At 38.7% G+C, this 129,478-nt stretch overlaps 3 protein-coding genes, 4 non-coding genes and 1 pseudogene across 7 annotated transcripts; 4 read left to right on the plus strand and 4 right to left on the minus strand.

Moving 5' to 3' along the window:
• Positions 1-345: 345 nt before the first annotated feature.
• Positions 346-12,530, minus strand: LOC122697827 (placental prolactin-related protein 3-like). The gene is made up of 5 exons (XM_043908824.1): positions 12,476-12,530; positions 5,321-5,502; positions 3,082-3,189; positions 1,150-1,329; positions 346-537 (listed from the first exon to the last, which is right to left on the minus strand). The coding sequence occupies exons 1-5, from the start codon at positions 12,528-12,530 to the stop codon at positions 346-348; spliced, it is 717 nt and encodes a 238-aa protein (XP_043764759.1).
• LOC122697860 lies at positions 7,486-7,595 on the plus strand. The gene has a single exon (XR_006342193.1). It is a non-coding gene; the product is annotated as a U6 spliceosomal RNA (small nuclear RNA).
• Positions 12,531-26,737: 14,207 nt separating the features above from the next.
• Positions 26,738-39,926, minus strand: LOC122697828 (annotated as a pseudogene).
• On the plus strand, positions 33,932-34,042 carry LOC122697877. The gene has a single exon (XR_006342209.1). It is a non-coding gene; the product is annotated as a U6 spliceosomal RNA (small nuclear RNA).
• A 21,664-nt stretch (positions 39,927-61,590) lies between the features above and the next one.
• Positions 61,591-75,469, minus strand: LOC122697829 (placental prolactin-related protein 3-like). The gene is made up of 5 exons (XM_043908825.1): positions 75,415-75,469; positions 66,912-67,093; positions 64,487-64,594; positions 62,393-62,572; positions 61,591-61,782 (listed from the first exon to the last, which is right to left on the minus strand). The coding sequence occupies exons 1-5, from the start codon at positions 75,467-75,469 to the stop codon at positions 61,591-61,593; spliced, it is 717 nt and encodes a 238-aa protein (XP_043764760.1).
• LOC122697875 lies at positions 70,411-70,519 on the plus strand. Its single transcript, XR_006342207.1, has one exon. It is a non-coding gene; the product is annotated as a U6 spliceosomal RNA (small nuclear RNA).
• Positions 75,470-99,562: 24,093 nt separating the features above from the next.
• Positions 99,563-110,311, minus strand: LOC122697831 (chorionic somatomammotropin hormone 2-like). The gene is made up of 5 exons (XM_043908828.1): positions 110,257-110,311; positions 104,624-104,805; positions 102,318-102,425; positions 100,383-100,562; positions 99,563-99,754 (listed from the first exon to the last, which is right to left on the minus strand). Exons 1-5 carry the CDS (start codon positions 110,309-110,311, stop codon positions 99,563-99,565), a joined length of 717 nt encoding a protein of 238 aa, XP_043764763.1.
• On the plus strand, positions 107,078-107,183 carry LOC122697882. The gene has a single exon (XR_006342214.1). It is a non-coding gene; the product is annotated as a U6 spliceosomal RNA (small nuclear RNA).
• Positions 110,312-129,478: the final 19,167 nt, after the last annotated feature.

Below are 129,478 nucleotides of genomic sequence, written 5' to 3' on the forward strand. Positions count from 1 at the left end.
AAGGTTATCATTACCATCTGTCTAAATTCCATATATATGCATTAGTATACTCTATTGGTCTTTATCTTTCTGGCTTACTTCACTCTGTATAATGGGCTCCAGTTTCAGGAGCTTCATTCTCTCAATTATAGGGGTAGATTTTCTTTTGATTTTCAATTAAATGAAAATAAGAAATGTTAACAAATTACCCTCTGAGATTTTGACATCTCTACAGAGTCTGTTTTTAATTTTTTAAGAGGAGACCCATTTCACAGAGCATGCATGAAAAAGCTGTAAATTTCAAAGAAGCTTGCTATGGGATAGATCATTAGGACCATTTCAGAGCTGGATCAGATGGATGTGGATTTAGCACTCGTCGCTGATTCGGCAGGCCAGGATCTTGCTGTACATGTCAACTGTACGGGAATCCCTGCTCAGGCACTTGAACAGTTTATAAAATGCAGAATGACGCATATCTTCATCGCTGGACACCAGGGATCGGTATCCTGACCAGTAAATGGGATTCTTGGTCATATCCAATCTGAGTGGATCAACAATCTGAATACCCAAAAGAAAATGACTTTTTATTCATTTTATCATTATCTGCTTATCTTTGACCCTTGTAAGTATAAATTAAGATTTGGGGAAGACATACGAATAGAAAACTCTCTAGATATGGATTTTGGAGCCAGCCTTTGAGAAAACAATTAGGAATCTAAAAAGTAGAAACATAACTCAAGTTAATTTTAACTTTCTCTTTTTTCCTTCCCACTGTCATCCTTTGATTTGAGAAGAACAGAGAAAGAAGACAAGTGGAACTTGAAGAGCAGATGTCCTGGGATACTTTGAAGAAAATGCTGAGCTTGGACATTCTGTTCTCTAGTTCTCTTACTCTTGAAAATATTTCAACCACCTGTGCCTAGGAAAAGGCAAGCTTTCAGTGGAATTGTGTGCAATGCAGGGAAGGCTGCATATGAGAAAAATTGCAGTGAAATTCTGATTCCTTTACAGTAGACTCTATCACTATGAATGACTAGGCTCCTGCTTTATGTAGTAGCAGTCTAGCATGTAAAATCATGAATCTTTTTCTTACAAAATGAGATATTTCAAATCTCCTTATGCATTACAGACTCATCAACAAAGCAAGAAAGCCCTCTACAGGATGCTCACCTGGCTGAATCGCCTCTCTAAAATTGTTTGCAATTTAAATAATTTTTTAAAATTATCTCTGGCACTTGATAGAATAGTATCTGAGAGGTCGTTCTCAAACCGCAGGTCATGCGTTAGATCATACAGAGGACCATTCCAGAGGTACTGTAAGGTGAGTATCCACTTAGTAAGGTCTTCATTCTAAGCAAACATAAGAAACAGCTTCATTAAAATAATCATAATTCAGTGGTTTTGGTAACATGTGATCTTTGCTCAGAGCAGCTGACCTACAAGACTTCTGTTAATTCTTATGTGTATGCAGAGATTTTTGAAGGTAGTAAAAGTTGCAAAATGATAAAATGTAAGTGTTAGCTCACACTTCACTGAATTATTAACAATTTGGTTTACTTTAGGCATTAATTCTTCTGATGAGTTTTAATTTATAACATGAAGAATATTCTTTTTTCTTCTGAAATTCTACCACCCACTGAGTGAGGTCTTTTATGTTTGTATATTTGCTTGAGAGAAATCTAAGTATTTTTTGACAAGTCAGTATGTGCCTGCAGTACCTGACCCAGGAAAGAGGCATTCTACCTGTGCCCACATCATTGTCACCAGTGATTCTTTCGTATTAAAGAATCAGATGAGTCATTTGTATTGAGTTTCGGTTGGTAATTTGTTTTACAATATTACAATGAAGAAGACATGACATTCCCAAACAGGCTCTCTTTCCTCAGTTGATCCCAACGCCAGCCCCCATGCTGGTATCAGAAGAGTCTGTCTTGTTGACATGTGTCCGGGCAGAAAATGGCACAGCGTTGTCTTTAGTAACAGCATCAGTGGGATTTACAATGGATGGTTTCCCCCCCAGGTTCACTACTACTAGTAGAATTGAGCATGTAGATCCCAGGAGGCTGAAGATCTCTAGTTAGTATGCTTGATTTCATTATAGACATGAACTGTTTTAGTGGTAAAGAACAGAGAACTAAGTAGGATGAAATATAGTAATGCACATAAAGTGCTTAGTAAAATGTATGGCCATGTAGTAACTCTCAATAAACTTTAAATTCAAGCTTATTGAAAAATCCCTTGTCCTCCTCCTTTTTGAACTTTTCCTTTACTTGATCATCCTTATTATTAATGAGCTTAACAGAGGAAAAGAATGCTGATATCATTAAGAAAGTTGTAGAGAGAAAAGATAGAATTTTAAGGGGGGATGCATGTCAAAATATTTTAAATAATGTTAAGATGAAGGATAATGCAGGAAATCGGAAAGGAGAGATTATAATGGTGAAAATTTGGAGCTGCCAGTAATCACTGAGGCTTGATATGTAACCTGTATTGACCTGAGAACAGAGGCAATTGTTGTGGCCATGAGAAGCAAAGCAATGTTATATAGGCCTTTGTGGGGAAAACTTACAAATTAAAAATAAATGGTGACAGAGGAGTCATTGAGAGTGACAAATGAAGGAGGTGTCATTGAAGAAAGAGCAGAATCAGGATAGCTTTGAAAGGCAGACACGCTGGCTATAGTGATGCAGTATAGGACTCCCACATACGAGTCACTAGTAATGGGGATTACTCAATACTGGGGTGTGTTACTTATATATTCATAAATTTGGCAATCTTGTGTTTTACACATGGATGTCCCATTCATTTCATGATTTTGTACAGAATAATAGCTGCAATCCTGTGTCTAATGCATTGCTTGAACTAAACTTGTCTGCATGGACAATTTATAGATCTGTTGTTGATTTTGCTACTACAGATCTTTAGTCATCCCTTGATTTTGCTCATGCTTCATCAACTGCATAATATAATTTCTCTTCAGCTGCATACAGTTCCTCCAACATTTTCTGCATGTACAGTTGCCATTACCTCTAATAACCTGAAGCTTGGTAAGCTACATACAGTCTCATTTGATCTGGTGAAAAACCCAGGTGAAAGACTCACGTTCATCTGTTGGACTTTTTCTCTTTCTTCTGGAGCATGGATTGAATTGGTGTGGCAGTCGCTGGTGGCACTGATATAATCTGGTTTACTCTGGGAATACTTTTCATCCTGAAAGTGATCAGGGAATTAGTTAGGGATGTTGGGCATTCAGTAGATGAGCCCATTACCAGAACATTAACATGTTTTATAGATATGTAATGTTTTTATCAGAGGGGCATCACAGAATTTGAAAGTCATTCTTTTCCTACTTTTTCTATGTATTGTCTCTATAAAAATGATTTTACATCTAACATTTCTAAGTTCAAATTTTTCCCTTTTTATTTTGTCATTATCTTTTTTTTTCTATTTTTTAGTATATGAACCAAATACAGTACTTTTGTACCAATACTTGGTGCTTCCCAGGTGACGGTAGTGGTAAAGAACATTCCTGCCAATGCAGGAGATACAAGAAGCCTCAGGTTAGATCCCTTGGTGAGGAGCATCCCTCACGAGAGGGTACAGCAGCACACTCCTGGACTCTCACCTGGCGAATCCTATGGACAGAGGAGCCTCTTGGGCTACATCAGTAGGGTTGCAAAGAGTTGGACACAACTGATGTGACTTAGAATGCATGGATGCACATATATTTAACCATTTAATCTCTTGTTTGTGTGGGTTAGAACCAATATATTCCCTTATAAGGACTAATACAGTAATGACTCTGAATTATCTCTGAACACGCTCACTAAAAAGGTTAGTGTTCATTCAAGATGCAGAATACATTGCTGTTTATGGTGACAAAATGACACATCCTGGAAAAAACGGCCTAAAGTTATAGGAAATACTAAGCAATGGACTGAGAATAATAAGAGAAGAAAAATCTAGTTAACACTTTGATAGAGAAAAACTAATCTTTAGCGGAAGTTATGAACATTTCAAGAGATTACTTGGAAGAGGTGAAAAAAAAATGAACAGTCAAAAAAGCACCGCCTTTTATTAGCTGTCTGCTCTACTGTGTTCTCGTTGATTGACATAAAAGAATTAACATAGGAGTTATATATACCTTAATCAGAAAAAGAATAAATGTTTCCAATTGTAAACTCCCCTTCTATTGTAGCACGAAACCTATTCACTGCAATTCTTAAAGCAATAATTTGTAGCATCAAAAAAACTACCAATAATCGTTTTTGTGACCAGGATTCAGCTTTGTTTAACATGTTCCATCCACCCAGTTCACTGCAGAGCAGTTCTCATTTATTGGCTATTTACTCTGAGCCTGGAGAAGAAAGCCCAGAGAGATACTGAAGTACCAGAATTACCATGCTTCATTTTCCCCAATCCCACCTAAACATGCTTTCTGTCAGGTAGTATTAGGGACTGAATGTGTGTTCTTCAAATTCATGTGTTAGAGCCCGAACTGCCAAGGCACTGTGTTTTGAAAAGGGTTCCGACTTTTTGGCACGCCATTGTCTATAGCCCACCAGAATCCTCTGTCCATGGGATTTCTCAGGCAAGAATACTGGAGTGGCTTGCCGTTCCCTTTTCCAGGGAATCTTACAGACCCAGGGATAGAACCCAGGTCCCTCCCATTGTGGGCAGATTCGTTACCATCCGAGCCACCAGCAAAGCCCATTAAGGTTGAATGAGGTCTTAGGGTGGAAGACTCATCCAATAGGTTTAGTGTCTCCATGAAGCGAAACACCAGAGAATTTTCCCTTCTGTCTCTGTGTCTGTGTGTCCTTTCCTCTGTCTGTCTTCCCCACCCCCCACCCTGTGTGAGGACGCACGGAGAAGCCATCCTGGGAAGAAAGAGTTCTTACCAGAACCGCACCTTGCTGGTGCCCTGATCTGGGACTTCTAGCCCCCAGAGCTGTGAGGAAACAAATTTCTGTTGTTTATTCCACTGAGTCTATTGTATTCTTTTACGGCATTCCTAGCTGACAAATACAAAATCTTTTATTTTAGAAATTTAAAGAGAGAAATGAATGAAAGGAAATTGAAAAATTTATTGTACTTCTTCGGAGTCTTTGATATTTCACAAAGCTGGTCGTCTTCTATTTCCACACTTATGAGCTGACCGCATCTATAACCTAGAGAGTGTGTTATTTAAATTTAGGCTGATGCAGCCCTCTTGTTGAAAGGACAGTATGGCCCAGTCACTTACGTGAAGGTACCTTCTGGGAGTTGTGGGCTACAGTCCATGGGGTCTCAAGAGTTCGACACGATTTAGCAACTAAACGACCACCACCACAGTACTTACAAACTCATTGAACATTATTGTGGAAAGGTTAAGCATGTCATGGGACAGCCTGGAGACACGGCTAAACGTGTTTCTAAGGAACTTCAGGGGGACGCCAAACACATCAGGACCGCAGGACGGGCATACGTTGCCTTGGCACAGGAGCAGATGTGACATGACCAGCAGCAGGAGCAGGCAGAACCCTGCTAAAATAAAAACATGAGGCATTCTGATGATCTAGTCACCTGAGGTTATCAAATCCATCCTGTGGAGGGAAGCCTTCTCTTTCCCTGTTGCTCTGAGCAGGAGTTGGTGCTGTAGGAGCTGGGGTGGGGAAGAAGGAGCGCCTTCTGTGTAAATTTAGATGGATGATGATATTTGCACAGATAGTTGTAGAAGAAGGTTACTCTCTGCATTTTTGTATTGCTCCCAGAAGTACTTCTGTGCTCTGCAAACATTTGGAACTTAAATCTGAGTCAGAGTATTTAGGCCCTTCTTTTAAGACAGTTTAATGTTGGGACTCTGCAGACTCTGAGCAGCGAGGCCCTCTAGGAGTGTGTTATTTTTTCACTCTACATTGACTAGTGCTTGAATTTTAGACACTGAAATGACAAGAAGTGTACAGTTGATCTGTGTGGTTTACATCACGCTGGGGTAAGAGTAAACACATGACTGATTGATCGCTACTATTGAGTACAGAGAGAATACTAAGAGAAAAAGGTACTGTACCTTGGATCTGCTAACTCACCTTCCTAACCCCATGCATGTCTTTGATATTTTCCCAAAAGCTTTAAAACATGTTAAAATCTGTGTTTTACAATAACCCTGTGAGATAGCCTTCATCTTCACTGTGAACATCAAGTTATGTTAATGAAGATGCAATGTCTTGGAAAGGAGAAATAATTTTCCCTGGTCCCTTTATTAGCAGTTGGAGGTGACTGGGCACCAATACAGTCATCTATCCACTTCCTGACGTCACATCACACATGCCTGTGGGCTCTCGGTCTGCATGTGTGTAACCAGGACCACATCAGGAGCTGTGATGACTCTGCTTGCAGAGAAAAATATTTTGTCTTTGACTGCAAAACAGCAGTGACCCTAGAACACTGGTTTCATCCACTTGTTCTGCTCTGTCTACAAAACACTCACTGTTAAAGTCTTTGACAATTATCAGTGTGGGGGCCTGGTTCTCCTGGTTACACTTGCTTCTAGGCAACTTGACAGCTCTTCACTTTTATGCATCCTTAATCTTCTTATTACATTTGTTTCTTTGAGAAAATGGCAGGTAAATCTCCAGATGGTCATCCAAGAATCTTACCTCTCAGCACCCAGGCCCCCATCACTGGCTCTGCGGACACGCCTGGCCTTTACTGACTGTGATGTTTCAGGGAGAAAATCCATCTGTCTGGTCGGGATACGTCCTGACAACCATGGGGCTGAGTTTTCGAACCATCTCCAAACATCTCCACTTTGATAGGAGAACTAGACCTTCAGGCTTCCATGATGTATTGAAATATTTCAGAAATTATTCCTGGCCCTACCTTTGGCCAACAAAAGCATAAAATCATAGACTCTTGCAAGCATGACTTTAAAATTACTTTTCCTGTGCGTCCTCTGTAAGTAAGCAGAATTTAAGACTGAAGTGAGCAAGAATCAGTTTGGACAAGAGAAATGATAAAATAGAGATTTCATCCTCCTGAGTAGATCTCAACATGATTCTTTTTCCAATTTACCAGAAGAGTGGTAATTTAACTAATGATAAGATATCAGCATTTACTAGGTTTTCTCTGCTCTTAGTTAGTTTAAAGGGGCATGGTACCTAAGAATAAAATGGTTATTTAAAATTAGGTGGTGAAAACCAAAGAAGTGGTTCTCAAAAAGAAGATATATAAGTTGGAGAAATTTGGGACTCTCTCTCTCATCAACTAAAGAGCTTATTGTGACAGGCAAGGAGAATAATAGCTTGTATAACATAGACGTATTTGTGTGCATATATTTCTGTGCATGTATACATGTGTTACAAATAAATATATGTTTAATTCCTACATGGAACTTTGGACCTTATAAAATTCAGTTATAAAACAGGCAGTAAATGTAGCAGAATATCCTAATTCCTAAAATAATTGATCATTTGTTGGTTGATGACTAACTATATGATTTTTTTTTTCTTTTAAAGTGTTATTTGTGTGTTTGCTTTGGTAACACATATATTAAAAAGATTGGAATAATACTGAGAAGATTAGCATGGCCCCTGCCCAAGGATGACACACAAATGTGTGAAGCCTTCCATATTTTTCTGTAACAACTTCCAGGGGTGCGATGTGAAGAAAGGTGGGGAGGAGGTTCAAGGTTGACGGGACATAGGTAAACCTATGGCTGACCCATGTTGATGTTTGGCAATCCAGTATTGTAAAGGAATTGCCCTTCAATTAAAAATCAATAAATTTAACATTAAAACTGTTACTGGGGACCATATAACAGGTTCAGATATCCATTGTATGACTAAAGAGGATCTGACTGGAAACTGAAGGTGTCAATTACCATTGCTTAGTGATTCATTAACTTTTTAGTTGAATGAGAAAAGTAAACTAACAAACACTATTGTCTGTGACTCACTGTCATAGCAAGTTATAATCCTTGTCTGTGTTCGCCTTTAGGCGGTATAGTGCCCAAACTTTGAAACTGAGGCTGTTCCCAGAAGCGTACATTCATGTGTCCTGCCCAGGGTTTCTGTTCCTGATGCTGGAGGATCTGTTCGCTGGTCCACTAGGTCCGAAACTTTCTCTCCTGAGCATTCTCTAGTTCTATCATGTGCACAAGTCTTTCTATTTTGGTTGTCTAATTTGATCCTCTTATTCTTTTGATCAGACTACCAAGTCTCTTTTACGATTTACTTTCAGACCCTTTTGTGCTTTGATTTTTCTGATGCTCATTAGTGTATTTGCTTCCATGTCTATATTTCTGAGTAGTTGTCAGTATCTACGTATACCCTACCGTATTTCCTTACTGTCTGGATTTTGGTGTTTAGCATCAGCATACTTTTATGAAGTGCATTTTCCTTCTGGTGAAGTTTCTGGTATACAGCTTAAGCTGGTTGGCTCCCATCTGGCTTGTTCATGTTATCTCTAAAAAATTAGAGATCTCTTCTTTCTTTCTAGGCAATACTGCCCCCTTTTTTTTGATACCATTGCTAATTTTCTGTGATTTCACTTCATGCCTCATAAGCTTTGTCTTTCTCAATCTACTGTAACTTGAGTGCTATGTGTCTCTATGTTGGTATCACAATTTTATTTTATTTTGCTAATTTTAATTGGAGGCTAAATACTTTACAATATTGTATTGGTTTTGCCATACATTGACAGGAATCTGCCATGGCTGTACAAGTGTTCCCCATCCTGAACCACCTTCCCACCTCCTTCCCCATCCCATGCTTCTGGGTCATCCCAGTGCACGAGCCCCGAGTACCCTGGATCATGCATTGAACCTGGACTAGCGATTTGGGTCACATATGATAGTATACATGTTTCAATGCCATTCTCACAAGTCATCCCACCCTTGCCTCTCCCACAGAATCCAAAAGACTGTTCTTTATGTCTTTGTGTCTTTATGTGTCTCACATACAGGGCTATTGTTCCCATCTTTCTAAAATCAATATATATGCGTTAGTATACTGTATTGCTGTTTCTCTTTCTGGCTTACTTCACTCTATATAATAGGGTCTAGTTTCATCCACCTCATTAGAACTGATTCAAATCTATTCTTGTTTAATGGCTGAGTAATATTCCATTGTGTATATGTACCACAGCTTTCTCATCCATTCATCTGCTGATGGGCATCTAGGTTGCTTCCATGTCCTGCCTATTATAAACAGTGTTGCAGTGAACATTGGGGTACACATGTCTCTTTCAGTTCTGGTTTCCTCGGTGTGTATGCCCAGTAGTGGGATAGCTCAGTCATCTGGCAGTTATGTTTCCAGTTTTTTAAGGAATCTCCACCCTGTTCTCCATAGTGTCTGTATTACTACATTGACTAAATATCAATCTAATATACCAGAGAATTAAAGGTAATAAAATTACAATAGTATTAGTAACAATAAAGTCCCCCAAATTATAATCCAGTAATTCTCACTGTTTTAAATGACTTTCTACCCATGTATTATTGAGGTCCCCTACTCACAATTTACTAGGTGTTTCAATTTTGAAATAGAATGTAGAAAACAATGGAGTGGAAAGCTCTGAAAATCACCTGGGATTTTAGATGCCTCAAGATTAAGTATGTAATTATTAGTTTTTTATGGTTTTTTATGGTTTTTAGAACAATTCATAGCACACAGCTCAGTGTACGGTAATTGCTATTGAGTGAAGGATGTATACTGTGAACTGAAATCACCAAACAGGTGATTGAAAATAAAGAAAGCAGTGCCAGGAAGACAGAGGCTTTTGTTCTGGAAGGAAAAGCTTACAGTGTGTCTCATCTACAGTCTGATCTTCAGATTTTTCAAATCACTCACTCTTCCTTTGCTCAGTTAATAATTTGAGTTGTTTGATTTTTTTTCCCACTGAGTTGCATGAGTCTCTTATATAAACTATATATGAAGCCCTTACCAAATATGTGATTTGCAATTTTTTTTTCATTCCAAAGGTTGCCATTTAATTTTATTAATGGCTTCTTTTACTATGCAGAAGGTTTTGAGTTTGATGTGGTCTCACTAGTTTATTTTTGCAGCACTTGTCTTTGTTTTTGATGACTGACTTGTTTGAGCTGCTTGTATTTTGGAAAGTGATCCTTTATCAGTTGTTTTATTTGCTATTATCTTCTCCCATTCTTACCAAAAGACACAGACTGGATGAATGGTTACAGAAATAAGACCCATATATATGCTGTCTACAAGAGGCCCACTTCAGTCCTACAGACACACACAAACTGAAAGTCAGAGGATGGAAAAAGATATTGCATGCAAATGGAAATCAAATGAAAGCCGGATTGGCAATTCGCATGTCAGAAAAAATAGACCTTAAAATAAAAACTATTACAAGAGATAAAGAAAGACACTACCAAATGATCAAGGGTCAGTCCAAGAAAAAGACAGAACAATTTTAAATATTTATGTAGCCAACATAGGAGCAACTCAATACATAAGACAAACACTAACTGACAGAAAAGGGGAAATTAACAGTAACACAATAATAGTAGGGCATGTTAACACCGCACCTGTACCAATGGGCAGATCAACAAAACAGAATATTAATAAGGAAACATAAGCCTACAAGGAAATATTAGAGCAAACAGACCTAATTGGTATCTTCAGCACATTCCATCCAAATGCAAAATACACTTTCTTCTCAAGTGCACATGGAACATTTTCCTCATTGTGGGTCACAAATCAAACCTCAGTAAATTTAAGGAAATTGAAATTATATCAAGCATTTTCTCTGACCTCAACACTATGAGACTAGATATAGATTATAGGGAAAAAAATAACTTTAAAGAATACAAACACATGGAGATTCAACCACACATTTCTAAATAATAAACAAGTTACTGAAGAAATAAGGGAAATCAAAACATTCCTAGAAACAAAGTATGATGAAAACATGATGATCTAAAACCTATAGGATGCAACAAAACCAATTCTAAGAGCGAAGGTCATAGTAACACAAATCCTACCTCAAAAAACAAATTGAACAGACAAGCTAACTTTACATATCTTTAGCTCTTTTTAAATTTCTCTTATCAATGTTTTAAAGGTTTTGTATCAAATCTTTCATCACCTTGCTTTAGTCAATTTCTGTTTTATCTTTTTGTGATGCAATAGTAAATGGGCTTGTTTGCTTTATTCAAGTTTCTGATAGTTCATTCTTGATATATAGGTAGGCAATAGAGTTTCGTATAACATAATATACATTTTCCCACATATAAGACATATAGATGGTCAAGAGGTATACGACAATATGCTTAGCATTGCTAATAATCAAAGGAAATGCAGATCAAATGCAAAGGAGATATCACCTCATACCTGTTTGAATGGCTAGTACCAAAAATGTAAGAAATGACACATCTTGTGGAGGTTGTGGAGAAAAAGGAGTGCTTATGCACTGTTGGTAGGGATGTATACTGGTCCAATTCCCATGGAAAAATACTATGGAGATTCCTCAAGAAATTTAAAAGAGAACTGTTATGTGATCCATTATCCCACTTCTGGATATACAGTCAAAGGAAATGAAGTCATTTTCTCAAAGAGAGATCTGTATCCCCATGTTCATTGCAGCATTATTCACAGTAACCTTGATATAGTAACAACCTGAGTATCACCATTTCAATAGGTGAATGGATTAAAACAATGTGATGTGACACATATAGGTTAATATTACTTAGCCATTGGAAAAATAAAGAAATCGTTCCATTTATGGCAACATGGATGAAACTGGAGGCCATTACACTAAGTAAACTAAGCCAGAGAAAGAAAAATTCCATATGATCTCAATTGTAAGGAATCTCAAAAAAAAAAAAAATCTCTGAGAGAGTGGACATCATCAAGTGGCATGCTGACTCAACGGACATGAGTTTGAGTAACCTCTGGGAGTTGGGGATGGAAAGGGAAGCCTGGCTTGCCGCAGTCCATGGGGTCACAAAGATTTGGACAAAACTGAATGACTGACTCAACAGAAGAGAGTGGAACTTACCTGTAATCTCACCAAAAAACAAAAGTTAAACATGTGTGGTGATGGCAATGTTACTTAATAGAAAGGGAAGCTTGTTTCTAATACATCCACAAACGGTGGTGGACAAGATGATGGAGGGGTAGATGGAAGTGAGGTACACCTCTCTCCACCGATGCATCAAGAAGGTCTAAAGACACAGCAGTTCTCACAGAAGACCAGGTGAATACTGGCAGGAATCCCTGACTACTGAGAAGGAATATCCGGATCCACACAGAACTCGGTAGGACAAAGGAAAGAAGGGACAAGGAGGAGGGGAAAGAAGGAGGAGAGCAAGTGGGACCAGCCTGCATCTGGGGGTGAGGGAGTTGATGCGCAGGAGAGAGATCCCCGCATTCATGGCCGTCCACTGGAATGGAGGAGTCATTTGAAGCTGTTAGGGAGTGAACTAATTAACCTGTGACCGTCTGAACAGAGTGAGAACCACGTAGACAAGCCATGCTGCAGCCTTTCATACCTCGGACAGGGTTGTAAGTCCACTGGTGTCCACGGAAGCTGGGAGCTGAGGCCATGGGGATTGTGGAATGATCCCAGGGTGAGGACTCCTGATGCCCGTGGGAGTCAGCCAGATGGGATGGTATGGAGGAAATCTGCTGCATCAAATGCTTCTTAAGGAAAGCCACTAGGCCATAAATGTAGGGTTCAACTGCCCGTGGAGTAGAGCTATCTCTTTCTCCATGCTGGTACCTTTAGGTTGAGCAATAGAGAAAGACTTCAGTGAGGGTGGTCCTTGAGTGCCTGATGCACTAAGCACCAAATAGTTTTGAATGTCTATATACCATACCCTACCCTATTCTCTGTCTAAATTGTGGGTTTTAGCATTGTAATATTTTTATGAACTTAAATTTCCTTGGTAGAGTTTCTGGTTTACAAATAAAGCTAATTCCTCACATCTGGCTCGTTCTTGGTGTTTGGAGAAACTTTGAGAACCTTCCTGCCTCTCAAGGCAATACTGCCCTTTACTTTACTACCATTGCTGACTTCCCATACTTTCACTTCTTGGCTAATGTATTCTATGTCTTTCTCTATTCACTATTACTTTAGTACTATATGTCCCTATGTTGCTATTAATATTTATAATAAATTAGTATCCCGATGCAGTAGAAAATCAAAAGGACTACAGTTTCAACACTAGTAATAAATTACCTCCAAATTATAATCCATTAATGCTCCCATTTGAAACTGATTTTCTATCGATATATTAGTGAGGTCTCTTCCCTCATTTTCCTTAGTAGGTGGCTCAATTGTGAAATGAAATATAGAAAACAATGGAGTGGTCAGCTCTGGAAATTTCCTTCCGTTTGATATGCCTCATTAGTAAGTATGCAAATATTAGTTGTTTTTTTTTCCCCCTGTGAGGCTGTACTTGGTATATATTATAGCTCACTGTGGGGTGATTTCTATTGACTGAAGAATGTACACTCTGAACTGTAATGTCAAACACGTGAGTGGAGATGAAGAAAGTAATGCCAGGAAGGCACAGGTTTATGTGGTTCTAGCAGCAAAACCTTGCTGTGTCTCTCATTACAGCCTAATCTTCAGATTTATTGAAACTCTTACTTTTCTTATGCTCCATTAAAAATTTGGATTATTGGGGTTTTTTTGCCCTTGAGTTGTATGTCTCATTTTTTTTTTTGACTATTAACCCCTTATGAAATATATGATTTGGAAATATATTCTGTCAATTTGTAAATTGCCATTTGGTTTTGTTGATGATCCTTTTTTGGAGTTTGATGTGGTCCCACTTGTTTGTTTTTGCAGTTGTTGCCTTTGCTTTTAGTGTGAAACCCAAAAACTCACTGCAAAGACCAATGGCAAGAAGATTACCTCAATGTTTTCTTCTAGGGGTTTAATCGCTTAAAGTCTATGTTCAACATTTTAATCCCTTTTTAGTTGATTTCTGTGTATGCTAAAAGACAGGGATACAGTTTTGATTTTTCATAGCACTATCCAGTTTTCCCAGTGCCATTTTTGAAAAGTTTGTCCTTTCCGCACTGGATATTCTTGGCTCCTTTATCATAAGCTAACTGACAATACATGGGTGTGTTTCTTTCTGGCTTTGTTGTTCTCTTCTGTTGATCTATGTGTATGTTTTCGTGCCAGTCAATAAATATGAAATATGTTTCCTTTTGTGTCTTTTAAACATTTCTTTCATGAATGTCTTGAATATTTTCATACATAGATCTTTCAACACATTCCTTAAATTTATTTCTAAGAATTTTATTTTTTTTGATGTAATTATAATTGGAATTATTTTATATCTGTCATTTCTTTTGGTGTATGCATAGGTAACTTAGTTTTATATATTCAAATAAAGTATACCAAATGCATATTATTTTTTTACAGAGTAGACAATTTTCCCCCCAAATAAGACATACAGAATGCCCAAGAATTATATGACAAGATGTTCAACATCACTATCAGGGAAGTGCAAATCAGAAGTACAACACATACAACCTCACTCCTGTTTAAATGGCTTTTACCAAAAAGTAAGAAATAAGTGTGATTTTGGATGTGTAGAAAATGGAGGTCTTATTGAATTATTGGTTGGAAAATGTATTGATGCAACTCCCATGGAATATCTTCAGGAAGTTTCTCATGAAATTTCACACTTCTCGATACATATTCATTTCTAAATATATATTCAAGGGAAATGAAATAATTATCTCAAAGAGAAATGTGTACTCCCATATTCACTGCATCAGTATTGACAGTAGCCTTCTGCTGCTTCTGCAAAGTCACTTCAGTCGTGTCCGACTCTTTGCGACCCCATAGACAGCAGCTCAACAGGCTCCCCCTTCCCTGGGATTCCCCAGGCAAGAACACTACATGGATTGCCTTTGCCTTGTCCAATGCATGAAAGTGAAAAGTGAAAGTGAAAGTGAAGTCCTGTCGGACTCTTAGCAACCCCATGGACTGCAGCCTACCAGGTTCCTCTGTCCATGGGATTTTCCAGGCAAGAGTACTGGAGTGGGTTGCCATTTCCTCCTCCATCACAGTAGCCCAGAAACAACCTATTATAGGAACAATCTAAGTATCTGTCAGCAGGTGAAGAGATTAAAACAATGCGATGTGATATATATATATATGTGAATATTATTTAGGCATTAAAAAAGAAACAAATAAAAAGGTGGAACTCAGAAATGGCATAGGAAAGTGATTGCCAGGGCTTGGAATGTGGAGGAAATAGGAACGGGTTTGTAAAAGGTTATACATTTTAACATATGAAAATTATAAGGTCTGAGGATCTAATGTGTAGCATGATGACTATAACTGATAAAATTGTGTTGTATAATTGGTGCTGTCTAAGAGAGTGGAACTTACCTGTGTTCTCTTCAAAAAATAAAAGGTGAACATGTCAGATGATAGCTATGGTACTAAAGTTAATAGAAAGGGAAAGTCTTTTCTAATACATATGTAAATGAGGGTCAGCACTATGGCAGAGGGGTAGGTGGAAATGGCAAGTATACTGGAGTGGGTTACCATTTCCTCCTCCAGAGAAGCTTCCTGACCCAGGGATTGAACCATCGCCTGTGTCGCCTGCATCACAGGCAGATTCTTTGGCTGCTGAGCCATCAGGGAAGTCCTAACAAAACTACCATAAGACCTAGAAATTCTACTATTGGGCATACATCCTGAGAAAACCATAATTCAAAAAGACACATGTACCCCAAAATTCATTGCAACAGTGTTTACAGTAGCCAGGGCATGGAAGCAATCTAGATTTGCATTGAGAGAGGAATGGATAAAGAAGTTGTGGTACATCTATACAAGGGAATTTTAATTAACCTTAAAAAGAAGCGAATTTGGTTCCCTTGAACTGCGGTGGATGAAAGGACAGCCTATTATATATAGTGAAGTAAGTCACAAAGAGAAAACCAAATATTGTATGTTAATGTATATATGGAATCCAGAAAAATGGCACTGGTTAACCTATTTTCAGGGAAGGAACAGAGGCACAGACAGAGAACATGTTTGTGGACACAAAGGGGAGGAGAGGGCAGTTGAATTGGGAGAGTCGCATTGAAACACAGTACATTACCATGTGTAAAATGTTAACAGACAGCTGGTGGGCAGTGGCTGTATGAGACAGAAAGCTCACCCCGTGCTGCGTGACCACCTGGAGAAGTGGGACGGGGTGCAAGTGGGGGACTCAATAGGGAGGGGGTATATGTACACTTATGGCTGACTCACATGGCTGTACAACACATTTTAAACAAACTAAGTTTAAAAAATAATATATACACATATTAAATAATAAGTGTTATATACACATATATATACACATATATATCTTATGTTATATATTTTAAATATCTTACACTATATTTTTCCAATTCTGCTTCAAACACTACTCTGCTTACTACTCACTATTCATGACATTTGATTTATACATGTTGTTGTCTACATATGAAAAAAAAAAAACTTTGCAGTATTTACTGAGAAAGGCAAAATGGAGACCTTTCTGATGCTAAATATCACTTAAGCAAAAGGATTAATAATTAAGTAGTTATTAGTGGATGATTAGTCCCTCAGCCTCGCAACCAAAAAAAAAAAAAAAATGCTAAAAAAAATAGCCCCTAGCAACGCAATCAAAAAATAAAATTGTTAAAAAAAATTGTTGGTATCTCTGCAACATAGTGGCTTTAGGTATGAACCTTCGAGTCCTTTAGCCCTTGTACATTCTCCCATTCCACCACTTACTAGCTCTGAATCTTTAGGCAAGCCTTATTTTACTTCTCTCCATAATGCCATTCAAACTAGTGTCCGCCTCACGGTTTTGCATTGGTATTAATGAAGATCATGCAAAAAACAAACAAACAAAATTCAGGGAAAGACAAGAAGAAGATAAATGCTTGACCAATGTTTGTCACTTCACCTTTTCATATTGTGAAGTTACAACGAGGGAGCCTTGTCAAGCAAAACCAGTCACCTGGCTCTGTAATGAAGGGCTCCGCCTCATCCAAAGGGAAGGGTGTACTTTGCCCTTGTTTCCTGGGAGCTCCTCTCTAAACCACTAGGCTGTTTCCTCTGAGAAAGTGTGACTAAATGTGTCAAAGGTTGACACTGAGAAAAGTGCTTTTGTTTTTGTGAGGGTCTTGGGCCAGCCTCATAGGGATGTCAACACTGTGATTTAGAGTAAAAACTTTGGGCCACGAGAATGATGTGATTCAGGATGGGGGTTTTGGTCATGCAGTATCAGCTGCACCTCTAGAGAGGTTTGAGCCTGAGATCAGCTGTAAGGACCCTCCGTTATTCCTTGGCGATGGAGCCCCAGTAAAAACTCTGGACACAATCCCTGGAGTGAGCTCCCCTGTCTGCAAGTGCTCACTGCTGGCACATCGGTGCTGGGAGCACAGAGCTGCCCATGACGCACTGGGAAGAGGAAACCAAGTTCCATGTTTCACATTTCCTTTAACCTATATGCCTTTTCCTGGGCAGTTTTTTATCTGTATCTTTTAAAAAGCTGCAATCCCCTGGATATATACCAAGAGAAAATCATACTTGTAAAGACAGGCACCTCAGTGTTCCTTGCTTCATCAGGGCTTCCCTGGTGGCTCAGACGGTAAAGAATCGGCCTGCAGTACGGGAGACCTGGGTTCGATTCCTGGGTGGGGAAGATCCCCTGGAGGAGGGCATGGCAACCCACTCCAATCTTCTTGCCTATTATTGTCCACAGGGAAAACCCCCATGGACAGATGTGCCTGGCAGGCTACAAACCATGGGCTTGCAAAGAGTCGGGCACGACTAAGTGACTAAACATATCAGTGTTCATTGCAGCACCGTTTACAATAGCCAGAACATGGAAGCAACCTAAATGTCCATCAACAGAGAAATGGGCAAAGAAGATGTAGTGCAGATATACAATGTAATGTTACTCAGCCATAGGAAGGAACAAAATAATGCTAACAGAAGCAATATGAATGAACTTGGATATTGTCATACTAAGTGAAGTAAGTCAGACAGAGAAAGACAAATGCATATGATATCACTTATATGTGGAATAGTAAAAAGTTGTACAAATGAACTTATTTACAAACAGGAAGAGAGTCACAATGTAGAAAATAATCTTATGGTTCCAGGGGGAAGAAGCGAGGGATGAATTGTGACATTGGGATTGACGTGTACACACTAATATATATAAGATAGATAACTAATAAGGACCTACTGTATAGAACAGGAAACTCTACCCAACTCTCTGTAATGACCTAATGACTTCAGTTTTATTCAGTCGTTCAGTCGTGTCTGACTCTTTGAGACCCCATAAACCGCAGCACACCAGGCTTCCCTGTCCATCACCAACTCCTGGAGTCTACCCAAACTCATGTCCATTGAGTCGGTGATGCCATCTAACCATTTCACCCTCTGTCATCCCCTTCTTCTCCTGCCTTCAATCTTTCCCAACATCAGGGTGTTTTCAAATGAGTCAGCTCTTTGCATCGGGTGGCCAAAATACTGGAGTTTCAGCTTCAACATCAGTCCTTCCAATGAACAGCCAGGACTGATCTCCTTTAGGATGGACTGGTTGGATCTCTTGCAGTCTAAGGGACTCTCAAGAGTCTGTCCCAACACCACAGTTCAAAAGCATTAATTCTTTGGCACTCAGCTTTCTTTATAGTCCCACATCCACATATGACTACTGGAAAAAACATAGCCTTGACTAGACGGATATTTGTTGACAAAGTAATGTCTCTGCTTCTTAATATGCTGTCTAGGTTGGTCATAACTTTCCTTCCAAGGAGTAAGCATCTTTTAATTTCATGGCTGAAATCACCATCTGCAGTGATTTTGGAGCCCAAAACAGTAAAATCGGCCACTGTCCAGATTCCTCATTTACTTGCCATGAAGTGATGGGACTGGATGCCATGATATTATTTTTCTGAATGTTGAGTTTTAAGCCAAATTTTTTGCTCTCCTCTTTCAACTTTCATTGAGAGGTTCTTTAGTTAGGGTTAGTTAACGCTAACCCTCTTTAGTTCTTCACTTTCTGCCAAAAGGGTGGTATCATCTGTATATCTGAAGTTATTGATATTTCCCCAGCAATCTTGATTCCACCTTGTTCTTCATCCAGGCCAGCGGTTCTCATGATGTACTCTGTATATAAATATGATAAGCAAGGTGACTGTATACAACCTCGACATACTCCTTTTCCTTTCTGGAACCTGTCGGTTGCTCCATGAGAAATGAATATAAATAAGAGTGGATATACATATATATATACAAGTTATTCACTGTTCAACAAAAACTGACATTTATAGCATTGTAAACCAATTTTACTTCAGTAAAAATAAATAATAAATTAAAAATAAATCAAAGAACTGGAATAAACCATAACCACATGTATAACAGCTTTCAGGGAGCTCTTAGAGTCCTAGCTGATTATGGAACGCCAGAATGATCTTGGGAGATCCCCAAACTTATAATTGCTATCTGAAGTGAATAAAGTCTTAAGGACTTTCCACTCTGAAATTTGTATCTGTCAAAGGCCTTTTTATTAATATGCATATATTATCATGTTGGTCAAATGGTACTTTGTCTAAGAACTCAGTAATTAACTCATATTTCAAATAAGAACATGTATAGGAGTGGGGGATTCCTCAATGACTGATAACCAAGGAAAACACTGGAGACACTCATATATTGTTGTGAAGTCCATCAAGGAGTTTGCCATCTCAGACCCTCCACCTGGTGCTGCTGCTCCTTATCAACTTCCTTAGTCCTTGGCTTCCTATCAACACCACAGAGCATTCAGTATGCATGAGGCACTGGTTTACCTCAGACAACTCAGTCTCCTCATTGTGTGCCATGGTCTAAATGCGTGTGTTCTTCCAAAATTCATATGTTGAAAACCTAATCCCCAAAGTGATGATTTCAGGAGATGGGAGCATTGGAAAATGATTAGGCCATGAGGGCAGAGCCCACATGAATGGGTTTAGGGCTCTTGTGAAAGAGGCCTGAAATACTTGCTCATCCCTTCTATTTAGGGATATGTCCTGGACAAGGCCTCACTCACTCAACCATGCTGGCACCCTGATCTTGGACTTCTAGCCTCCAAAACAGTGACAAATAACGTGGTTTATAAACCACCCAGACTCTGGCATTTTATATGAGCAGCCTGCATGCATTAAAACACTGGACATGTTTAAGTGGGGAAAAAAAAAAATGTCAATCTTGTTTTCCCTTCCGAGGTCATGAATGTGGAACAGGTAGCATAGATATTCAGTTCTAAATAAAGTGGCACATGGTAACATATTCCATAGAACTGTACATTTCTTTCAAATTGTAGTTTTTGACATGCTCACCTGGGAGCATACTTTCTTAGAGGTAATTAACATTTAAACCTATAGATTGTGGATTGTATGCGATCAGTTGAGGGCCTTAAGAGCAAAGAAAGAAGTTTCTCAATATACAAGCAATTCAGCCTAAAGATGGCACCTTTACTGGGTAACCCAGTCTCCAGTCTGTCAGCCTAAAGATGAAGTATCTGAACCCTAAGGCCTGTCACCGGCTCTCATCAGAAACCTAGCATAACTGCACTTTGACTTGGAAAACGTAGCTTCATTTCTTTATGGCTTGGTTTTCTCAACTGGAAAAGGAAAATTAGACCAGAAAATCCTTTACCTTTACAAAGATCATGCAAATCTCTGTATAAAACATGATTCCAAACTGAGGTTTGTTCTTTATTCCGAAAAGAAAATTATAGATTGGTTGAGCAGCTTCCCTGTTTGGATCTCTTATCCTTCTCATTATCTGCTCTATTTCACAATGTATTTCTCTAGCTTACCTTTAAGAACAAATCATTGATAGAAATAATTACTTGACTGTTAGGAAATATTATTTTTATCTTTGATCTTCCATTGACAACCAGGAGTTGTAGTTAAGCACACTAGTGAGAGAAACTGTTTCTAAATGTCCGTATGTCAACTTGAGAAGTTTGCTGTGTGTAGTTGCTCCATCGTGTCCAACACTTTACGACACCATGGACTGATGACCTCTTGGACTGCAGCCAGCCTGGCTCCTCTGTCCATGGTGATTCTCTAAGTAACAATACTGGAGTGGTTTGACATGCCTTCTTCCAGGGATCTTCCTGACCATGGATGGAGCCCAGGTCTCCTGTACTGCAGGCGGACTCTTTACTGTCTGAGCTGCCAACTCTTAATAAAATGGATCTTTAAGTATACAGAAGATGAGTGATTTATCTACTTTGTTTCCTGCAACAGTGGGTTATTTTCCCAGCTAACATATACGTCCTGTTTCTATTTACCTGAACGCTATCTAGAATGCAAGTTCTCTCTCTAAAAGAAAGACATTAACACAAAGGGAACTTTTATCTGGAATAGCAATTAAGATTTGTCCAGTTGTCAGTTTATCCAAAATACTAGAGGCTGGATATTTGTTTTTAATTATCAGAGTAACAGTTAAGATTTTGTCCAGTTGTCAGTTTATCCAAAATAGCTGAGGCTGACTATTTGTTTTTAATTATGATTTTAACCTTAGAAAGAACAAATGGCTGGCCAGTTTCTGCCATGTTCGATACTCAATAAAAATAATGTCAGGGTAGCTGGTGTACCCATGTAGCCCAAGTGGAACTGAATTAAAGGATTTGGGGTTGGTGTTGTTCAGATAATTAACTATAATATAAGCCAGAATGTGGAGAGGCAGATAAAAATGGTAAGAATGAAATTAGGAAGCCATAAGGAGGAAGATGGTACTTTCATCTAGGAAAAGTAGGTAACAATTCATCAAGCAGGTGAATTTCTTTTGTACCTTTGAAGAAGTATTAGGTGTCTGTGTACAATGTAAGAATATTTGATTTGTAGGCTGTCCTTAAAGTATTTTTAATCTGTCATGATCAGAGAGTACAGCTAAGAAACTGAACTCCTCTAGTGACGTTAAGAATCCTATGGTAAAAAGTAGACTCAAGTGCAGGTTCAGAGCACTGTCTCTAGTTCTGTCCTATTCAGCCTTTTAGTCAGTGACTCGATTATCACATTATCTTAGGACAGGAAACTATGAGGGCTAGTGTATGTGGCATAAAAGACCGAACATCCAGTGATTTCCATCTAATAGGGTAACAATTAAAAGCAAATGCATCCACAGTTTTGTGAAAGAAAGTTACCCAGTCATGTCCGCCTTGTGACCCCCATGGATTATACAGGTCATGGAATTCTTCAGGCCAGAATACTGGAGTGTGTAGCCTTTCCCTTCTCCAGGGAATTTTCCCAACACAGGGTCAAACCCAGACCTCCCACATTGCAGACAGATATTTTATCAGGTAAGCCACAAGGGAAGCCTCCACAGTTCTAGCTCTGTAATTATGTCCAAATAATCAGGGTATGAGGGTTTGGGTGGGAAGAAAAGACCTCATTGGTTTTAGTTCACTGTATGCTGTGAGAGCAGCATCAAAATTCATTGGAATTTTAATCTGCACGAATAAAAGTCTTTCATTGAACAAACCCCTAAAGAAGGTCTGTTGGATGAAAAGAATGGACAGTAGTGAAGAGCACACATGTGGACTTTGTAAATCAGGACTTAAATTTTAATAGAAAAACAGAAATGAGGTAAATTTCAAAGTTAAATGCTGTACCATAATTGGGAAACATGTCAAGAGGGAAAAACACAGAATGCCATATGTCCACATAACAAGGAGGCCTGAGCTGTGTCAAAATCACGAAAGCCTGCTTTGTGGAAGTGGTTTTTACTGAGATCTGAAAGATGTTGGGAAGCTAATGAGGCAAAAGAATGAGGGTCTTCCAGGGAAAAGAAATGCCATTTACAGAGCTTTAGCCATAAGTGAGAATATAGAGTGAGAAGAACAGACATGAAGGATTGGTCAAGGTATATTTCATTTCCTGTATCTCTCACATCCTTTGTGTCTTTTCACTTGGCAGAGTCCTCTTTGAATTTTAGTGTCATGATATTCCCAGCTCTTTCTGCTCTCTTTCTTATTTTCTACCAGCACCAACAGCCACAACTCCTCAATCCACATTTTAAAGTTTCTCTTTTCCAATTCTGGACATTCAGCTCTCTTGGACTAAATGTTCTTGGTTTCTTGTTGTTTTGTAGAATGAAGACAAACTCTCCAAACTGGCATATTTTATTCTCCCAAATGCATAAAAATTCATACAAGTATTTCTCCCTTCTAACCCTACAATAATATATACAGTATATCATGGGAGCATAATCAGGAGAGATACAACATGAATGGTAAAAAGTGAACATTACTTGTGTTTTTGTCAGACTTGATTATTCACTGATACCTTATAATGCTGTATGTATTAATATCTCAGTTGCCTTGATCTAGCATGTCAGAGATCCTTCCTTCATAAGATATCCTAAATGAATGGACAGATATACTGTTTTCCCCTTTTTCACATCAATATCCCATCAACCTTTCAAAGGCTCCATCATAAAGCCATCCCATTTGCATCACTCCTATGACACACTCAGATTGTTCCTAGCTTTACTTCAATCTACTGTAGCACCGTGTTGGCTTCACGTCTTATTCTTCTTCACCCTACCATGCAATATAGTAATTTGTGTATTTATATCACCCTCTCCTTCTCCACAAGTGGAGGGCCTGCTTCTGGAAAATAGAGACTTTTTCAAACCTCAGTTTAAGTCCTCACTGTATCCATGACATGTGACTTACTAATCTATAAGGTCAGTGAACTTCAAAGGTTCTTCATTTGTTTGTTTCCCTTCGGTAACCACTGCTACTATTCCTGATATAGCAGGACCATTTCTTCAAATGTAATCTTACATGGAAATCTGTAAAAGAGGGGAAAATCAAAGCTTTCTGGATGGCAAGGGAGTGATTGTTCAATCCTGTCCAAATATCCCCTCCTTGTCTATTCCTGACTGACTCTATAGAATATCTATGGCTCTGTTCAATATTGTCTGAAATCTACAATACTCACTTTACATGTTGCAGTTAAACAAGGAAAGACTTCTCTGTCACCACCTCTGTTCTTGATGTAAAGTCTTAAATTTATGATGAAAAAAATTTTATAAGAGACAAATATGTAAGATGTGTGTGGTCTATTGGTGAGTGTATGTTTCTTCCAATTGCATTGTCCCCCTTATTGCCAAATTTTCCCTCAAATAAATACTATCCTCTCTGCTGGAAATATCTAGACATTGAAGGAAAGAAAGGTAAGCAAGTAACACAATAGAATTAGATATTTGGGGCTGTAAATGACTTAGAAAGTGCTTACAGGGTTTTTTTCATGGTCTTTTAACTTTTGGAAGAAGTTAAAATACAGGAAAGCTGACACTTTACATGCATGAAGGAGCCAAAGGAGGTATTCAAAGATTGCATTGGGGCAGAGTATTCTGTCATGTTCTGAAAGGTTTGGCCCATCCCAGGTAGAGGCATGGGCATGATTCAGTAAACAATAATCCTGGGTATGAGGGAAGAGGTTCGTTTTGGTGGACAGTGTTCCTGTATGTGGGTGCAGGGTGTCTTTGCCTGAAAGAAGATAATTTGGCTAGATTCTGCCCTGAAGAGTTGCCAGGCTTTGTTCATCTCTAGAACTATGGCCTCTAGTAATAACAGAAGAATACTCCTAATATAAAGGACAATTTAAAGAAATAGGGGAGAGAGGAAAAAATGAAATAAAAGGGAACATGAGATATTTGATCTTATGATATCAATATATACATGTGTATATATATATATGGGTTCTTAAAAATGCAGTGTTCTAACACCTTTTCATCCTTCACTACCCAAGTCCTTGACTCACTTTCCTTTTGCTGCTTTTCCTTCCTTCTGTCTTTCTCTTCCTTCTCTCTTATTCATCCCCCTTTCCCATCTATCTTTTGATTTCCCATTTTTTGTTTACTAGGAATTATTGCTAAAGGCATAAAGATGCTGCAAAACCAGCCCAGGAACATCACTGACTTCTTAGGAGAGTCAGTCAAGAGATTGGCCCTCATCCCAGGTTGTCTGGAGGCTGTTGAACAAGCTGAGCAACCTTAATCCAGTCACACTGCTCCAGTCTCAGTAGAGACTCAGTCTATTTGGAGGATTTTATAATTCAGGGACCTACTAGAGCATGTTTGTAAGGCCAAATAATTACTGACTAGGATAGTTACTCTAAAAGGAAGAGAGAATGGTATCTCTCTACTCAGATAAATGTGTTTTTGAATCCAGCGTTCTGATCTCTTCATTGTCTATGAGACCAGTTGGACAATTGTCAAGAGACCACAGGCAGGGGACAGATGCAAACCAGTATATCTGCCATTCAATGGTTCAGAGTGTTCATGATACATGGGTTTCCTGTGGGTCAGCTAGTAGGCATCTGACTGTGGACTACTTAATCTTCTCCAAATGGTGCTTGCAGAGTGAGGGAGACAGAGAGGCTCTGGTGATGACTACAGGTGGTGAGCTGTGGGTACCAGAACATTTCCCCTGATTAAAAAGGAAACTATGGCATTGGGGATCCCCAACTTGTGAAAGTCTGGGATAATCACAAGGATCCCCCACAAGAGAAACACTTGTCAGTCAGGGGGAATTTCAGATCAGTCTGTCTGGACCAAGAGAAGGCTACAACAGCACCATGTAAGTCAGTGATGTTAGAACTTTCCCATCTCATTATCATCTACCCTGTTCCACCATGGCCCAAGGAATGAAGATCCAGAGAGGGAGAGAGAAGGAACCTTGCAGAAATGGACACGTCGATGCTTCCTGGTAGGTCCCCTGGGCCTCAGCAGGGGAGAGGGAAACATTGAATAGGCTGAATATGAGATGGAGTTGACACTTGACTGACCTGGCCTTGTGAAATCCAGAGTGATAGAATGTATGGAATGGTTGCAAGGTGATGCAGAAAATGAGGATGCAGTGGAGTGTGGGTGAAGACAGCCAGTGGAGGAGGATGGAGCCTGTTCACATTTGTATCTGCTATGGTCTCAGACTCGGTTTCATATGATGATATCCAGATTCCCATGATTATAGCATCCATAGGTATTGCCTTTGTGAGGTGATAGCGTGATAAGGATGGAGCCTCCTCCATGAGATGAGTGCTTTTATATAAGAGTCACACAGAGCTCCCGAGCCCTACCCCCCATTTGAGGATACAATAAGAAGTGAGTGACCAGAAAGGACCTTGCATGACCACACTGTGGAAATCCATTTCCATTGTTATAAGACTGTGATATTTTGTTATAGCAACCCAGAAGGACTAAGACAGCATCCTAACAATCTTCAGACAGTTCAGTAAACCTCATGCTATTTGTACAAAGGTGCGAAGCACTGATCCTGTCCAGTGTAACGCTGTGACAGTTGGCTGACAGTTTGCGGCTGGCTTTCATAAAGAATCCCGAGGATTCAGTCTTCTTGGTAGCATGACCAGAACCATGAAAATTGTCTAATACTTTGATTCTCATAACGTGACCCAGAATATTTTATTGTGATTCTTATGTAATCTCTTAATGTCTTCTTTGTAATGCCAGCTTCTGGTATTTGTGACTAATTTTAACAGGAGCTTCATTCTCTCAATTATATGGGTGGATTTTCTTCTGATTTTCAATTAAATGAAAATAAGAAATGTTAACAAATTACCCTCTTAGATTTAGACATCTCTACAGAGTCTGTGTTTATTTTTTAAGAGAAGACCCATTTCTCAGAGTATGCATGAAAAAGCTGTAAATTTCAAAGAAGCTTGCTATGGGATAGATCATTAGCACCATCTCAGAGCTGGATGGGATGGATGTGGATTTAGCACTCGTCACTGATTCTGCATGCCAGGATCTTGGTGTACATGTCAACTTTACGTGAATCCCTGCTCAGGCACTTGAAAAGTTTATAAAATGCAGAATGACACACATCTTCATCGCTGGACACCAGGGATTGGTATCCAGGCCAGTAAATGGGATCCTCGATCAACCGTGATCTGACTGGATCAACAATCTGAATACCCAAAAGAAAATGACTTTTTATGCATTTTAATATTATTTGCTTATCTTTGTCCCTTGTAAATGTAAATTAAGATTTAGGGAACCCATATGAATATAAAACTCTCTAGATATGGATTTTGGAGCCAACCTATGAGAAAACAAATAGGAATCTAAAAAGTAGAAAAGTAACTGAAGATTAATTTTAACTTTTTCTTTTCTTCCTTCCCATTCTGATCCTTTGATTTGAGAAGAACAGAGAAAGAAGACAAGTGGAACTTGAAGAGCAGATGTCCTGGGATACTTTGAGGAAAATGCTGAGCTTGGACATTCTGTTCTCTATTTCTCTTACTGTTGAAAATATTTCAACTACCTGTGCCCAGGAAGGGGCAAGCTTTTGGTTGAATTGTGTGCAATGCAGGGAAGGTGGCACATGACAAATATTGCAGTGAAATTCTGATTCCTTTACAGTAGAATCCATCACTATGAATGACTAGGCTCTTGCTTTATGTAGTAGCAGTCTAGCATGTAGAAGTCATGAATCTTTTTCTTACAAATTTGAGATATTTCAAATCTCCTTATGCATTACAGAGTCATCAACAAAACAAGAAAGCCCTCTGCAGGATGCTCACCTGGCTGAATCGCATCTTTAAGATTGTTTGAAGTTTGTATAATTTTTTTAAATTCTTTCTGGCACTTGATAGATTAGTATCTGAGAGGTCTTTCTCAAACCGCAGGTCATGGGCTAGATCATAGAGAGGACCATTTCAGAGGTACTGTAACCTGAGTATCCACTTAGTAAGGTCGTCATTCTAAGCAAACAGAAGAAAAAGTCTCATAAAAGAATGATAATTCAGTGGTTTTGGTAACAGGTGATCTTTGCTCAGAGCAGCTGACCTACAAGACTTCTGTTTATTCTTATGTGTATGCAGAGATTTTTGAAGGTAGTAAAAGTTGCAAATCGATAAAATGTAAGCATTGATTCACACTTCGCTGAATTATTAAAAATCTGGGTTACTTTAGGGATTAATTCTTCTGATGAGTTCTAATTTATAGCATGAAGAATATTCTTTTTTCCTCTGAAATTCTACCACCACTGAGTTAGTTCTTTTATGTTTGTATATTTGTGTGAGAGAAATCTAAGTGTTTTATGACAAGTCAGTATGTGCCAGGAAAGAGGCATTCTACCTGTGCCCACATCATTGTCACCCAGTGATTCCTTCATATTAATGAATCAGATGAGCCATTTGTATTGATTTTCAATTGGTAATTTGTTTTATGATATTACAGCAAAGAGACAATGTCTTCATTGACATGACATTCGTAAACAGGCTTTCTTTCATCAGTTGATCCCAACACCAGCCCCCATGCTCGTATCAGAAGAGTCTGTCTTGTTGACATGTGTCCGGGCAGATAATGGCACAGCATTGTCTTTAGTAACAGCATCAGTGGGATTCACAATGGAGGGCTTTCCCCCCAGGTTCACTACTATTAGTAGAATTGAGCATGTAAATCCCAGGGGGCTGAAGATCTGTAGTTAATATGCTTGATTTCATTATAGCCTTGAACTGTTTTAGTGGTAAAGAACAGAGAACTAAGTAGGATGAAATATAGTAATGCACATAAAGTGCTTAGTAAAATATGGCCATGTAGTAACTCTCAATAAACTTTAAATTCAAGCTTATTGAAAAATCCCTCGTCCTCCTCCTTTTTGAACTTTTCCTTTACTTGATCATCCTCATTATTAATAGGCTTAACAGAGGAAAAGAATGCTGATGTCTTTAAGAAAGCTGTAGAGAGACAAGATAGAATTTTAAGGGGGGATGCATGTCAAAATATTTTAAATAATGGTAAGGCAAAGGATAATGCAGGAAATTGGAAAGGAGAGATTATAATGGTGAAAATTTGGAGCTGCCATTAATCATTGAGGCTTGATATGTAAACTGTGTTGTCCTCCGAACAGAGGCAATCGTTGCAGGCATGAGAAGCAAAGCAATGTTTTATAGGCCATTGTGGGGAAAACTTACAAATTGAAAATATAAAGTGACAGAAGAGTCATTGAGAATGACGAATGAAAGAAGTGTCAGAGAAGCAGAAGCAGAATCAGGAGAGCCTTGAAAGGCAGACATGCTGGCTCGAGTGGTGCGGTATAGGACTCCCAAGTACGAATCACTAGTAACAATGAGTACTCAAAACTGGGGTGTGTTTCTTACATATTCCTGAATTTTGCAATCTTATATTTTACACATGGAAGTTCCCATTCATTTCCTGTTTTTGTACAGAATAATAGCTGCAATCCTGTGTCTAATGCATTGCTTGAACTAAACTTGTCCGCATTGACAATGTATAGATCTGTTATTTATTTTGCTACTACAGATCTTTAGACATCCCTTGATTTCATTCATTCTTCATCAACTGATTAACATAATTTCTCTTCAACTACTTACAGTTCCTCCACGGTTTTCTGCACATAACTGTTACCATTACCTCTAATAATCTGAAGCCTGGTAAGCTACATACAGTCTCATTTGATCCAGTGTAAAACCCAGGTGAAAGACTCACGTTTATCTGTTGGGCCTTTTCTCTTTCTTCTGGAGCATGGAGGGAATCAGTATGGCAGTCATTGGTGGGAATGATACACTCAGTTTTATTCTGGGAATACTTTTCATCCTGAAAGTGATCAGGCAATTAGTTAGGGTTGTTGGGCATTCAGTAGATGAACCCATTACCAGAACATTAACATGTTTGATAAACGTGTAATTTTTTAACGGGGAGGCATCACAAAATTTGAAAGTCATTCTTTTCCTCCTTTTCCATATATTCTCTCTGTAAAAGTGATTTTACACCTAATTTTTCTAAGTTCAAATTTTCCCTTCTCTACTGTATCATTATCTTTTTTTTTTTTTTTTTTACTATTTGAAACAAATATAGTACTTTTGTACCAATACTTGGTGCTTCCCAGGTGACGGTAATGGTAAAGAACATTCCTGCCAATTCAGGAGATATAAGAAGCATCAGGTTAGATCCCTAGGTGAGGAGCATCCCTTGAAAGAGTGTGCAGCCCCACACTCCTATACTCTCGCCTGGAGAATCCTACGGACAGAGGAGCCTGCTGGGCTACAGTCAGTAGGGTTACAAAGAGTTGGACACAACTGATGTGACTTAGAATGCATGCATGCACCTATATTTAACCATTTAATCTCTTGTTTACTGTGGGTTAGAGCCAATATATTCCCTTATAAGGAGTAACGCAGTAATGACTCTGATTATCTCTGAACCCGCTCACCAAAAAGCTTAGTATTCATCCCAGGTGCAGAATACAATGTTGTTTATGGTGACAAAATGATACATCAGAAAAACATAGCATAAAGTTATAGGAAATACTAACAAATGGACTAAGAATAATAAGAGTAGAGAAATCTAACTAACACTTTGATAGAGAAAAACTAATCTTTAGCCGGAGTTATGAACATTTGAAGACATTACTTGGAAGAGTTGGGAAAAAATGGACAGTCAAAAATGGAGGATGAAACAAAAACTAGTGAGTACAAAAAACTACGTGAATTTAATAGAAACCTGTAGCACCCCCTTTTATTAGCTGTCTGCTCTACTGTGTGCTCCTTGAATGACCTAAAAGAATTAACATACAACTTCCAAATACCTTCATCAGAAAGAGAATAATTGTTTCCAATTGTAAACTCCCCTTCTATTGTAGCTCAAAACCTATTCACTGCAAATCTTAAAACAATAATTTGTAGCATTAAAAACACTACCATATTTCGTTTTTGTGACCAGGATTCAGCTTTGTTTAACATTTTCCATCCACCCAGTTCACTGCAGAGCAGTTCTCATTTATTGGCTATTTACTCTGAGCCTGGAGAAGAAAGCCCAGAGAGACACTGAAGGACCAGAAAATCAACATGCTTCCTTTTCCGCACTTCCACCTAAAAGTGCTTTCTGTCAGGTAGTATTATGGACTGAATGTGTGTTCTTCAAATTCATGAGTTAGAGCCCAAACAGCCAAGGTACAATGTTTTGAAAAGGGTTCTGACTTTTTGGCACGCCATGGTCTATAGCCCACCAGAATCCCCTGTCCATGGGATTTCTCAGGCAAGAATACTGGAGTGGCTTGCAGTTCCTTTCTCCAGGGAATCTTACAGACCGTGGGATAGAACCCAGGTCCCTCCCACTGCAGGCAGATTGTTTACCATTTGAGCCACCAGCAAACCCCTTAAAGTTAAATGAGCTCTTAGGGTGCAACACTCATCCAATAGATTCAGTGTCTCCACAAAACGAAACACTAGAGAGTTTTCTCTTCTGTCTCTGTGTCTGTGTGTCCTTTCTTCTGTCTGTCTACCTCACTCCCCACCCTGTGTGAGGATGCATGGAGAAGTCATTCTGGGAAGAAACAGTTCTTACCAGAACCTCAACTTGCTGGTGCCCTGATCTGGTACTTCTAGCCCCCAGAACTGTGAGGAAATAAATTTCTGTTGTTTATTCCACTGAGTCTATTGTATTCTTTGATGCATTCCTATCTAACAAATACAAAATCATTTATTTTGGTAATTTAAATAAAGTAAATGAATGAAAGGAAATCGAAAAAGTTATTGCACTTCTTAGGAACCTTTCAGATTTCACAAAACTGGTCCTTTCTTCGATTTCCATATCTTATGAGCTGACAGCTTCTTTATCTAGAGAGTGTGTTATTTGAAGTTTGGCTGATGCAGCCCTCTTGTTGAAAGGACAGTATGGCCCAGTCATTTGATCGAAGGTTTCTTCTGGGAGCCTGGCCATCTACAGTCCATGGGGTCACAAGATTCGGACACGACTTAGCAACTAAACCAACACCACCACAGTACTTACAAACTCACTGAACATTATTGTGGAAAGGTTATGCATGTCGTGGGACAGCCTGGAGACACAGCTAAATGTTTTTCTAAGGAAATTCAGGGGGACGCCAAACATGTCATAACCACAGGACAGGCATATATTGCCTTGGCACAGGAGCAAATTTGGCATGACCAGCAGGAGGAGTAGGCAGGACCCTGCTAAATAAAAACATGAGCCATTCTGAGATGATCTAGTCACCTGAGGTTATCAAATCCATCCTGTGGAGGGAAGCCTTCTCTTTCCCTGTTGCTCTGAGCAGGAGTTGGAGCTGTAGGAGCTGGGGTGGGGAAGAAGGAGCGCCTTCTGTGTGAATTTAGATGGATGATGACATTTGCACAGATAGATAGTTGGAGAAGTAGGTTACTCCCTGCACTTTTGAATTGTTCCCAGAAGTACTTATGTGCTCTGCAAACATTTGGAACTTAATTCTGAGCCAGAGTATTTAGGCCATTATTTTAAGACAGTTTAATGTTGGGACTGCAGACTATGAGCAGCCAGGCCCTCTAGGAGTTTGTAATTTATTTACTCTACATTGACTAGTGCTTGAATTTTAGACACTGAAATGACAAGAAGTATACAGTTGATCTGTGTGGTTTACCATCATGCTGGGGTAAGAGTAAACACATGACTGACTGATCGCTACTATTGAGTACAGAGAATACTAAGAGAAAAAGGTACTGTACCTTGGATCTGCTAACTCACCTTCGTAACCCCATGCATGTCTTTGATACTTTCCGAAAAGCTTTAAAACATCTTAAAATTTGTGTTTAACAGAAACCCTGTGATATAGCGTTCATCTTCCCTATGATCATCAAGTTATGTTAATGAAGATGCAATGCCTTCGAAAGGGCACATAATATTCCCCAGCTCCCATTATTAGCAGATGGAGGTGACTGGGCACCAATACAGTCATCTGTTCACTTCCTGATGTCACATCACACATGCCTGTGGGCTCTCAGTCTGCCTTATGTTACAAGGACCACATCAGGAACTGTGTTGACTCTGGTTAAAGAGAAAAATATTTTGTCTTTGACTGCAAAACAGCAGTCACCCTAGAACATTGGTTTCATCCACTGGTTATGCTCTGTCTATAAAACACTCACTGTTAATGTCTTTGACAATTATCAGTGTGGGGGCCTGGTTCTCCTGGCTAGACTTTCTTCTAGGCAACGTGACAGCTCTTCTACTTTTATGCATCCTTAATCTTCACATTACGTTTGTTTCTTTGAGACAATGGCAGGTAAATCTCCAGATGGTCATCCAAGAACATTACCTGCTCAGCACCCAGGCCCCCGTCACTGGCTCTGCGGACACGCCTGGCCTTTCCTGACTGTGACGTTTCAGGGAGAAAATCCATCTGTCTGGTCGGGAGCACATCCTGACAACCATGGGGCTCAGTTTTCGAACCTCACCTCCAAACATCTCCTCTTTGATAAGAGAACTAGAACTTCATGCTGTGTTGTAATATTTCAGAAATTATTCGTGGCCCTACCTTTGGCCAACAGAAGCATAAAATCATAGACTCTTGCAAGCATGATTTTAAAATTACTTATCCTGTCTGTCCTTTATAAGCAGAATTTAAGTCTGAAGTAAGCAAGAATTGAGTTTGGACAAGAGAACTGATAAAATAGAGATTTTATCACCCTGAATGAGATCTCAACATGATTCTTTTTCCAATTTACCAGAAGAGTGGTAATTTAATTAATGATAAGATATCAGCATTTACTAGGTTTTCTCTGCTCTTAGTTAGTTTAAAGGGGCATGGTACTTAAGAATAAAATGGTTATTTAAAATTAGGTGGCGAAAATCAAAAAGTGGTCCTCATAAAGAAGCCATATAAGTTGCATAAATTTTGGACCATGTCTCTCATCAACTAAAGAGCTTATTATGACAGACAAGGAGAATAATAGCTTGTATAACATAGACGTACTTGTGTGCATGTATTTCTGTGCAAGTATACATGTTTTATGAATAAATCTATGCTTATTGCTACATGGAACTTTGGACCTTATAAAATTCAATTTTATAAGAGGCAGTAAATATAGCAGAATATATAATTCCTAAAGTAATTGATCATTTGTTAGTAGATGATTAACTATACGATTTTTTTTCTGTTAAAGTGTTATTTGTGTGTTTGCTTTGGTAGCACATATATTAAAAAATTGGAATAATACTGAGAAGATTATCATGGCCCCTGTCCAAGGATGACAGACAAATGTGTGAAGCTTTCCACATTTTTCTGTAACAACTTCCAGGGGTGCGATGTGAAGAAAGGTGGGAAGGAGGATCAAGGTTGACGGGACATAGGTAAACCTATGGCTGACCCATGTTGATGTTTGGCTGAAAGTAGTCCAGTATTGTAAAGGCATTGGCCTTCAATTAAATATCAATAAATTTTTTAAAAAAATCAATAAATTCAACTAATAAAACTTACTGGGTATCATATAACAGGTTCAGATATCCATTGTATGACTAAAGAGGATCTGACTGGAAACTGAAGGAGTTAATTATCATTAGTTAGTGATTCATTAACTTTATAGTTAAATGAGAAAAGTAAGCTAACAAACACTATTGTCTGTGATTCAGTGTCACAGCAAGCTATAATCCTTGTCTGCGTTCACTTTTAGGCTGTATAGTGCCCAAACTTTGAAACTGAGGCTGATCCAAGAACCTCACATTCATGAGTCCTGCCCAGGGTTTTTGTTCCTGATGCTGGAGGATTCTGTGCGCTGGTCCACTTGGTCCGAATCTTTCTCTCCTGAGCTTTCTCTGGTTCTATCATGTGCACAAGTCTTTCTATTTGGTGTCTACTTTGATTCTCTTATTCTTTTGATCAGACTACCAAGTCTCTTTACGGTTTACTTTTTAGACCCTTTTGTGCTTTGATTTTTCTGATGCTCATTAGTGTATTTGCTTCCATGTCTACCTCTCTTGAGTAGTTTTCAGTCTTTACATATAAATACCCTATTGGCTAACTGTCTCGATTTTGGCATTCAGCACCAGCATATTTTTATGAACTTCACTTTCCTTCTGGTGATGTTTCTGATATACAGCTTAAGCTGGTTGGCTCCCATCTGGCTTGTTCGTGTTGTCTCCAAAAAATTAGAGAACTCTGCTTTCTTTACAAGCAATACTGCCCCTTTTTTTGATACCATTGCTAATTTTCTGTGATTTCACTTCCTGCCACATAAGATTTGTCTTTCTCAATCTACTGTAATTTGAGTGCTATGTGTCTCTATGTTGGTATCACAATTTTATTTTATTTTGCTAATTTTAATAGAAGGTTAATTACTTTACAATATTGTATTGGTTTTGCCATACAGTGACAGGAATCTGCCATGGGTGTACATGTGTTCCCCATCCTGAACCACCTTCCCACCTCCTTCCCCATCCCATCCTTCTGGGTCATCCCAGTGCACGAGCCCCGAGCACCCTGGATCATGCATCGAATCTGGACTAGCGATTCGGGTCACATATGATAGTATACATGTTTCAGTTCCATTCCCACAAGTCATCCCACCCTCACCTCTCCCACAGAATCCAAAAGTCTTTTCTATATATCTTTGTGTCTTTTTCTTTCTGCCATACAGGCAATTGTTCCCATCTTTCTAAAATCCATATATATGCGTTAGTATACTGTACTGGTGTTTTTCTTTCTGGCTTACTTCACTCTGTATAATAGGCTCCAGTTTCATCCACCTCGTTAGAACTGATTCAAATCTATTCTCTTTAATGACTGAGTAATATTCCATTGTGTATATATACCACAGCTTTCTCATCCATTTGTCTGCTGATGGGCATCTAGGTTGCTTCCATGTCCTGCCTATTATAAACAGTGTTGCAATGAACATTGGGGTACAACGTGTCTCTTTCAATTCTGGTTTCCTCGGTATGTATGCCCAGTAGTGGGATAGCTTGGTCATCTGGCAGTTATATTTCCAGTTTTTTAAGGTTCTCCACCCTGTTCTCCATAGTGGCTGTGTTATGATTTTAAATAAATATCAACCTACTATACCAGAGAATTAAAGGGACTAAAATTACAATAGTATTAGTAATAATACAGTCCCCCATATTGTAATCCAGTAATGCTCCCAGTTTTAATGACTTTCTACTCATGTATTATTGAGGTCCCCTACTCACCGCTTACTACGTGTTTCAATTTTGAAGTGGAATGTAGAAAATAATGGAGTGGAAAATTCTGAAAATCACCTTGGATTTTAGATGCCTCAATATTAAGTAGGTAATTATTAGTTTTTTTTTTATAGTTAGTAGGGCTATTCTTAGCACACAGCTCAGTGTAGGGTAATTGCTATTGAGTGAAGGATGCATACTGTGAACTGCAATCATGAAACAGGTGATTGGAATAAAGAAAGCAATGCCAGGAAGACAGAGGCTTTTGTTCTGGAATGAAAAACTTATAGTGTCTCTCATCTACAGTCTAATCTTCAGATTTTTCAAATCACTCACTCTTCCTTTGCTCAGTTAATAATTTGAGTTGTTTGATTTTTTCCCACTGAGTTGCATGAGTCTCTTGAAACCCTTACCAAATAGGTGATTTGCAATTTTTTTTTTTTTTTTTTTTTTAATTTTTTTATTAGTTGGAGGCTAATTACTTCACAACATTTCAGTGGGTCTTGTCATACATTGATATGAATCAGCCATAGATTTACACTTATTCCCCATCCCGATCCCCCCTCCCACCTCCCTCTTCACCCGACTCCTCTGGGTCTTCCCAGTGCACCAGGCCCGAGCACTTGTCTCATGCATCCCACCTGGGCTGGTGATCTGTTTCACCATAGATAGTATACATGCTGTTCTTTTGAAACATCCCACCCTCACATTCTCCCACAGAGTTCAAAAGTCTGTTCTGTATTTCTGTGTCTCTTTTTCTGTTTTGCATATAGGGTTTTCGTTACCATCTTTCTAAATTCCATATATATGTGTTAGTATGCTATAATGTTCTTTATCTTTCTGGCTTACTTCACTCTGTATAATGGGCTCCAGTTTCATCCATCTCATTAGGACTGATTCAAATGAATTCTTTTTGACAGCTGAGTAATATTCCATGGTGTATATGTACCACAGCTTCCTTATCCATTCATCTGCTGATGGGCATCTAGGTTGCTTCCATGTCCTGGCTATTATAAACAGTGCTGCAATGAACATTGGGGTGCACGTGTCTCTTTCAGATCTGGTTTCCTCAGTGTGTATGCCCAAAAGTGGGATTGCTGGGTCATATGGCAGTTCTATTTCCAGTTTTTTAAGGAATCTCCACACTGTTTTCCATAGTGGCTGTACTAGTTTGCATTCCCACCAACAGTGTAAGAGGGTTCCCTTTTCTCCACAGCCTCTCCAGCATTTATTGCTTGTAGTCTTTTGGATAGCAGCCATCCTGACTGGCGTGTAATGGTACCTCATTGTGGTTTTGATTTGCATTTCTCTAATAATGAGTGATGTTGAGCACCTTTTCATGTGTTTGTTAGCCATCTGTATGTCTTCTTTTGTTGTTCCAAAAGTTGCCATTTAATTTTATTGATGGCTTCTTTTACTATGCAGAAGGTTTTGAATTTGATGCGGTCTCATTAGTCTATTTTTGCAGCTCTTGCCTTTGCTTTTGATGACTGACTTGTTTGAGCTGCTTGTATTTTGGAAAGCGATCCTTTATCAGTTGTTTTATTTGCTATTATCTTCTCCCATTCTTACCAAAAGATACAGACTGGATGAATGGTTACAGAAACAAGACCCATATATATTCTGTCTACAAGAGACCCACTTTTGTCCTACAGACACACACAGACTGAAAGTCAGAGGATGGAAAAAGATATTGCATGCAAATGGAAATCAAATGAAAGCCGGATTGGCAATTCGCATGTCAGAAAAAATAGACCTTAAAATAAAAACTATTAGAGATAAAGAAAGACACTACCAAATGATCAAGGGTCAGTCCAAGAAAAAGACAAAACAATTTAAAATATTTATGTAGCCAACATAGGATCACCTCAATACATGAGGTAAACACTAACTGACAGAAAAGGGGAAATTAACAGTAACACAATAATAGTAGGGCATGTTAACACTGCACCTGTACCAATGGGAAGATCAACAAAACAGAATATTAATAAGGAAACATAAGCTTACAGGGAAATATTAGAGCAAACAGACCTAATTGGTATCTTCAGCACATTCCATCCAAATGCAAAATACACTTTCTTCTCAAGTGCACATGGAACATTTTCTTCATTGTGGGTCACAAATCAAACCTCAGTAAATTTAAGGAAATTGAAATTATATCAAGCATTTTCTCTGACCTCAACACTATGAGACTAGATATAGATTATAGGGGGGAAAAACTTTAAAGAACACAAACACGTGGAGATTCAACCACACATTACTAAATAATAAACAAGTTACTGAAGAAATAAGGGAAATCAAAACATTCCTAGACACAGAGAACAATGAAATCATGATGATCTAAATCCTATAGGATGTAACAAAAACATTTCTAAGAGGGAAGGTCATAGTAATACAAATCCTACCTCAAGAAACACATTGAATAGACAAGCTAATTTTACATCTTTAGCTCTTTTTAAATTTCTCTTATCAATGTCGTGAAGGTTTTGTATAAAATCTTTCATCACCTTGCTTAAGTCTGCGTTTTATCTTTTAGTGATGCAATAGTAAATGGGCTTTTTATTTTATTCAACTTTCTGATAGTTCATTCTTGATATATAGGTAGGCAATAGAGTTTCATATATTGGAATATAGTAAACATAATGTATTCTACATCTTTAAAGAATAGATATTTTCCCACAAATAAGACATATAGATGGTCAAGAGGTATATGACAAGTTGCTCAGCATCACTAATAATCAAAGGAAATGCAAATCAAATGCAAAGGAGATATCACCTCATACCTGTTTGAATGGCTAGTACCAAAAATGTAAGAAATGACACATCTTGTGGAGGTTGTGGAGAAAAAGGAGTGCTTATGCACTGTTGGTAGGGATGTATACTGGTCCAACTCCCATGGAAAAATACTACGGAGGTTCCTCAAGAAATTTAAAAGAGAACTGTTATGTGATCCATTATCCCACTTCTGGATATACAGTCAAAGGAAATGAAATTATTTTCTCAAAGAGAGATCTGTATCCCCATGTTCATTGCAGCATTATTCACAGTAGCCTTGATATAGGAACAAGCTGAGTATCTTTCAATAGGTGAGTGGATGAAACAATGTGATGTGACACATATAGGTAAATATTATTTAGCCATTAGAAAAATAAAGAAATTGCTTCATTTATGGCAACATGGATGAAACTGGAGGGCATTACACTAAGTAAACTAAGCCAGAGAAAGAAAAATAAAATACAATCTCAATTGTAAGGAATCTCAAAAAAAAAAAATCTCTGACATAGTGGACATCATCAAGTGGCATACCGATGCAACAGACATGAGTTTAAGTAAGCCCTGGGGGTAGGGGATGGAAAGGGAAGCCTAGTGTGCCGCAGTACTTGGGGTCTCAAAGATTTGGACACGACTGAATGACTGACTCAACTGAGGAGAGTGGAACTTACCTGTAATCTCATCAAAAAGCTAACGTTAAACATGAGTGGTGATGGCAATGTTACTTAATAGAAAGGGAAACTCGTTTCTAACACATCCACCAATGGGGGTAGACAAGATGATGGAGGGGTAGTTGGAAGTGGGGTACACCTCTCTCCATCGATGCATCAAGAAGGTCTAAAGACACAGCAGTTCTCACAGAAGACCAGGTGACCACTGGCAGGAATCCCTGACTACTGAGAAGGAATATTTGGATCCATACAGAACTCTGTAGCACAAAGGAAGGAGAGGACAAGAAGGAACGGGAAAGAAGGAGGAGAGCACGTGGGACCAACCTGCACCTGGGGCTGAGGGAGCTGAAGTGCAGGGGAGAGATCCCCATGTCCATGGCTATCCACTGGAATGGGAAAGTCATTTGAAGCTGTTGGGAAGTGAACTAACTAACCTGTGACCGTCTGAACAGAGTGAGTATCACATAGACAAGCCAAGCTGCTACTTTTCATACCTCACACAGGGTTGTAAGTCCACTGGTGTCCACGGAAGCTGGGAGCTGAGGCCATGGGGATTGTGGAATGATCCCAGGGTGAGGACTCCTGTTGCCCATGGGGAGTCAGCCAGATGGGATGGGATGGAGGAAATCTGCTGCATCAAATGCTTCTTAAGGAAAGCCATGAGGCCATAAATGTAGGGTTCAACTGCCCGTGGAGTAGAGCTATCTCTTTCTCCATGATGGTACCTGTAGGTTGAGCAATAAAGACTTCAGTGAGGGTGGTCCTTGAGTGCCTGATGCACTAAACAATGAAGAGTTTTGAATGTCTATATCCCCTACCCTACCCTATTCTCTGTCTAAATTATGGGTTTTAGCATTGTAATATTTTTATGAACTGAAATTTCCTTGGTAGAGTTTCTGGTTTACAAATAAAGCTAATTCCTCACATCTGGCTCGTTCGTGGTGTTTGAAGAAACTTTGAGAACTTTCCTTCCTTCTCAAGGCAATACTGCCCTTTACTTTACTACCATTGCTGACTTCCCATACTTTCACTTCTTGGCTAATATATTCTATGTCTTTCTATATTCACTATTACTTTAGTACTATGTGTCCCTATGTTGCTATTAATATTTAAGATAAATTATTAACCTGATGCAATAGAAAATCAAAAGGACTACATTTTCAACACTAGTAATAAATACTCCCAAATTATAATCCATTAATGCTCCCATTTGAAACTGATTTACTATTGATATATTAGTGAGGTCTCTACATTCATTTTCCTTACTAGTTGGCTCAATTTTGAAATGAAATATAGAAAACAATGGAGTGGTCAACTCTGGAAATTACCTTCCTTTTGATATGCCTCATTAGTACGTATGCAAATATTAATTGTTTTTTTTTCCCCCTGTGAGGCTGTTCTTGGTATATATTATAGCTCATTGTGGGGTGATTTCTGTTGACTGAAGAATGTACACTGTGAACTATAATTCTCAAACAAGTGAGTGGAGATGAAGAAAGTAATGCCAGGAAGGCACAGGTTTTTGTGTTTCTAGCAGGAAAACTTTGCTGTGTTTGTCATCTACAGTCTAATCTTCAGATTTATTGAAACTCTTACTTTTCTTATGCTCCATTAAAAATTTGGATTATTTGGAGTTTTTGCCCTTGAGTTGTATGTCTCATGTATTTTTGGCTATTAAGCCCTTATGAAATATATGATTTGGAAATATCTCCCGTCAATCTGTAAATTGCCATTTGATTTTGTTGATGTTCCTTTGTTTGGAGCTTGTTGTGGTCCCACTTGTTTGTTTTTGTAGTTGTTGCCTTTGCTTTAATGTGAAACCCCAAAACTCATTGCAAAGACTGATGGCAAGAAGATTACCTCAATGTTTTCTTCTAGGGATTTAATCACCTAAAGTCTTATGTTCAACTTCTTAATCCCTTTTTTGTTGATTTCTGTGTATGGTAAAAAATAGGGGTACAGTTTCATTTTTTCATAGCACTATCCAGTTTTCTCAGTGCCATTTTTGAAAAGCTTGTCCTTTCCCCACTGGATATTCTTGGCTCCTTTTTCATAAGCTAACTGACAATATATGGGTGTGTGTTTCTTTCTGGCTTTGTTGTTCTGCTCTGTTGATCTATGTGTCTGTTTTTGTGCCAGTCAAAAAATATGAAACATGTTTCCTTTTGTGTCTTTTAAGCATTTCTCTCATGAATGTCTTGAATATTTTCATACATTGATCTTTCAACACATTCCTTAAATTTATAAGAATTCTATTTTTTTGATGCAATTATAATTCGAATTATTTGTATTTCTGTCATTTCTTTTGGTGTATGCATAGGTAACTGAGTTTTATATATTCAAATACAGTATACACAATGCATGATATTTTTTACAGAGTAGACAATTTTCCCCCCAAATAAGACAATACAGAATGCCCAAGAAGTATATGACAAGATGCTCAATATCACTATCAGGGAAGTGCAAATCAAAAGTACAACACATACCACCTCACTCCTGTTTAAATGGCTTTTACCAAAAAGTAAGAAATCAGTGTGATTGAAGATGTGTAGAAAATGGAGGTCTTAATGGATTGTTGGTTGGAATGTATATTGGTGCAACTTCCATGGAATACCTTCTGGAAGTTTCTCATGAAATTTCACACTTCTGGATATATATTCATTTCTGAATATATATTCAAAGGAAATGAAATAATTATCTCAAAGAGAAATGTGTACTCCCATATTCACTGCATCAATATTGACAGTAGCCTTCTGCTGCTTCTGTAAAGTCACTTCAGTCATTCAAATCTTTGTGACCGCGTAGACGGCAGCCCACCAGGCTCCCCCTACCCTGGGATTCTTGAGGCAAGAACATCAGAGTGGGTTGCCATTTCCTTCTCCAATGCATGAAAGTGAAAAGTGAAAGTGAAGTCGTGTCAGACTCTTAGCAACCTCATGGACTGCAGCCTACCAGACTCCTCCATCCATGGGATTTTCCAGGCAAGAGTACTGGAGAGGGTTGCCATTTCCTTCTCCATCAAAGTAGCCTAGAAACAGCCTATATAGAAACAATCTAAGTATCTGTCAGCAGGTGAAGAGATTAAAACAATGCGATGTGATATATATATATATATGAATTTTATTTAGGCATTAAGAAAGAAACAAATTCTTCCATTTGTGGCAACATGGATGAAATTGGAGGGCCTTATGCTAAGTGAAACATGGTAGAGAAAGACAGACACTGTATGATCTCAATAGTAAGGAATCGGAAAAAAAAAATGAGGAACTCACAAATGGCGTACGAAAGTAATTGCCAGGGCTTGGAGAGTGGAGGAAATAGGAACAGGTTTGTAAAAGGTTATACATTTTAACATATGAAAATTATAAGGTCTGAGGATCTAATGTGTAGCATGATGACTATAACTGATAAAATTGTGTTGTATAATTGGTGCTGTCTGAGAGAGTGGAACTTACCTGTGTTCTCTTCAAAAAATAAAAGGTAAACATGTCAGATGATAGCTATGTTACTTAAGTTAATAGAAAGGGAAACTCTTTTCCAATACATATGTAAATGAGGGTCAGCACTATGGCAGAGGGGTAGGTGGAAATGGCAAGTGTACTGGAGTGGGTTGCCATTTCCTCCTCCAGAGAAATTTTCCGACCCAAGGATTGAACCATTGACTGTGTCTCCTGCATCACAGGCAGATTCTTTAGCTGCTGAGCCATCAGGGAAGCCCTAACAAAACAACGTATGACCTAGAAATTCTACTATTGGGCATATACCCTGAGAAAACCATAATTCAAAAAGACACATGTACCCCAAAATTCATTGCAACAGTGTTTACAGTAGCCAGGACATGGAAGCAATATAGACATGCACTCAGAGAGGAATGGAGAAAGAAGTTGTGGTACATCTGTATGTGGGAATTTTAATTAACCTTAAAAAGAAGCGAATTTGGGTCACTTGAGCTGCGGTGGATGAAAGGACAGCCTGTTATGTAGAGTGAAATAAGTCACAAAGGGAAAACCAAATATTGTATGTTAAAGTATATATGGAATCCAGAAAAATGGCACTGGTTAACCTATTTTCAGGGCAGGAACAGAGGCACAGACAGAGAACATGTTTGTGGACACAAAGGGGAGGAGAGGGCAAGTTGAGTTGCGAGAGTCGCACTGAAACACAGTACATTACCATCTGTAAAATGTTAACAGACAGCTGGCGGGCAGTGTCTGTATGAGACAGGAAGCTCACCCCATGCTGTGTGACCGCCTGGAGAAGCGGGACGGGGTGCGAGTGGGGGGACTCAAGAGGGAGGGGGTATATGTACACTTATGGCTGACTCACATCGTTGTACAACACATTTTAAAGAAATTAAAAGTAAGTTTGCAAAATAATATATACACATACCAAAATCTCATGTTATATACTTTAAATATCTTACAGTTTTATTTCCCTATTCTTTCTCAAGCAATACTCTGCTTACTACTCACTATTCATGACATTTGATTTATACATGTTGGGGTCTACATAGGGGAAAAAAACAACTTTGCAGTATCTACTGAGAACAGCAAAATGGAGACTTTTTTGATGCTTAAATATCACTTAAGCAAAAGGATTAATAATTAAGTAGTTATTAGTGGATCATTAGCCTTTCAGCCTAGCAACCAAAAAAATAAAAATGCTAAAAAAATAGCCCTTCAGCAACTCAACGAAAAAAATAAAACTGTTAAAAAAAAAAAGAATTGTTGGTATCTTTGCAACATAGTGGCTTTAAGTATGAACCTTGGAGTCCTGTAATCTTGTAAAAACTCCCACGCCACTACTCACTAGATCTGAATCTTTAGGCAAGCCTTATTTTACTTCTCTGCAAAATGCCACTCAAACTAGTATCCACCTCATGGAGTTGCATTAGAATTAATGAAGATAATGCAAAAAACAAACAAACAAAAAAAAAAATTTCAGAGAAAGACCAGAAGAAGATAAATGCTTGACCAGTGTTTGTCACTTCACATGTTCTTATTCTGAAGTTACAACGAGGGAGCCTTGTCAAGCAAAACCAGCCACCGGGCTGTGTAGTGAAGGGCTCAGCCTCATCCAAAGGGAAGTCTGGACTTTGCCCTTGTTTCCCGGGAGCTCCTCTCTAAACCCTTAGGCTATTTCTTCTGAGAAAGTGTGTCTAAAGGTGTCAAAGTTTGACACTGAGAAAAATGCTTTTGCTTTTGTGTGACTCTTGGGCCAGCCTGATAGGGATGTCAACACTGTGATTTAGAGTAAAAACTTTGGGCCACGAGAATGATGTGATTCAGGATGGGGGTTTTGGTCATGCAGTATCAGCTGCACCTCTAGAGAGGTTTGAGCCTGAGATCAGCTGTATGGACCGTCAATCATGCCTTGGCAATGGAGCCCCAGTAAAAACTCTGGACACAATCCCTGGAGTGAGCTCCCGTGTCTGCAAGTGCTCACTGCTGGCACATCGGTGCTGGGAACACAAAGTTTCCCCTAACACTCTGGGAAGACGAAACCAAGTTCCATGTTTCACATTTCCTTTAACCTATATGCCTTTTCCTGGGCAGTTTTTTATCTGTATCTTTTAAAAAGCTGCAATCCCCTGGATATATACCAAGAGAAAATCACACTGTGTAAAGATACATGCACCTCAGTGTTCCTTGCTTCATCAGGGCTTCCCTGGTGGCTCAGATGGTAAAGAATCTGCCTGCAGTGCGCGAGACCTGAGTTCGATCTCTGGGTGGGGAAGATCCCCTGGAGGAGGGCATGGCAACCCACTCCAATCTTCTTGCCTATTATTGTACACGGGGACAACCCCCATGGACAGAGGTGCCGGGCAGGCTACAATCCATGGGGTCGCAAAGAGTTGGGCACGACTAAATGACTAAACATATCAGTGTTCATTGCAGCACTGTTTACAAGAGCCAGAACATGGAAGCAATGTAAATGTCCATCAACAAAGAAATGGGCAGAGAAGATGTAGTGCAGATATAGAATGTAATGTTACTCAGCCATAAGAAGGAACAAAATAATGCTATCAGAAGCAATATGGATGGACCTGGATATTGTCATACCAAGTGAAGTAAGTCAGACAGAGAAAGACAAATGCATATGATATCACTTATATGTGGAATATTAAAAAGTTGTACAAATGAACTTATTTACAAACAGGAAGAGAGTCACAATGTAGAAAATAATCTTATGGTTCCAGGGGCAAGAAGGGAGGGATGAATTGTGACATTGGGATTGACGTGTACACACTAATATATATAAGATAGATAATTAATAAGGACCTACTGTATAGAACAGGAAACTCTACTCAACTCTCTGTGATGACCTACTTGAGTTCAGTTCAGTTCAGTCACTCAGTCATGTCCACTGTTTGTGACCCCATGAACTGCAGCACGCCAGGCCTCCCTGTCCATCACCAACTCCTGGAGTCTACCCAAACTCATGTCCCTTGAGTCGGTGATGCCACCTAACCCTTTCACCCTGTCATCCCCTTCTTCTCCTGCCTTCAATCTTTCCCAACATCAGGGTCTTTTCAAATGAGTCAGCTCTTTGCATCAGGTGGCCCACACATTGGAGTTTCAGCTTCAAAATCAGTCCTTCCAATGAACAGCCAGGACTGATCTCCTTTAGGATGGACTGTTTGGATCTCCTTGTAGTCCAAGGGACTCTCAAGAGTCTGTCCCAACACCACAGTCAAAAGCATTAATTCTTCGGCACTCAGCTTTCTTTATAGTCCAACTGTCACTTCCACATATGACTACTGGAAAAAACATAGCCTTGCCTAGATGGATCTTTGTTCACAAAGTAATGTCTCTGCTTCTTAATATGCTGTCTAGGTTAGTCATAACTTTCCTTCCAAGGAGTAAGCATCTTTAATTTCATGGCTGCAATCAACATCTGCAGTGATTTTGGAGCCCAAACAATATAATCAGCCACTGTCCAGTTTTTCCATCTACTTGCCATGAACTGATGGGATGGGATGCCATGACCTTTCTTTTCTGAATGTTGAGCTTTAAGCCAAATTTTTTGCCCTCCTCTTTCACTCTCATCAAGAGGCTCTTTACTTCTTCACTTTCTGCTGTAAGGGTGGTATCATCTGTATATCTGATATTTCCCCAGCAATCTTGATTCCAGTTTGTGTTTTATTCAGCCCAGCATTTCTCATGATGTACGCTGTATATAAGTTAAATAAGCAGGGTGAAATTATACAAGCTTGACATACTCCTTTTCCTTTCTGGTACCTGTCTGTTGCTCCATGAGAAAAGAATCTAAATAAGAGTGGATACATACACACACACGCACACACACACACGCACACACACACACACACACACACACATATATATATATATATATATGTATATACAAGTTATTCACTGTTCAACAAAAACTGACATTATAGCATTGTAAACCAATTTTACTTCAGTAAAAATAAGTAATGAATTAAAAATATATAAAAGATCTGGAATAAACCATAACCACACCTATAACAGCTTTCAGGGAGCTCTTGGAGTCCTAGCTGATTATGGAATGCAAGAACGGTCTTGGGATATCCCCAAACTTGTAATTGCTATCTGAAGTGAATAAAGTCTTAAGGACTTTCCACTCTGAAATTTGCATCTGTCAAAGGCGCTTTGCTTCATATGCATAGTTGTCATATTATCATCTTGGTCAAATGGTACTTTGTCTAAGAACTCAATAATTAACTTATATTTCAAATAGGAACATGTACAGGAGGGGGGGATTCCTCGATGTCTGATAACCAAGGAAGACACTGGAGATACTCATATATTGAAGTCCATCAAGGAGTTTGCCATCTCAGACCCTCCACCTGGGGCTGCTGATGTTTATTAAACTTCCTTAGTCCTTGGCTCCCTATCAGCACCACAGAGCATTCAGCACGCATGAGGCATTGGGTTACCTCAGACAAGTCAGTCTCCTCGTTGGGTGCCATGGTCTAAATGCTGTGTTCTTCCAAAATTCATATGTTGAAAACCTAATCCCCAAAGTGATGATTTTAGGAGGTGGGACCATTGGAAAATGATTAGGCCATGAGGGCAGAGCCCACATGAAAGGGATTAGGGCTCTTGTGAAAGAGGCTTGAAATACTTGCTCATCCCTTCTATTTAGGAATATGTCCTGGAAGAGGCCCTCACTCACTTTACCATGCTGGCACCCTGATCTTGGACTTCTAGCCTCCAGAACAGTGACAAATAACGTGGTTTATAAACCACCCAGACTCTGGCATTTTTTAACAGCAGCCTGCATGCACTACAACACTGGACATGTTTAAGTGGGAAAAAAAAAAATTGTCAATCTTGTTTTACCTTCCAAGTTCATGAGTGTGGAACAGGTAGCATAGATATTCAATTCCAAATAAAGTGGCACATGGTAACATATTCCATAGAATTGTACGTTTCTTTCAATTTGTAGTTCTTTGACATGTTCATCTGGGAACATATTTTCCTAGAAGTAATTAATATTTAAACCTATAGATTGTGGATTTTATTCAATCAGTTGAGGGTCTTAAGAGCAGAGAAAGAAGTTTCTCAAACTAAAAGCAATTCAGTCTGAAGACAGCACCATTACTGGTACCCAAATCTCCAGCCTCTCAGCCTAATGGTGAAGCAATTGGACCCTAAGGCCTGTCACCGGGCTCTCATCAGAATCCTAGCATAACTGCTCTTTGACTTGGAAAGCCTATCTTCACTTCTCTAGGGCTTGGTTTTCTCAACTGGAAAAGGAAAATTAGAGTAGAAAATCCTTTACCTTTCCAAAGATTATGCAAATCTCTGTATAAAACATGATTCCGAACTGAGGTTTGTTGTTTTTTCCGATAAGAAAATTGTGGATTGGTTGATCTGCTCTATCTCACCGTGTATTTCTCTAGCTTAGCTTTAAGAACAATCATTGATAGAAATAATTACTTAACTGTTAAGGAATATTACTTTTATCTTTGATCTTCCATTGACAACCAGGAGTTGTAGTTAAGCACACTAGTGAGAAAAATGGTTTCTAAATGTCTGTATGTCAACCTGAGAAGTTTGCTGTGTGTAGTTGCTCCGTTGTGCCCAACTCTTTATGAAACCATGGACTGATGATCCCTTGGACTGTAACCCTCCAGGCTCCTCTGTCCATGGGGATCTCTAAGCAAGAATACTAGAGTGGTTGACATGCCCTCTTCCAGGGATCTTCCTGACCATGAATGGAGCCCAGGTCTCCTGTACTGCAGGTGGACTCTTTACTGTCTGAGCTGCTATCTCCTAATAAAATGGGTCTTGAAGTACACAGAAGATGAGTGATTTGTCTACTTTTGTTTCCTGCAACACTGTTTTTTTTTTTTTTTCAAACTAACATATAAGTCCCATTTCTATTTACCTGAAAGCTATCTGGAATGCAAGTTCTCTCTAAAAGAAGGACATTAACACAAAGGGAACTTTTATCTGGAATAGCAGTTAAGATTTTTTTCCAGTTGTCAGTTTATCCAAAATACCAGAGGATGGCTATTTGTTTTTAATAATCAGAATAACAGTTAAGATTTTGTCCAATTGTCAGTTTATCCAAAATACCAGAGGGGGCTATTAGTTTTTAATTATAATATTTACCTCACAAAGAACAAATGGCTGTCCAGTTTCTGCCATGTTCGATACTCAATAAAAAGTAACTTCAGGGCAGTTGGTGTACCCATGTAGCCCCAGGGGAACTGAATTAAAGGAGTGGGGATTGGTGTTGTTCAGATAATAAACTATAATATAAGTCAGAGTGTGGTCAGAGAGATAAAAATGGTGAGAATGAAATTAGGAAGCCATAAGGAGAAAGATGGTACTTTCATCTAGGAAAAGTAGGTAACAATTCATTAAGGAGGTGAATTTCTTTTGTACCTTCGAAGAAGGATTAGGTGTTTGTGTACAATATAAGAATATTTTATTTGTAGGCTTTCCATAAAGTATTTATATCTGTCGTGATCAGAGAGTACAGCTAAGAAACTGAACTCCTCTAGTGACATTAAGAATCCTATAGTAAAAAGTAGACTCAAGTGGAAGGTTCAGAGGACTGTCGTTAGTTCTGTCCTATTCAGCCTTTTAGTCAGTGACTCAATTATCACATTATCTTAGGACAGGAAGCTGTGAGGGCTAGTGTATGTTGAATAAAATACCAAACATCCAGTGCTCTGCATCTACTAGGGTAACAAATAAAAGCAAATGCATCTACATTCTGTGAAAAAAAGTCACTCAGTCCTGTCCTACTTGTGACCCCATAGACTATACAGTTCATGGAATTCTCCAGGCCAGACTACTGGAGTGTGTAGCCTTTCCCTTCTCCAGAAATCTTCCCAATCCAGGGATCAAACCCAGACCTCCCAAATTGCAAACAGATATTTTACTAGCTGAGCCACAAGGGAAGCCCCAACAATTCTAGCTCAGTATTTATATCCAAATAATCAGGGTATGAGGGTTTGGGTGGGAAGAAAAGACCTCAATGGTATTAGTTCACTGTATGCTGTGAGTGTAGCATCAAAAATTCATTAGGATTTAACTCTGCATGAATAAAATTGTTTCATTAAAAAAACACCTAACAAAGGCTTGTTGGATGCAAAGAATGGACAGTAGTGAAGAGCGCACATGTGGACTTTCTAAATTAGGACTTGAATTTTAATAGAAAAACAGAAATGAGGTAAATTTCAAAGTTAAATGTTGCACCATAATTGGGACATGTGTCAAGAGGGAAAAGCACGGAATCCCTTACGTCCACATAACAAGGAGACCTGAGCTGTCTCAGAATTACTAAAGGCTGCTTTGTGGAAGTGGTTTTCACTAAGATCTGAAAGATGTCATGGAAATAATGAGGTGAAAGAGCGAGGGTCTTCCACGGAGAGGAAATGGCATTGATAAAGAGCTTTAGCCATGAGAATATAGAGTGAGAAGAACAGACATGCCAGGATTGAACCTTCAAGGAATTTAACTTACTTGGTAAATCTTATGCTAACTGGACAATGAATACAAGGTGGGTAATGATCACTTCTGTGAAAGAGATAACAATCAAGTTTTGCAGAACATAGGAGATATTTCCATTTGCTGGGTAATTCGGTAAAGATTCCCCTAACCCTAAGAAACCTGGTTTGTATTGCTAGGTTTGCATTGAGTTTTATAAGTTTAGGTAAGTGACTTAATTATTCTTGGATTTACTTATATATCCTTAATATGAGAGGACTGTCTAGATAACTTCCAAGGTTTCTCCCTTTTCTAAATAGCCAGTGAATCCCACTTTTTATTATCTGGAATAAAAAAAAATGCTTTTACATACCAAGAGTAATGGTTGAAATACCTAAAATATTATATAAAAATCATTGAAATTCTTCTTTTTTCATTTTTTAAAATATAATTTCCAAATAAAATGGCAAGATATTTAAAGTATAAACAGAAATTTAAATAAGTATACATGATTAATGGGTTCCCTCATTGATTTAATTAACATATCTATTAATATCACCTCACATATTTACCTTTAAAGATCTTTTTGGTGAGAACTTTTAAGTTTTCCTCTCTTACATGTGTGTTAAGTGACTTCAGTCATGTCCAACTCTTTGTGACCCCATGGACTATAGCCTGCCAGGGTCCTCTGTCCTTGGGGATCCTCCAGGAAAGAATACTAGAGTGGGTTGCCATGCCCTCCTCCAGGGGATCTTTCTGACCCAGGGATTCACCCCACGTCTCTTAGGCATCCTGCACTCGCAGGAGGGTTCTTTACCACTAACATCACCTGGGAAACCCCACAAATCTCAATAACACATTACAAACCATAGTCACCATGTTACACATTAGATCCTCAGATCTTATTCATCATCTTACAGCTTAAAGTTTGTGCACTTTTACCAAATTCATTCTTAAATTATTTATTTCTCAGCACTTATTTTTACACGACCTGTGACATGTTCTTGTATTTATGATTTTGGAGTCAGGAAGAAAGATGTCCCCCTCCTGTTGTAAGCAGTTTAGAATCAGATCTTTGAGGGACCATCTTTATCTAGCAGCTCCATAGCCACCCCTATCATTGTCAGAAATCAAGATGATTCACACAGATAATGAAAATAAAGAAAACTGGCTTCCCTGGTGGTGCAGATGATAGACACTCTGCCTGCAATGCGGGAGCCCTGGGTTGCTCCCCTGGGTAGGGAAGATCCATTCAGTAGGGAATGGATACACACTCCACTATTCTTGTCTGAAGAATCCTTTGGACAGAGAAGTCTTGTAGGCTACAGTCCATGGGGATCACAAAATGTCAGACATGCCTGAGTCACTAACACACAATGGACTTTAAGGCTTTGGAAGCTGTAGCGGAGCTATGGATAGCTTAAAAGGAAAAGCAAAACTCTTTGAGACATGCAAGAACGGGGTGCATGAGCACTTTTAGGGCCACGGGGCAAAGAATAGAATGGATATTGTAGTCTCTAAAGAGTCTTGTATATAGCTGCAGCTAAAAGCGAGGGCCTCTGACCAGAGCTCTGAGATTCAGTGAAGAGATTTGGCCACTTCCCAGCAAGAAAGGTGTCAGAGGAAAGAATCAATCCACTAATTTCTTTCTCTACTGACTCAACAATTTCTATTCTCCACCACTGGCAAAACTCAAGTAAGTCAGAGGCCAGGAGAGCTAGAGGGATAAAGTCTGGTCTTCTCAGTCTCCAAAGGTTCATAATGAATTAGAAAATGATCAACAGGGTTCCTGAGGGGCAAATAAAGACTATCAAACATACCCACCATTTCTATGTAGTAGATACGTTTTCTTTATCTTATGAATCTAGTTGCAGTTATTTTTGCTAGACATTTAAAATGAGTGGGTAAGATTAACTTTAATGGGAGAAGTCAGTTTCTGATTTGACCTGGGCTCGAGTATTTCTCACTGTATTTCTGGAATGATAATATTCTTACTGGGACACTAACTGTGATGCTGGAAGGAATTGGGGGCAGGAGGAGAAGGGGACGACAGAGGATGAGATGGCAATACGGCATCACTGGCTCGATGGACATGAGTTTGAGTAAACTCTGGGAATTTGTGATGGACACGGAGGCCTGGCATGCTGTGATTCATGGGGTCGCAAAGAGTCAGACACGTCTGATTGAACTGAACTGAACTGTCTGTATACTTGATTCACTTAAACCCTTTGAAGAGATAGGTAATGTGACCAGACTTAGGAAGGCACCAGAAACTTTCAAGAGATGTTTTATCCATTGTTGAATTCATTTGGTTGATTTGTATGTGTGAGTGTGAAAACTTTTAATTCCAAATTTGTGAGAGACGTTAGTCTGAAATTTCTTTTTTCTACAGCCTTTGTGTGAGTTTGATATAGAGCATTACTGGCCCCATCTAATTACTTGGGAATGGCTTCCTACATTTTCATTTTCTTGAAGAGATTATGTCAAATTGATCTTAATTATTAAAATATTTGTTAGAATTCTTTGGTCAAATATATTGGATTGATGATTTCTTTTTCAAAAGTTTATGTCACAGTTTTAATCTGAGTAACGTGTATAGGAGTATTCATATGATGTATCTAATTTTGCTTCAAGTATTTTGAGATTATCTTGTTTGATGTATACTTATATGGGACTATTATGTGTTCCTGCTGGATTGACTCTTTTTCCCTTATGTAATGCCCTTGTATTCCTTTGTCCTTAGATATTTTCTTTGCTCTAAAGTGTACTTTATCTAATATTCACATATGTTTTTATCCTTTTAATTTTCCTTTTAATTTCTTCAGGCCCTAAATTAGTTTTGCTTCTTCTTGCCAACTATAAATGGTCCTTTTAGTGATCTCTTCTTATTTCCAGAATAAACAGAGGAGTGGGCACAAAGAGATCAAGTCATCATGTCTGAACCAGAAGCCCAAAGTGTGTTTTATAACCTGGGGAAGAGATTTCATGGAGGAAAGTTGAGGAGGGAAGTGGAAAGGAGTCTACTGTAGACTGGAGATGAAAGTCATGGAGTCCCTTTCTTTAGAAGCCATCAGAATCTGAGAAAGTATTTTTTTGAGATTATATGTATATTTAGTTCTGAGTGAGTACACTTTCTGTTTCAGCAAACTGTAAGTCTTCTGTATTTTTTCATTAATTTTCTTTACAAATGCATACATATATATATAATGATATCCATACAACATTTTACTTATTCTTTAGGCTATTTCAGTTCAGTTTGATTCAGTCGCTCAGTCGTGTCCGACTCTTTGGACCCCATGAACTGCAGCACGCCAGGCCTCCCTGTCCATCACTAACTCTCGGAGGGCACCAAACCCCATGTCCAATGAGTCAGTGATGCCATCCAACCATCTCATTGTCTGTTATCCCCTACTCCTCCTGCCCTCAATCTTTCCCAGCATCAGGGTCTTTTCAAATGACTCAGCTCTTTGCATCACGTGACCAAAGTATTGGAGTTTCAGCTTCAACATCAGTCCTTCCAATGTACACCCAGGACTGATCTCCTTTAGGATGGACTGGTTGGATCTCCTTGCAGTCCAAGGGACTCTCAAGAATCTGCTCCAACACCAGAGTTCAAAAGCATCAATTCTTTGGCGCTCAACTTTCTTTATAGTCCAACTCTCACATTACATAACCACAGGAAAAACCATAGCCTTGACTAGATGAACATTTTTGACAAAGCAATGTCTCTGCTTTTTAATATGCTGTCTAGGTTGGTCATAACTTTCCTTCCAAAGAGTAAGTGCCTTTTAATTATTGGCTGCAGTCACCATCTGCAGTGATTTTGGAGACCAGAAAAATAAAATCAGCCACTGTTTCCACTGTTTCCCCGTCTATTTGCCATGAGCTAATAAGACCTGATACCATGATTTTAGTTTTCTGAATGTTGAGCTTTAAGCCAACTTTTTCACTAGGTCATTTTTTTCAAGGCCATTGCTCTGCTTTTATTATGATTTGAGATTTAAACCCTGAAAAAAAGAAATCTAGTGTAGAATTTAGATTAATACCAGTAGATAATATGACAGATTAACAAACGAACTAAAGATGGTTACTTAATTGAGTTCAAAATTTTATATATGCATATAAAGAGAGTTACTCACATATAATTTTATTCTTGGCCCCTTGGGGTATTCTGAGAACTTTGATTGAAGCTATATATGAAAGAAATTCCTTTATTATTATACTTAAACAAATGGTATAATTATGTGTGTACATTCAGAATCCATTAGTTCGGTGGCCATAAAATTGTGTGTCTGCATCCCCTGGGGAAGAAAATGTTAGCATTTCCATTTCTATTTATTTTTATCTCACTGTCATTTAGGTTATATTTTGTGTATATTTTTTTAATATCATAATATATTAGAATGGAAATGCATATATAATATTTTTACATGATATAATTAGGTCACTGACGTGTGTTTTAAAATGGAAAATAATTTGGAGATTACTTCTTCAGGAAACAGAAAATTATCAAAATTTGCTACATAAAATGTTACTTAATTTGGGACAGTTTACCAAAAATGTTTTTATGAAACCAGTTCTACTGAAGTGAGGCAGAATATTCAGAACATCCATGTTTGCATGAGTTCACATAGAGCCTCAGAGACAGAAACATTTTGAAGTTGGGAAGAAGACCATAAGACCTGACTGGATAGGGGAAAACTGGAATCTTGAATGCAAGAAAGGGTGTTTGCTCCCCTCAGGGTGGTCTACGTTGTTTTTCTTTAAATCACCTCACTTTCTTCACATTCATTCCCTAAACCCCATCCTCTGCTTTACTATTTCTTTTCCCACAGTACAGGTCACCTGTTAACATACCATATAATGTACTTGGATTCATGTTTATGGCAGATTATCTGTCTTCCCCCATCTGGAATATCTGTTCCATGAGGGTAAATGTCTGCCTGCTTTGCTTATTGATGTAAACTAAGCACCTGTAAGAGTTTCAGAGTCAAGGAGGAATTAAGTCAATGATCAGCTGGTTAAATGACCAATAGCAGAGTACTGGCAGGCCTACAGGTTTCAAAATTTTGGAGTTTTGATTAGCTATTGTAAATAAGCTGTTCTGCAGTTTATGTTACAAGGTTAAGACATGTTTCTGTTTCTTTTATCAGCATAAACATAAACTACACATGAAGCTAAGGTTTTAGACCCAACATGATAACTAAAGTGCACATTTGAAAAAAATATTTATACTAGTTGATTTGATTTCTTTATCCAAAATAGAATTCTATTCCTTTTCAAAACTTTTCCTTACATAGGTGTGTGTACATATATGTTTATATATATATAAATACACTTCCATCTAGTCAAAGCTATGGTTTTTCCAGTAGTCAGGATGGATGTGAGAGCTGGAAAATAATGAAACTGAGCACAGAGGAATTGATGCTTTTGAACTGCGGTGTTGGAGAAGACTCTTGAGAGTCCCTTGGACTGCAAGGAGATCAAACCGATCAATACTAAAGGAAATCAACCCTGAATATTCATTGAAAGGACTGATACTGAAGATGAAGCTCCAATAATTTTTCCACCTGATGCAAAGCACTGACTCCTTGGAAAAGACCCTGATACTGTGAAGATGGATGGCGGGAGGAGAAGGAAATGGCAGAGGATGAGACGGTTGCTTGGTATCACCAACTCAATGCACATGAGTTTGAGCAAGCTCCAGGAGATGCTGGAGGACAGGGGAGCCTGATGTGCTATAGTCCATGAGGTCTCAAAGAGTTGGATATGACTGAGTGACTGAACTTAACTGAAGGTATGTGTATGTGTTATGTATATAACATAATGATTATGTGATCATTATACATAGGTCACATTGACAAATAATGCTATTTTAGTTTTGGGTATCATTATACATAGATAATATTGACATATAATGTTATTTTGGTTTCAAGTATACAGTGTAATTATTTGATACATATTGCAAAATGATCACCGCAGTAAGTCTGGTGAACATCTGTCACTAGAAATAGTTATAATTTTCTTCTTGTGATGAGAACTTCTAAGATCTCTTAGCAGTGTTCATTAGGCAATAAGTATATTCCAGTTTTGACTTAGTGCAGTTAAATGAGACAAGAGGCTTTGAATCTTAGAATCAAAGAATCATGTTGAAACAGTTGAGTTGAATCAAACTTCTCAGTGCCAACTCATACAGAGCTTTCTTGAATAATCCACCCCTGATTAAACCCACCTGGCTCCCATCACATGTGGTATGGTGTGCAGGCATAGATCAAAGTTTAAGGCTTCTGCTATCTTTTCCACTTGTCCATGCAATTCTTTCTTGACATCTTTCAGTGCTTCATCCATCTCCTGTCCTCACTATCCAAACAGGTTATAATTAATGACAGAAGATATCTAAGTAGCTACACTCACAGTTGCTGCCCACTGGGCATTTTGGAAAGAAGCTGGAAGGAGTCCTTCCAGTATTAGAGTTTTACTTTCAGGGGATTAGAAACCTTTTCAGTTTGAAGAGTCCATCAATACAAATATATTTCAGGAGTGAACACTGTTTAATTATTTATTTGATTAGTGATTAGCTGACCGTCTGCTGAGAGTAAGGCAATGAAGGGTTAGTAAACAAGGGAGGATTCAGGCAAAAGGAGTGAGGAACTCTTGGAGAAAGTGGACACATGATTAAGGAGACCATTACCTCTATTTTGGTTAGGTTTCAGGTTTTGTTTAGGCTGGCTCTGTAAAGGTATGGGTTGTTTCCATTTTATTTCCATTCATCCTCTATGCTTTACAATCTAAGTGTTGAAAGTGACTAGAGACTTACTGCTTGTTATCACTGGGTAGTCGTGCTTTGCTTCTGGTATTCCAGATGGTCTAGCAGAGGCTCAGTACAGTACTTATTTCTATCATTTGCTGCAGAACCTTAACATTTTTTATTGATTTCTGGTACTAAGTTGATGAAATACAGGAAAATAGAGCTCAGTTGATTTTGGATAAAACGTTAATTAATCTCCTCCCTTCTCTCTGATGTTTCATTGGTTGACTCAACTAGTCCCATATTGTTGGATGACTGTTCTGACTCTTATGTCTGCCTCATTCCTTGCATGTGGTCAAGGTCTATTTCATTTCCTGTATCTCCCACATTCCTTATGTCTTTTCACTTGGCAGAGCCCTCTTTGATTTTTTTTTCCATTTATTTTTATTAGTTGGAGGCTAATTACTTTACAATATTGTAGTGGTTTTTGTATACATTGACATGAATCAGCCATGGATTTACATGTATTCTCCATCCCGATCCCCCCTCCCACCTCCCTCTCTACCGGATCCCTCTGGGTCTTCCCAGTGCACCAGGCCCGAGCACAAGACTCTCTCTTTGATTTTTAGTGTCATAATATTACCAGCTCTTTCTGCTCTCTTTCTTATTCTCTATGAGTCCCAACAGCCACAACTCCTCAATGCACATTAAAGTTTCTCTTTTCTAATTCTGGACATACTGCTCTCCTGGACTAAATGTTCTTGGTTTCCTGTTGCTTTGTAGAATAAAGACAAACTCTTCAAACTGGCATATATGATTCTCCCAAATGCATAAAAATCCATACAAGTATTTCTCCTTTATAACCCTACAATATACAGTATATCTGGGAGCATAATCAGGAGAGACACAACATAAATGGTAAAAAGTGAACATTTCTTGTATTTTCGTCAGACTTGATTATTCACTGATACCTTATAATGCTATACATATTAATATCTCAGTTGTCTTGATCTCGGATGTTGGAGATCCTTACTTCATAAGGTGATCCTAAATGAATTGACAGATATACTGTTTTCTTATTTTGGCACATCAATATCCCCTCAACCTTTCAAAATTTGATCATAAACCCAACCCATTTGCATCACTCCTATGACACACTCAGATGGCTCCTAGCTTTACTTCAATCTACTGTAGCAACATGTTGGCATCATATCTTATTCTTCTTCACTCTACCATGCAACATAGTAATTTGTGTGTTTATATCACCCTCTCCTTCTCCACAAGTGGAGGGCCTGCTTCTGGAAAATAGAGACTTTTTCAAACCTCAGTTGAAGTCCTCACTGTATCCATGACATGTGACTTACTAATCTATAAGGTCAGTGAACTTCAAAGATTCTTCATTTGTTTGTTTCTCTTCAGTAACCACTGCTACTATTCCATATATCACAGCCATTTCTCCAAACGTAATCTTACATGGAAATCTGTAAAAGAGAGGAAAATCAACGCTTTCTGGATGGCAAGGGAGTGATTGCTAAATCTTGTCCAAATATCCCCTCCTTGACTATGCCTGACTGAATCTATAGAATATCTATGGCTCTGTTCAATATTGTCTGAAATCTACAATACTCACTTTATATGTCACTGTCAAATAAGGAGCGCATTCTCAATGTCAGCACCTCTATTCTGGATGTAAAGTCCTAAATTCATGCTTGAAATAATTTTTATAAGAGACAAATACATGAAGATGTGTGTGGTCTACTGGTGAGTGTATGTTTCCTCCAATTACATTGTCCCCCTTATTGCCAAATGTTCCCTCAAATAAGTACCATCCTCTCTGCTGGAAATATCTAGACATTGAAGGAAAGAAACTTAAGCCAGTAATAGAAAAGAATTAGATGTTTTGGGCAGTAAATAACTAAGAAAGTGCTTACACGGTTTTTTTTATGATCTTTTAACTTTTGGAAGAAGAAAGTGAAAGCACAAGAAAGCTGACACTTTACATGCATGAAGGAGGAAAAGAGGGTTTGATAGATTGATTTGGGGTAGAGTATTTTGTCACGTTCTGAATGGTTTAGGTCATCCCAGGTAGACAGAGGGACAGAACTCAGGCAAGAACAACCCTGGCTATGAGGGAAGAGATTGATTTTGCTGGACAGTGTTCCTGTATGTGGGTGAAAGGTGTCTTTGCCTAAAAGAAGATAATTTGGCTGGAGTCTGCCCTGAAGCATTGCCAGGCTTTGTTCACCTCTAGAACTATGGCCTTTAGTAACAACAAAAGAATACTCCTAATATAAGGACAATTTAAGAAAAAAGAGGAAAAAGAGAAAATGGAAATAAAAGGCAATATGACATATTTGCTCTTACTATATATATATATATATATGTGTGTGTGTGTGTGTGTGTGTGTGTGTGAATATATATATTAAATATATGAATATATATTAAATATATAAATAAATATATATATATATATATTTGAGTCCTTAAAAATAAAGAGTTCTAACATCTTTTCATCCTTCACTACCCAAGTCCTTGACTCACTTTCCTTTTGCTGCTTTTCCTTCCTTCTGTCTTTCTCTTCCTTCTCTCTTATTCATTCCCCTTCCCTTCTAGCTTTTGATTTCCCATTTTTTGTTTACTAGGAATTACGGCTAAAGCCCTAAAGATGCTGCAAAACCAGCCCAGCAACATCACTGACTTCTTAGGAGAGCCAGTCAAGAGATTGGCCCTCATCCCAGTTGTCTGGAGGCTATTGAACAAGCTGAGCAACCCTAATCCAGTCACACTGCTCTAGTCTCAGTAGAGACTCAGTCTATTGGGAGGATTTTATAATTCAGGGACCTACTAGGGCATGTTTGTAAGGCCAAATAATTACTGCCTAGGATTGTTACTCTAAAAGGAAAAGAGAATGGTATCTCATTTCTCAGATAAATGTGTTTTTGAATCCAGCTTTCTGATCGCCTTGGTGTCTATGTGACCAGTTGGACAGCTGTCCAGGGGCCCCAGGTGGTGACACATGCACATGTGTAATTCTGCCATTCAATGGTTCAGAGTGTTTATGATACATGGGTTTCCTGTGGGTCAGCTAGTAGGCAGCTGACTGTGGGCTACTGAATCTTCTCCGGATGATGCTTGCAGAGTGAGGGAGACAGAGAGGCTGTGCTGATGACTGCGGGTGGTGAGCTGTGGGGACCAGAACATTTCCCCTGATTAAAAAGGGAACTCTGGCATTGGGGATCCCCAACTTGTGAAAGTCCTGGATAATCACAAGGACACCCCACAAGAGAAACAGTTGTCAGTCAGGGGGAATTTCAGATCAGTCCGTCTGGACCAAGAGAAGGCTACAAGAGCACCATGTAAGTCAGTGATGTCAGAACTTTCCCACCTCGTTACCATCTACCCTCTTCCAACATGGCCCAAGGAATGAAGATCCAGAGAGGGAGAGAGAAGGAACCTTGCAGAAATGGACATATCAATGCTTCCTGGAAAGTCCCCTGGGCCTCAGCAGGGGAGAGGGAAACATTGAATAGGCTGAATATGAGATGGAGTTGACACTTGACTAACCTGGCCTTGTGAAACCCGGAGTGATAGAATGTATGGAATGGTTGCAAGGTGATGCAGAAAATGAGGATGCAGTGGGGTGTGGGTGAAGTCAGCCACTGGAGGAGGATGGAGCCAGTTCACGTTTCTATCTGCTATGGTCTTAACCTTTGTGTCCCCCAGAGATTTCATATGATGAAATCCTGATTCCCATGGTTATGGCATCCATAACCATGGTGGTGCCTTTGTGAGGTGATGGAGTTATGAGGATTGAGCCTCCTCAATGAGATGAGTTCTTTTATGTATAAGAGACACACAGAGCTCCCGAGCCCTTCCCCCCATTTGAGGATACAATAAGAAGTGAGTGACCAGAAAAGACCCTGCATGACCACGCTGTGGAAATCCATTTCCATTGTTATAAGACTGTGATATTTTGTTATAGCAAACCCAGAAGGACTAAGAAAGCATCCTAACAATATTTAGACAGTTCAGTAAACCTCATGCTATTTGTACAAATGTGCGAAGCACTGATCCTGTCTGCGGTAACTCTGTGACAGTGGGCTGACAGTCCGCGGCTGGCTTTCATAAAGGATCCTGAAGATTCAGTCTTCTTGGTAGCATGACCAGAACCATGAACAATTGTCTAATTCTTCAATTCTAATAACTTGACCCAGAAAAATTTTCTGTGATTCTTACATAATCTCTTAATGGTCTTCTTTTTCATGCCAGCTTCTGCTATTTGTGATTAATTTTAATAGGAGCTTCATTCTCTCAATTGTAGGGGCGGATTTTCTTTTGATTTTCAATTAAATGAAAATTAGAAATGTTAACAAATTACCCTGTTAGATTTTGGCATCTCTACAGAGTCTGTATTTATTTTTTTCAAGAGGAGACCCATTTCACAGAGCATGCATGAAAAAGCTGTAAATTTCAAAGAAGCTTGCTACAGGATAGATCATTAGGACCATCTGAGAGCTGGATCCGATGGATGGATTTAGCACTCGTGGCTGATTCGGCATGCCAGGATCTTGGTGTACATGTCAACTTTACGTGAATCCCTGCTCAGGCACTTGAACAGGTTATAAAATGCAAAATGACGTATATCTTCATTGCTGGACACTAGGGATGAGAGTTCTTGCCAGTATATGTGATCCTTGGCCAACATCAACCTGACTGGAACAACAATCTGAATACCCAAAAGAAAATGACTTCTTATGTGTTTTCTTAGTATTTGCTTATCTTTGTCCTTTTTAAATATCAAATTAAGATTTAGGGAACACATATGAATATAAAACTCTCTAGATATGGATTTTGGAGCCAGCCTATGAGAAAACATTCAGGAATCTAAAAAGTAGAAACATAACTCAAGTTTAGCTTTAACTTTCTCTTTTCTTCCTTCCCACTCTCATCCTTTGATTTGAGGAGAACAGAGAAAGAAGACAAGTGGACTTCAATAGCAGATGTCCTGGGATACTTTGAGGAAAATGCTGAGCTTGGAAATTCTGTTCTCTACTTCTCTTACTGTTGAAAATATTTCATCCACCTGTGCCCAGGAAGAGGCAAGCTTTTGGTGGAATTGGGTGCAATACAGGGAAGGCTGCACATGACAAAATTGCAGTGAAATTCTGATTCCTTTACAGTAGAATCTATCACTATGAATGACTAGGCTCCGCTTTATGTAGTAGCAGTCTAGCATATAGAAGCCATGAATCTTTTTCCTACAAAATGAGATATTTCAAATCTTATGCATTACAGAGTCATCAACAAAGCAAGAAAGCCCTCTGCAGGATGCTCACCTGGCTGAATCGCCTCTCTATGATTGTTTGAAGTTTGTGTAATTTTTTAAAATTCTCTCTGGCATTTGAAAGGATAGTATCCGAGAGATTTTTCCCAAACTGCAGGCCATGGACTAGATCATACAGAGCATCTCTCCAGAGGTACTGTAACATGAGTATCCACTTAGTAAGGTCTTCATTCTAAGCAAACATAAGAAACAGTCTCATGAAAATGATCATAATTCAGTGATTTTGGTAACATGTGATCTTTGTTCAGAGCAGCTTACCTAGAAGACTTTTGGTTATTCCTGTGTGTATGCAGAGATTTTTGAAGGTAGTAAAAGTTGCAAAATTATAAAATGTAAGCTATTAGTTCACACTTCGCTGATTTATTGAAAATCTGGGTTATTTTAGGAATTAACTCTTCTGATGAGTTCTAATTTATAACATGAATTTTCTTTTTTCCTCTGAATTTCTACCACTCACTCAGTGAAGTTGTTTTTTTGTTTTTTTTTTTTTGGTAGACTGTGGGCCATTGCTAAGAAGCTTCTTGGCATTACCTTCCATTTTCATTATTTTTATTTATTTATTTATTATATTTTTTCCCATTTATTTTTATTAGTTTTACTGGTGCACTGGGAAGACTCAGTGAGTTCTTTTATGTTTGCACATTTGCGTGAGAGAAATATAAGTATTTTATGACAAGTCAGTATGTGCCTGCAGTACCTGACCCAGCAAAGAGGCATTCTGCCTGTGCCCACATCATTGTCACCAGTGATTCTTTCCTATTAATGAATCAGATGCATCATTTGTATTGATTTTAGATTGGTAATTTTTTTATGATATTACAACAAAGAGACAATGAAGAAGACATGGCATTCCTAAACAGGCTTTCTTTCCGTAGTTGAACCCAACACCAGCCCCCATGATGGTATCTGAAGAGTCTGTCTTGTTGACATGTGTCCGGGCAGAAAATGGCACAGTGTTGTCTTTAGTAACCATCAGTAGGATTGACAATGGAGGGTTTTCGCCCCTAGTTCACTACTAGTAGTAGAATTGATCATGAAAATCCTGGGGGTGAAGATCTCTAGTTAATATGCTTGATTTCTTTACAGCCATGAACTGTTTTAGTGGTAAAGAACAGAGAACTGAGTAGGATTAAATATAGCAATGCACATAAAGTGCTTAGTAAAATGTATGGCCATGTAGTAACTCTCAATAAACTTTAAATTCAAGCTTACTGAAAAATCCCTACTCTTCCTCCTTTTTGATCTTTTCCTTTACTTGATCATCCTAATTATTAATGAGCTTAACAGAGGAAAAGAATTCTGGTATCATTAAGAAAGTTGTAGAGAGAAAAGATAGTATTTTAAGAGGGGATGCAGGTGAAAATACTTTAAATAATGTTAGGGCGAAGGAAAATGCAGGAAATCAGAAAGGAGAGATTATAACGGTGAAAATTTGGAGTTGCCATTAATCATTGACGCTTGATATGTAAACTGTGTTTCCTCAGAACAGGAGCAGTTGTTGCGGCCATGAGAAGCAAAGCAATGTTACATAGGCCATTGTGGGGGAAACTTACAAATTAAAAATAAAAGGTGACAGAGAAGTCATTGAGAATGATGAATGAAGGAGGTGTCAGAGAAGTAGAAGCAGAATCAGGAGAGCCTTGAAAGGCATTCACACTGGCTTGAGTGGTGCAGTATAGGACTCCCACGTAGGAGTCACCAGTAACAGTGAGTACTCAAAACTGGGGTGTGTTTCTGATATATTCATAAATTTTGCAATCTTATATTTTACAGTGGAAGTTCCCATTTATTTCATGTTTTTGTACAGTATAACAGCTTCCATCCTGTGTCTAATGCATTGCTTGAGCTAAACTTGTCTGCATGGACAATTTATAGATCTGTTATTTATTTTGCTACTACAGATCTTTAGTCATCCCTTGATTTCGCTCATTCTTCATCAAGTGCATAATATAATTTCTCTTCAACTGCTTACAATTCCTCCACCATTTTCTGCATGTAGAGTTACCATTACCTCTAATAATCTGAAGCCTGGTAAGCTACATACTGTCTCATTTGATCTGGTGAAAAACCCAGGTGAAAGACTCACGGTCATCTGTCGGGCTTTTTCTCTTTCTTCAGGAGCATGGAGGGCATTGGTGTGACAGTCATTGGTGGCATTGATATACTCAGGTTTACTCTGGGAATACTTTTCATTCTGAAAGTGATCAGGCAACTAGTTAGGGTAGTTGGGCATTCAATAGATGAACCTATCACCAGAACATTAACATGTTTGATAGCCATGAAATTTTTTAACTGGGGGGAGAAGGCATCACAAAATTTGAAAGTCACTCTTTTCCTACTTTTTCTATATATTCTCTCTATAAAAATGATTTTACATCTAACTTTTCTAAGTTCAAACTTTTCCCTTCTCTATTTTACCACTATTTTTTTTTTATTTTTTAGTATTTGAAACAAATATAGTACTTTTGTACCAATACTTGGTGCCTCCGAGGTGATGGTAGTGGTAAAGAGCATATCTGCCAACTCAGGAGATAAAAGAAGCCTTAGGTTTGATACCTGGTGAGAGGCATCCCTTGCGAGAGGGTACAGCAGCACACTCCTGGACTCTTGCCTGGCGAATAATATGGACAGAGGAGCCTGTTGGGCTACAGTCAGTAGGGTTGCAAAGAGTTGGACACAACTGATGTGACTTAGAATGCATGCATGCACCTATATTTAACCATTTAATCTCTTGTGTACTGTGGTTAGAGCCAATATATTACCTTATAAGGAATAATAACAGTAATGACTCTGACTTATCTCTGAACCCACTCACTAAAAAGCTTAGTGTTCATCCCAGGTTCATAATACAATGTTGTTTATGGTGACAAAATGATACGTCAGAAAAACAAGGCATAAAGTTATAGGAAATACTAAGCAATGGACTGAGAATAATAAGAGTAGAAAAATCTAACTAACACTTTGATAGAGAAAAACTAATCTTTAGCACAATTTATGAACATTTGAATACATTACTGGGAAGATTTGGACAAAAATGGACAGTCAAAAATGGTGGAAGACCACTACAATATTGTAAAGTAATTAGCCTCCAACTAATAAAAATAAATGGAAAAAATTAAAAAATTAAAAAATATAAAAATAAAAATGGAAATACTTTGGAAAAAAAAATGGAGGATGAAACAATAACTAGCGTTTACAAAAAACTACTTGAATTTGATAGAAACCTTTAGCACCGCCTTTTATTAGCTGTCTGCTCTATTCTGTGCTCCTTGATTCATATAAAAGAATTAACATACAACTTTCATATACCTTCATCAGAAAGAGAATAGTTGTTTCCAATTGTAAACTCCCCTTCTATTGTAGCTCAAAACCTATTCACTACATATCTTAAAACAATAATTTGTAGCATTAAAAAAGCTACCAGTATTCGTTTTTGTGACCAGGATTCAGCTTTGTTTAACATTTTCCATCCACCCAGTTCACTGCAGAGCAGTTCTCATTTATTGGCTATTTACTCTGAGCCTGGAGAAGAAAGCCCAGAGACACCCTGAAGGACCAGAAAATCACCATGCTTCCTTTTCCCCAATTCAAAATAAAAGTGCTTTCTGTCAGGTAGTATTATGGACTGAATGTGTGTTCTTCAAATTCATGTGTTAGAGCCCGAACTGCCAAAGTACTGTGTTTTGAAAAGGGTTCTGACTTTTTGGCACGCCATGGTCTATAGCCCACCAGACTCCTCTGTCCATGGATTTCTCAGGCAAGAATACTGGAGTGGCTTGCCGTTCCCTCCTCCAGGGAATCTTACAGACCCAGGGATAGAACCCAGGTCTCTCCCATTGTGGGCAGATTCTTTACCATCTGAGCCACCAGCAAAGCCCATTAAGGTTAAATGAGCTCTTAGGGTGCAACACTCATCCAATAGGTTTAGTGTCTCCATGAAGCGAAACACCAGAGAATTTTCCCTTCTGTCTCTGTGTCTGTGTGTCCTTTCCTCTGTCTCTCTTCCCCACCCCCACCTGGTGTGAGGACTCACGGAGAAGCCATCCTGGGAAGAAAGAGTTCTTACCAGAACCTCACCTTGCTGGTGCCCTGATCTGGGACTTCTAGCCCCCAGAACTGTGAGGAAATAAATTTCTGGTGTTTATTCCACTGAGTCTATTGTATTCTTTTATGGCATTCCTAGCTGACAAATACAAAATCATTTACTTTGGAAATTTAAAGAAAGAAAATGAATGAAAGGAAATTGACACAGTTGTTGCACTACTTTGGAAACTTTGAGATTTCACAAAACTGGTCCTTTCTTCGATTTCCACATCTTATGAGCTGACTGCGTCTTTAACGTAGAGAATGTTTTATTTGAAGTTTGACTGATGCAGCCCTCTTGTTGAAAGGACAGTATGGCCCAGTCACTTACGCAAAGGTCCTTCTGGGAGCCTGGTAGTCAACAATCCATGGGGTCGCAAGTGTCGGACATGACTTGGCAACTAAGCCACCACCACCACAGTACTTACAAACTCATTGAACATTATTGTGGAAAGGTTATGCATGTCGTGGGACAGGATGGAGGCACGACTAAAGGTTTTTCTAAGGAACTTCAAGGGGACACCAAACACGTCAGGACCGCAGGACGGGCATACGTTGCCTTGGCACAGGAGCACATTTGACATGACCAGCAGCAGGAGCAAGCAGGACACTGCTAAAATAAAAACATGAGCCATTCTGAGATGATCTAGTCACCTGAGGTTATCAAATCCATCCTGTGGAGGGAAGCCTTCTCTTTCGCTGTTGCTCTGAGCAGGAATTGGTGCTGTAGTAGCTGGGCTGGGGAAGAAGGAGCGCCTTCTGTGTGAATTTAGATGGATGATGACATTTGCACAGATAGATAGTTGGAGAAGTAGGTTACTCCCTGCATTTTTGTATTGCTCCCTGAAGTACTTCTGTGCTCTGCAAACATTTGGAACTTAATTCTGAGCAGGAGTCTTTAGGCCATTATTTTAAGACACTTTATTGTTGGGACTCTGCAGACTCTCAGCAGCAAGGCCCTCCAGGAGTGTGTTGTTTTTTCACTCTACATTGACTAGTGCTTGAATTTTAGACACTGAAATGACAAGAAGTGTGCAGTTGATCTGTGTGGTTTACCATCACGCTGGTGTAAGAGTAAATACATGACTGACTGATCGCTACTATTGAGTACAGAGAGAAACTAAGAGAAAAAGGTACTGTACCTTGGATCTGCTAACTCATCTTCCTAACCACATGCATGTCTTTGATATTTTCCCAAAAGCTTTAAAACATCTTAAAATTTGTGTTTCACAGTAACTCTGTGAGATAGCGTTCATCTTCACTGTGTTCATCAAATTATGTTAAAGAAGATGCAATGCCTTGGAGAGGGCAAATAATTTTCCCCAGGTCACATTATTATTAGATGGAGGTGACTGGGCACCAATGCAGTCATCTGTTCACTTCCTGATGTCACATCACACATGCCTGTGGGCTCTCGGTCTGCGTGTGTGTACCCAGGACCACATCAGGAGCTGTGATGACTCTCTGCTTAAAGCGAAAAATATCTTGTCTTTTACTGCCGAACAAAAGTGACCCTAGAACATTGGTTTCATCCACTAGTTATGCTCTGTCTATAAAACATTCACTGTTAAAGTCTTTGACAATTATCAGTGTGGGGGCCTGGTTCTCCTGGCTAGACGTTCTTCTAGGGAACTTGACAGCTCTTCTACTTTTATGCATCCTTAATCTTCTCATTACGTTTGTTTCTTTGAGACAATGGCAGGTAAATCTCCAGATGGTCATCCAAGAATCTTGCCTCTCAGCACCCAGGACCCTGTCACTGGCTCTGCGGACACGCCTGGCCTTTCCTGACTGTGACGTTTCAGGGAGAAAACCCATCTGTCTCGGGTGCACATCCTGACAACCATGGGGCTGAGTTTTCAAACCATCTCCAAACATCTCCTCTTTGATAGGAGAACTAGAACTTCATGCTTCAATGATTCACTGTAATATTTCAGAAATTATTCCTTGCCCTACCTTTGGCCAACAAAAGCGTAAAATCATAGACACTTGCAAGCATGATTTTAATATTACCTTTCCTGTCTGTCCTTTGTCAGTAAGCAGAATTTAAGACAGAGTGAGCAAGAATTGTGTCTGGACAAGAGAATTGATAAAACAGACATTTTCCTCCTGAATGAGATCTGAAAATGAATCTTTCTCCAATTTACCAGAAGAGTGATAATTTAATGAAGGATAAGATATCAGCATTTACTAGGTTTTCTCTGCTCTTAGTTAGTTTAAAGGGGCATGGTACCTAAGAATAAAATGGTTATTTAAAATTAGGTGGTAAAAATCAAAGAACTGGTTCTTTTTTTTTTTTTTTTTTTTTTTTTTTTTTTTAAATTTTTTTATTAGTTGGAGGCTAATTACTTCACAACATTTCAGTGGGTTTTGTCATACATTGATATGAATCAGCCATAGATTTACACTTATTCCCCATCCCGATCCCCCCTCCCACCTCCCTCTCCACCCGACTCCTCTGGGTCTTCCCAGTGCACCAGGCCCGAGCACTTGTCTCATGCATCCCACCTGGGCTGGTGATCTGTTTCACCATAGATAGTATACATGCTGTTCTTTTGAAACATCCCACCCTCACATTCTCCCACAGAGTTCAAAAGTCTGTTCTGTATTTCTGTGTCTCTTTTTCTGTTTTGCATATAGGGTTATCATTACCATCTTTCTAAATTCCATATATATGTGTTAGTATGCTGTAATGTTCTTTATCTTTCTGGCTTACTTCACTCTGTATAATGGGCTCCAGTTTCATCCATCTCATTAGGACTGATTCAAATGAATTCTTTTTGACAGCTGAGTAATATTCCATGGTGTATATGTACCACAGCTTCCTTATCCATTCATCTGCTGATGGGCATCTAGGTTGCTTCCATGTCCTGGCTATTATAAACAGTGCTGCAATGAACATTGGGGTGCACGTGTCTCTTTCAGATCTGGTTTCCTCAGTGTGTATGCCCAAAAGTGGGATTGCTGGGTCATATGGCAGTTCTATTTCCAGTTTTTTAAGGAATCTCCACACTGTTTTCCATAGCGGCTGTACTAGTTTGCATTCCCACCAACAGTGTAAGAGGGTTCCCTTTTCTCCACACCCTCTCCAGCATTTATTGCTTGTAGTCTTTTGGATAGCAGCCATCCTGACTGGCGTGTAATGGTACCTCATTGTGGTTTTGATTTGCATTTCTCTAATAATGAGTGATGTTGAGCACCTTTTCATGTGTTTGTTAGCCATCTGTATGTCTTCTTTGGAGAAATGTCTGTTTAGTTCTTTGGCCCATTTTTTGATTGGGTCATTTATTTTTCTGGAATTGAGCTTCAGGAGTTGCTTGTATATTTTTGAGATTAATCCTTTGTCTGTTTCTTCATTTGCTATTATTTTCTCCCAATCTGACGGCTGTCTTTTCACCTTACTTATAGTTTCCTTTGTAGTGCAAATGCTTTTAAGTTTCATTAGATCCCATTTGTTTAGTTTTGCTTTTATTTCCAATATTCTGGGAGGTGGGTCATAGAGGATCTTGCTGTGATTTATGTCAGAAAGTGTTTTGCCTATGTTCTCCTCTAGGAGTTTTATAGTTTCTGGTCTTACATTTAGATCTTTAATCCATTTTGAGTTTATTTTTGTTCTTAAAAAGAAGACATATAAGTTGGAGAAATTTAGGATTATCTCTCTCACCAACTATAGAGACTTTTGTGACAGGCAAGGAGAATAATAGCTTCTATAATATAGAAGTATTTGTCTGCATATATTTCTATGCATGTATACATGTGTTACAAATAAATATATGTTTAATTCCTACATGGAACTTTGGACCTTATAAAATTCAATTTTATAAGAGGCAGTAAATATAAAAGAATACCCTAATTCCTAATGTAATTGATCATTTGTTGGTAGATGACAAAATATATGATTTTTTTTTCTGTTAAAGTGTTATTTGTGTGTTTCCTTTGGTAGCACATATGTTAAAAAACTGGAATAATACTGAGAAGATTAGCATGGTCCCTGCCCAAGGAAGACACACAAATTTGTGAAGACTTCATATTTTTTCTCTAACAACTTTGAGGGGTACAATGGGAAGGAAGGTGGGAAAGAGATTCAAGAACGAGTGGACATAGGTATCCCTATGGCTGATTCATGTTGATGTTTGGCCAAAAGTAGTAGAGTATTGTAAAGCAATTACCCTTCAATTAAAGATCAATAAATTTAATTATTAAAACTGTTATTGGGGATCATATAACAGGTTCAGATATTCATTGTATGACTAAAGAAGATATGACTGGAAACTGATGGTGTCAATTATCATTGGTTAGTGATTCACTAACTTTATAGTTGAATGAGAAAAGTAAGCTAACAAACACTATCGTCTGTGACTCAGTGTCACAGCAAGCTATAGTCCTTGTCTATGTTCGCCTTTAGGCGGTATAGCGCCCCAACTCTGAAACTGAGGCCATTCCCAGAGCGCACAGTCATGAGTCCTGCCCAGAGTTTCTGTTCCTGATGCTGGAGGCTTCTGTTCGCTGGTCCACTAGGTCCGAAACTTTCTCTCCTGAGCTTTCTCTGTTTCTATCATGTGCACAAGTCTTTCTATTTTGGCGTCTAATTTGATTCTCTTATTCTTTTGATCAGACTACCAAGTCTCTTTATGATTTACTTTCAGACCCTTTTGTGCTTTGATTTTTCTGATGCTCATTAGTGTATTTGCTTCCATGTCTACCTCTCTAAGTAGTTCTCAGTATCTACATATACTCTACCCTATTCGCTTACTGTCTGCATTTTGGCGTTCAGCATCAGCATATTTTTTATTAACTTTATTTTCTTATGGTGAAATTTCTGATATATAGCTTAAGCTGGTTGGCTCCCATCTGGCTTGTTCGTGTTGTCTCCAAAAAACTATGCTTTCTTTCTAGGCAATACTGTCCCTTCATTTGATACCATTGCTAATTTTCAGTGATTTCAGTTCTTGCTTCATAAGCTTTGTCTTTCTCAATCTACTGTAACTTGAGTGCTATGTGTCTCTATGTTGATATTACTATTTTATTTTATTCTGTTAATTTTAATTGGAGGCTAATTACTTTATAATATTGTATTGGTTTTGCAATATATTGACAGGAATTCGCAATGGGTGTACATGTGTTCCCCATCCTGAACCCCCTTCCCATCTCCCTCCCCATCCCATCCTTCTGGGTCATCCCATTGCACCAGCACTGAGCACCCTGGATCATTCATCGAACCTGGACTGGTGATTCGTGTCACATGTGATAATATACATGTTTCAATGTCATTCTCCCAAGTCAGCCCGCCCTCACCCTTTCCCACAGAATCCAAAAGACTTCTATACATCTGTGTGTCTTTTGCTGTCTCACATACAGGGTTATCCTTAACATCTTTCTAAAAAGTCCATATATATATGTTAGTATGCTGTATTGGTGTTTTCCTTTCTGGCTTACTTCACTCTGTATAATAGGCTCCAGTTTCATCCACCTCATTAGAACTGATTCAAAGGCATTCTTTTTACTGGCTGAGTAATATTCCATTGTATATATGTACCACATTTTTCTCATCCATTCGTCTTCTGATGGGCATTTAGGTTGTTTCCATGTCCTGGCTATTATAAACAGTGTTGCAATGAATATTGGGGTACATATGTCTCTTTCAATTCTGGTTTCCTTGGTGTGTATGCCCAGCATTGGGATTGCTCAGTCATATGGCAGTTCTATTTCCAGTGTTTTAAGGAATCTCCACCCTATTCTCCTTCATAGCTGTATTACTATTTTAAATAAATATCAACCTAGTATACCAGGGATTTAAGCGGAATAAAATTACAACAGTACTAGTAATAATATAGTCTCCCAAGTTATAATCCAGTAATGCTCCCAGTTTTAAATGACTTTCTACCCATGTATTATTGAGGTCCCCTAATCACTCCTTCTAGGCATTTCAATTTTGAAATAGAATGTAGAAAACAATGGAGTGGAAAATTCTGAAAATCACCTTGGATTTTAGATGCCTCAAGATTAAGTATGTAATGATTAGGTTTTTATTGTTAGTAGGGCTATTCTGAGCACACATAGCTCAATGTAGTGTGATTGCTATTGAGTGAAGGATATATACTGTGAACTTCAATCACCAAACAGGTGATTGGAAATAAAAAAAGGAATGCCAGGAAGACACAGGCTTCTGTTTTGGAAGGTAAAACTTAAAGTGTCTCTCATCTACAGTCTGATCTTCATATTTTTCAAAACACTTACTCTTCCTTTGCTCATTTAAATATTTGAGTTGTTTGATTTTTTTTCCTACTGAGTTGCATGAATCTCTTATATAAACTTGATATGAAGCACTTACCAAATATGTGATGTGCAAATATATTTTTTCTCATTCCATACGTCGCCATTTAATTTCATTTATGGCTTCTTTTACTGTGCAGAAGGATTTGAGTTTGATGTTGTCTCACTATTTTATTTTTCCAGCTCTTGCCATTGCTTTTGATGACTGACATGTTTGAGCTGCTTGTATTTTGGAAAGGAATCCTTTATCAGTTGTTTTATTTGCTATTATCATCTCCCATTCTTACCAAAAGACACAGACTGGATGAACGGATACAAAAATAAGACCCATATATATGCAGTCTACAAGAGACCCACTTCAGTCCTAGAGATCAAACAGACTGGAAGTGAGAGGATGGACAAAGATATTCCATGCAAATGGAAATCAAAAGAAAACTGGATTGGCAATTCTCATATCAGAAAAAATAGACCTTAAATAAAACTATTATAAGAGATAAAGAAGGACACTACCAAATGATCAAGGGTCAGTCCAAGAAAAGCACAAAACAATTTTAAATATTTATGTAGCCAACATAGGAGCACCTCAATACATGAGGTAAACACTAACTGACACAAAAGGGGAAATTGACAGTAACACAGTAATAGCAGGGCATGTTAACACTGCACGTATACCAATGAGCAAATCAGCAAAACAGAAAATTAATAAGAAAACATAAGTTTAAAAGGAAATATTAAAGCAAACAGACCTAATTGATATCTTCAGCACATTCCATCCAAATACAGAATACACTTTCTTCTCAAGTGCACATGGAATATTTTCCTCATCTTGGGTCACATATCAAACCTCAGTAAATTTAAGGAAATTAAAATTATATCAGGCATTTTCTCTGACAACAACACTATGAGACTAAACATAGATTACAGTAAAAAGAAACTTTAAAGAAAACAAACAGATGGAGATTCAACAACACATTTCTAAATAATAAACAGGTTACTGAAATAATAAGGGAAATCAAAACATTCTTAGAAACAAAGAAAAATGAAAACATGATGATTTAAAACCTATAGGATGCAACAAGAGCAGTTCTAAAAGGGAAGTTTATAGTAATACAAATCCTACCTCAAGAAACACATTGAATAGACAACCTAAATTTACATATCTTTAACTCTTTTAAAATTTCTCTTATCAATGTCTTAAAGGTTTTGTATAAAATCTTTCAACACCTTGCTTAAGTTTATTTCTAAGTGTTTTATCTTTTATTGATGCAGTAGTAAATGGGCTTGTTTTCTTTATTCAATTTCTGATAGTTCGTTATTGATATATATGTAGGCAACAGAGTTTTGTATATTGGAATATAGTAAACACAATGTATGCTACATCTTTAAAGAATAGACATTTTCCCACAAATAAGACATATAGATGGTCAAGAGATATATGACAAGATGTTCAGCTTTGCTAATAATCAAAGGAAATGCAGATCAAAAGCACAAGAGATATCACCTCTTACCTGTTTGAATGGCTAGTACCAAAAATGTAAGAATTGGCAAATCCTGTTTAGGATGTGAAGAAAAAGGAGTGCTTATGCACTGTTGGTAGGGATGCATACCGGTGCAACTCCCATGGAAAAATACTGTGGAGGTTCCTCCAGAAATTTAAAAGAGAACTATTATGTGATCCATTATCCCACTTCTGGATATAGAGTCAAAGGAAATGAAATTATTGTCTCAAAGAGAGATCTGTATTCCCATGTTCATTGCAGCATTATTCACAGTATTTGGTATGGGAACAAGCTGATTATCTTTCAACAGGTGAGTGGATTAAAAAAATGTGATGTGACACATATAGGTAAATATTATTTAGCCATTAGAAAAAGAAAGAAATCCTTCCATTTATGGCAACATGGATGAAATTGGAAGGCATTATACTAGATAAACTAAGTCAGACTAAGAAAAATGCAACACGATCTCAATTATAAGGAATCTCAAAAAACAATAATCTCTGTGAGAGTGGACATCATCGAGTGGCATAGTGCCTTAACGCACATGACTTTCAGTAAGCTCTGGATGTCAGGGATGGACAGGGATGCCTGGCATGCCGCAGTCCATGGGGTCACAAAGATTCGGACACGACTGAATGACTGACTCAGTTGAAGAGAATGGATCTTACCTGTGTTCTCCTCAAGAAGCAAAAGTTAAACAGGTGCGATGATGGCAATATTACTTAATAGAAAGGGAAACTCGTTTCTAATACATGCACAAATGGGGGTGGACAAGATGATGGAGGGGTAGGTGGAAGTGGGGTACACCTCTCTCCACGATGCATCAAGAAAGTCTAGACGCAGCAATTATCACTGAAGACCAGTTGAATACTGGCAGGATGCCCTGAATACTGAGAAGGAATATCCGGATCCACACAGAACTCGGTAGCACAAAGGAAAGAAGGGATGAGGACGAAGGGGAAAGAAGGAGGAGAGCACGTGGGACCAACCTGCACCTGGGGCTGAGGGAGCTGAAGCGCAGGGGAGAGATCCCCGCATCCATGGCCGTCCACTGGAATGGGGGAGTCATTTGAAGCTGTTGGGGAGTGAACCAACTAACCTGTGACCGTCTGAACGGAGTGAGAACCACATAGACAAGACATGCTGCAGCCTTTCATACCTCGGGCAGGGTTGTAAGTCCACTGGTGTCCACGGAAGCTGGGAGCTGAGGCCATGGGGATTGCAGAATGATCCCAGGGTGAGGACTCCTGTTGACCTTGGGAAGTCAGCCGGATGGGATGGGATGGAGGAAATCTGCTGCATCAAATGCTTCTTAAGGAAAGCCACAAGGCCATAAAAGTAGGGTTCAACTGCCTGTGGGGTAGAGCTATCTCTTTCTCCATGGTGGTACCTGTAGGTTGAGCAATAGAGAAGACTTCAGTGAGGGTGGTCCTTGAGTGCCTGATGCACTAAGCAATGGAGAATTTTGAATGTCTATATACCATACCCTACCCTATTATCTGTCTAAATTGTGGTTTTTAGAATTGCAATTTTTTTATGAACTTAAATTTCTTCTGGTAGATTTTCTGGTTTATAAATTAAGTAAATTCCTCACATCTGGCTCGCTCTTGGTATTTCAAGAAACTTTGAGAACCCTCCTTCCTCTCAAGGCTATACTGCCCTTTACTTTACTACCATTGCTGATATCCCATTCTTTCACTTTTTGCCTAGATATTCTATGTCTTTCTCTATTCACTATCACTTTGGTAGTATGTGTGCCTATGTTGCTTTTAATATTTATAATAAATTATTAGCCCGATGAGGTAGAGAATCAAAAGGACTACAGGTTCAACACTAGTAGCATATTACCCCCAAATTATAATCCATTAATGCTCCCATTTGAAACTGATTTTCTATCGATGTATTAGTGAGGTCTCTTAACTCATTTCCCCTACTAGTTGGCACAAATTTGAAATGAAATATAGAAAACAATGGAGTGGTAAACTCTGGAAATTACCTTCCTTTTGATATGCCTCAGTAGTAAGTGTGCAAATATTAGTTTTGGGGTATTTTTTGTTTGTTTTTTTCCTCCAGTGTGGCTGTTCTTAGTATATATTATAGTTCACTGTGGGGTTATTTCTATTGACTGAATAATGTACACTGTGAACTGTAATGTTCAAACAATTGAGTGGAGATGAGGAAAGTAATGCCAGGAAGGCACAGGCTTTTGTTATTCTAGAAGGAAAACCTTGCTGTGTCTCTCATCTACAGTCTAATCTTCAGATTTATTGACACTCTTACTTTTCTTATGCTCCATTAGAAATTTGGATTATTTGGTGTTTTTTGCCCTTTGGTGTTTTGCCTTGGTGTATGTTTCATGCATTTTTGGATATTAAGCCCTTATGAAATATATGATTTGGAAATATCTTCTGGCAATGTGTAAATTGCCATTTGATTTTGTCGATGTTCCTTTTTTGGAGTTTGTTGTGGTCCCACATGTTTGTTTCTGCAGTTGTTGCTTTTCTTTTAGTGTGAAACCCCAAAACTCATTGCAAAGGCTGATGGCAAGAAGATTACCTCAATGTTTTCTTCTAGGGGTTTAATCACTTAGGTCTTAGGTTCAACTTTTTTTTCCCTTTTTGGTTGATTTCTGTGTATGGTAAAAAAACAGGGGCACAGTTTCATTTTTTCATAGGACTATCCAGTTTTCCCAGTGCCATTTTTGAAAAGCTTGTCCTTTCCCCACTGGATATTCTTGCCTCCTTTTTCATAAGCTAACTGACAATATATGGGTGTGTGTTTCTTTCTGGCTTTGTTGTTCTCTTCTGTTGATTTTTGATTCTGTTTTCGACCAGTCAATAAATATGAAGCATGTTTCCTTTTGTGTCTTTTAAACATTTCTCTCATGAATGACTTGAATATTTTCATATAGATCTTTCAACACCTTGCTTAAATTTATTGCTAAGTATATTTTTGATTCAATTATAAATGGAATTATTTATATTTCTGTAATTTTTTAGGTGTATGGATAGGTACCTGAGTTTTATATATTCAAATACAATATACAAAATGCATGCTATTTTTTACAGAATAGACAATTTTCCCCCCAAATAAGACATACAGAATGCCCAAGAAGTTTATGACAAGATGCTCAACATCACTATCAGGGAAGTGCAAATCAAAAGTACAACACATACCACCACAATCCTGTTTAAATGGCTTTTACCAAAATGTAAGAAATCAGTGTGATTGAGGATGTGTAGAAAATGGAGGTCTTAATGGATTATTGGTAGGAATGTATATTGGTGCAACTCCCATGGAATACCTTCGAGAAGTTTCTCAGGAAATTTCACACTTCTGGATATATATTCATTTCTGAATATATATTCAAAGGAAATGAAATAATTATCTCAAAGAGAAATGTGTACTCTCATATTCACTGCATCAGTATTGACAGTAGCCTCCTGCTGCTGTTGCTGCTAAGTCTCTTCAGTCGTGTTTGACTCTGTGCGATCCTATAGACGGCAGCCCACCAGGCTCCCCCTTCCCTGGAATTCTCCAGGCAAGAACACTAGAGTGGGTTGCCATTTCCTTATCTGATGCATGAAAGTGAAAAGTGAAAGTAAAGTTGTGTCCAACTTTTAACGACCCCATGGACTGCAGCCTACCAGGCTCCTCCATCCATGGGATTTTCCAGGTAAGAGTACTGGAGTGGGTTGCCATTTCCTTCTCCATCACAGTAGCCTAGAAACAGCCTATTATAGGAACAATCTAAGTATCTGTCAGCATGTGAAGAGATTAAAACAATGCGATTTGATATTATATATGAATTTTATTTAGCCATTAAAAAATAAATTCTTCCATTTGTGGCAGCATCGGTAAAATTGGAGGGCCTTATGCTAAGTGAAATAAGTTAGAGAAAGACAGATACTATATGATCTTAATTATAAGAAATCTAAAAAAATAAAAATAAAAAGTAGAACAGAAAAACAGCATAGGAAAGTGATTGCCAGGGCTTGGAGAGTGGAGGAAATAGGAACGGATTGTAAAAGGTTATACATTTTAACATATGAAAATTATAAGGTCTGAGGATCTAATGTGTAGCATGATGACTATAACTGATAAAATTGTGTTGTATAATTGGTGCTGTCTAAGAGAGTAGAACTTACGTGTGTTCTCTTCAAAAAATAAAAGGTAAACATGTCAGATGATAGGTATGTTACTTAAGTTAATAGAAAGGGAATCTCTTTTCTAATACATATGTAAGTGAGGGTCAGCACTATGGCAGAGGGGTAGGTGGAAATGGCAAGTGTACTGGAGTGGGTCGCCATTTCCTCCTCCAGAGAAGCTTCCCGACCCAGGAATTGAACCATCGCCTGTGTCTCCTGCATTGCAGGCAGATTCCTTAGCTGCTGAGCCATCAGGGAAATCCTAACAAAACTACCATATGTCCTAGAAATTCTACTATTGGGCATATACCCTGAGAAAACCATAATTCAAAAAGACATGTGTACCCCAAAATTCATTGCAACAGTGTTTACAGTAGCCAGGGCATGGAAGCAATCTAGATGTGCACTGACATAGGAGCGGATAAAGAAGTTGTGGTACATCTATACAAGGGAATTTTAGTTAACCTTAAAAAGAAGCGAATTTGGGTCACTTGAGCTGAGGTGGATGAACCTACAGCCTGTTATGTAGAATGAAGTAAGTCACAAAGAGAAAACCAAATATTGTTTGTTAATGTATATATGGAATCTAGAAAAATGGCACTGGTTAACCTATTTTCAGGGCAGGAAGAGAGGCACAGACAGAGAACATGTTTGTTGAAACAACAAGGGAGGTGATACAAGTTGAATTGAGAGTAACATTGAAACACAGTACATTACCAAATGAAAAATAATAATAGATAGGCTAGCGGGCAGTGTCTGGATGACACAGGAAGCTCACCCCGTCTGTGTGACCACCTGGAGAAGCGGGACGGGGTGCAGGTGGGGGACTCAAGGGGAAGGGGGTATATGTACACTTATGGCTGACTCACATCATTGTACAACACATTTTAAAGAAATTATATTTCAATTAAAAATAAATTTAAAAAATAATATATGCATATGTTGAATTCTCATGTTATATACTTTAAACATCTTACAGTTTTATTTGCCAATTCTGTCTCAAACAATACTCTGCTTGCTAGTCACTATTCATGACATTTGATTCATATATGTTTCATCTACATAGGAAAAAAAAAAACTCTGCAGTATCTACTGAGAAAGGAAAAATGGAGACTTTTTTGATGCTTAAATATCACGTAAGCAAAAGGATTAATAATTAAGTAATTATCAGTGGATGAATAGCCCCACAGCCTCGCAACCAAAAAAATAAAACGGCTAAAAAAAAGAATTATTGGTATCTTTCCACCATATTGGTTTTAAGTATGAACCTTGGAGTCCTATAGCCCTTGTACATACTTCACTCCATCACTCACTAGCCATGAATCTTTAGGCAAGCCTTATTTTACTTCTCTCCATAATGCCATTCAAACTAGTATCTACCTCATGGAGTTGCATAAGAATTAATGAAGATAATGCAAAAAAAAAAAAAAAACATTTCAGAGAAAGGCCAGAAGAAGATAAATGTTTGACCAATGTTTATCACTTCACATTTTCTTATTGTGAAGTTACAATGAGGGAGCCTTGTCAAGCAAAACCAGCAACTGGGCTGTGTAGTGAAGGGCTCAGCCTCACCCAAAGGGAAGTCTGTACTTTGCCCTTGTTTCCTGGGAGCTCCTCTCTAAACCCTTATGTTGATTCATCTGACAAAGAGTGACTAAAAGTGTCAAAGGTCGAAACTGAGAGAAGTGCTTTTGTTTATTGAGGGTCTTGGGCCAGCCTGATAGAGATGCCAACAGTGTGATTTACAGTAAATACTTTGGCCCACTAGACTGATTTGATTCAGGATGGTGGTTTTGGTCATACAGTATCAGCTGCACCTCTAGAGAGGTTTGAGCCTGAGATCAGCTGTATGGACCATCAATCATGCCTTGGCGATGGAGCCCCAGTAAAAACTCTGGACACAGAGCCTGGAGTGAGCTCCCGTGTCTGCAAATCCTCACTGCCGGCACATCGGTGCTGGGAACACAGAGCTGCCCATGACGCACTGGGAAGAGGAAACCAAAATTCCATGTCTCACATTTCCTTTTGACTCTCACCTATATGACTTTTCCTGGGCAGTTTTTTATCTGTATCTTTTAAAAAGCTGCAATCCCCTGGATATATACCAAGAAAAAATCATACTTTGTAAAGATACATGAACCTCAGTGTTCCTTGCTTCATCAGGGCTTCCGTGGTGGCTCAGATGGTAAAGAATCTGCCTGCAGTGTGGGAGACCTGGGTTCGATCCCTGGGTTTGGAAGATCCCCTGAAGGAGGGGATAGCAACCAACTCCAATCTTCTTGCCTATTATTGTCCACGGGGACTACACCCATGGACAGATGTGCCTGGCAGGCTACAATCCATGGGGTCGCAAAGAGTCGGGCACGACTAAGTGACTAAACATAGCAGTGTTCATTGCAGCACCGTTTACAATAGCCAGAACATGGAAGCAACCTAAATGTCCATTAACAGAGAAATGGGCAAAGAAGATGCAGTGCAGATATATAATGTAATGTTACTCAGTCATAAGAAGGAACAAAATAATGCTATCAGAAGCAATATGGATGGACCTGGATATTGTCATACAAAGTGAGGTAAGTCAGAAAGAGAAAGACAAATGCATATGATATCACTGATATGTGGAATATTGCAAAATGGTAGAAATGAACTTATTTACAAACAGGAAGAGAGTCACAATGTAGAAAATTATCTTATGGTTCCAGGGGGAAGTAGGGAGGGATGAATTGTGACATTGGGATTGACGTGTACACACTTATATAAGATAGATAACTAATAAGGACCTGTTGCATAGAACAGGAAACTCTACTCAACTCTCTGTAATGACCTACTTGAGTTCAGTTCAGTTCATTCGCTCAGTCATGTCCGACTCTTCGCGACCCCTTGAACCGCAGCATGCCAGGCCTCCCTGTCCATCACCAACTCCCAGAGTCCACCCAAACTCATGTGCATTGAGTTGCTTATGCCAACTAAAAATTTCACCCTCTGTCATCCCCTTCTTCTCCTGCCTTCAATCTTTCCCAACATCAGGTCATTTCAAATGAGTCAGCTCTTTGCATCAGGTGGCCAAAATATTGGAGTTTCAGCTTCAACATCAGTCCTTCCAATGAACATCCAGGACTGATCTCCTTTAGGATGGACTGCTTGGATCTCCTTGCAGTCCAAGGGACTCAAGAGTCTGCTCGAACACCATAGTTCAAAAGCATCAATTCTTCAGCGCTCAGGTTTATTTATAGTCCAACTGTCACATCAACACATGACTACTGGAAAAAAACATAACTTGACTAGATGCATGTTTCTTGACAAAGTAATGTCTCTGCTTCTTAATATGCTGTCTAGGTTGGTCATAATTTTCCTTCCAACGAGGAAACGTCTTTTAATATCATGGCTGCAATCACCATCTGCAGTAATTCTGGAGCCCAAAAATAAAGTCAGCCACTGTCCAGTTTCACCATCTACTTGCTATGAAGTGATGGGATGGGATGCCAACTCCTTAGTTTTCTGAATGTTATGATTTAAGCCAAGTGTTTCACTCTCCTCTTTCACTTTCATCAAGAGGCTCTTTAGTTCTTCCTCACTTTATGCCATAAGGGTGGTGTCATCTGCATATATGAGGTTATTGATATTTCTCCTGGCAGTTTTGAATCCAATTGTGCTTCATCCAGCCCAGCGTTTCTCATGGCGTATTCTGTATATAAGTTAAATAAGCAGGGTGACAATATACAACCTTGACATGCTCCTTTTCCTTTTTGGAACCTGTCTGTTGCTCCATGAGAAAAGAATCTAAACAAGAGTGGATATACCTATATATATACAAGTTATTCACTGTTCAACAAAAACTGACATTTATAGCATTGTAAACCAATTATACCTCAGAAAAAAATAAAAATGAATTAAAAATAAATCAAAGATATGGAACAAACCATAACCACATCTATAACAGCTTTCAGTGAGCTCTTGGAGTCCAGCTGATTATGGAACCCAAGAATGGTCTTGGGGGATCCCCAAACTTGTAATTGCTATCTGAAGTGAATAAAGTCTTGAGGATTTTCCACTCTGAAATTTGTGTCCATCAAAGGCCCCTTTCTTCATATGCATAGTCGTGATATTATCATATGGGTCAAATGGTACTTTGTCTAAGAACTAGTAATTAACTCATATTTCAAATAGGTACATGTATAGGACAGGGGGGGATTCCTCAATGACTGAAAACCAAGGGAGACGCTGGAGATACTCATATATTGTTGTGAAATTCATCAAGGAGTATGCCATCTCAGACCCTCCACCTGGGGCTGCTGGTCCTTATTCAACTCCCTTAGTCCTCAGCTTCCTATCAGCACCACAGAGCATTCAACACGCATGAGGCACTGGGTTACCTTAGACAAGTCAGTCTCCTCGTTGGGTGCCATGGTCTAAATGCTTGTGTTCTTCCAAAATTCATATGTTGAAAACCTAATCCCCAAAGTGATGATTATAGAAGGTGGGACCATTGGAAAATGATTAGGTCATGAGGGCAGAGCCCACATGAATGGGATTAGGGCTCTTGTGAAAGAGGCCTGAAATACTTGCTCATCCCTTCTATTTAGGGATATGTCCTGGAAGAGGCCCTCACTCACTCAACCATGCTGGCACCCTGATCTTGGACTTCTAGCCTCCAGAACAGTGACAAATAACATGGTTTATAAACCACCCAGCCTCTGGCATTTTGTAACAGCAGCCTGCATGCACTAAAACACTGGACATGATTAAATGGGGGGGGGGGGATTGTCAATCATTTTCCCATCCAAGGTCCTGAATATGGAACACGTAGCATAGATATTCAATTGCAAATAAAGTGTCACATGATAACATATTCCATAGAATTGCACATTTCTTTTTAAAATTGTACTTCTTTAACATGCTCACCTGGGAACATATTTTCTTAGAGGTAATTAACATTTATACCTATGTATTGTGGATTGTATGCGATCAGTTGAGGGTCTTAAGAGCAAAGAAAGAAGTTTCTCAAAATAAAAGCAATTCAGCCTGAAGACGGCACCATTACTGGTAGCCCAATCTCCAGCCTGTCAGCCTAAAGATGAGGCATCTGGACCCTAAGGCCTGTCAGCAGGCTCTCATCAGAATCTTTTTTTTTTTTATTTTTTTTTTAATCAGAATCTTAACATTACTACTCTTTGTCTTGGAAAAAATACTTCACTTCTCTAGGGCTTGGTTTTCTCAACTGGAAAAGGAAAATTAGAGTAGAAAATCCTTTACCTTTCCAAAGATTATGCAAATCTTTGTGTAAAACATGATTCCAAACTGAGGTTTGTTCTTTTTTCTGAAAAGAAAATTATCAATCGGTTGAGCAGCTTCCCTGTTTGGATCTCTTATACTTCTCATTATTGCCCTATCTCACAATGCATTTCTCTGGCTTAGCTTTAAGAGCAAATCATCGATAGAAATAACTACTTGACTGTTATGGAACATTACTTTTATCTTTGATCTTCCATTGAAAATCAGGTGTTGCAGTTCAGCACACTAGTGAGAGAAACTGTTTCTAAATGTGAGCATGTCACCTTGAGAAGCTTGCTGTGTGTAGTTGCTCTGTCGTGTCAAACACTTTACGACCCCACGTAATGATGAACCCTTGGACTATAGCCAGCCAGGCTCCTTTGTTCATGGGGATTCTCTAAGTAAGAATACTGGAGTGGTTGACATGTCCTCTTCCAGGGATCTTCCTGACCAGGGATGGAGCCCAGGTCTCCTGTACTGCAGGTGGACTCTTTACTGTCTGAGCCGCCAGCTCCTAATAAAATGGGTCGTAAAGTATACAGAAGATGAGTGATTCGTCTACTTTTGTTTCCTTCGACAGTGGGTTTTTTTCCCCAGGTAACATAATTCCCATTTCAATTTACCTGAATGCTATCTAGAATGCAAATTCTCTCTAAAAGAAAGACGTTAACACAAAGGGAACTTTTTATGGAATAGCAGTTAAGATTTTGTCCAGTTGTCAGTTTATCCAAAATACCAGAGTCTGGGTATTTGTTTTTAATTATAGGAATAACAGTTAAGATTTTGTCCAGTTGTCAGTTTATCCAAAATACTAGAGGTTGGCTATTTGTTTTTAATTATAATATTTACCTCAGAAAGTACAAATGGCTGGCCAGTTTCTGCCATGTTTGATACTCAATAAAAGGTAACTTCAGGGCAGTTGGCATACCCATGTAGCCCCAGGGGAACTGAATTAAAGGATTTGGGATTGGTGTTGTCCAGATAATTAACTATAATATAAGTCAGAGTGTGGTCAGGGAGATAAAAATGGTGAGAAAAAAATTAGGAAGCCATAATTAGAAAGACGTTACTTATATCAAGGAAAATTAGGTAACAATTCATCAAGGAGGTGAATTTCTTTTCTAGCATCGAAGAGAGATTAGGTGTTTGTGTACAATGTAAGATTTTGGATTTTTAGGCTTTCCATAAAGTATTTTTTATCTGTCATGATCAGAGACTACAGCGAAGAAACTGAATCCTCTAGTTAAGTTAAGAATCCTATGGTAAAAAGTAGACTCAAGTGGCAGGTTCAGAGCACTGTCTCTAGTTCTGTCCTATTGAGCCTTTTAGTCAGTGACTCAATTATCACATTATCTTAGGACAGGAAACTATGAGGGCTAGTGTATGTGGAATAAAAGACTGAAAATCCAGTGCTTTGCGTCTAATAGGGTAACAATTAAAAGCAAATGCATCCACAGTTCTGTGAACGGAAGTCGCTAAGTCGCGTCCAACTTGTAACCCATGGACTATACAGTTCATGGAATTCTCCAGGCCATTATACTGGAGTGGGTAGCCTTTCCCTTCTCCAGGGTATCTTCCCAACCCAGGGATCAAACCCAGACCTCCCACATTGCAGGCAGAATTTCACCAGCTGAGTGAAAAGGGAAGCCCCCACAGTTCTAGCTCTGTAATTATGTCCAAAGGGTATGAGGGTTTGGGTGGGAAGAAAAGACCTCAATGATTTTAGTTCACTGTATGCTCTGAGAGCAGCATCAAAAATTCATTGGAATTTAACTCTGCACGAATAAAAGTGTTTCATTGCACAAACACCTAACGAAGCCCTGCTGGATGCAAAGATTGGACAGTAGTGAAGAGCACACATGTGGACTTTCTAAATTAGGACTTGAATTTTAACAGAAAAACAGAAATGAGGTAAATTTCAAATCTGAACATTGCACCGTAATTGGCACACGTGTCAAGAGGGTAAAGCACATAATGCCATATGTCCACATAACAAGGAGACCTGAGCTGTCTCAGAATCACGAAAGGCTGCTTTGTGGAAGTGGATCTGAAAGATGTCAGGGAAGTCATGAGGTGAAAGAGCGAGGGTCTTCCAGGGAGAAGAAATGGCTTTGATAAAGAGTTTTAGCCATAAGTGAGAATATAGAGTGAGATGACCAGACATGCCAGGATTGAATCTTTAAAGAATTTCATTTACTTGGTAAAACTTATGCTAACTGGACAATGAATACAAGGCGGAATATGATCACTTCTCTAAAAGAGATAAGAATCAAGTTTTGCAGAGCATAGGAGATATTTCCATTTGCCTGAAAATTACGTAAAGATTCCCTAAACCTAGGAAACCTGGTTTCTATTGCTACTTTAGCATCGAGTTTTATAAGTTTAGATAAGACTTAATCATTCCTTGATTTATTTATATATCTTTATAATGGGAGGATTGTCTAGATAATTTCCAAGGTTTCTTCCATGTCTGAATATCAAGTGAATCCCACAGGATATTATCTGGAATTTAGACAACCCTTTTACATACTGAGAGTAATGGCTGAAATATCTACAATATTATATAAAAGGCATTGAAATTCTTGTTTTTTTTTCATGGCTCAGTTTTTTAAAATATAATTTCCAGATAAAATGGCAAGATATTTAAAGTATACATGACAATTTAAATAGGTATACATGACTAATGGATTCCCTCATTGATTTAATTAACATATCTGTTCATATCACCTCACATATTTACCTTTAAAGATCTTTTTGGTGAGAACTTTTAAGTTTTCCTCTCTTACATGTGTGCTAAGTGACTTCAGTCATGTCCAACTCTTTGTGACCACATGGACTATATAGCCTGCCAGGGTCCTCTGTCCATGGGGATTCTCCAGGAAAGAATACTAGAGTGGGTTGCCATGCCCTCCTCCAGGGGATCTTCCTGACCCAGGGATTCACCCCACGTCTCTTAGGCATCCTGCACTCACAGGAGGGTTCTTTACCACTAACATCACCTGGGCAACCCCACAAATGTCAATAACACATTACAAACCATAGTCACCATGTTACACATTAGATTCTCAGATCTTATTCATCATCTTACAGCTTAAAGTTTGTGCACTTTTACCAAATTCATTCTTAAATCATTGATTTCTCAGCATTTATTTTTACACGACCTGTGACATGTTCTTGTATTTATGATTTTGGAGTCAGGAAAAAAGATGTCGCCCTCCTGTTGTAAGCAGTTTAGCATTAGATCTTTGAGGGACCATCTTTATCTAGCAGCTCCATAGCCACCCCTATCATTGTCAGAAATCAAGATGATTTACACAGATAAGGAAAATAAAGAAAACTGACTTCCCTTGTGGTGCAGATGACAGAGAATCTCCTTGCAATGTGGGAGACCTGAGTTGCTCCCCTGGGTCAGGGAAGATCCATTCAGAAAGGATTGGATACCCACTCCACAATTCTTGTCGAAGAATCCTTTGGACAGAGAAGCCTTGTAGGCTACAGTCCATGGGGATCACAAAATGTCAGACATGCCTGAGCGACTAACACACAATGGGCTTTAAGGATTTGGAAGCTGTAGCAGAGCTAAGGATAGCTTAAAAGGAAAAGCAAAACTCTTTGAGACATGCAACAACAGGGGTGCATGAACACTTTAAGGCTACAGGGCAAAGAAGAGAATGGATGTTGCAGTCTCTAAAGAGTATTGTACACAGTTGCACCTCAAAGTGAGGGCCTCTGACCAGAGCTCTGGGCTTCAGTGGAGAGATTTGGCCACTTCACAGCAAGAAAGGAGTCAGAGGAAAGAATCAATCCACGAATCTCTTTCTCCACTGACTCAACAATTTCTTTTGTCCACCACTGGCAAAACTCAAGTAGAAGTCAGAGGCAAAGAGAGCTAGAGGGATAAAGTCTGGTCTTCTCAGCCTCCAAAGGTTCATAACATAAGAGAAAATGATCAACAGGGTGCCTGAGGGGCAAATAAAGAATACCAAAACATACCCACCATTTCTATGTAGTAGATATGTTTTCTTTATCTTATGAATTTAGTTGCAGTGATTTTTGCTAGACATTTAAAATGACTGGGTAGGATTAACTTTAATGGGAGAAGACAGTTTGAGATTTGACCTAGACGCGAGGATTTGTCAATGTAGTTCTGGTGTGATAATATTGTTACTGGGACCCTAACTGTGATGCTTAGAGGGATTTGGAGCAGCAGGAAAAGGGGATGACAGAGAATGAGATGGCTGGATGGCATCACCAGCTCGATGGACATGAGTTTGAGTAAACTCCGGGACTTTATGATGGACAGGGAGGCCTGGCGTGCTGCGATTCATGGGGTCGCAAAGAGTCGGACACGACTGATTGACTGAACTGTCTGTATACTTGATTCACTTAAACCCTTTGAAGGGATAGGTGATGTGACCAGACTTAGAAAGGGACCAGAAACTATCAAGAGATGTTTTTATCCATCGTTGAATTCATTTGGTTGATTTGTATGTGTGAGAGTGAAAACTTTTAATTCCAAACTTGTGAGAGACGTTAGTTTGAAATTTACTTTTTGTATTGCCTTTGTGTGAGTTTGATATAGAGCAATGAATGGTTTCCTATTCTTTCATTTTCTTGAAAAGATTATGGCAAATTGAACTTAATTTTAAAATACTTGTTAGAATTCTCTGGTCAAACTATCTTGGACTGATGATTTGTTTTTCAAAAGTTTTATGTCACAGTTTCAATCTCAGTAAAGTGTATAGGAGTATTCATATGATGTATCTAATTTTGCTTCAAGTATTTTGAGATTATGTTGTTTCATGTATACATATTTAGGATTATTATGTGTTCGAGCTTGATTGATTCTTTTTTCCTTATGTAATGTCCTTGTATTCCTTTGTCCTTAGATATTTTCTTTGCTCTAAAGTCTACTTTATATAATATTCACATATGTTTTTATCCTTTTAATTTCCAAATATCTATGCCATTATTAAATTATTCAGGCTTTCCTGGTGGCTCAGATAGTGAGGAATCCACTTGCCTTGTGAAGACCTGGGTTAAATCCCTGGCTTGGAAAATTCCCCTGGTGGAGGACATGGGAATCTGTATTCTTGCCTGGAGAATTCTGTGGACAGAGAAACTTGGTGGGCTGCACTCCATGGAGTCACAATGAATCAGACACAGACTAGCAACTAAGCCACCACCTGATGTTCCTTCACATTTATTCCTTGGGCGGAACAGCCCCACTCAGGCTGCCTTCTGATGCTCGGTTGGAGGTCAGGAATGCTGGGCTTGGGCTGTCTTCTGTTACGTGTTGCTGTGTTACTCTTCCATTCTTCAGGCCCTAAACTAGTTCACCTCCTTTTGGCCTACTATAAAAGGTCCCTTTAGTGGTCTCTTCTTATTTCCAGAATAAACAGAGGAGTGGGCACAAAGAGATCAAGGTCATCGTGTCTGAACCAGAAGCCCAAAGTGTGTTTTATAACCTGGGGAAGAGATTTCATGGAGGGAAGTTAAGGAGGGAAGTGGAAAGGAGTCCAGAGTAGGCTGGAGATGAAAGCCATGGAGTCCCTTTCTTTAGAAGTCATCAGAAGCTGAGAAAGTATTTTTCTAGATTACATGTATATTCGGCTCTGAGTGAGTACACTTTCTGTTTCAGCAAACTGTAAGTCTTCTGTATTTTTTCATTAATTTTCTTTACAAATGCATATATATATAATGATATCCATACAACATTTTATTTATTCTTCTAGACCATTTCAGTTCAGTTTGGTTCAGTTACTCAGTCGTGTCTGACTCTTTGGGACCTTGTGAACTGCAGCACGCCAGGCCTCCCTGTCCATCACCAACTCTTGGAGGCCACCAAAACCCATGTCCATTGAGTTGGTGATGCCATGCAACCATCTCATTCTCTGTTGTCCACTTCTCCTCCTGCCCTCAATCTTTCCCAGTATCAGGGTTTTCAAATGAGTCAGTACTTCACATCATGTGGCCAAAGTATTGGAATTTCAGCTTCAACATCAGTCCTTCCAATGAACACCCAGGACTGATCTTTAGGATAGACTGGTTGCATCTCCTTGCAGTCCAAGGGACTCTCAAGAATCTGCTCCAACACCAGAGTTCAACAGCATCAATTCTTTGGCGCTCAGCCTCCTTTATAGTCCAACTCTCGCATTCATACATAACCACTGGAAAAACCTAGCTTTGACTAGATGGAAATTTTTGACAAAGTAATGTCTCTGCTTTTTAATTTGCTGTCTAGGTTGGTTATAACTTTTCCTTCCAAGGAGTAAGCGTCTTTTAATTTTTGGCTGCAATCACAATCTGCAGTGATTTTGGAGACCAGAAAATAAAGTCAGCCACTGTTTCCACTGTTTCCCCTTCTATTTGCCATGAAGTAATAGGACCAGATGCAGTGGTTTTAGTTTTCTGAATGTTGAGCTTTAAGCGAAATTTTTCACTAGGCCACTTTTTTCAAGGCCATTTTTCAAGGCCATTGCTCTACTTGTATTATGATTTGAGATTTAAACCCTGAAAAAAAAAATTATTGTAGAATTTGGATTATTTACCAGTAGATGAATTGATGGAAAAACAAAAGAACTAAAGATGATTACTTAATTGAGCTCAAACTTCATATATGAATATGAAGAGAGCTACTCATATATAATTTTATTCTTGCCCTCTTGTGGTATTCTGAGAACTTTGATTGAAGCTATATATAAAAGAAATCACTTTATTATTATAGTTAAACAACTGGCATAATTATGCGTGTACATTCAGAATCCATTAGTCCAGTGGCCAAAAAAATGAGTGTCCTTATCCACTAGGGAAGAAAATGTTAGCATACATAGGTGATATTTTGTGTATATTTTTTAAATGGCATAATAGAATAGAAATACATATATAATATTTTTACATAATATAATTAGGTCACTGAAAGTGTGTTGTAAAATCAAAAATAATTTGGAGATTACTTCTTCAGGAAAGAGAAATTATCAAAATTTGCTGCATAAAATGTTACTTAATTTGGGACAGTTTACCAGAAATGTTTTTATGAAACCAGTTCAACTGAAGAGAGGCAGAATATTCAGAACACCCATATCTGCATGAGATTGCATAGAGCCTCAGAGAAGGAAACATTTTGAAGTTGGGTAGAAGACCAAGAGACCGGACTGAACAGGGGAAAACTGGAATCTTGAATGCAAGAAAGGGTGTTTGCTCCCCTCAGTGTGGTCTAAGTTGTTTTTCTTTAAATCACCTCCCTTTCTTCACATTCATTCCCTAAACCCCATCCTCTGCTTTACTATTTCTTTTCCCATAGTAAAGAACACCTGTTAACATACCATATAATGTACCTGGATTCATGTTTATGGCAGATTATCAGTCTTCCCCCAGCTGGAATATCTGTTCCATGAGGGTAAATGTCTGCATGCTTTGTTTATTGATGTAAACTAAGCACCTATAAGAGTTTCTGAGTCAAGGAGGAATATATTCAATGATCATTTGGTTAAAAGACCAATAGCATAGTACTGGACAGGCCTATCGGTTTCAAAACTTTGTGGTTTCAATTAGCTATAGTAAATAAGCAATTCTGCAGTTAATGTTACAAGCTTAAGACACGTTTCTGTTTCTTTTAGCAGCATAAACATAAACAACATATGAAGCTGTAGCAGAGCTAAGAAAAGCTTAAAAGGAAAAGAAAAATTCTTTGGGACATGCAAGAACAGGGGTGCATGAACACTTTTAGGGCCATGGGGCAAAGAAGAGAATGGATATTGCAGTCTCTAAAGAGTCTTGTACATGGCTGCAGCTAAAAGCGAGGGCCTCTGACCAAAGCTCTGGGCTTCAGTGGAGAGATTTGGCCATTTCACAGCAAGAAAGGAGTCAGAGGAAAGAATCAGTCCACGAATCTCTTTCTCCACTGACTCAACAATTTCTTTTGTCCACCACTGGTCAAACTCAAGTAGAAGTCAGAAGCCAGGAGAGCTAGAGGGATAAAGTCTGGTCTTCTCAGCCTCCAAAGGTTCATAACATAATAGAAAATGATCAACACAGTTCCAGAGAGGCTACTAAAGAATAACAAACTCACCTACATTTTCTACATAATAGATATGTTTTATCTTATGAATCTAGTTGCAGTGATTTTTTCTAGACATTTAAAATGAATGGGTAGGATTAACTTGAATGGGAGAGGTCAGCTTCTGATTTGACCTAGACTCGAGGATTTGTCACTGTATTTCTGGTATGATGATACTGTTACTGGGACACTAACTGTGATGCTGGGAGGGATTGGGGGCAGGAGGAAAAGGGGACAACAGAGGATGAGATAGCTGGATGGCATTACCCGCTAGATGAACATGAGTTTGAGTAAACTCCGGGACTTTGTGAAGGACAGGGAGGCCTGGCGTGCTGCAATTCATGGGGTCGCAAAGAGTCGGACACAACTGAACGACTGAACTGAACTGAACTGAACTGTATGTATACTTGATTCACTTAAACCCTTTAAAGAGATAGGTAATGTGACCAGACTTAGGAAGGGATCAGAAACTATCAAGAGATGATTTTTATCCATCGTTGAATTCATTTGGTTGATTTATATGTGTGAGAGAGAAAACTTTTAATTCCAAATTTGTCAGAGACGTTAGTCTGAAATTTCCTTTTTTGTACTTCCTTTGTGTGAGTTTGATATAGAGCAATACTGGCCCCATCTAATTAGTTGGGAATGGTTTCTTACTCTTTCTTTTTCTTGAATAGATTATGTCAAATTGATCTTAATTTTTTAAATATTTGTTAGAATTCTCTGGTCAAACTATCTTGGACTGATGATTTGTTTTTCAAGAGTTTCATGTCACAGTTTCAATCTCAGTAAAGTGTATAGGAGTATTCATATAATGCATCTAATTTTGCTTCAAGTATTTTGAGATTATGTTGTTTCATGTATACATATTTAGGACTACTATGTGTTCCTGCTGGATTGATTCTTTTTTCCTTATGTAATGTCCTTGTATTCCTTTGTCCTTAGATATTTTCTTTGCTCTAAAGTCTACTTTATATAATATTCAATATGTTTTTATCCTTTTAATTTCCAAATATCCATGCCATTATTAAATTATTCAGGCTTTCCTGGTGGCTCAGACAGTAAGAAATCCACTTGCCTTGTGAAGACCTGGGCTCAATCCCTGGGTTGGGAAGATCCCCTGGAGGATGACATGGGAATCTGTATTCTTGCCTGGAGAATTCCATACACAGAGGAACCCGGTGGGCTACAGTCCACGGGGTCACAGTGAATCAGACACAACTTAGCAACTAAACCACCACCTGGTGTTCCTTCCATTATATATAATGAAGTCCATACAACATTTTATTTATTCTTTTAGCCATTTCAGTTCAGCTTGGTTCACTTGCTCAGTTGTGTCCGACTCTTTGCAACCCCCTGAACTGCAGCATGCCAGGCCTCCCTGTCCATCACCAAACCTTGGAGGCCCCACAAATCCATCTCCATTGAGTTGGTGATGCCATCGAACCATCTCATCGTCTATGGTCCCCTACTCCTCCTGTCCTCAATCCTTCCCAGCATCAGGGTCTTTTCAAATGAGTCAACTCTTCGCATCACATGGCCAAAATATTGGAGTTTCAGCTTCAACATCAGTCCTTCCAATGTATACCCAGGACTGATTTCTTTTAGGATGTTTGGTTGCATCTCCTTGCAGTCCAAGGGACTCTCAAGAATCTGCTTGAACAACAGAGTTCAAAAGCATCAATCTTCGGTGCTCAGTTTTCTTTATAGTCCAACTCTCACATTCCATACATAACCAGTGGAAAAACCGTAGCCTTGACTAAATGGACATTTTTTCACAAATTAATGTCTCTGCTTTTTAATTTGCTGTCTAGGTTGGTCATAAGTTTCCTTCCAAGGAATAAGAGTTTTTTAATTTTTGGCTTCAGTCAGCATCTGCAGTGATTTTGGAGACCAGAAAAATAAAGTCAGCACTGTTTCCACTGTTTCCCCTTCTATTTGCCATGAGCTAATAGGACCGGATGCCATGATTTTAGTTTTCTGAATGTTGAGCTTTAAGCCAACTTTTTCACTAAGCCATTTTTTTAAGGCCATTGCTTTGCTTTTATTATGATTTGAGATTTAAACCCTGAAAAACAGAAATCTATTGTAGAGTTTGGATTACTAGACAGTAAATAAGTTGACAGAATAACAAAAGAACTAAAGATGATTACTTATATTACTCATATTGCATATGAAGAGAGTTATTCACATATAATTTTATTCTTGGCCACTTGTGGTATTCTGAGAACTTTGTTTGAAGCTATATATAAAAGAAATTTCTTTATTATTATAGTTAAACAACTGATATAATTATGTGTGTACATTCAGAATCAATTAGTCCAGTGGCCAAAAAAATGAGTGTCCTTATCCACTAGGGAAGAAAATGTTAGCATACATAGGTGATATTTTGTGTATATTTTTTAAATGGCATAATAGAATAGAAATACATATATAATATTTTTACATAATATAATTAGGTCACTGAAAGTGTGTTGTAAAATCAAAAATAATTTGGAGATTACTTCTTCAGGAAAGAGAAATTATCAAAATTTGCTGCATAAAATGTTACTTAATTTGGGACAGTTTACCAGAAATGTTTTTATGAAACCAGTTCAACTGAAGAGAGGCAGAATATTCAGAACACCCATATCTGCATGAGATTGCATAGAGCCTCAGAGAAGGAAACATTTTGAAGTTGGGTAGAAGACCAAGAGACCTGACTGGACAAGAGAAAAGTGAAATCTTGAATGCAAGAAAGGGTGTTTGCTCCCCTCAGTGTGGTCTAAGTTGTTTTTCTTTAAATCACCTCCCTTTCTTCACATTCATTCCCTAAACCCCATCCTCTACTTTACTATTTCTTTTCCCACAGTACAGATCACCTGTAAACATACCATATAATGTACTTGGATTCATGTTTATGGCAGATTATCTGTCTTCCCCCAGCTGGAATATCTGTTCCATGAGGGTAAGCGTCTGCATGCTTTGTTTATTGATGTAAACAAAGCGCCTATATGAGTTTCTGAGTCAAGGAGGAATTAAGTCAATGATCAGCTGGTTAAATGACCAATAGCATAGTACTGGACAGGCCTATTGGTTTCAAAACTTTGTGATTTCGATTAGCTATTGTAAATAAGCTGGTCCGCAGTTAATGTTACAAGCTTAAGACACATTTCTGTTTCTTTTATCAGCATAAACATAAACTACATATGAAGATAAGGTTTTAGACCCAACATGATAGCTAAAATGCACATTTGAAAAAAATATATACTAGTTGATTTGATTTCTTTTTTTTTATTTGATTTCTTTATCCAAAATAGAATTATATTCCTTTTCAAAACTTTTCCTTACATAGGTGTGTGTACATATATGTTTATATATATAAATACAATTCCATCTAGTCAAAGCTATGGTTTCTCCATTAGTCAGGATGGATGTGAGAGCTGGAACACAAGGAAACTGAGCACTGAGGAAATGATGCTTTTGAACTGTGGTGTTGGAGAAGAATCTTGAGTGTCCATGGACTGCAAGGAGATGGAACCGGTCAATACTAAATGAAATAAACCCTGAATATTCTCTGAAAGGACTGATACCGAAACTGAGGCTCCAATAATTTTTCCACCTGATGCAAAGAACTAACTCATTGGAAAAGACCCTGATGCTGCGAAAGATGAATGGCAGGAGGAGAAGAAGATGGCAGAGGATGAGACGGTTGGATGGCATCACCGACTCGATATAAATGAGTTTGAGCAAACTGCAGGAGATGGTGGAGGACAGGGGAGCCTGATTTGCTACAGTTTATGGGGTCTCAAAGAGTTGGATATGACTGAGTGACTGAACTTAATTGAAGGTATGGATATGTGTTATGTACATAACATAATGATTATATGATCATTATACATAGGTCACATTGCCTAATAATGCTATTTTAGTTTCAGATATCATTATAGATAAAAAATATTGACATATAATGTTATTTTGGTTTCAGGTGTACAACATAATTATTGGATATATATTGCAAAATGATCACCACAAGAAGTCTGGTGAACATCTGTCACTAGAAATAGTTACAATTTTCTTCTTGTGATGAGAACATCTAAGATCTCTTAGCAGTGTTCATTAGGCAATAAGTATATTCCAGTTTTGACTTAGTGCAGTTTGAGTCTTAGAATCAAAGAATCATGTTGAAATAGTTGAGTTGAATCAAACTCTCAGTGCCAACTCATATAGAACTTTCTTGAAAAATCCATCCCTGATTAGGCCCACTTGGCTCCCATTACACGGTATGGTGTACAGGCATAGATCGGTGTTAAAGGCTTCTGCTATCTTTTCCACTTGTCCATGCAATTCTTTCTTGACATCTTTCAGTGCTTCATCCATCTCGTGCCTTCACTATCCAAACAGGTTTTGATTACAACAGAAGACATCTAAGTAGATACACTCACAGTTGCTGCCCACTGGGCATTTTGAAAAGAGGCTGGGAAGGAGTCCTGCCAGTATTAGAGTTTTACTTTCAGGGGATTAGAAACCTTTTCAGTTTGAAGAGTCCATCCATACAAATACATTTCAGGAGTGAACACTGTTTAATTATATATTTGATTAGTGATTAGCTGACTGTCTGCTAAGAGTAAGGCAATGAAGGGTTAGTAAACAAGGGAGGATTCAGTCAAAAGGAATGAGGAACTCTTGGAGAAAGTGGACACATGATTAAGGAGACCATTACCTCTATTTTGGTTAGGTTTCAGGTTTTGTTTAGGCTGGCTCTGTAAAGGTATGGGTTGTTTCCATTTTATTTCCATCCATCCTCTATGCTTTACAATGTATGTCTTATTTAAGTGTTGAAATTGACTAGAGACTTACTGCTTGTTATCACTGGGTAGTCGTGCTTTGCTTCTGGTATTTCAGATGGTCTAGGCTCCGTAGAGTCCTTATTTCTATCATTTGCTGAAGAACCTTAACATTTGTTGGTGATTTCTGGTACTAAGTTGATGAAATACAGGAAAATAGAGCTCAGATGCTTTTGGATAAAACCTAAATTTATATACTACCTTCTCTCTGATGTTTCATCGGTTGACTCAACTAGTCCCATATCGTTGGATGCCTTTTCTGACTCTTATGTCTGCCTCATTCCTTGCATGTGGTCAAGGTCTATTTCATTTCCTGTATCTCTCACATCTTTTGCGTCTTTTCACTTGGCAGAACCCTCTTTGATTTTTAGTGTCATAATATTCACAGCTCTTTCTGATCTCTTTCTTATTCTCTAAAAAGAGTCCCAACAGCCACAACTCCTCAATTGTCATTAAAGTTTCTCTTTTCTAATTCTGGACATTCTGCTCTCTTGTACTAAATGTTCTTGGTTTCCTGTTGTCTTATAGAATAAAGACACACTCTCCAAATTGGCATATATGATTCTCTCAAAGGAGGGCTTGATTGATTGCTTTGGGGCAGAGTATTCTGTCATGTTCTGAAAGGTTGGGTCATCCCAGGTAGAGACAGGGGCAAGACTCAGGTAAGAATAATTCTGACTATGAGGGAAGAGGTTGGTTTTGCTGGACATTGTTCCTGTAAGTGGGTGAAAGGTGTCTTTGCCTAAAAGAAGATAATTTGGCTGGATTCTGTACTGAAGAGTTGCCAGGCTCTGTTCATCTCAAGAACTATGGTCTTTAGTAACAACAAAAGAATATTCCTAGTATAAAAGACAATTTAAGAAAAAGAGGAGAGAAGAGAAAATGGACATAAAAGGGAATATGAGATATTTGCTCTTAAAATATTGAAATATATATATATATGTATATATATATGTATTTGGGTCCTTAATAATACAGTGTTCTAACATCTTTTCATCCTTCACTGCCCAAGTCCTTGACTCACTTTCCTTTTGCTGCTCTTCCTTCCTTCTCTCTTTCTCTTCCTTCTCTCTTATTCATCCTCCTTTCCCATCTACCTTTTGATTTCCCATTTTCTGTTTACTAGGAATTCCCAGAAAATCCCTAAAGACGCTGCATAATCAGCACAGCAGCATCACTGACTTCTTAGGAGAGCCAGTCAAGAGATTGGCCCTCATCCCAGGTTGTCTGGAGGCTGTTGAACAAGCTGAGCAACCCTAATCCAGTCACACTGCTCCAGTCTCAGTAGAGACTCAGTCTATTGAGAGGATTTTATAATTCAGGGACCTTCTAGGGCATATGTGTAAGGCCAAATAATTACTGACAAGGATAGTTGCTCTAAAAGGAAGAGAGAATGGTATCTCACTTCTCAGATAAGTGTATTTTGAATCCAGCTTTCTGATCTACTCGGTGTCTATGTGAGCAGTTGTATATTTGTCTAGAGGCCCCAGGCAGGGGACAGATACACACCAGTATTTCTGCCATTCAATCGTACAGAGTGTTTATGATACATGGGTTTTCTATGGGTCAGCTAGTAGGCATATGACTGTGGGCTACTTAATGTTCTCCAGATGGTGCTTGCAGGTTGAGGAAAACAGAGAGGCTTTGGTGATTACTGCATGTGGTGAGCTGCGGGGACCAGAACAATTCCCTTGATTAAAAAGGAAACTATGATGTTGGGGATCCCCAGCTTATGAATGTCCTGGAAAACCACAAGGATCCCCCACAAGAGAAACACTTGTCAGTCAGAGGGAGTTTCAGATCAGTCCATCTGGACCAAGAGAAGGCTACAACAGCACCATGTAAGTCAGTGATGTCAGAACTTTCCCATCTGTTACCATCTACCCTGTTCCAACATGATCCAAGGGATTGAAGATCCAGAGAGTGAGAGAGAAGGAACCTTGCAGAAATGGACACATTGATGCGTCCTGGTGAGTCCCCGGGGCCTCAGCAAGGGAGAGGGAAACATTGAATAGGCTGAATATGAGTTGGAGTTGACAGCTGACTGACGTGGCCTTGTGAAACCCAGAGTGATAGAATGTATGGAATGGTTGCAAGGTGATGCAGAAAATGAGGATGCAGTGGAGTGTGGGTGAAGACAGCTACTGGAGGAGGATGGAGACAGTTCATATTTGTATCTGCTATGGTCTCAACCTTGGTGTCCCCCAGAAATGTCATATGATGAAATCCTGATTCCCATGGTTATAGTATCCAAAGGTGGTGCCTTTGTGAGGTTCTGGAGTCATAAGGATGGAGCCTCCTCAATGAGATGAGTGCTTTTATATAAGAGACACATAGACCTCCCGAGCCCTTCCCCCCATTTGAGGATACAATAAGAAGTGTGTGACCAGAAAGGACCCTGCATGAACACATTGTGGAAATCCATTTCCATTGTTATAAGACTGTGATATTTTGTTATAGCAACCCAGGAGGGCTAAGACAACATACTAACAATCTTCAGCCAGTTCAGTAAACCTCATGCTATTTGTACAAAGGTGCAAAGCACTGATCCTGTCTGGTGTAACACTGTGACAGTGGGCTGACAGTTCGCGGCTGACTTTCATAAAGAATCCTGAGGATTCAGTCTTCTTGGTAGCATGGCCAGAACCATGAATAATTGTCTAATACTTTGATTCTCATAACTTGACCCAGAATAATTTTCTGTGATTCTTACATAATCTCTTACTGGTCTTATTTGTAATGCCAGCTTCTGCTATTTGTGATTAATTTTAATAGGAGCTTCATTCTCTCAATTGTAGGGGTGGATTTTCTTTTGATTTTCAATTAAATGAAAATAAGAAATGTTAACAAATTACCCTCTTAGATTTTGACATCTCTACAGAGTCTGTGTTTACTTTTTTAGGAGGCGACAGAGCATGCATGAAAAAGCTGTATATTTCAAAGAAGCCTGCTATGGGATAGATCCTTAGCACCATTTCAGAGCTGGATGGGATGGATGTGGATTTAGCACTCGTCACTGATTCGGCATGCCAGGATCTTGGTGTACATGTCAACTTTACGTGAATCCCTGTTCAGGCACTTGAACAGGTTATAAAATGCAGAATGACGTACATCTTCATCGTCGGACAGCAGGAATGGAATTGCTGACCAGTACAAGCGTTCCTCCTCCAACTTCCGTCTGAGTGGAAGAATAATCTGAATACCCAAAAGATAAATGACTTCTCGTGAGTTTTATTAGTATTTCCTTATCTTTGTCCCTTGTAATTATATTATTAATATTTGGGAATCACATACAAATGTAAAACTCTCTCGATATGGATTTTCCGCCAGCCTATGAGAAAACTATTAGGAATCTATAATGTAGAAACATAACTCAAGTTTAGATTTAACTTTCTCTTTTCTTCCTTCCCACTCTCATCCTTTGATTTGAGCAGAAAAGAGAAAGAAGACAAGTGGAACTTCAATAGCAGATATCCTGGGATACATTGAGGAAAATGCTGACCTTGGAAATTCTGTTATCTAGTTCTCCTACTCTTAAAAACATTTCAACCACCTTGCCCGGGAAGAGGCAAGCTTTTGGTGGAATTGTGTGCAATGTAAGGAAGGCTGCACATGTCAAAAAATGCACTGAAATTCTGATTCTTTTACAGTAGAATCTATCAAATGAAAAACTAGGCTCTTGCTTTATGTAGTAGGAATCTAGTATATAGAAGTCATGAATCTTTTTCTTATAAAATGGGATATTTCAAAACACATTGTGCATTACAGACATCAACTCTTTCATTCATGAACAATGCAAGAAAGCCCTAGGCAGGATGCTCACCTGGCTGAATTGTCTCGCTAAGATTGATTGAAGTTTGAATGATTTTCTACGACACTCTAAGGCACTTGATATGACAGTAACTGTGAGGTTTTCCTCAATCCGCGGGTCATAGGCTAGATCAAACAGAGGAGCATTCCAGAGGTACTGTATCATGAGTATCCACTTAGTAAGGTCTTCATTCTAAGCAAACATTATAAACAGTCTCATTAAAATAATCATAATACAGTGATTTTGGTAACAGGTGATCTTTGTTCAGAGCTGCTGACCTAAAAGACTTTGGTTATTCCTATGTGTATGCAGAGATTTTTGAAGGTGGTAAAAGTTACAAAATTATAAAAGGTAAGCTGTTAGTTCACACTTCACTGAATTATTAAAAATCTGGGTTATTTTAGGAATTAATTCTTCTGATGAGTTCTAATTAATAACGAATTTTCTTATTTCCTCTGAAATTCTACCACCCACTTAGTGAGTTCTTTTATGTTTGTCTATTTGCGTGAGAGAAATCTAAGTATTTTTTGACAAGTCAGTATGTACCTGCAGTACTTGACCCAGGAAAGAGGCATTCTACCTGTACCCACATCATTGTCACACAGTGACTCTTTCGTATTAATGAATCAGATGAGTCATTCGTATTGACTTTTGATTGGTAATTTGTTTTATGATATTACAACCAAGAGACAATGAAGAAGACATGACATTCCTAAACAAGTTTTCTTTCCTCAGTTGATCCTAATAGCAGCCCCCCATGCTGGTATCAGAAGAGTCTGTCTTGTTGACATGTGTCCGGGCAGAAAACGGCACAGCGTTGTCTTTAGTAACAGCATCAGTGGGATTCACAATGGAGGGTTTTCACCCCTAGTTCACTACTACTAGCAGAATTGAGCATGAAAATCCTGGGGGCTGAAGATCTCTAGTTAATATGCTTGATTTCTTTACAGCCATGAACTGTTTTCATGGTAAAGAACAGAGAACTGAGTAGGATTAAATATAGCAATACACATAAAGTGCTTAGTAAAATGTATGGCCATGTAGTAACTCTCAATAAACTTTAAATTCAAGCTTATTGAAAAATCCCTCCTCCTCCTCCTTTTTGACCTTTTCCTTTACTTGATCATTCTCATTATTAATGAACTTAACAGAGGAAAAAAATTCTGGTATCATTAAGAAAGTTGTAGAGAGAAAAAAATAGAATTTTAAGGGGGGATGCATGTGAAAATATTTTATATAATGTTAGGATGAAGGATAAAGCAGGAAATCAGAAAGGAGAGATTATAACGGTGAAAATTTGGAGCCTGCCATTAATCATTGAGGCTTGATGTGTAAACTGTGTTGTCCTCAGAACAGAGCCAATTGTTACGGCCATGAGAAGCAAAGCAATGTTATATAGGCCTTTGTGGGGGAAACTTACAAATTAAAAGGTGACAGAGGAGTCGTTGAGAATGATGAATGAGGAGGTGTCAGAGAAGTAGAAGCAGAATCAGAAGAACCTTGAAAGGCAGACGCGCTGGCTCAAGTGGTGCAGTATAGGACTCCCACGTACGAGTCACTAGTAACAATGAGTACTCAAAACTTGGGTGTGTTTCCTACATATTCATGAATTTTGCAATCTTATATTTTACACATGGAAGTTCCCATTCATTTCCTGTTTTTGTACAGAATAATAGCTGCAATTCTGTGTCTAATGCATTGCTTGAACTAAACTTGTCTGCACTGACAATTTATAGATCTGTTATTTGTTTTGCTACTACAGATCAATAGTCATCCCTTGATTTCACTCATGCTTCATCAACTGCATAAAATAATTTCTCTTCTGATGCTTACAATTCCTCCAAAATTTTCTGCATATAAAGTTACTATTACCTCTAATAATCCAAAGCCTGGTAAGCTAAATACTGTCTCATTCGATCTGGTGAAAAACCCAGGTGAAAGACTCACGTTCATCAGTTGGGCTCTTTCTATTTCTTCAGGAGCATGGAGGGGATTGGTGTGGCAGTCATTGGTGGCATTCATATACTCCGGTTTACTCTGGGAATACCTTTCAATCTGAAAGTGATCAGGAAATTAGTTGTGGTTGTTGGGCACTCAATAGATGAACCAATTACCAGAACATTAACGTTTGATAGATGTGTAATTTTTTAATGGGGGGGCATCACAAAATTTGAAAGTCATTCTTTTCCTATTTTTTCTATATATTGTCTCTATAAAAATGATTTAACATCTAACATTTCTAAGTTCAAACATTTCCCTTCTCTTTTTTATGACTATCTTTTTTTTTTTTTTTTTTGGTATTTGAACCAAATACTTTTGTTCTTTTGAACCAATACTTAGTTCTTTTTTTTTTTTTTTTTTACTTAGTTCTTTTGTATCAATACTTGGTGCTTCCCAGGTGACGGTAGTGGTAAAGAACATTCCTGCCAATGCAGGAGATATAAGAAGCCTCAGGTTTGATCCCTAGGTGAGGAGCATCCCTTGCGAGAGGGTACAGCACCACACTCCTGTACTCTCGCCTGGCGAATCCTATGGACAGAGGAGCCTCTTGGGCTACAGTCAGCAGGGTTGCAAAGAGTTGGAACAATGGATGTGACTTAGAATGCATACATGCACCTATATATAACCATTTAATCTCTTGTTTACTATGGGTTAGAGCCCGTTAGTGAACCCGCTCACTAAAAAGCTTAGTGTTCATCCCAGGTGCAGAATACAATGCTGTTTATGGTGACAAAATGGTACATCAGAAAAACATGACATAACGTTATAGGAAATACTAAGCAATGGACTGAGAAAAATAAGAGGAGATAAATCTAACTAACACTTTGATAGAGAAAAACAAATCTTTAGCAGAACTTATGAACATTTGAAGAGATTACTTGGAAGAGTTGGACAAAAATGGAGTGTCAAAAATGGAGGATGAAACCAAAACTAGTGAGTACAAAGAACTACCTGAATTTAACAGAAATCTTTAGCACCGCCTTTTATTAGCTGTCTGCTCTACTATGTGCTCCTTTATTGACCTAAAAGAATTAACATACAAATTTCAAATACCTTCATCAGAAAAAGAATAATTGTTTCCAATTGTAAATTCTGCTTCTATAGTAGCTCAAAACCTATTCACTGCAAATCTTAAAACAATAACTTGTAGCATTAAGAACACTACCAGTATTCATTTTTGTGACCAGGATTCAGGTTTGTTTAACATGTTCCATCCACCCAGTTCACTGCAGAGCAGTTCTCATTTATTGGCTATTTACTCTGAGCCTGGAGAAGAAAGCCCAGAGACACCCTGAAGGGCCAGAAATTCAACATGCTTCCTTTTCACTAGCCCCACCTAAAAGTGCTTTAGTCAGGTAGTATTATGGACTGAATGTGTGTTCTTCAAATTCATGTGTTGTTTCCCGTATCGCCAAAGTACTGTGTTTTGAAAAGGGTTCCGACTTTTTGGCACGCCATGGTCTATAGCCCGCCAGACTCCTCTGTCCATGGGATTTCTCAGGCAAGAACAGGGAGTGGCTTGCCATTCCCTTCTCCAGGGAATCTTACAGACCCAGGGATAGAACCCAGGTCTCTCCCATTGAAGGCAGGTTCTTTACCAACTGAGCCACCAGCAAAGCCCATTAAGGTTAAATGAGCTCTCAGGGTGGAAAACTCATCCAATAGGTTAGGTGTCTCCATGAAGCAAAACACCAGAGAACTTTCTATTCTGTCTCTGTCTGTGTGTCCTTTCCTCTGTCTCTCTACCCGAACCCCCATCCTGTGTGAGGATGCACGGAGAAGCCATCCTGGGAAGAAAGAGTTCTCACCATAGCCTCACCTTACTGGTGCCATGATCTGGGACTTCTAGCCCCCAGAACTGTGAGGAAATAAACTTCTGTTGTTTTTTCCACTGAGTCTATTGTATTCTTTTATGGCATTCCTAGCTGACAAATACATAATCATGTATTCTGGAAATTTAAAAAAAGAAAATGAATGAAAGGAAATTGAAAAAGTTAGTGCACTTCATAGGAATCTTTGAGATTTCACAATACGGATCCTATCTTCGATTTCCACATCTTATGAGCTGACGGCGTCTTTAACCTGGAGAGTGTGTTATTTGAAGTTTGGCTGAAGCAGCCCTTTTGTTGAAAGGATAGTTTGGCCCAGTCACTTACGCGAAGGTAACTTCTGGGAGCCTAGCAGGCTACAGTCCATGGGGTGCAAGTGTCGTCACGACTGAGCAACTAAACCACCACCACCACAGTACTTACAACCTCATTGAACATTATTGTAGAAAGGTTATGCATGTCGTGGGACAGGATGGAGGCACGGCTAAACGTTTTTCTAAGTGACTTCAGGCGGACGCCAAACAGGTATCGACCGCAGAGCCAGCAAAATTCACCTTGGCACAGGAGCACATTTGACACGACCAGCAGCAGGAGCAGGCAGAACGCTGCTAAAATAAAAACATGAGCCATTCTGAGATGATCTAATCACCTGAGGTTATCAAATCCATCCTGTGGAGGGAAGCCTTCTCTTTCCCTGTTGCTCTGAGCAGGAGTTGATGCTGTAGTAGCTGGGGTGGGGAAGAAGGAGCGCCTTCTGTGTGAATTTAGATGGATGGTGATATTTGCACAGATAGATAGTTGGAGAAGTAGGTTACTCCCTGCATTTTTGTATTGCTCCCTGAAGTACTTCTGTGCTCTGCAAACATTTGGAACTTAATTCTGAGCAGGAGTCTTTAGGCCATTATTTTAAGACACTTTATTGTTGGGACTCTGCAGACTCTCAGCAGTGAGGCCCTCTAGGAGTGTGTTATTTTTTCACTCTACATTGACTAGTGCTTGAATTTTAGACACTGAAATGACAAGAAGTGTACAGTTGATCTGTGTGGTTTACCATATCACGCTGGGGTAAGAGTAAACACATGACTGACTGATCGCTACTATTGAGTACAGAGAGAATACTAAGAGAAAAAGGATACTGTACCTTGGATCTGCTAACTCACCTTCGTAACCCCATGCATGTCTTTGATACTTTCCCAAAAGCTTTAAAACATCTTAAAATTTGTGTTTCACAGTAACCCTATGAAATATCCTTCATCTTCACTATGTTCATCAAGTTATGTTAATGAAGATGCGATGACCTGGAGAGGGCAAGTAATTTTCCCCAGGTCCCATTATTAGCAGGTGGAGGTGACTGGGCACCAATGCAGTCATCTGTTCACTTCCTGATGTCACATCACACATGCCTGTGGGCTCTCGGTCTGTGTTTGTGTAACCAGGACCATATCAGGAGCTGTGATGACTCTGCTTAAAGCGAGAAATATTTTGTCTTTGACTGCAAAACAGCAGTGACCCTAGAACATTGGTTTTATCTGTTCTGCTCTGTCTATAAAACATTCACTGTTAACGTCTTTGACAATTATCAGTGTGGGGGCTTGTTTCTCCTGCTAGACTTTCTTCTAGGGAACTTGACAGCTCCTCTACTTTTATGCATCCTTAATCTTCTCATTATGTTTTTTTCTTCGAGACAATGGCAGGTAAATCTCCAGAAGGTCATCCAAGAACATTACCTGCTCAGCACCCAGGACCCCGTCACTGGCTCTGCGGACACAGCCTGGCCTTTCCTGACTGTGATGTTTCAGGGAGAAAATCCATCTGTCTGATCGGGAGCACATCCTGACAACCATGGGGCTTAGGTTTTGAACCATCTCCCAGAATCCCCTCTTTGATAGTAAAACTAGACCTTCAGGCTTCCATGATGTGTTGTAATATTTCAGAAATTATTCCTGGCCCTACCTTTGACCAACGGAAGCATAAAATCATAGACTCTTGTAAGCGTGATTTTATTTTATTTTATTTTTTTTCATGAGGCAGACTCCTTAGTCAGTATATCACATTTTGTATATATTATGGCACTTATATATAATTTTTATATTAATGCATTTAATTAACTTTTGCATGTTCAAATCATTCTTTTTCTTCTTTTTTTTTTTTTTCGTTTTCTGTTATTTATTTATTTATTTATTTTCAGTAGGTTTTGTCATACATTGATATGAATCAGCCATAGAGTTACACATATTCCCCATCCCGATCCCCCCTCCCATCTCCCTCTCCACCCATTTTAATATTACTTTTCCTGTCTGTCCTTTGTAAGTAAGCAGAATTTAAGACTGATTTGAGCAAGAATTGAGTTTGGAGATGAGAGCTGATAAAATAGGGATTTTATCCTTCTGAATGAGATACCAACATGATTCTTTCTACAATTTACCAGAAGAGTGGTAATTTAATGAAGGATAAGGTATCAGCATTTACTAGGTTTTCTCTGCTCTTAGTTTAAAGGGGCATGGTATCTAAGAATAAAATGGTTATTTAAAATTAAGTGATGAAAATCAAAGAAGTGATTCTTAAAAGGAAGACACATAAGTTGAAGAAATTTGGGACTATCTCTCTCATCAACTAAAGAGCTTATTGTCACAGACAAGGAGAATAATAACTTGTGTAACATAGACCTATTTTTGTGCATATATTTCTGTGCATGTATACATGTGTTATGAATAAATATATGTTTAATTCCTACATGGAACTTTGGACCTTATAAAATTCAATTTATAAGAGGTGGTAAATATAGCAGAATACCCTAATTCCTAGTGTAATTGATCATTTGTTGGTAGATGACTAACTATATGATTTTCTTTTTCTGTTAAAGTTTTACTTGCATGTTTGCTTTGGTAGCACATATGTTAGAAAATTGGAATAATACTGACAAGATTAGCATGGCCCCCTGCCCAAGGATGACACACACATTTGTGAAGCTTTCCATATTTTTCTCTAACAACTTTGAGGAGTATGATGGGAAGGAAGGGGGAAATAGGTTCAAGAGTGAGGGGACATAGGTATCCCTATGGCTGATTCATGTTGATGTTTGGCCGAAAGCAGTACTGTATTGTAAAGCAAATAACTTTCAATAAAAAGATCAATAAGTTTAATTATTAAAACTGTTATTGGGGATCATATAACAGGTTCAGATATCCATTGTATGACTAAAGAGGATCTGACTGGAAACTAAAGGTGTCAATTATCATTGGTAGTGATTCATTAACTTTATAGGTGAATGAGAAAAGTAAGCTAACAAATACTATTGTCTGTGATTCAGTGTCACAGCAAGCTATAGTCCTGGTCTGCGTTCGCCTTTAGGCGGTATAGCGCCCAAACTTTGAAACTGAGGCCGTTCCCAGAAGCCCACAGTCATGAGTTCTGTTCAGGGTTTTATTCCTGATGCTGGAGGCTTCTGTTCGCTGGTCCACTAGCCCCAAAGCTTTCTCTTCTGAGCATTCTCTGGTTCTATCATGTGCCCAAGTCTTTGTATTTTGGTTGTCTAATTTGATTCTCTTATTCTTTGATCGGACTACCAAGTCTCTTTACGATATATTTTTCAGACCCTTGTGTGCTTTGAATTTTCTGATGCTCATTAGTGTATTTGCTTCTTTATCAGTTGTTTTATTTGCTATTATCTTCTCCCATTCTTACCAAAAGACACAGACTAGATGAATGGATACAAAAATAAGACCCATATATATGATGTCTAGAAGAGACCCACTTCAGTCCTAGAAACACATAGAGACTGAAAGTGAGACGATGGAAAAAGATATTCCATGCAAATGGAAATCAAAGAAAGCCAGACTGGCAATTCTCATATCAGAAAAAATAGACCTTAAGATAAAAGCTATTATAAGAGATAAAGAAGACACTACCTAATGATCAAGGGTCAGTCCAAGAAAAAGATAAAACAATTTTAAATATTTATGAAGCCAACATAGGAGCACCTCAATACATAAGGTAAACACTAACTACACAAAAGGGGAAATTGACAGTAACACAATAATAGTAGGGCATGTCAACACTGCACCTGTACCAATGGGCAGATAAACAAAACAGAAAATTAATAAGGAAACATATCTTACAAGGAAATATTAGAGCAAACAGACCTAATTGATATTCAGCACATTCCACCAAATGCAGAATACACTTTCTTGTCAAGTGCACATGGAACATTTTCCTCATCATGTGTCACAAATCAAACCTCAGTAAATTTAAGGAAATTGAAATTATATCAAGCATTTTCTCTGACCTCAATACTATGAGACTAGATATAGATTATAGAAAAAAGAAACTTTAAAGAACACAAACACATGGAGATTCAACCACACATTTCTAAATAATAAATAGGTTACTAAAGAAATAAGGCAAATCAAAACATTCCTAGAAACAAAGAACAATGAAAACATGATGATCTAAACCTGTAGGATGCATCAAAAGCAGTTCTAGGAGGGAAGGTTATAGTAATACAAATCCTACCTCAAGAAACACATTGAATAGACAACCTAACTTTACATATTTTTATCTCTTTTTAAATTTCTCTTATCAATGTCTTAAAGGTTTTGTATAAAATCTTTCAACACCTTGCTTAAGTTTATTTCTAAGTGTTTTATCTTTTATTGATGCAATAGTAAATTGGCTTTTTAATTTATTCAAATTTCTGATAGTTTGTTGTTGATATATAGTTAGGAAACACAGTTTTGTACATTTGAATATAGTAAACATAATGTATGCTACATCTTTAAAGAATAGACATTTTCCCACAAACAAGACATATAGATCATCAAGAGGTATATGACAAGATGCTCAGCATCGCTAATAATCAAATGAAATGCAGATCAAAAGCACAAGAGATATCACCTCATGCCTGTTTGAATGGCTAGTACCAAAAATGTAAGAAATGACAAATCTTGTAGAGGATGTGGAGAAAAAGAAGTGCTTATGCACTGCTGGTAGGGATGCATACCGGTGCAACTCCCATGGAAAAATACTGTGGAGGTTCCTCAAGAAATTTCAAAGAGAACTGTTATGTGATCCATTATCCCCCTTCTGGATATATAGTCAAAGGAAATGAAATCATTTTCTCAAACAGCAATCTGTATTCCCATGTTCATTGCAGCATCATTCACAGTAGCCTTGTAATAGGAACAACCTGAGTACCTTTCAACAGGAGAATGGATTAAAATAACGTGATGTGACATATATAGGTAAATAATATTTAGGCATGAGAAAAAGAAAGAAATCCTTCCATTTATGGCAACATGGATGAAACTGGAGGGCATAACACTTGGTAAATTAAGTCACACAAAGAAAAATACAATAAAATCTCAATTGTAAGTAATCTCAAAAAAAAATAATCTCTGAGAGAGTGGATAATATTGAGTGGTATACCGACTCAGTGGTCATGAGTTTGAGTAAGCTCCGGGTGTCAGGGATGGACAGGGAAGCCTGTGCTGCTGCCCTCCATGGGGTCGCAAATAGTCGGACCCAACTAAACGACTGACTCTTCTGAAGAGAGTGGAACTTACCTGTGTTCTCCTCAAAAAAAGCAAAAGTTAAACATGTGTGGTGATGGCAATGTTACTTAATAGAAAGGGAAACTCATTTCTAATACATGTACAAATGGGGGTGGACAGGATGACAGAGGGGTAGGTGGGAATGGGGTACAGCTCTCTCCACCAATGCATCAAAGACGTCTAAAAACACAGCAGTTCTCACAGAAGACCAGGTGAATACTGGAAGAACTCCCTGACTACTGAGGAGGAATATCCGGATTCATACAGAACTTGGTAGGACAAAAGAAAGAAGGCACAAGGAGGAAGAGGAAAGGAGTAGGAGAGCAAGTGGGACCAACTTGCACCTGGGGGTGAGGGAGCTGAAGCGCAAGGGAGAGATCCCCACGTCCATGGCCGTCCACTGGAATAAGGAGCCATTTGAAGCTGCTGGGGAGTGAACCAACTAACCTGTGACTGTCTGAATGGAGTGAGAACCACATAGACAAGCCATACTGCTGCCTTTCATACCTCGGACAGGGTTGTAAGTCCACTGGTGTCCATGGAAGCTGGGAGCTGGAGCCATGGGGACTACAGAATGATCCCAGGGTGAGGACTCCTGTTGACCGTGGGGAGTCAGCCGGATGGGATGGGATGGAGGAAATCTGCTGCATCGAATGCTTCTTAAGGAAAGCCATGAGGCCATAAAAGTAGGGTTCAACTGCCTGTGCAGTAGAGCTATCTCTTTCTGCATGGTGGTACCTGTAGGTTGAGCAATAGAGAAAGACTTCAGTGAGGGTGGTCCTTGAGTGCCTGATGCACTAAGCAATGGAGAATTTTGAATGTCTATATGCCCTACCCTACCCTATTCTCTGTCTAAACTGTGGGATTTAGCATCATAATATTTTTATGAACTTAAATTTCTTCTGGTAGAGTTTCTGGTTTACATATTAGGCTAACTGCTCACATCTGTCTCATTCTTGGTGTTTCAAGAAACTTTGAGAACCTTCCTTCCTCTCAAGGCATTACTGCCCTTTACTTTACTACCATTGCTGACTTCCCACACTTTCTCTTCTTCCCTACTATAGTCTATGTCTTTCTCTATTCGCTATAACTTTAGTAGTATGTATCCCTATATTGCTATTAATATTTATAATAAATTATTAACCCAATGCAGTAGAGTATCAAAAGGACTCCAGTTTCAACACTAGTAATAAATTACCTCCAAATTATAATCCATTAATGCTCCCATTTGAAACTGATTTTCTATTGATATATTAGTGAGGTCTCTTAACTCATTATCTTTACTAGGTGGATCAATTTTGAAATGAAACATAGAAATCAATGGAGTGGTAAACTCTGGAAATTACCTTTGTTTTGATATGCCTCTTTAGTAAGTATGCAAATATTAGTTTTGTTTTGTTTTGTTTTGTTTTCCCCTGTGAGGCTGTTCTTAGTACATATTATAGTTCACTGTAGGGTGATTTCTCTTGACTGAGGATTGTACACTGTGAACTGTAATTGTCAAACAAGTGAGTGGAGATGAAGAAAGTAATGCCAGGAAGGCATAGGCTTTTGTTGTTCTAGAAGGAAAACCTTGCTGTGTCTCTCATCTACAGTCTAATCTTCAGCTTTATTGAAACTCTTACTTTTCTTATGCTCCATTAAAAATCTGGATTATTTGGGGTTTTTTCCCCTTGAGTTGTATGTCTCATGTATTTTTGGATATTAAGCCCTTATAAAATATGTTTTTGAAATATCTTCTGTCAATGTGTAAATTGCCATTTGATTTTGTTGATGTTCCTTTCTTTGGAGTTTGATGTGGTCCCACTTGTTTCTTTTTGCACTTCTTGCCTTTCTTTTAGTGTGAAACCCAGAAACTCATTGCAAAGGCCGATAGCCAGAAGATTACCTCAATGTTTTCTTCTAGGGGTTTAATTGCTTAAAGTCTTATGTTCAACTTTTTAATCCCTTTTTATAGTTGATTTCTGTGTATGGTAAAAGACAGGGGCACAGTTCAGTTTTTCATAGGACTATCCATTTTGCCCAGTGCCATTTTTTAAAAGCTTGTCCTTTCCCCACTGGATATTCTTGGCTCCTTTTTCATAAGCTAACTGACAATATATAGGTGTGCGTTTCTTTCTGGCTTGGTTGTTCTGCTCTGTTGATATATGAGTCTGTTTTCGTGCCAGTCAATAAATATGAAACATGTTTCCTTTTGTGTCTTTTAAACTGTTTTTATGAGTGTCTTGAATATTTTCATACATAGTTCTTTCAACACCTTGCTCAAATTTATTGCAAAGTGTTTTATTTTTTGATGCAATTATAAGTGGAATATTTGTATTTCTGTAATTTCTTTAGGTGAAAGGATAGGTATCTGAGTTTTATATATTCAAATACAATATACAAAATGCATGCATTTTTTACAGAATACACTATTTTCCCCCCAAATAAGACATATAGAATGCCCAAGAAGTATATGACAAGAAGCTCAACATCACTATCAGGGAAGTGCAAATCAAAAGTACAACACATACCACCTCACTCCTGTTTAAATGGCTTTTACCAAAAAGTAAAAAGTCAGTGTGATTGAGGATGTGTAGAAAATGGAGGTCTTAATGGATTATTGGTAGGAATGTATATTGGTGCAGTTCCCATGGAATACCTTCGGGAAGTTTCTCATGAAATTTCACACTTCTGGATATATATTCATTTCTGAATATATATTCAAAGGAAATGAAATAATTATCTCAAAGAGAAATCTGTACTCCCATATTCACTGCATCAATATTGACAGTAGCTTTTTGCTGCTGCTGCTGCTAAGTCGCTTCAGTCGTGTCCAACTCTGTGGAACCCCATAGACGGCAGCCCACCAGGCTCCCCCTTCCCTGGGATTCTCCAGGCAAGAACACTAGAGTGGGTTGCCATTTCCTTTGCTGATGCATGAAAGAGAAAGCTGAAATTGATGTCCTCCGATTTATCGAGACTCCATGGACTGCATCATACCAGGCTCTACCGTCCATGGGATTTTCCAGGCAAGGGGACTGATGTGGGTTGCCATTTCCTTCTCCATCACAGTAGCCCAGAAACAGCCTATTATAGGAACAATCTAAGTATCTGTCAGCAGGTGAAGAGATTAAAACAGTGTGATGTGATATATATATATATATATATATATATATATATATATATATGAATTGAATTTAGCCATTAAAATAGAAACAAAGTTTCTGTTAGTGGTAGCATGGAGGGCCTAATGCCAAGTGAAATAAGTTAGAGAAAGACAGATACTGCATGATCTTAATTGTTAGAAATCTAAAAAAAAAAAAAGCAGAACTCAGAAACAGCGTGGGAAAGTGATTGCCAGGGCTTGGAGAATGGAGGAAATAGGAATGTGCTTGAAAGAAGTTATACATTTTAACATATGAAAATTATAAGGTCTGATGATCTAATGTGTAGCATGATGACTATAACTGGTAAAACTGTGTTGTATAATTGGTGCTGTCTAAGAGAGTGGAACTTACCTGTGTTTTCTTCAAAGAATAAAAGGTAGACATGTCAGATGATAGCTATGTTACTTAAGTTAATAGAAAGGGAAAATGTTTTCTAATACATATGTAAATGAGGGTCAGCACTATGGCAGATGGGTAGGTGGAAATGGCAAGTATACTGTAGTGGTTTGCCATTTTCTCCTCCAGAGACGCTTCCTGACCCAGGGATTGAACCATCGCCTGTGTCTCCTGCATCGCAGGCAGATTCTTTAGCTGCTGAGCCATCAGGGAAGTCCTAACAAAACTACCATATGACGTAGAAATTCTACTATTGGGCATACACCCTGAGAAAACCATAATTCAAAAAGACATGTGTACCCCAAAATTAATTGCAACAGTGTTTACAGTAACCAGGACATGGAAGCAATCTAGATGTGCACTGAGATAGGAACGGATAAAGAAGTTGTGGTACATCTATACAAGGGAATTTTAATTAACCTTAAAAAGAAGCGAATTTGGGTCACTTGAGCTGAGGTGGATGAACCTACAGCCTGTTATGTAGAGTGAAGTAAGTCACAAAGCGAAAACCAAATATTGTTTGTTAATGTATACGTGGAATCTAGAAAAATGGCACTGGTTAACCTATTTTCAGGGCAGGAGGTGAGGCACAGACAGAGAACAACAGGTTTGTGGACACAAAGGGGAGGAGAGGGCAAGTTGAATTGAGAGAGTCGCACTGAAACACAGTACATTACCATCCGTAAAATATTACCGACAGCTAGCGGGAAGTTGCTCTATGACACAGGAAGCTCACCCCGTCTGTGTGACCACCTGGAGAAGCGGGACGGGGTGCGAGTGGGGGGACTCAAGAGGGAGGGGGTATATGTACACTTATGGCTGACTCACATCATTGTACAACACATTTTAAAGAAATTATACTCCAATTAAAGATAAATTTAAAAAATAGTATATAGATCTATCAAAATTTCATGTTATATACTTTAAATATCTTACAGTTTTATTTGCCAATTCTGTCTCAAACAATACTCTGCTTGCTAGTCACTATTCATGACATTTGATTTATATATGTTGGTGTCTACATGGGAAAAAAAAAAAAAACACTTTGCAGTATCTACTGAGAAAGGCAAAATGGGGACATTTTTGATACTTAAATATCACTTAAGCAAAAGGATTGATAATTAAGTAGTTTCAGTGGGTGAATAGCACCTCAACCTCACAACTAAAAGAATAAAACTGCTAAAAAAAATAGTCCCTCAGCAACACAACCAAAAAAATAAAACTGCTAAAGAAAGAGTTGTTGGTATCTTTCCAATATAGAGGCTTTAACTATGAACCTTGGAGTCCTGTAGCCCTTGTATAAACTCCCACTCCACTACTCACTAGCTCTGAATCTTTAGGCAAGCCTTATTTTACTTCTCTCCATAATGCCATTCAAACTAGTGTCCAACTCATGGAGTTGCATAAGAATTAATAAATATATTGCAAAAAAAAAAGTCAGAGAAAGACCAGAAGAAGATAAATGCTTGACCAATGTCTGTCACTTCACATTTTCTTATTGTAAGTTACAATGAGGGAACCTTGTCAAGCAAACCAGCCACTTAGCTGTGTAGTGACGGGCTCAGCCTCATCCAAAGGGAAGTCTGGACTTTGCCCTTGTTTCCTGGAAGTTCCTCTCTAAACCCTTAGGTTGATTCATCTGACAAAGGGTGACTAAAAGTGTCAAAGGTAGACACTGAGAAAAGTGCTTTTCTTTATGTGAGGGTCTTGGACCAGCCTGACAGGGATGTCAACAGTGTGATTTAGAGTAAAAACTTTGGGCCACAAGAATGATGCGACTTAGGATGGGGGTTTTGGTCATGTAGTATCAGCTGCACCTCTAGAGAGGTTTGAGCCTGAGATCAGCTGTATGGACCATCAATCATGCCTTGGCAATGAAGCCCCAGTAAAAACTCCAGACACGAAGCCTGGAGTGAGCTCCCATGTCTGCAAGTGCTCACTGCTGGCACATCGGTGATGGGAACACAAAGCTGCCCAAGACACCCTGGGAAGACGAAACCAAAGTTCCATGTTTCACATTTCCTTTGACTCTGACCTATATGCCTTTTCCTGGGCAGTTTTTTATCTGTATCGTTTAAAAAGCTGCAATCCCCTGGATATATACCAAGAGAAAATCATACTTTGTAAAGATGCATGCACCTCAGGGTTCCTTGCTTCATCAGGGCTTCACTGGGGGCTCAGATAGTAAAGAATCTACCTGTAGTAAGAGACAGATAAGGAAATGGCACCCCAATTCAGTACTCTAGTCTGAAGAATTCCAGGGACGGTGGAGTCTGGTGGGCTACAGTCTATGTTGTTGCACAGAGTCAGACACGACTGAAGCGACTTAGCCCCAGCAGTACAAGAGACCTGGGTTCGATCCCTGGGTTGGGAAGACTAAGCATAGCAGTGTTCATTGCAGCACTGTTTACAATAGCCAGAACATGGACACAACCTAAATGCCCCATAACAGAGAAATGGGCAAAGAAGATGTAGTGCAGATATACAATATAATGTTACTCAGCCATAGGAAGGAACAAAATAATGCCAGCAGAAGCAATATGGATATTGCTTCTGGATATTTTCATACCAAATGAGGCAAGTCAGACAGAGAAAGACAAATGCATATGATATCACTATTGTGGAATATTAAAAAATGGTACAAATGAACTTATTTGCAAAGAGGAAGACAGTCACAATGTAGAAAAATATCTTCTGGTTCCAGGGCAAGTAGGGAGGGATGAATTGTGACATTGGGATTGACGTGTACACAGTAATATATATAAGATAGATAACTAATAAGGACCTATGTGTAGAAGAGGAAACTCTACTCAACTCTCTGAAATGACCTACTTGAGTTCAGTTCAGTTCAGTCGCTCAGTCGTGTCCGACTCCTTGTGACCCCATGAACCACAGCACGCCAGGCCTCCCTGTCCATCACCAATTCCCAGAATGCACCCACACTCCTGTCCATTGAGTCGGTGATGCTACCTAACCATTTCACCCTCTGTCATCCCCTTCTTCTCCTGCCTTCAATCTTTCCCAACATCAGGGTCTTTTCAAATGAGTCAGCTCTTCGCATCAGGTGGCCAAAATATTGGAGTTTCAGCTTCAAAATCAGTCTTCCAATGAACACCCAGGACTGATCTCCTTTAGGATGGACTGGTTGGATCTCCTTGCAGTCCAAGGGACTCTCTAGAGTGTGCTCCAACACCATAGTTCAAAGGCTTCAATTCTATGGTGCTCAGCTTTCTTTATAGTCCACTCTCACATCCACACATGACTACTAGATAAAACATAGACTTGACTAGATGGAACTTTGTTGACAAAGTAATGTCTCTGCTTCTTAATATGCAGTTAGTTGGTCATAACTTTCCTTCCAACGAGGAAGTATCTTTTAATTTCATGGCTGCAGTGACCATCTGCAGTGATTTTGGAGCCCAAAACAATAAAGTCAGCCACTGTCCAGTTTCCCCATCTACTTGCCATGAAGCGATGGAATGGGATGCCATGATATTACTTTTCTGAAAAGCTTTAAGTCAAGTTTTTTGCTCTCCTCTTTCACTTTCATCAAGAGGCTCTTTAGTTCTTTACTTTCTGCCATAAGACTGGTCTTGTCTGCATATCTGAGGTTATTGATATTTCTTCCAGGAATCTTGATTCCAGCTTGTGCTTCATCAGCCCAGTGTTTCTCATGGCGTACTCTGTATATAAGATAAATAAGTAGGGTGACAATATACAACTTTGACAAACACCTTTTCCTTTTTTGGAACCTGTGTTGCTCCATGAGAAAAGAATCTAAACAAGAGTGGATATATGTATATATATATATATACAAGTTATTCACTGTTCAACAAAAACTGACATTTATAGCATTGTAAATCAATTATACTTCAGTAAAAATAAAAAATGAGTTAAAAATAAATCAAAGATCTGGAACAAACCATAACCACATCTATAACAGCTTTCAGTGAACTCTTAGAGTCCTAGCTGATTATGGAACCCAAGAATGGGCCTGGGAGATCCCCAAACTTGTAATTGCTATCAGAAGGTAGTAAAGTCTTGAGTGTGGACTTTCCACTCTGAAATTTGTATCTGTCAAAGGCCCTTTTCTTCATATGCACAGTCGTGATATCATCATGTTGGTAAAATGGTACTTTGTCTAAGAACTCAGTAATTAACTCATATTTCAAATAGGAACATGTATAGGAGGGGGGAATCCTCAATGACTGTTAACGACGGAAGACACTGGAGATACTCATATATTGTTGTAAAATCCATCACGGAGTTTGCCATCTCACATCCTCCACCTGGGGCTGCTGGTCCTTATTCAACTCCCTTAGTCCTTGGCTTCCTATCAGCACCACAGAGCATTCAGTACGCATGAGGCATTGGGTTACCTTAGACAAGTCAGTCTCCTCGTTGGGTGCCATGGTCTAAATGCTTGTGTTCTTCCAAAATTCATATGTTGAAAACCTAATCCCCAAAGTGATGATTATAGGAGGTGGGACCATTGGAAAATGGTTAGGTCATGAGGGCAGAGCCCACATGAATGGGATTAGGGCTCTTGTGAAAGAGGCCTGAAATACTTGCTCATCCCTTCTATACAGAGATAGGTCCTAGAAGAGGCCCTCACTCACTCAACCATGCTGGCACCCTGATCTTGGATTCTAGCCTCCAGAACAGTGACAAATAACGTGGTTTATAAACCACCCAGCCTCTGAAATTTTGGAACAGCCACCTGCATGCACTAAAACACTGGAGGGGAAGACACAGAGGGATCGGGGAGAGAGGGAAGTGGGAGTGGGGATCAGGATGGGGAAGACATGTAAATCCATGGCTGATTCATGTCGATGTATGACAAAAACCATTATAATATTGTAAAGTAATTAGCCTCCAACTAATAAAAATAAATGGAAAAAAATTTTTTTAAATAAATAAATGGGGAAAAAAAAAAAGTCAATCTTGTTTTCCCTTCCAAGGTCTTGAATGTGGAACAGGTAGCATAGATATTCAATTCCAAAAAAGTGTCACATGATAACATATTCCATAGAATTGCATGTTTCTTTCAAATTGCACTTCTTTGACATGCTCACATGGGAACATATTTTCTTAGAGGTAATTAACATTTAAACCTATAGATTGTGGATTGTATGCGATCAGTTGAGGCCTTAAGAGCAAAGAAAGAAGTTTCTCAAAATAAACGCAATTCAGCCTGAAGACGGCACCATTACTGGTAGCCCAATCTCCAGTCTGTCAGCCTAAAGATGAAGCAAATGCACCCTAAGGCCTGTCACCGGGCTCTCATCAGAATGCTAAAATAACTACCCTTTGACTTGGAAAACCTATCTTTACTTCTCTAGGGCTTGATTTTCTCCACTGGAAAAGGAAAATTAGAGTAGAAAATCCTTTACCTTTCCAAAGATTATGCAAATCTCTGTATAAAACATGATTCCAAACTGAGGTTTGTTCTTTTTTCCTAAAAGAAAATTATCCATTGGTTGATCAGCTTCCCTGTTTGGATCTCTTATACTTCTTATTATCTGCTCTATCTCACAATGTATTTCTCTAGCTTAGTTTTAAGAACAAATCATTGATAGAAATAATTACTTGCCTGTTATGGAATATCAGTTTTATTTTTGATCTTCCATTGACAAGCAGGAGTTGTAGTGAAGCACACTAGTGAGAGAAACTGTTTCTAAATGTCAGTATGTCAACTTGAGAAGTTTGCTGTGTGTAGTTGCTCTGTCCTGTCCAACACTTTACGACCCCATGGACTGACGACCCAATGGACTGCAGCCCGCCAGGCTCCTCTGTCCATGGGGATTCTCTAAGTAAGAATACTGGAGTGGTTTGACATGCCCTCTTCCAGGGATCTTCCTGAACATGGATAGAGCCCAGGTCTCCTGTACTTCAGGCTGACTCTTTACTGTCTGAGCCGCCAGCTCCTAATAAAATGGGTCTTGAAGTATAGAGAGGATGAGTGATTTGTCTACTTTTGTTTCCTGCAACAGTGGGTTATTTTCCCAGCTAACATATAAGTCCCATGTCTATTTACCTGAGCACTATCTAGAATGCAAGTTCTCTCTAAAAGTAAGATACTAACACAAAAGGAACTTTTATCTGGAATAGCAGTTAAGATTTTGTCCAATTGTCAGTTTATCCAAAATACTGGAGGCTGGCTATTAGTTTTTAATTATAATATTTACCTCAGAAAGAACAAATGGCTGGCCAGTTTCTGCCATGTTTGATACTCAATAATGGTGAAACAGATCACCAGCCCAGGTGGGATTCATGAGACAAGTGCTTGGGCCTGGTGCACTGGGAAGACCCAGAGGAATCGGGTGGAGAGGGAGATGGGAGGGGGGATCGGGATGGGGACTACGTATAACTCTATGGCCGATTCATATCAATGTATGACAAAACCCAATTGAAATAAATAAATAAATAAATAAATAAAGGAGAAATTGAAAAAAAAAAAAAAAGAATAACTTCAGGGCAGTTGGCGTACCCATGTAGCCCCAGGGGAACTGAATTAAAGGAGTGGCGATTGGTGTTGTTCAGATAATTAACTATAATGTAAGTCAAATGTGATCAGGGAGATAAAAATGGTGAGAATGAAATTAGGAAGCCATCAGGAAGAAGATGGCACTTTCATCTAGGAAAAGCAGGTAACAATTCATCAAGGCGGTGAATTTCTTTTGTACCTTCAAAGAGAGATTAGGTGTCTGTGTACAATGTAAGAATATTTGATTTGTAGGCTCTCCTTAAAGTACTTTTATCTGTCATGATCAGAGAGTACAGCTAAGAAACTGAACTCCTCTAGCAAAATTAAGAATCCTATGGTAAAAAGTAGACTCAAGTGGCAGGTTCAGAGCATTGTCTCTAGTTCTGTCCTATTCACCTTTTAGTCAGTGACTCAATTATCACATTATCTTAGGAGAGGAAACTCTGATGACTATTGTATGTGGAATAAAAGACCAAACATCCAGTGCTTTCCATCTAATAGGGTAACAATTAAAAGCAAATAAATCCACAGTTCTGTGAAAGAAACTCGCTCAGTAGTGTCTGACTTGTGACTCAATGGACTCTAGAGTCCACGGAATTCTCCAGGCCAGAATACTGGAATGGGTAGCCTTTCCCTTCTCCAAGGACTCTTCCCAACTCAGGGATCACACCCAGACTTCCCACATGGTAGGCAGATATTTTACCAACTGAGCCACAAGGGAAGCCCCCACAGTTCTAGTTCCATAATTTTGTCCAAATAATTAGGGTATGAAGATTTGGGTGGGAAAGAAAGACCTCAATGGTTTTAGTTCACTGTATGCTCTGAGAGCAGCATCAAAAATTCACTGGAATTTAACTCTGCCCGAATGAAATGTTTCATTGAACAAACACCTAATGAAGGCCTGCTGGGTGCAAAGAATGGACAGTAGAGAAGAGAACACATGTGGACTTTCTAAATTAGGACTTAAGTTTTAATAGAAAAGGAGAAATGAGGGAAATTTCAAAGTTAAATGTTGCATCATAATTGGGACATGTGTCAAGAGGGAAAAGCACAGAATGCCATATGTCCTCATAACAAGGAGACCTGAGCTGTCTCAGAATCACGAAAGGCTGCTTTGTGGAAGTGGTTTTCACTGAGATCTGAAAGATGTCGGGGAAGTCATGAGGTGAAAGAGCGAGGGTCTTCCAGGGAGAAGAAATGGCTTTGATAAAGAGCTTTAGCCATAAGTGAGAATATAGAGTGAGAAGAACAGACATGCCAGGATTGAACCTTCAAGGAATTTAAGTTATTTGGTAAAGCTTATGCTAACTGTACACTGAATACAAGGCAGAATATGATCACTTCTGTGAAAGAGATAAGAATCAAGTTTTGCAGAGCATAGGAGATATTTCCATTTCCCGGGTAATTCGGTAAAGTTTCCCCTAAACCTAGGAAATGTGGTTTCTATTGCTGCTTTTGCATCGAGTTTTATGTTTAGATAAGTGACTTAATCATTTTTGGATTACTTATATATACTTAATATGGGAGGATGTCTAGATAATGTCCAAGATTTCTTCCATTTCTGAATATCCAGTGAATCCCACTGGTTATTATCTGGAATAAAGAAAACCCTTTTATATACCAAGAGTAATGGCTGAAATATCTACAATATTATATAAAAAGCATTGAAATTCTTGTTTTTTTTTTCTTGTTCAGTTTTTTTAAATATAATTTCCAGATAAAATGGCAAGATGTTTAAAGTATACATGACAATTTAAATAGGTATACATGATTAACGGATTCCTTCATTTATTTAATTAACATATCCGTTCATATCACCTCACATACTTACCTTTAAAGATCTTTTTGGTGAGAACTTTTAAGTTTTCCACTCTTACATGTGTGCTAAGTGACTTCAGTCATGTCCAACTCTTGTGACCCCATGGACTATATAGCCTGCCAGGCTCCTCTGTCCATGGGGATTCTCCAGGAAAGAATACTAGACTGGGTTGCCATGCCTTCCTCCAGGGGATCTTCCTGACCCAGGGATTCACCCCATGTCACTTATGCATTCTGCACTGGCAGGAGGGTTCTTTACCACTAACATCACCTGGGAAACCCCCACAAATGTCAATAACACATTACAAACCATAGTCACCATGTTACACATTAGATCCTCAGATCTTATTCGTTATCTTAAAGCTTAAATTTTGTGCACTTTTACCAAATTCATTCTTAAATCATTGATTTCTCAGCACTTATTTTTACATGACCTGAGACATGTTCTTGTATTTATGATTCTGGAGTCAGAAAAAAGATGTACCCTCCTTTTTTAACAGTTTAGCATTAGATCTTTGAGGGACCCTCTTTATCTAGCAGCTCCATAGCCACCCCTATCATTGTCAGAAATCAAGATGATTTACACAGATAAGGAAAATAAAGGAAACTGGCTTCCCTGGTGGTGCAGATGACAGAGAATCTCCCTGCAATGTGGGAGACCTGGGTTGCTACCCTGGGTCAGGGAAGATCCATTCAGTAGGGAATGGTTACCCACTCCACTATTCTTGTCTGAAGAGTCCTTTGGACAGAGAATCCTTGTAGGCTACAGTCCATGGGGATCGCAAAATGTCAGACATGCCTGAGCGACTAACACACAATTGACTTTAAGGATTTGGAAGCTGTAGGAGCTCAGGAAATCTTAAAAGGAAAAGCAAAACTCTTTGAGACATGCAACAACAGGGGTGCATGAACACATTTAGGGCCACAGGGCAAAGAAGAGAATGGATATTGCAGTCTCTAAAGAGTATTGTACATGGCTGCAGCTAAAAGCGAGGGCCTCTGACCAGAGCTCTGGACTTCAGTGGAGAGATTTGGCCACTTCCCAGCAAGAAAGGAGTCAGAGGAAAGAATCAATCCATTAATTTCTTTCTCCACTGACTCACCAATTTCTTTTGTCCACCACTGGCAAAACTCAAGTAGAAGTCAGAGGCCAGGAGAGCTAGAGGGATAAAGTCTGACCTTCTCAGCCTCCAAAGGTTCATAACATAATAGAAAATGATCAAGAGGGCTCCTCAGGGGCAAATAAAGAATATCAAACACACCCACCATTTCTTTGTAGTAGATATGTTTTGTTTATCTTATGAATCTAGTTGCAGTGATTTTTGCTAGACATTTAAAATGACTGGGTAGGATTAACTTGAATGGGAGAGGTCAGCTTCTGATTTGACCTAGACTCGAGGATTTGTCACTGAATTTCTGGTATGATAATATTCTTACTGGGACCCTAACTGTGATGCTGGGAGGGATTGGGGGCAGGACGAGAAGGGGACAACAGAGGATGAGATGGCTGGATGGCATCACGGGCTCAATGGACATAAGTTTGTGTAAACTCCACAAGTTTGTGATGGACACGGAGGCCTGGTGTGCAAAGAGTCAGACACGACTGAGCGAGTGAACTGAACTGTCTGTATACATGATTCACCTAAACCCTTTGAAGAGATAGGTAATGTGACCAGACTTAGGAAGGGACCAGAAACTATCAAGAGATATTTTTATACATTGTTGAATTCATTTGGTTAATTTGTATGTGTGAGAATGAAAATTTTAATTCCAAATTTGTGAGAGACGTTAGTCTGAAATTTCATTTTTGTACTGCCTTTGTGTGAGTTTGATATAGAGCAATACTGGCCCCATCTAATTAGTTGGGAATGGTTTCCTACTCTTTCATTTTCTTGAATAGATTATGTCAAATTGATCTTAATTTTAACATATTTGTTAGAATTCTCTGGTCAAACTATCTTGGACTGATGATTTGTTTTTCAAAAGTTTTATGTCACAGTTTCAATCTCAGTAAAGTGTATAGGAGTATTTATATGATGTATCTAATTTTGCTTCAAGTATTTTGAGATTATGTTGTTTCATGTATACATATTTAGGATTATTATGTGTTCAAGCTGGATTGACTCTTTTTTCCTTATGTAATGTCCTTGTATTCCTTTGTACTTAGATATTTTCTTTGCTCAAAGGCTACTTTATCTAATATTCATATGTGCTTTTATCCTTTTAATTTCCAAATATCCATGCCATTATTAAATTTCTCAGGCTTTCCTGGTGGCTCAGACAGTAAGGAATCCACTTGCCTTGTGAAGACCTGGGCTCAATCCCTAGGTTGGGAAGATCCCCTGGAGAAGGACATAGGAATCTGTATTCTTGCCAGGAGAATTCCGTGGACAGAGGAACCTGGTGGGCTACAGTTCATGGGGTCACAATGAATCAGACACAACTTAGCAACTAAACCACCACCTGGTGTTCCTTCACATTTATTCCTTGAGAGGAACAGTCCTATTCAGGCTGCCTTCTGATGCTAGGTTGGAGGTCAGGAATTCTGGGCCTGGGTTGTCTTCTGTTACATGCTGCTGTGTTTCTTATCCATTCTTCAGGCCCTAAACTAGTTCACCTTCTTCTGGCCTACTATAAAAGGTCCCTTTAGTGGTCTCTACTTATTTCCAGAATAAACAGAGGAGTGGGCACAAAGAGATCAAGGTCATCGTGTCTGAACCAGAAGCCCAAAGTGTGTTTTGGGGAAGAGATTTCATGGAGGCAAGTTGAGGAGGGAAGTGGAAAGGAGTCCACAGTAGGCTGGAGATGAAAGTCATGGAGTCCCTTTCTTTAGAAGTCATCAGAAGCTGAGAAAGTATTTTTCTAGATTACATGTATATTCAGCTCTGAGTGAGTACACTTTCTGTTTCAGCAAACTGTAAGTCTTCTGTATTTTTTCATTAATTTTCTTTACAAATGCATATATAAGTAATTATATCCATACGGCATTTTATTTATTCTTCTAAGACATTTCAGTTCAGTTTGGTTCAGTCACTCAGTCATGTCCGACTTTTTGTGACTCCATGAACTGTAGCACGCCAGGCCTTCCTGTCCATCACCAAATCTCAGAGGGCACCGAAACCTATGTCCATTGAGTTGGTGATGCCATGCAACCATCTTATCCTCTATCCTCCCCTTCTCCTCCTGCCCTCAATCTTTCCCAGCATCAAGGTCTTTTCAAATGAGTCAGCTCTTCGCATCACGTGGCCAAAGTATTGGAGTTTCAGCTTCAACATCAGTCCTTCCAATGAACACCCAGCACTGATCTCCTTTAGGACGGATTGCTTGGATCTCCTTGCATTCCAAGGGACTCTCAAGAATGTGCTCCAATATCCCAGTTCAAAAGCATGAATTCTTCAGTGTTCAGCTCTCTTTATAGCCCAACTCTCACATCCACACATAACAACTGGAAAAACCATAACCTTGTCTAGACGGAACTTTTTGACAAAGTGATGTCTCTGCTTTTTAATATGCTGTCTAGGTTGGTCATAACTTTCCTTCCAAGGAGTAAGCGTCTCTTAATTTTTGGCTGCAATCACCATCTGCAGTGATTTTGGAGACCAGAAAAATAAAGTCAGCGACTCCACTGTTTGCCCATCTATTTGCCATGAGGTAATATGGTCGGATGCTGTGATTTTAGTTTTCTGAATGCTGAGCTTTAAGCCAACTTTTTCACTAGCCCATTTTTTTCAAGCCAATGACTCTGCTTTTATTTTATTTGAGATTTAAACCCTGAAAAAAGAAATCTATTGTAGTGTTTGGATTATTTACCAGTAGATAAGTTGATGGAATAACAAAATAACTAAAAATGATTACTTAATTGAGTTCAAAATGATATATATGCATATGAAAAGAGTTAGTCACATATAATTTTATTCTTGGCCCCTTGTGGAATTCTGAGAACTTTGATTGAAGCTATATATAAAAGACATTCCTTTATTATTATAGCTAAACAACTGTTATGATTATGTGTGTACATTCAGAATCCATTAATCTAGCGGCCATAAAAATGAGTGTCCTCATCCACTGGGGAAGAAAATATTAGCATTTCCATTTCTTGCTATTTTTATCTCCCTGTCATTAGGTTATATTTTGTGTATATTTTTAAATGTCATAATATATTAGAATAGCATTGCATATATAATATTTTTACATAGTATAATTAGATCAATGACTGTGTGTTGTAAAATGGAAAATAATTTGGAGTTTAGTTCTTCAGGAAACAGAAAAGTATCAAAATTTGCTGCATAAAATATTACTTAATTTTGGGGAGTTACCAAAAATTTTTTTATGAAACCAGTTCAACTGAAGAGAGGCAGAATATTCAGAACATCCATGTTTGCATGAGATTGCATAGAGCCTCAAAGACGGAAACATTTTGAAGTTGGGTAGAAGACCAAGAGACCTGACTGGACAGAGGAAAACTGGAATCTTGAATGCAAGAAAGGGTGTTTGCTCCCCTCAGTGTGGTCTAAGTTGTATTTCTTTAAATCACCTACCTTTCTTCACATGCATTCCTGAAACCCCATCCTCTGCTTTACCATTTCTTTTCCCACAGTACGGATCACCTGTTAACATACCGTGTAACGTACTTAGATTCATATTTATTGCAGACTATCTGTGTTTCCCCACCTGCAAAACCGGTTCCATGAGGGTAAATGTCTGCCTGCTTTGTTTATTAATGTAAACTAAGCACCTATAAAAGTTTTTGAGTCAAGGAGGATTTAAGTCAATGATCAATTTTTTAAATGACCAATAACAGTGTACTGTGCATGCCTGTAGATTTCAAAATTTGGGGGTTTTGATTAGATATTGTAAATAAGCTGTTCTGCAGTTCATGTTACAAGGTTAGGACACATTACCGTTTCTTTTATCAGCATAAACATAAACTACATACGAAGATAAGGCTTTAGACCCAATAATAGCTAAAATGCACATTTCAAAAAAAAATGCTAGTTGATTTGATTTCTTTATCCAAAATAGAATTATATTCCTTTTCAAAACTGTTCCTTACATAGGTGTGTGTACACATACGTTTATATATATAAATATAATGCCATCTAATCAAAGCTATGGTTTTTCCAGTAGTCTGGATGGATACGAGAGCTGGACCGTAAGAAAACTGAGCACTGAGGAATTGATGCTTTTGAACGGCTGTGTTGGAGAAGATTCTTGAGAGTCCTCTGGACTGCAAGGAGATCAAACCGGTCAAAACTAAAGGAGATCAGCCCTGAATATTCATTGAAAGGACTGATCCCGAAGCTGAGGCTCCAATAATTTTTCCACCTGATGCAAAGAACTGACTCATTGGAAAAGACCCTGATGCTGGGAAAAACGGATGGCAAGAGGAGAAGGAGATGGCAGAGGATGAGATGATTGGATGGCATCACCGACTCGGTGGACATGAGTTTGAGCAAGTTCCAGGAGATGATAGAGGACAGGGGAGCCTGATGTGCTACAGTTCATGGGGTCTCAAAGATTTGATATGACTGAGTGACAGAACTTAACTTAAGGTATGCGTATGTGTTATGTATATAACATAATGATTATATGATCATTATACATAGGTCACTTTGACAAATAAAGCTATTTTAGTTTAAGGTATCATTATACATAAATAATATTGACATATAATGTTATTTTGGTTTTAGGTATACAGTGTAATTATTTGATATATATTGCAAAATGATCACTGCAATAAGTCTGGTGAACAGCTGTCACTAGAAATTGTTACAATTTTCTTCTTGCAAAGAGAACTTCTAAGATCTCTAGGCAGTGTTCAAACAGGCAATAAGTATATTCCAGCTTTGACTTAGCGCAGTTAAAAGAGACAAGTGGCTTTGAGTCTTAGAATCAAAGAATCATGTTGAAATAGTTGAGTTGAATCAAACTTCTCAGTGCCAACTCATGTGAGCTTTCTTGAATAATCCGTCCCTAATTAGGCCCACCTGGCTCCCATCACATGGTATGGTGTGCAGGTACAGATCGGTGTTTAAGACTTCTGCTCTCTTTTCCACTTGTCCATGCAATTTTTTCTCGACATCTTTCAGTGCTTCATCCATCTCGTGTCTTCACTATCCAAACAGGTTATAATTATGGCAGAAGATGTCTGAGTAGCTACACTCACAGCTGCTGCCCACGGGGCATTTTGGAAAGAGGCTGGAAGGAGTCCTTCCAGTATTAGAGTTTTACTTTCAGGGGATTAGAAACCTTTTCAGTTTGAAGAGTCCATCAATACAAATATATTTCAGGAGTGAACAAGGTTTAATTATTAGTGACTAGCTGATCGTCTGCTGAGAGTAAGGCAATGAAGGGTTAGTAAACAAGGGAGGATTCAGGCAAAAGGAGTGAGGAACTCTTGGAGAAAGTGGACACATGATTAAGGAGACCATTACCTCTATTTTGGTTAGGTTTCAGGTTTTGTTTAGGCTGGCTCTGTAAAGGTATGGGTTGTTTCCATTTTATTTCCATTCATCCTCTATTCTTTACAATGTATGTCTTACTTAGGTGTTGAAAGTGACTAGAGACTTACTGCTTGTTATCACTGGGTAGTCGTGCTTTGCTTTTGGTATTCCAGAGGGTCTAGCAGAGGCTCCGTAGAGTACTTATTTCTGTCATTTGCTGCAGAACTTTAATATTTTTTGTTGATTTCTGGTACTAAGTTGATGAAATACAGGAAAATAGAGCTCAGATGCTTTTGGATAAAACCTTAATTTATCTCCTCCCTTCTCTCTGATATTTCATTGATTGACTCAACTAGTCCCATATCGTTGGATGACTATTCAGACTCTTATGTCTGCCTCATTCCTTGCATGTGGTCAAGGTCTATTTCATTTCCTGTATCTCTCACATCCTTTGTGTCTTTTCACTTGGCAGAGCCCTCTTTGATTTTTATTGTCATAATATTCCCAGCTCTTTCTGCTCTCTTTCTTATTCTCTATGAGTCCCAACATCCACAACTCCTCAATGCACATTGAAGTTTCTCTTTTCTAATTTTGGAGATTCTGCTCTCTTGAATCTAATGTTCTTGGTTTCTTATTGTTTTGTAGAATAGAGACAAACTCTCCAAATTGGCATATATGAATCTCCCTAATGCATAAAAATCCATACAAGCATTTCTCCATTCTAACCCTACAATAATATATACAGTATATCATGGGAGCATAATCATGAGAGATACAACATGAATGGTAAAAAATGAACATTACTTGTGTTTTTGTCAGACTTGATTATTCACTGATATCTTATAATGCTATATGTATTAATATCTCATTTGCCTTGATCTGGAATGCCCGAGATCCTTACTTCTTGCTGCTGCTGCTGCTGCTAAGTGGCTTCAGTCATGTCTGACTCTCTGTGACCCCATACACGGCAGCCTACCAGGCCCCCTTGTCCATGGGATTTTCAATCAAGAGTACTGGAGTGGTTTGTCATTGCCTTCTCCATCCTTACTTCATAAGATGATCCGGAATTAATTGACAGATATACTGTTTTCCTATTTTGGCATATCAATATCCCATCAACCTTTCGAAACTCTATCATAAAGTCATCCCATTTGCATAACTCTTATGACACACTCAGATGGCTCCTAGATTTACCTCAATCTACTCTAGCAACATGTTGGCATCATATCTTATTCTTCTTCACTCTACCATGCAACATAGTAATTTGTGTGTTTATATCACCCTCTCCTTCTCCACAAGTGGAGGGCCTGCTTCTGGAAAATAGAGACTTTTTCAAACTTCAGTTTAAGTCCTCACTGTATCCTTGACATGTGACTTACTAATCTATAAGGTCAGTGAACTTCAAAGATTCTTCATTTGTTTGTTTCACTTCGGTA

The sequence above is a fragment of the Cervus elaphus genome, chromosome 7 (genome assembly GCF_910594005.1).
Source record: "Cervus elaphus chromosome 7, mCerEla1.1, whole genome shotgun sequence".
In the NCBI taxonomy this organism is placed as follows: Eukaryota; Metazoa; Chordata; class Mammalia; order Artiodactyla; family Cervidae; genus Cervus; species Cervus elaphus.

Bases quoted from the DNA above. Each gene is read 5' to 3' on its own strand.
- LOC122697827 (XM_043908824.1), bottom strand. From the start codon at position 12,530: ATGGCCTCAGCTCCCAGCTTCCGTGGACACCAGTGGACTTACAACCCT. The intron at 5,503-12,475 runs GTATGAAAGGCT...TTATTTTAGCAG, and splicing joins GACTTACAACCCTGTCCGAG to GGTTCTGCCTGCTCCTGCTG. The intron at 1,330-3,081 runs GTGAGTCTTTCA...ATGTTTGCTTAG, and splicing joins AAAAAGTCCAACAGATGAAC to AATGAAGACCTTACTAAGTG.
- LOC122697829 (XM_043908825.1), bottom strand. From the start codon at position 75,469: ATGGCCTCAGCTCCCAGCTTCCGTGGACACCAGTGGACTTACAACCCT. The intron at 64,595-66,911 runs GTAAGTACTGTG...GATCACTTTCAG, and splicing joins CAATAATGTTCAATGAGTTT to AATGAAAAGTATTCCCAGAG. The intron at 61,783-62,392 runs GTGAGCATCCTG...TTGGGTATTCAG, and splicing joins TAGAGAGGCGATTCAGCCAG to ATTGTTGTTCCAGTCAGGTT.
- LOC122697831 (XM_043908828.1), bottom strand. From the start codon at position 110,311: ATGGCTCCAGCTCCCAGCTTCCATGGACACCAGTGGACTTACAACCCT. The intron at 104,806-110,256 runs GTATGAAAGGCA...TTATTTTAGCAG, and splicing joins GACTTACAACCCTGTCCGAG to CGTTCTGCCTGCTCCTGCTG. The intron at 99,755-100,382 runs GTGAGCATCCTG...TTGGGTATTCAG, and splicing joins TAGCGAGACAATTCAGCCAG to ATTATTCTTCCACTCAGACG.